The sequence below is a fragment of the Chelmon rostratus genome, chromosome 3, assembly GCF_017976325.1.
Source record: "Chelmon rostratus isolate fCheRos1 chromosome 3, fCheRos1.pri, whole genome shotgun sequence".
Classification (NCBI taxonomy): domain Eukaryota; kingdom Metazoa; phylum Chordata; class Actinopteri; order Chaetodontiformes; family Chaetodontidae; genus Chelmon; species Chelmon rostratus.
In genome coordinates this window covers 24,422,053-24,566,231 of record NC_055660.1, presented here as the reverse complement: position 1 = coordinate 24,566,231, position 144,179 = coordinate 24,422,053, and the positions used below count along the sequence as shown (strand labels likewise).

Genomic DNA, 144,179 nt, shown 5'->3' with positions numbered 1-144,179 from the left:
AGTCTTGTAGTATAAGCCCATCAACATCACACTACCTCTATGGAAATTTAAGCATCCTGCCATATCTTCAGCCAAGCCAGTGCAACCTGTTACTAAAGCAGGGTTCTTAGTTGGCCACCTGTTGCTATGGTTACAAAGACTGAGTATCAGATAGGTATGCTGAGAAATAAATTTCCTCTTTACCAGCGTGCATTCTCTTTTTTTTATGCCAGGGACACATCTCTGCTTGAGAAGATGATGAAAAGCAGGTTCAGGGTGTAGGAGGTTGTGAGGAATTGTGATGCAGGGTGCCACTGAAGGCCAGGTTAGCCCACCTGAGCGAGTACAATATGATTCTTACTACATTAAAGAGACACTCGTGTTGGAGGGCTCATGTTCTCTCTCTGTGGCTTTGTTTTTCTATCATGCCCATTTACCTGGAAAAGTTCTCTTAACTTCATCCACAGTCTCCCACTCTTTCTGTTCTCCAGCTTGTGACAGAGGAGATGCTTGTGATGTGCCGAGGTTGCTTTTGCCGAGGTTATTCATGTCACTTGCACCTGATCCTCCCCTCATCTCCAATGAGCCTCTCTCGTGTTGCCGCGCTCCCCGTGCCATGCTCTCTCTTACAGTTCAGCCAACATTTTCCTTTTCCAAGCAGTGTGATGTTTATGCTCATCTTTAAGTGTGCGTGTCCCTCTGTTTTGACACCTGCATGCTGTCAAGGACAGGCACAGAACGGCACAGGCATTGGCAGCGAGCGCTAAGGCACAAACCGCGCTTTGATGGCGTGTCACGCAGACTTCAAAACGTTTGGCGGACCTCGCACATCAAAGCCCTCGGAGCTGAAGAAGTGGCGGTAGTATCGTTAGAGACAGTAGAGACGCTTCAAATGGTCCAAGTCACATGCCTGGAAACATGGTAAAAAATATGTTGTTTACTTTGCCACCTTTACACTCTGCCAGGGAACAAAGTTTACTGTGTCACCAGGTGATGTGGGCTAACTGAGTCATGAATACAGGTTATCTCTCATTCATTACTCCATCGTAGCCAATCCTCTCAGTCCCAGTCATACTTTGTCCAGCTTTTCCAGCTTTGTATATTTACAAAAATCAATTAAGCAGATGATATTTTGCAAAAAAAACCCTTTTTGGAATAAAGGCTGTAAAACTGTTTTTAATCTTTTTAAAGGGAACAGTTTCGGGAAATATGTTTGTTTGCTGTCTCGGAGAGATTTAGATGAGAAGATTGACTTCACGCTCATGCATGTAAGTTTTGTAGGAATGTCAGGAAATATGGAGCTAGAGGCAGGCGGAGATTTGCTTAGCTTAGCTTATCTTAGCATAGAAAGCATGGAAACAGAAGCAGTCAGCCAGGCTCTCTTCACAGCTCAAAAATATGAGGATCAGTGCATCTAAAACTCACGGGGAGTTGAGTGTTGCAGTTTGTGGCTGGTACCACTGACTTCCTGCGAGTGTTGTCGTCACTGTGAAGTTGCCAGTGGAACAGTAGAGGCTGCACAGAAGTGGCAGCAAATAGACAAGCTGTTAAGCACAAACTTTGTGGATGAACAACACATTAATCTGTGAGCTTTAGGTGGACTAATACGCTCCTTGTAAAACTCTAAAGTTAGCCAGGCAAGTTGTTTCCTCCTGATTCAAGTCTTTATGCTAAGATGAGCTCCATACTTACTACAACACAGACAGACATGAGAATGGTACCAATTTGTTCACTGCCTTTGGCGAGAAAGCAAATACATGTTTTTAGTACCAACTGAAAATAGGTGCGGAGTGGAGCATTAACATCAGTCACAAAATCACAAGATGTTTTAACAAATAGTCTTTGTTGTTGAAAATGTTTCTCAATATCTGCATACCGTATATTCACTCCTCCAAAAATGTGTGTGCTTGTTCGAGGAACCCAAAAAATCAAAGCCAGAGTTGCCTTTTTTTTCTTCAAACCATGCCAATTATGAAGCCGCCCACCGGGAATACTCCAGATGGCCAGTCCACCACTGGCTAATAATAATTGTCTTTGCTTAATCCATGTGTTTGAATGCTTATCCAATTGTAAAGGGTGACATCTGTTAAAAAAAATTGCAAACACACTGGCACTGAGTCAATGGGGGCTTCAGTAAATCACACGACTGACGTATACGCCAGTGCTGGTGGGCACACATCTACCATGAGCTCTTTCAGAAACCTCTGAATGGTTTAGGTCTATATCAAATCTACGATGGCTCCTGTTTGAGTCTAACTTTATTTAATGCAGTCTCTTGTAACGTGTGTGGTGGCATTAACAGGTGGATCAGGTTGGGTGGAAAAGCCCGGAAGCATTTTTTCACTCCCATTCTGCCCTTGAAGTGATATAATAGCAATTCACACCGGCGAGCTGAAATAAATTGAGTATGCTTTGTTTCTATAAAGCCAACCATGAAAGTCTAATATTACACCTACTTACATAGATAAATTGAAGAAAATTGAGCATAACATGTTGTTTTCATTCTACACAAATACAGACGTGCACTTCAAGAAGGTTGCTATTTGGTGTGGGTGTAAAATTTGATGAAATAGCCACAGAGTAATGCGCTGTGGCAAGTACACACACACCCATACACACACCCACACACACACACACACACACACACACACACACACAGAGCCAAAAGAATTGTTGTCATCAAAATGATACAAACACACAAAAACACTGTGCATCTCAGGAGAAATGTTTATTTTCAGAAGCTGTCTCTTTCGCTTCCTCTTGCTCTCCTTCAAAGATCCTTGCCTCACCCAAGCTGAGTGAGTCGGTGCCATGCCACCATGGAGAGTTTGAAAGTTAAAAGACGGTGTTTATTGTTTCTGAAGGAATATGAGAATACACAGACATTTCGTGCCACTTCTGTCTTTTTGAAGTGCAATCTCTGTTTATCTTTCTGCAGGGTTTTAGTTTACATCGGAGAATACTCAAATAGAACGCTATTACGCCTTTGTATGAAATAAACATCAAATGTGATATGCTGTGCTCTCATCATAATTGCAACGTGAAAGACTCTTTTTCAAAGACGCTATGAGTAGAAATAAATTGGACATGATTCATAATCACAAAAATAAATAGGGTTTACATAGGTACACCAATAACACCGATTGTTTCACTGATCAAAATAAGATTGCAATAGTGTGAAAACATATTCTTAAACAACCTCACAGTGTTCCCACTGGGAGCCAGTGACTGTCACACATGGTGGGCATCATGCTGTAGAGTTTTTATTCCAAAATGAGAAATCCCCCATCTGAACAAAAGTGGCACAGGCTCTTACAGAATGCTGCAAAAAATACATTTATTTACAGTATCTTTTCCAAATGATATTAGCTATCGTGAGCACTTACTTGATAAACCAGTAACATTAAGTGGGTATTGAAGATACTGATCACTGAATATCATTCAGTTCAGAAAAAAATTACATTTCAGAGACCTAATTTTTCACAGCATGCTTAAAAAAAACGTCCAAACACAGGTATACCTAATAATGTCAATTATGGCTGCATTTTATTTAATTAAAGCCCTGGCATTATACACGCTGGCTCACTGTTATTGCTTAAATTAATCATCATCTTATTAATTACACCTGTGCTTTTTCTGGTTTTCTAATTTGCAAACCACTGAGAATGTGCACACAACGTACTCAGACATTTTCACCCTCTAGAAATAAACAAACTCACCTGCAGCCTGTGAAATTACTTTAAAATGAGTGAAAGTATTACTGAGCAAATATCGCATAATCGTAAGTCCTTTATAAGTAACTAACATTACTATTTTAACGTCAGCAATTTGTGCAAGAAACTAGAGGAGGCTCCAACTTACTACCACTAAACATTAGCATGCTGTGTGTTGTGATCTTGTATTTGTCAGTGAAATAATGGTGCTGACATTGAGAGCACATGAAAGGGTAATGTTTTTGGTTTTATTTGGAAGAATATACAGTTTATATAAGATTCGGTTTGCTCTGTACAGGTTAAATCTGAGGGGCTCCAGCTGGGTAGCATCACCTGCACATTATGTTTTGTCAACCTGATTGCATTTTTTCACTCAGTTTTGCATCGTAACTCAATCATTTGTGAACATTTTTAAATCTGGTGGCGACAGAGGGGCGAAAAGGGGGGAAAATGTGACGTAACTCACTTCTGAGGACCGTAAAGGACCTCATTGTGTTCTTCCCATTGGCTCACAGACCTGGAGTCCCCAGACATGAGGTCAGCAGTTGGTCACTTTTGAAAATTTGTGCATTTTACCTACACAAGAGAAGAACACAAAAGTCCCGCCATTCTGGATATTAGTAGCATCAGCATGTATGAAATTCTAGCTTTATGCCATTAAATTGTACCAGACGCAGGACATATGCCACATGTCTTCAATTAGTGCATACCAGCAAAACTGCACTCATAAAAAACTGTTTGTCAGCAACAGAGGATCATAAAAAAGTGTGTGCACAGGCATCTCAGTATGACACTGCTAGGAAAGCATCTATAAATGCCACCTGTTGTGCATCTTTCTGCATAACATAAAACGCCCCCAAATGACTATACACTAAAAACAGTGGGTTAAAACTGACTGATTAAATTGACCCAGTGTGCTGTCAATATAGCGCCTACACAAAACTGGGTTCATTTTTTCCCAGTATCTATGGGGTGTTTTGAGCCTGTGTTTCGTTATTTTTATATTACTGTTGGGTTACTGGATCAAAACAACCCTCCTGCTGGGAGGTTTTCTCCCTATTGTTACTGTGTATATGGTGTACAACGTTCCTAAATATAGGACAAGCAAGTGAAAGAGAAATTACAGATAAACTTTATGAACAATGAGGATGAGGTACTGCTGCAAGAGGTTCAGCTAAACCAAACAAATGTTTACTTGGTACTTTCACAATTGTCTTGTCCCAGAAAAAAAAAAAAAAACATGGCATGAGGACAGGTGACAGATGCTTGTAGCACGCTGTCATCCATATTAAAAATTGTGGAAAAGGTGAAGGAAAAATGGTTTGGCCTGAAAGTGATGACAAAAAAAGAATTGCAGCACACAAAAGAGATATCAGTGCCGCTGGAGGGGGGCAGAGTGACCCTTCAGTATCATCTAAAGATGACAGAATAGCAGCAGTCACTGGTGAGACATCCATTAAAGGCATCTGTCAAGCACAGAGGAGGCTGAACTACCATAAGGTAGAGAGCAATTCAATTTCATTTTTTGCAGCGCAACAAATAAAAAAAAAAAAAGATTTGACTTACACAGTTAATTAAAAACAGTGGTGCTGGAACCTAAACAGTTCATCATTAACACCAAATGATTAAAGCTGAATGTTATTAACAGATCCTCCAGATTAAGTCGCGCTGCCTCAGAGGTCTGTGGTGCGCATCAAGGCGACGGGAATTCGTTTGTATACCTTTCAACAACGAGGCAATTCAAAGTACTTTACATCAGACATAAAGGCATTAAGGCACTATATAAAAGGCACTTTAAAAAGATAAAGAAATGGGATTTAAAAAGATTAAAACAAAATAAATTAGAAGATTAAAATAAAATAGAAAAAGACAGATTAAAAAAGTTGAAGATAAAATATAGTGCAGCTACAGTGCAGTGGAAGACATGAATAAATAGTCTCCAATTTAACCTAATAAAATGCAGCGTTAAACAGAAAAGTCTTAACAGAACAGTAATAGACATGAAGTTTTGCTGCTTCTCCATTTTTAGTTTAAAATGCATATGTTGATCCATTTGGCTCCATTCACCAAATCAAAGGGAACATCAGGCTCTCTAGCTGTTCAGTGCTCCCTTATTTCCACCAGCGAGCTGCTAGCTGTGTGTGCTCAGTAGGCAGAGTACAGGTAAACAATGAGCCTAAAGTCACTACGACAGGACAGGACTCAGGAACTGCAGAGTTGGGTCATAATTCTCTGTGTTTATCACTACAAGAGAGCCCTTTCACTTTACATGTAGCCATTAGATCCATTATTAATATGAAAATATTGATTACAGATATTTTAAGGAGCAGCTGCTGCAGAAATATGCAACTCCACTTTTCATCACAGATTAATCTGGAAATGATTTTCTATCAATCATGTCAAAAAGCAGTTAAAATTACTGATCACAGTTTCTCACAGCCAAAACTGATATTAAAATTTGTCCAACCAAGAGTCCAAAGCACAAAGATATTCTGTCTCTAAATGTGGGGGTGAGGGTGTGCAGGACTCTATAAAAACATGGCTACCAGGTGCCAGATCGTAAACACGGCAGAGAGGAAGCTACGAGCAGAGGGAGGAGGGGCCAACTTTGAATGTTGTGTTTGCAAAAAGCAACCGACAACACTCGATATTTGACCTTTAAATGATCAAAATATCAGAATTGTTACTGAGTAGTTTTCGATTTACCTGTCAGTTAATCAACTACTGAGCTCCACAAAAGATCAGAATGAGATTTGTGTTTGTTTATTTTTTTACTGTATATCCTTATTTGCATGCATAGTGACCAAATCAGATTTCATGACGCGAGTCCAGCACTAGAATCAATTGAATCCACCCATTAGTTTACAGTAGGTTTGATCAAATAACTCCACAGCTCTCATTGGTGCAGGGCTGACGAGATAAAACAGACACCTGACCACTGCAGTGTGTTTAACTGTGAAAGCTTTCCTCATTCAGTATTTGTCTCTTGGTGATCCGTGTTAGCTGAGAGGCTTCATATTGTTTGCTGTTGCTGAGGTCATATTGCTAAGCTTTATTGATTGTCTTTGAATTTCAATGCACTGCTTTTGTATATGTGTGTGCAGCTGAGTCAGGAGGTGTATAAACTCAAAATATCCCCAGACAATAATGCATACAATATATCACAGGTTAATTGAGCCCGAGCTGCATAATATATTTCTGTGTTATTGTTGGGGGCGTTGGTATTGCACTGCCTTACCTTTGCATAATTACTGTGTATGAGTTTGGTACAGGACTAGATAGAGCTAGCTGAGGCTGACTCATCTAAAATCATCTGGTGAGACTGCTTCAAACTGGCCACAAGTTCTGCTGACTGTCCTTAAAGGACTGTTGTTTGCAGATGGAGTAGTGCACTCCATATATCTGTCTGATAAAGAACAACAGAGAAGCACAATGTCATTTATCACTGATACATTTTGGTTTCAGTCCATATAGTAAACACATATACCCCCCTGTGAGGAAGCAATTAAGTAAAACAATGATAAGCAGTGATGATAAGACTCTTCCAGCCACTAGGTTTAGTCTCAAGCCTTTGATCTTGCCAAACTCCAGCCTCATTGTGCAATCAGGCAATGACTGCACAAATGAGCAAATGTCTCAGCTCCAAGTACAAACCCATTTACACGAACACACATAACCGCACACTCACAAACACAGAGAGGAACATGAAGAGAAAACGCACACAAACACACGGCCGTGTTGTATCAGTCTCGTGGAATGGTAGCCATCTAGATTATTGTGAGACAAAGCGGAGAGAGGTTCACGGGGAATGAGAGCTTGTACATCAAAGCCAGCTCGGTTGATACTGATCGTAGCTCGTGGCTGCATGGAAATGCGCGACGCGACACATCACTCTCAGCAGGGCTGCGTGATATTGGTCTTTGTGTGTGCATGTGTGTGAAATTTGTCATCCAACAGCCCGTCCATCCATCCAGTTTATCATCTTCTATCTTATGAAGGACAGAGTCCCTCATAAGATGTATGATGTGTTTGTGCGTGTGCATGTGTGTGATTTCTCTAATGATTCCCCATGGTGAGCAGGCCTGGGGCAGATGCGCTGCACCAGATGTTATCCTTTATTTCTTCTTCCTCCTTTGCATCCTCCTGCTTCCTCCTGACAGACGTACAAATATGCATATTAAACACATACACACACATACAAATATATATGCCCTCACAGACTGCTCCAAAAAATGATGCTTGCCCCCAGCAAAGTTCATTTAAAAATTAGCTAATTACTAATTATGAACGTATTTTTGGTGATTGGGCCTACATGTCATTATCCACAATGACGCTGAATTTTGGTCGCTAAATGATTAGATTGTGGAAAGATGTTGTGTGACCAAAGCTGAATATTTGCTTCTCATTATATCAATGTGTTCCCTCTTCTTGATCTGTGGATTAAATCATTTTATTGCTGCCATGTACAAGTCATTTATGATGTAACTGAATAATGTTTGTTCTTAAAGAAGACTTTGAAATGTGTTACTACTTATTTACTTGCTTGCTGAGTTTCAGATGAGAGGATCGATACCACCGTAGCATCTATGGGACAAATATGAGGCTACAGTCGGCAACCAGTTAGCTTAGTATAAAGGCTGGAAACAGGGGGAAATGGTTAACCTGGCGTGCTAGATGGTTTGTTATTGTTACACAAAATCATCTGGGAAGTCGTCCTTGGAAACCTGAGAAGGGCAGGCATTTTCAAAAAAATACTGATGATCGGATGAACCATCTGTCTATCAGCATCCATCACGGGCTAACTTAAACCAATCAGATCAACGAACCGTATGACTCAAACTCTTGCCTAAAGCCAGTCGGGAGAGGAACGAAAACGTCTTTTCCATTGAAAAAGCCCTTTTCTTTCAGTGAAGAAATACTCTCCAACTCTGATATAACCGATGCTATAACTGCATCTACACTGACAAAAAAAAATGGTGTTTAAACGTACTTTACCAGAGCGCCAAAAATTGCGCCATTTTTTGCATGAAAAAAAAACATTTTAATGTTAATTGGGTGAAAATGGCCACCCTAGCCTTTCGATATTTATGAGCCGCCATTTTTGTTTTCTAACAGTCTCTCGCTGTCGTCGCACCCAGTAGCTCCTCATAGGATGCTGATCATCCTAACACGACAGGGCTTCGTCCACAACTTGAACCGTCGCAAGATGGACATTCTCAGCTTGTGCGATCTCACAAATCCCGCTCCCACACAACAAGGAAGCAGTTAGCTTGGCTTAGTCCTAGTTTTTTCTTTTCTTTTCTATTTTTTTTTTTTTTTGATTAAACAAGCTTTAAAGTGTTAAATGAGTGAGCTTTAAAGGTGCTGGTGGATTCAGCTACCTTTGTAGCTGTTTGGCTAAAGCTTCATATTTACTGAAGAGTGTTCCTTTGAATTACTGTCCCTATGCTATGCGTAGCATTTCAGCAGAACTTGGCTTTGTCAAACCCAGCTTACATGTCACAGTGACATGTCAGAGTCATCTGTCCAGCGCAGTACAATCCAAAAGCAATCAGTGAAAGCACTTGAACTTGAGGACATGCGTTCGTCAATGCAAAAAGAGTAATTTCTCCTCATGGATAATGGCGATCATGGTGATGCAGCAGCTACATGAATGACAACTTGCGTCATGCTACATAAGGTAAGGGCTAGTATGACTTTTATAAAGTAAACAGAAAAGTCAGATAATGAGGAACGGGATTACCCTCCACATCGAATGTCAAGTTTCCAATGTTATGTGAAAGCTTCTGAGTAACATTCCCAACACTGACCGTTGATAGTAATCACAGAAACAAAACCAAGGTTTCAGCACTTTGTATTCAGCCCACTGAATGAGAGATAAAACACACATGCTTTCATTATTTTGTGAAGTACAGAGACTTTTACCTTGAGAAAGGTTTAAGCACAATAAGGAGTGGAGAGTAGAGGGCCAAGGAGAACGAGCAAGAGCTTTTAGAATGAGTCTATGGCTGCAGATGAGGAGGAGGAGGAGGAGAGGTGGAAGGAACAAAATGAAAGGAAACCTGTCTTCTTCAAGGATAAAGAAACCAAGAGGAGGATATACTTTGCCTTCAAAAATATTAAAGGCACACCCTCTTCTGCTCTTGAATAACACTCAAGGTTCCTGTCAAATCTGAAAGAATATGCGCCGAAAAGAACTAAATATGTTTGGCTATCTGTGTGCATGTGTGTATCAATAAATGAAGAACTACCCCGAACTGGGTGACACATTTACACACGATCAAACCAATCCCACATGCAAGAAAATCTGTGAGTTTAATGGGATTTCGTCATCAAACAGGAGGCCACATCATGTTGATTAGTATGGAGACGAAGAGGCCAGCCAGGGTGTTTTATTGAGTTGCAACTGTGATAACGAGATAGAGTTCTTAAACGTGGAGAGTTTACAAATGCGGCAGGACTGAGCCCAAGTGAGAGGACTGGGGGCGGGGGGGAGTGTTAAAAAGAAGTGAGAGTGAAAGCAAGTCAACAGGACAAGAGCAAGGAGACATGTATTCATTTAACGCATGTTGCTGGTTGATGCATTCACTCACTCTTCCCCGACACATACGACTAACAGCACACGCAGTTCAGAGACGGAGAAAAGCATTTGCATCGGAGGAACGGTGCTGGGGGGGTGAAATTAAAATTGACAGGATGTGAAGGATATGCAGAATAACGACTTGCAGTACTTGACTCCAGTTAGCAGAAGCTCGGAGAATCTGAGAATTTAAATAGAAATTCATATATCTGTAAATGCAATGCAACAATTGAACATCCAGATGACTGTGTGTGTGTGTGTGTGTGTGTGTGTGTGTGTGTGTGTGTGGCAACATGTGACTGAGAAGACGGAGAGAGGTGAGAGAAAGAGCTGTGAAATTGTAAAAGATGATTTTCACACATCCACATTATTCAGCGTCTTCTTATAAGTTTTATTGACAGTGGCGCTTTGTGTGCAGTGTTACTGTACTATGTATAGATTCAATTTGTGTTTTACTGACGAGAGAGACAAAAACACCATCTCCATTCATGGGCCGCAGCCTTCGAAGGACACATTGTACCCTTCACAGTACCTGAAGGCCAGGCCGTGCCTCCACTCGCTGTGCTTGTTTTAGATTTTAACTAACTTTTGACACGGGCAATTTTCATTCACATTCAAATATCATGATTTTTAGCAGTGTTAAAATTGACAAATTTAAAAAAAAAATCAAGCTGATAAATTGAATGTGTTAGCTGGTGGCTTATGTACCGATCCAGCAGCATCGACATATATCTGTGTTTTGACCATCAGACAAGTCCGATATTGACTCTAGCTGGAGCTAAATGCTCAACTACAGTCACCAGGTAGTTGCTAACTGTCAGTCTGCTGTGGTGCTGGGCAGGTAGAACACAGTGGGGGTTTTTTAGCACTTTCTCACTGGAAACATCCGAATTAGCAAAAATCTAATTTGCATCCTCAACCTCGTAGTCGAGGTGCAGGTGTATTCCTCGTACTTGCACGTACCCCTCCACACTGGCTCAGCAAAGACTGTCACTTAACTGTAACTTTGAAAGATTTGGAGGCCTCATAACTCATCATCATATCATTTAAATTAACGTAAATAACAACTCTCTCAACATGCATTTGTCTTGTGGGTATTGTATTATAACAGACTTGAAAAAACGTGAATCTGTCTCATGCGGGATCTGTGAAGTTCCTTACTAGCAAACACTGATTAAAATCTCACACCTACAGGGATGCATTACTAACCCAGAGGGGATGCCGGGGTACTAATTGAAGAAAGGAATCTATTTGAATATGCTGATGTGCGTGTATGTACGTGCATCGACGCTATCTTCCTGATCTGGCATTGTGGTTGCTGGTATACGAACCAGGCTCCGTGGTTTCAGGCTGCTTGTGACCTCTGTTGCGGCCCGGACTCCATCTACCACTTCACTCTCCCTCTTTTGTGAATTTTTAATGAGAAATCAAGGTTTTGAAAAATGAGCCCTGTAATGGCATTTTGACCCGCGCTGCTCCCTCTGCTTCTTGAAGGCAGCTTGTGGTAAATACAGATATACTTAATTGGATGGCAAATACTGACTTTGGTTGAATGCCAATTAGAAGCATCTGTCAGCTTTAAAAGGAGGTCTGGCAATCAGCGCTTTCATATATTCACAACACATGAGGCAGAACTTGGCAGGTTTTCATGAAGCTGCAGAAAAGTCCGAAACTGTGAATTTAACTAAATAGGTTTGCTTTGTGTCTCAGTAATCAAAACTAATCTTTAGTTATTGTTTTATGTTTGTCGGACAAGAAGCACGGCGACGTGGCTGTGGCAGTGGGGTGTGGTGCATCTGCCTGGACTGACATGTAGCTGTAGCTGGCAGGCTGCTGCAGTCACAGCTGCAGGTAATTGGGTCGTCAGTAGTCTATTTATCTCTCCTGCAGTGAAGCTGGCGTGGTTCCCTGCTGTGTCTTCACACGCTGGCGGAACATTCTCTGGACCATCAGACAACGTCATGGACCACCATTCGCAGTTAGCATCACTATACAACATATAGAGGACAGCAACACTCCCCGGGTGTTCAAGCCTATATTGTGTCTTATGACAAGCCTGTCTGCGTGCCTTACGCCTGTGATTTGCCTGCCTGGTCTGCCAGCCACCTCACTGACTGTACTGACCGTGTGAGGACCAATTGGTTAAACTAATTAAAGATGGCAGAGAGTTGTTTTTCTACTACTGCACAGAACTGCTTGATCGTTTTTGTTTTGGTGTCATGGTGGCGCCCCCTATCAGCCTCAGACAGAACATAAAGCTAAATTTGCTAAATTAGCCCTAACCCAACCTCCACCAGGGAAAGTTGTAGTGCTAACAATTGTTGCAGGCCAGATAAAGGAGCTAGCTAGTTGGCTAAGCAGTTGTAGAATATGGGGTTTTATTTTCCACACTGAAGGTGGCAACCCTTATTGCATATTCCAGAATAGCTTTCCAGCTTCCGGGTTTACTTTTGTGCATTGCGCAGACCGCCACACATGCACATCTGTGTTTCCCCTGCTGACCCCGTCAGCACCTTCCGGCTCAGCCCACACACTCCACATGTTACACACTTTGAAGTGTGAATCCTTAATGACTGAAAAAGACATATTCAAGAGTGGCAATTTATCTTTCACAGTTGGAGGTGTCTGATCAGCGGTTTTATAAACGTCTCATTTATTATGGTGGTCTATGGGGAGAATTACTTTGGTTTTTGGCCAACATTTTTTTGGGCTGGCAGTGCCATGTCCAGCAGTACATCCATGGTGACACTGCTAACAAAATGCTGTCTCTCACTGACGTGTAAGTTACAGCTATCAGCGCAATTTGAGTCAGATGAAAACTGAAGGAACATTTCTGATGTTGCTCCTTTTATTCTGTCAAAAAAAAAACAATAAATTAAAAGAAAATCCCTTTGACGTGATTGGTGACTGCGAAAAGGGATGACTTTGGTCATTTTAATTGAGAAAAGTATCTATTCTCCCCTATTATTATTGTGTCTCTAGGGCACAGAGACATTTTGTGGGTTTGTTTACACACCTTGTTGCTGAATCTGATGTGTGTGAAGGATTTTATTGGTTGAACCCTTCTTTTCACACAGAGAAATCTGCAAAATCTGAGACAGTGCAAGCTCTTGGTAGAGTAATATACTGTGTTCCATGCTGTTTTGCTCTGTTGCAAACAGAAATAGGCAGATCAGTGTGTCCATGTGTCCCACAAGAGGACAGCTAGAAAGATGTTTTAAAGCTTTTCTCATTAGCTTCAACATTTCCTCCTCACTGACAGGTGTCTGTGTCTGTCTGTGTGTGTGTGTGTGTGTGAGAGAGAGAGTGAGTGAGAGAGCTTCCTTCTCTCTCACTGGCAGCTATTGATTAAGTCTGGAGCTGAGAAACAAGATATCACACAGCAACCAATCTCAGTTTGGATTATGTCATATCTTTCTCTCTCTAGCTTTTCCCTTCACTACACTTCTACTCTGGATTTCTTTCACTCAGGTGGGCAGATCCTCACGGTGGAAAGGAACTCACCACACATCCCTAGATATCAAACTCCACTGTGAATCAGTACAAATCGTTTTCAGAGTGTGCCAATGATACGGAGGGGCTCTAAACTTGGAAGACTTCAAGGACTTTTTAAAAGTCTAAGGTAGATTTAACTTTGGTCAAATGTTAGCGGTTCTAGGGAACATACTTCTGTAACATGCCAAAAATATCCGACATCAGAACGGGCTTCTCTATGCACAGCTTGTTGGAAAACGGAAAGCAGGAACTGTTTTTCTCTGGCTCACATACAGGCCTGCAGTGGTTGTGGCTGTGCAGCTTTTGTTTAGCCAGTCACTGTCACCCTGCAACCGGAGCCACATTGCTTTGTTTATTTATGACATCTTTGAGGTCTTTCGCATTATATGTGGCTTTTGTTTCATTTGCATGTAAACGAATGGCCCGATCATCATGGCTGACTGAATTTAATTTCAGCTTGCACGCAACCATATGATGTCCAAGGCACTGCCACGCCGAGCGGTTTGCATGTAAAGATGCCACCGGACAAACACCAGCTGTAATCTGGTGTAAGCATTCCTTTTGACGAGCATCAACCATGATGGCAATGCTAATATACTGATGTCTGCCAGATTCAATGTCTACCATGCTCAGCGTCTCAGTTTAATGTGTTAGCATGGCAACATTTGCAAATTAGCTCTATCACACACAAAGTGCAACTGACGCTGATGGGAATGTGATTAGTTCTGCTGCTCAGGGAATATTAATGTATTGAGAATATGCACACTACTCAAGTTGCTCACCAGTGGCAGACGTCCAGTCCATTCTGAGAGTGATCATCGATTAGCTTGCCTGCCCCTGGCAATGAGCCAAAAAGTCCAGAATTCATAGTTCACCCAGTCTACATGGTCCGATTATTCTCCAACTCCGTCCTCTCCAGCCACCGTCAAACTGCTGGGCTCCCAGGCTCACCATTCCCTGGAGCTGACAGCAGCACTCCGGCCGGACTACAGGAGGCAACTCCAGAGTTGTCGGACAGCTTGTCTGTTAGATGCAAGAGGTCCTACTAGGCTTTATTTCTGTTGGCCGAGTATTGTATTGAGTCTCAAACTGAGTTTGCTTCTCAGGATCCGAAAGAGATTGTTTTGAGGTAAAGACTGATTCATGGGTAGTTGAACTGCGGGCTTTGCACTGAGCACTGACAGCCTCCATGATGGAGGTCTGAGAGCCTTTTCTAGTTAAGTATTTAGTATTATTTTGGATTTTCTGAAAATCCTGGCCCTTGGACAAATGAAGTTGAGGACCCCTGACATACCTCATGTTATTAAAAGGCTACAACACATTATGAAGGTTTTCTATTTTAAAAAATTGTCTGTGACATTGAGTATACAGTGTAGCTGGAGACCATTCACATCGATCCTGTCCCCAGATGAATGCGCTTTTAATGTAGCTTATTTCCCTATTGCTGACCTCGTTGTCACGGTGACGTTAGCTGCTGGAGAGAGCGCTGTGTGTTGTTGCTGCCGAGTTCACACATTAACGCTACACCAGAGAATTTGCTATCGGCGCCTAAATCACAGGTACAGAACATGACTCCTCTTCTCTAGGACACAATTCCTACAACTGTGTAAAGTGTAAATGTAGCTGTGAGAATCTGTCTGAGTCAGAAATAAATATGGACGGATGTCTGAGCCTCGTCCGCCTCGGTTTCGTGCTGGCCCAATCACAAGAGATGTGACGTTAAATAATTGATTAAATGTTATTTTGTTCTCCCAAAACATTCCGACCTCTGACCTTGATTAAAAATCAGATGCGGACGTCTGAGAACTCCTGCGCTAGATGAAAGGTTAAGGAGTCACCAAAGTCATGACAATTCATCCTGAGTGGAACGTGGACGTCTGCAACAGACCAATGACCCTTTAAAATGATGCAGCAATGTTTACTTATGAGCCCACATCACAGGTCATAACCTGAAAGACTGATCTCTCCTTTAAGAGCCCCAACACAGATAACAAGACACACTTTGGTGTAACAGAAATATATGCTTCTGTCAGTGAGAAGGAAAATCAAACCACATGCACGACACATACATAACTGCAGAGTCCCCATGTCTAAAGTGTCGGGGTAACATAAATCCCATTGACGCATCTGAAAGACAGAACAAGCCAGTGATATTGCACTCGGCTCTTTACACAGATCAGTGTAGGAGTATACTGCAAAGTGAATGAAAGAAATCTGGCAGATGGTTGTTCATCGCTTTTGATGCACATCTGCATTTAGATGCAGATGAAATTTTCTCGTAAAATGAGAAGATTGAATATCCTCGATGGTGGCGTGTGTGGGCTGAGTGTTTCCTAGATTCGAGTGGTCTGATGGGTTTTTTTTTACAGATTAATATAGAGCTGACAGGGTGATCGAAGGGTTAATAATGCAGCATTAGTGCTATATGAGTCATGTCACACATCAACAGGTCTGATGTGTGACATATGCTGGATATACTGACCTCCCGAAACTCCTGTAAAGAAACTCTGTCAGAGAAACCTCTGCAGGTAAGTCACAGCAGACACTATAAACACTACTGTTTTAATGTTCCAGCAACATTAAAAAATCTGCAAGAATTAGTGGAGAGAGTACAGAGGCTCACTGTCATTTAGTATGCTGTATGATGTAAATAACCTGCCTGACATGAAAAGACACGTCATTTCATGAACAATTCACAATATAAATAATGCATAAGATACTGTTTCCTGCAGGGTTTTGTGCTCTAGACGGTGTAGCTGTTTCATGTTGCTTAAAAGTGAGATGTTGAATGAAATAGCGCGAAAAAACATGCAGAATATGAAATCACAAGATCCGGATATGTATCAAGATGGATGTGATTTCATTACATATTCGGTTGTCTTTGGGTACATAAGAACAAACATCTCCCTTTTTCCTGGCCTGTCATCGTGGTTCAGTCATGAGGCAGAGGAAGTTTGGCTGATCTCTTCAGAGCGCTGGCTGGATTTGTTGCGAGAGCATAAAAGACCAGACTTTATATCTACGTCCAGTGGCACAAATGCAGAAGTGGGAATGAAAGAAGGGGAAAGTACATTGAGAGGAGAAGCATCATAAAAGAATAGGAGATCAGGGTGGAGGGTTAAGGTTAGTGGTGTTAATATTGATATCTCTTTTCTTCAAAGGCTAAACCTGCCGGCCTCATTATTACGACACTCTCGCCCTTTCACTGTGACAGCCAAGGAACAAAGATGTTTTTATTCAACAGGGTTCCCACGAATCCTGAAAAAGTCTTAAAAGGCTTTGAACTCATTAATCTAAACAAAAGATCTTAAGGAAGTAGGATTTTACAAATCTTTTCTTTTTTTTTATTTCAATTCAAACTTTCAAAATAATACCTTTTTTAAGACGCTTGACCGAATGTTTGTCAAGACAAGGATGTTTTTGTTTCTGACTTTTTAATGTCTTATTTATTTGATTTTTTTAATGATGACACTTAAAATTTGGTTCAGTCGATATGAATTACTTGACCTGATAGTGCGGTCTATTATGTATAAAAAAAGGCAACGTGTGCTAAAGTCACAGTGTCACCCCACTGTTTAACCTTACAGTTCATACACAAGCAGACTAAGTGGCCTGATTGATTCATTTGTGTTAAACAAAGTCAGTTAAACAGCGACACCATGACAGTTCATCAGCACCACAGACAGCACGACACATCAAACAAGAAAGAAAGACATTTTATTCTGCTCTCACAGACTCGATCTGTCACTCCATACTGGCAAACCTACACTGAAAAAGTCAGAACATTTGAACAGTTGTCCTCCACCACAGCTGGAGGACAACTGAGGAAAACTACTTACACAAAAACGATCCGACTGCTATGATCGTGGGCTTCTTGCTCCACTTCGGTGGCTCATGCTGGGCCTCGCGAAGCCGCTGCCACATGAGTGGAATCTCCTCAGTCGACCGTCTGTCTTTGTCTTGCATTTCTTGGTCAGTTCCTTCTCAAAAGCGAGCTGAATTAAATGAGCTTTCAGGGTGTGTGACGTGCTCCTTCAGCATTCAGTGAACACATTTTCCAATGTGGAAAAAGAGTTCTCACGCTCTTCTGCTGTAACATTAAATCCCGCGATGCATGAGCCCTCAACTGTCTGCAGTTTACGGCCTTTCACAGAGAGCTCAAACCAGGCCCTGTTACCGTACTGTGCACTGGAAAAGGTGCCTCTTCCCTGAGAAGAAAACTGGAAAACAATCCAGAATACCTGTTTGGGTTTATCCAACTCCAGGTTTTCTTGCTAGCAAACTACTTTCTTTTGCCAAGATAGCCAGACGCTGGCTGACGTGAAGCAAGCAAAACTCTCAAGAGGTGAACTTCACTCACGCTGTTACACACATCTCAAATCAAGCTGACCAGCAGAGGCTGTATTTGGACCACATTCTAAATATAAATAAAATAAAAACATTATATTCCATACAGTGATGCTATAAGATCGTTGAATACAAAAGAAACATTCGGATAAAGCACATATAAAAGCAATAATCAGGAGCCGTCTCTGCCAGTATGAGAGAGTAGAGCAGTTTCAGCAGTTAGAAACCAGGTTTTTTCATGTGTCTCTAAATGTGAAAGAATCCAAGAGTGATGTAATTGCATCTAGACAAGTGTTATTTATCCTAAAGTACATATTCTCACTATGAGTTTACCTGGTTCTTACCTCGTGCTAGATCTCCTCACTGTTTTCAGCAACCAAGGTTTTTTCCTTTAATAAGATTTTCTTGAATATTAAAAGGAAAATGAAAGTATGTTAATAATATAAGATAGCTTCCCTCTGCTCATATGTGGCAATAATTAAGTCCCTGGAGTGGTGCTGGCTGAATGTGTGTCGTTGGTTGTGTGCCTTTGTGCCTGTGTGTGCATACTGTAAGCACATGTTTAATAAGGCGATGTCAGCCGTTAACTATTTTTAATAAGTTTTGCACCGAGCTCTTCATCTTCTTAAAATCTTATTTTAACCTTCACTGTCTATCATACAGAGATGCACTTCCTGATGGGGACACTGTGTATGCCGTGCTAATTTTATGCACAACTCAGTTGCAGCTGCACCTGCAATTAATGGGAATCAATTATATGCCTGCGCTGAGGCTGCAATGGGAGGAAAGTTTTTGAGTTAATTGCTGTCTCAGTAAGGAACGTTCCCACTAGTCATAAGTGGAGCTTGGTATTTTTAACCGTAAATATGCAGTTTGCGCTAATACCAGCTCCAACGGCAAAGCAAATACAGGTGCATGTTAGATTTGAGTCCAAATTAACTGTGGGCTGCTTATGGATGTGCGCCACACTTCCAAAATGAGGATGAAACTGGCCATGCATAGGTAATCCTACCTTAATTGGGATTTGGCAGAAATGCAATATGGCACACATGGTAATGATCTGTGGGCTTGATTATGCAGACAGTCACAGAGAGAATAGGATTTTACTGCCTTTGTGATTGAAAGGCTGATTGTTGTGGATGTTGTGGATGGATACACTGTGAATTTGGCCAAAGCGATGACATTTTGAGAAAAGGAGTAGAGCAAATATTACCATTTTGGGTTCTTGCCAGTAACATTGCAGAATTTCAAAAAATAAACTGTGGTAATAGACTGACACATATAAAAATGCCACAAACAAGACAGGACCATTTAAATTATGATCTTTAAGATTTTCATGAAATCAAACATGATCTGCATTTTTCAAAGACAGTCATTTAATGAATTTACATTCTGTAATTACCTCTCTTAGTATTTAATTAGTAGACTTCGTAGAGTCCACCGTTCCCACTCTGGGTTCAGATTGAGAGATTTCTGTGTTTGTCCTGGCTTTTCTCACTGGGCTGAAGTAGACGGGGCTCCGCTGGAAAAAGTGATCTCATGTACTCCCAAGCACCAATCAGAGTTTAGCAACATTTTAATCAACACGATGACAGTTGGTGGGTTGTTTGTTTATGTTGCCAACATGGTCAATCAAATCTGAGCAAACTGCAAACACACACACAAAGCCCCCATAAAGCAAATTAGCTGAAGTTTTTAGTGCTATTAATTAAACAACTAGAAGGTTTTTTTTTCCATTTTAGTCAACTTTTTTTTTTTCCTTATTGGGACGATTGTGAATATTTTATGCTATAGAATTATTTTTTTTTTAAAGATCCATAAAGAATAGAAATGGCGACTGTCAGAAGAATGTTTCACCAAGATTATAGTTATATCTGAGTGAGAAAACACGAAACAGATATAAAGAAAAGACTCTTTGGTCTTCTCTGTGCGTATGTGCTGATGGCAAGTCAATTACCATTACACCTGTGCAAAGGTATAACACCCCCCCCTGCAGATGAAGCCACTTTGCACACACTGCTTCTTACAGCGCCACAGAAGCAACATCAAACGATGACCACAGCAACTAATGGGATGTTCTGTGTAGGCGAGAATAACAATGCTGGGATACTAATCAAAAGAGAAAATGAGTGAGAAGTGTCGAAGACGCAGTCATGAATGAGGTGGTTGTTTACTGTGAAAGTGTTGTTGAAATAAGTGGCTTAGCCTGCCTGTTGAGTGAGGAAGTGTGGTCCTTCCCCGAGGCGCTTAAACACCAGCCACAGCCAGAACATAAGAAGATGTTTAACACATCTCCAGCACAGTCCAATTAAATCATCACATTTGGCTACAATAGCATCATTAGGGTAATACAGTAATGATGAAATCATAATGATGGAAAAAAGTCTACTTTGATGTGAGATGCAGCAGAAAAGGCCCAGGAGAGGCATATTTGGACTTTTTACTAGATCACAGCTGTAATCTTGAAGACATATTATATTGGCAGGATGTGGTGGCACAGCTTCACAAGCAGTATCAACGTGTCTACAGGACATAACAGGATGCAGGTTTGATTCTTTTTGAGCCACACTTTAACTGAACCATCTCTAATACTCCTCAATTTTCTCCACGTCCAAGTCAAGTGAATAAGATTTTTTTTTTTTTAAAAGTGCGTATTTTTCTTTTGGAAACAGGAAACTTTCAAGTTTCAGCTTATCACGTTGTTTGTGCAGTTTACACGCACAGCCTCTCAGTCTGTGTTGTGAAACAAGCTCTGGGGAGTGGTGAGATACGCACACTGTCTCATAAGTTTAATTAGTGAAGAGGTTTTTTAAAAACTCCTTGTCATTTAAGCTGCAATCAGAAATATTTTCTTATTTTGGTAGTTTGGTACTTAGTTTTGGTTGAACTTCCGCAAGTCCTTTGAGCAAATGAGCAGGGCAAAGCCACTGTATGCTACCCCCTGGCCTTTGAGTGTAGGATGCTAACTATCAGATAGCTGAGAAAGCTCAACACACTGCAGCAGTCTGGTACAATGCCAGCAGGACTGCAGAGGCTGCACCTGAACGCAATCTACCACCACTCATTAAGAAGACGGGCGGCCTAACGGCTGGCTTCCGCCCTAACCGGACATATCCCTCAGCCCACTTTATTAAAGGTCACCAACAAAATATCTCGCTATCTGGCTTTAATTCAATCATCACAGGCACTTCAGAATGCAGGGATTGTTAATAGTACAGTTACAGGAGCATTTTTTTGCATGATAAGCATTAATTAACACTATTATCTAAATATGGTACTTTAATTAACATAACAGGCATGTTGCATCAATGAATGAAACGATCTGCGTCTCTAGCTCTCACGGTTTCTCTTCATTTCTCTTACATATCTGATATCTGTGTGAAAAGTGCATATGTAAGTCGATGGAGCAGTCTGATAGAATAGAAAAGCAACAGTCAATACATTTAGGTAGATGAACAACATTTGTCCTATCTTAACATGTATTGCAATATATCAAACCAGTAGTGCCTTGATCGGCTGTGTCTCATAGTGACAAATCCAAAGAGAATCATCACCAACTCTGCAGTTCCCCTCGGCTTTAACGAGCGTTTCTCACCAGCAGTCTCGCCGCTCTCATTACCGTGGTCTCCAGCAGCAGCAGCAGGCAGCTGGTTTCAAAAAAAAAAAAAGCTCTGATAAACCCGATGTAGACCACCTTCTCAGCCACAGGTGACAGACAAAGTTAGCAAAAAGCCGGTGAACATAATTGAGCTTCTAGGTGCCGGATATTTTTCTCAGGAGTTGGTGGAGACCAAAATACAGCTTTAATTCTTTAATTTATTTCCAAGCTGCATTAATGCAACTGCTCACATTTGGATAGTATTGTTTGTATCTTCTTTATTTATCAAACATGCAAAGTGTTTTTTCTGTTACACGTGCTACTCTGCAAATGCCGGTAAAACACGAGTTCCCGGCCCTCCCCAAAAGAACTGTATATACTGCTGGCTAGAGTGGTGAATCAAAGCAGGCTGAATCTGGACCCCAAGTGAGACTGGAATGATTAACAACCCTTTTGAAGGTGGCTCTCCTCTTTCCACAGCCAAGTGCATGACTTTTCGCTTTGCAGTACTGACCGAAATCATAAGTGTTACTGAGCTTTGGGAGGCTCAAAACGTAGAAAATGAGATTTTCCAAAATATGCGAACAGAGGCAAAGCCTGGAAAGTAAGACATCCAAGAGTGTGTTAACATTCAACTCAGTTTTTCGACAAGTTTTAGCATATTTTGCTGGTTCGTGAAAGCTTAAATCTGAAATAGTTGTGTATGAAATTATATGTCACGTGTACTTCCCTCTGTCGTATACTGACATTTGTATTTTTAAGATACATTTCTCTGAAGCTAATATTTGCATGCGTGATGAACTCCTTTCAGTCTCTCAAAGCTTACAGCTCTCTCTTCTCTCCGTGAGCCTTATTATCCCAGAGGGAAAGGGGCTGTTTAATGCTAAGTGCCAATTACTAGCACTCCAAGGTTAGCAGGCCAAGCTAGCCCACACTCTGTCTGCACTTTCTCTGCAGCAGGAGACAAGCCTCCAGCCCTGTGACCAGACACTGTCTGTCACTCTGTGTGTCTCCCTGCCTCCCTGTGTCACCCCCCGTCTTTCTCCCTCTGCAGGACTCACATTCTCAACTTTTTCCATGCTTTCAGCTGTAAGCTATCACATCTTCCTCTTCTTTAGGTTGATGTCTTTCTCTCTGCCTAAATGATGAGGATAGAGAGTGTTCATTTGAACTCACCGGAGCGTTGCTGTAATAGAATATATCCAGGAACCGTGCCAAGTTCCTGCACATGTGCACATACGTGTCTTTGTGTCTGCCTCGGCCTGTGTCGGTCTTTATGCATGCTGCCTGTGTGTGTGCGTGTGTGTGCATTCAAGAGGATCTGACGTGTTGCAGGAATAGCAACTTTCTCTTCCCTCTGTGTGTGTGATACAATGATACAGGCCGTATGCCTCCCCTCAGCGATCAAATCAAATAGGCCCTCATCTCCCAGTGAAGCTCATTCAAAAACGACAGCAGTGATTGACAGGTGCCGTGGGCGCTGCATGCACATACAGACGCACAAAACCACAACTCGGATTTATCTGTCACAGCGAGGCAAAACAGCATGGCTGTGGGTTAGATCTTGACTTGGCTTGCATTATGCATTCAAGCATGTGTACACTCATGAGCACTAAAGAGAGAAAGGGGACCAGCTCTACTTAGAAGGCATGACATCGGTGATTTGCAGCACTGGGATCCAGGTCTCCTCCTGACGAGCGTGGCCTTTGTTTCCTGTTTCTCGCCAGACAGGATATGACCTTGTTCAAGGGAAATTAGGAGCCTCACCCTCCTGGTAATAAAACAATATTTTCACCATGAATACACACAGGCGCACACGCATCAACACACATCATTACCAGCAAAAAAAAAAAAGACAACTGAGCCAGTGTGAAAGTGTGTGGGTGTGAAGTGAAACTGAGATTGATAAATGCTCCGTGCTCTGCTGAAAGAACAGTGAGATAATACCTCAGGACCTGCATTACCACCAGTGGATCTGTGTGTGTTGAAGGCTGAGGTCTTTCAACTTTAATAGCCGCCTTTGAAAACAACTTAATTCACCAAGATACATGATGTGTACACGCTGTAAACACACAAGTGCAAGGGAGGCGGAGTTGCAGGGGTGCACCAGAAAGGGGGCTAACAAAGCAGGGCTCATTGTGAAAAGCCTGGCTTTGGGTAATTCAGAAAGTCAGCTTGAGTTTACCCAGAGACCTGCAATAACTGATTATTTTTGCTATTTGGGAGCAGCAGAAATCAGCTGTGATACTGACATATCATCACAGTTTAATTTGGTGAACAGACAGCTGCTTATTTAGACATCCAGAAGACAGAGAGCCAATATTCACTGTCTTTTAGCTCTTGTTTGGTCGCCATCCAGCTAGTTGCTGACTTTGTCTGCCTGTCATTTGCTGCTGGTCCTGGCTGGAAACTGCATTGGCGAGAGTAGTGGGAGTGAATCAAAACAGCAAAGGTCGGGAAAAACGAAACAACATGCTGAAAGGTGCCAAAACGCTCCGTCGAGCTGAGGGGCTGTAGAGTCAGGTGCTAGTTCTCTGCGGGTTCCTCACTTTCAACAACCCATTTCACATACATGGCATATCAGTGGTTCATCTGATGGCAGTTCTTGCCGTCGTAGCAGACACAGACTTGAGGTAATCTCGAGTTGTGGATCGGGAGCTTTTCTTTGAGCCCTGCTCTAGGAACAGAAAATCCAGGAATTCTCTGAGTTTTGTGGGTTTGGGTTTCGTTCTGGAGTATCGCCCTCACCCCAATCCCCTGATTTGTCTCACTTATCTGGTCCCATTTTTCTCTTTCTATCCGCTAATACAGACACATTTGTGCATTCATGCCCGAAGAAACAAACACGCAATGGCTAATACCGGTGGTGTTTTGTTGTAAGCCAGCTTCTAATGCTGTGTTGCGTATCTCTAATGACAGTCTAGTGAGAAAAGAGGGAAAAGAACGCAACCACACAGTTAACTCAGCGTGTGGACGAGTAAAACATGGAATTTGGTGCACCATGGGACTTATCAAACCAGCTGTGCTCAGTTTGTCAATGCAAAAACACAACCAGGAGTAGAGAATCAACAACCTGTTGAAACAATGAACATTTTTGAAGCATACCAAAATTCAATATTGATTCATTGTAATCTGCATTCAGGTTAGAATAGTTTTACAGTCGCTAGCTTCAAGGCGAAGCGATCTTTTTCATCTTTATATTACAGCCCCTCTTGTCTAAATCTTTGTACAAATTTCATTTCCAAAGCACAGCACTGAATCCTTCCCTCAGATCTGAGCAGGATAAGAGAAATCTTCTAGTCTGACTCCCATTTAGTGATTTTCAAATACAGAAAACATGCAAGGAGCATTGAGATGCACATAAAATTTGACTCAATATGCCACGGGTCTGCCTTTTAACTCTCCCACACTGTGGAGCAGAATAACTCATCCTACCTGGGGGAGGCATTGATCTCACAACCAAAGGTTGAGAGAGAAAGAACAAATCAGAGTGTGTGTGTGTGTGTGTGTGTGTGTGTGTGTGTGTGTGTGTGTGTGTGTGTATGAAAAAGGTAGAAAGAGAGACTGAAAAGGTGAGGAAGAAAGGTAATTCTCTTTGCAGTAGGAACAGAAAAACAGAATATAAGAGACGCGAATGGACAGAGGCTGAATAAACCAGCGGGCTACAGACAAGTGAGGAAGGACTAGCCAACAGATGCACAGGCAGAAATAAAAGCAGAAATAAAAGCAGTATGTACAGTAAACACATTCCTTCATCACAGACCCCCGTCCCACCATGCATTTAAGAACACTGATAAACAGGATGGTTTTAGCTGATTTTCATATTTGGCTGTTTCAAACACACTCAGAATGCTAAGGCTAATAACACAAACTATGCATATATTTATATGACCTGTAAATCCCCTTAACAGGGCTGTAGCAAGACTCATTAGTCTTCAGCAACTTGACTCTACATCTCTGTGTACAGGAGTTTGCATGTAAGCTCTTCTCAATCGTGCACTGCCTCCATGAGAGGGTTCTGGTTCTGTCTGTGAACATCATGATATGTAACTTTTGTACAGTTTGCAGTTTGAAGGAGGAGTTTCCCCCACAATTGCCTTCAACTTGTCTGTGGTTTGCAGTATGTTGTTCTCCTTTTCACCAACAAGTCTGCAGAACCCAGACTGCAGAGTGGGCAGCAAGATAATCACATGGTGGGAGAATGCCCTTGGTAGTGAGCGCCAGTCCTCCCCTCCACTTTAGTGAAATCTGTAAAGCTATAAAGAGGAGCATTGATGCAGAGAGGTTCTTACCATGATGCCTTCCCACACTCAGAGTTTGTCTCAAGGAAATGAAGACTTTGTAAGTGACTGCAGCTGGTCCACAGGCGACCTGTGAAGGACAGACTTAGTGGGAAAGCTCAACACTGATGCACTCAGCAGCAAACTTCAATACACCCAAAAAGTTCATCCCCACCACAAAGGGGAATGAGTTGGAGACTCTTTGCAAAGGCATACGATAATGCTGCAGAGGAGTAAGCCAAGAAATCTTTCTCTTCGGTATTGCCAGCCTGCACGGAGCCTTCTTTAGGTCTGGGACTGGTGGAGAGTTAGATCATCTAACAGTGTCTGAGACCACCGTCTTGTTGGCGGAATCAGTAGAACTATCCAAAAATGTTTGGAACTTTCGAAAACCGATAATGCGACCATCGTGCACTTTGTTTACGAGCAGACAGACAGACAGAGCGCAGCCTTTCCACACTACACAAAAATGTCTGAATCTAACAACTAGTCACATGTTCAGATGTGGAAAAAGTATCAGGAAATTGTGCTACTCTCAGTTATAAACTTTGGATGCAATTATTTTAAGCACAAGAAAATATCCCTCTGTGATCTCTCTTTTGATAGACTCTGTCCACTGACTGCAGTCTTTGTTGTGCACACGCGTACATGTAAAAAGCCGGTTAGAAACCTGGTTCCATATGCATGGCGGAGAAACTGGTGTTGTCCTGGACAGCTCCACCTGGGGAAATGAGGTCTCTCTAATCACCTACCCCCAATTTATGTGAAATTTTAGAATGCACTGATACACATTTCACACAGCACACCTCCAGGTGTGTGGAGGAGTGAAAGTAGGCAAGGTTCAAACTTGTCTCCCAAACACCTTCTTCATTCTGCACATCAGAGTCAAATGATAGCTATGATAGCAGGCTATTTAGAAGAGCGAGACATACCCTTTAGATGCAGCTGGACAACATGTGACCTGGTTCATTTGAAGCATGTTTAGACCTTAAAGGGCAAAACTGATCTCATAGTAAGGCCATCACCATCAGTTTGTCTAAAGTCTCAGCAGCAGTGTGTTCAGTGCGTAGGCAGCAGAAGTATATAAAGCAAGCATCTACAGTGTGACAATGATCAATCCAGAACAAGTCGGTGAAGTCATCCTTGGCTGTTAGGGCCTCTTGCGAATCCTAGTTTCAAATCAAGACGATGCAGAGATAAATGGCTAAAAGTCCTGTGAGCCTCACAGAAGCCAACCTGAACCCAGTTCCAGAAGATGTCTGCTGAGCGTTGTCACACCAAAGCTTGTGTTAAAGAGGGCCTCCACCAAATTTACACATGAATTCAGTTTAGTTAAAAGCAGATTTCTCTGCTTTGAGTTTAAACCATTTTTTTAATTGTCTCATGAGTCATGAGAAGTGCAATATGAAGTTGCTGGAGTGCTCTCTTCAGCAAATAAACAGAAAAGCACTGGTAGCATTGCATAGTCAGTCAGCTTAAAGCAGCTATACTCAATATGTTTATGATGATAATGTGCCAGTATCAAAGGGGTCGCTCATAGTGATGAACCTGCAGAGAGTTGCAGCTCCCCTCAGCTTTACGGAGCTTTCTAGCTTTTAGCTCATTGTTTAGCTGTCCAGCCAGCTGCTTTCTTGTTGTGGTTGCCTCTCGCAGCTCTCATAGCATCGTTTTCAGACAAAAAGCTCTAAAAACCCACTGTGCACTTCAGCACCGGAACAGCAGACAGAGACCGTTAGCAATTAGCTGGTGAACACAATGAAGCATTTAGCAGCTTTTGGTAGAGGCAAAAACAGAAAAGAGAGTGAATATTGGAAAAAATAAAAAATACTAATAATAAGACTCCAAATGAATGATAACTACTGGATGTGTAAATGAGAAACAGCTTGATAATAACTTTGCTGTATCAATTTAAAAATGATATGTCAGTGCTGTTGTTGTTTCCACTGCCCCCGAGTAGTCATTAAAAATCATTAATTTCAGATTTAACACTTCCTGCACCCAGATGGTTTACTGGTATCTGCTGTATAGAGTCTCTCTGATCCTTTTTCCTCTGTGTTCACTTTTATTTGAATGTTACAGCATGTAAAAAAAAATTACATTTACCATAAATGTTAAAATACAGAAATGTACGTACATATGATAAGTTTATTATTCCTTCCACAGATCCTCATAGATCAGCCCAGGATCACCTAAGGGACCGTGTGCTCTGTAAGGGTCAGCCGTGGTGAGTAAACCTTTTTTTTCCACTACTGAATAGTCTGCAGAGACAGAGAGGCCACAGATGATAGCGACTTTTGACTTTGACAATCCCATTACTGGATCATTGTCAAAGTGTGTCAAAGCAAAGCAAATATACACAGACGGGCCGGATGAGAGGGTTGGTGAGCGGGAGATTGGGTGGGAGCAGGCTGAGAAAGAGTAATACAGGGGGTATGGCGGGAAGCAGAGGCTTCCCCTGTCACCATCTGTAGTCTTGTGGAGAGCATAAATCCTGCTATCTGTGTCATGCATACTGTACTGTCGCTGCCACCGCATCAGAGATCATCAGCACACACACGCACATTCACACACACACGCAGATCATCAGCGCACCCACACATACACACAAACACACACACACTCCCACACAGACGGACACGACACACTTAATGTCTTCCACCCCTCTTCGCCCCATCTGTCTACGTCTGTTCCCCTGCTCCTCCCTCTCAAGCGCACATAAACACTGTTGTCACTGTGACAGACACAAACAAACACAGAAATACACAGCAGCGAGTGACACGCACACACACACACGCACACACGCACACACACACACACACACACACACACACCGCACAGGCACATTCAGGCAGATTGCCTTTTTCATTTTTGTTCCCCATTTTCGGTGTTGTTGTCCATTTTCCTGTCCTTGACTTATTTTCTTGTTCATCTCATCCATTGTTTAACATTTTCTCACCTCGTCATCATCGGCTTCAGAATCGCCACTTTTAAGTCTTTTCATCATCATCTTCCATTCAGCAAATCTTTCTGAATGCCTACAGGGTAACTTGTTTCCTGTTTAACCTACCTTCTGTTTATTGAAGTGGCATGCATGCCATAATCCCTCCCTTTTTTTCACCTTACATCTCTTCCTCCTCTTTTCTTCTCTCTTTTGTGTTCCGTCTGATTTATTGCTCTTTCCGATTCAGGCGGCGTCTTACCTCTGCAGTTTCTTTTTATTCCTGCCTTCATTTGTGCATTTTTCTCCTTCACTTTCTTTGCATTGTGATCACCCTTTTATTTTGTAAAACCCTGTCGCTTCTCTTTCTCCGTGCCTCCCACTCCCGTCATGTTTTTCTTTCATCTTTACCATTAACTTCTCCCTCTACTAAATTTACCGGCTTCCCGTCTACCCCTTCCTTCCTGTCCCATCTTTTAAATCCTGCCCTCCTTTTCTTCTTTTCCTCTCATCCTTTTCTTCTTGTATACCTTCCCTCAATCCCATCCATTCTGTCCTCTCTCCTCTCTTCCTCTCTTTGCAACGGCAGATCAGTGCGATTTACATTCAGAACCACGGACAGCTCCTCACAAAGAGAAAACAAAGAGTTGCAGTGCCACCTGTTGGCCAGCCTTAGCACTACACCTACATGATGGTGGGGGAGGAAAATGATTGCTTTACTCATAACACAGGACAGATAACTTCCACATGCTCATACATATGTGAATAAGGCAGGAATATGAGAGCAGCGAGCTGCACCCACAAAAGTCAACTTAGTGAGAACAAGCTTTAACTCTGAATACTGCATAGAGGAGATTCTGCCGGGAGATCTATGAGAGAGGTTAAGCTGGCAGGCCTCGGGGTAATGGCAACCATATATTACCCTGTAGTTTCATTCCACTACATGTCGGGCCTCATAGATGCAGTGCAACTGCAAGGCGGTTGAGCCGGAATGGGGATCTCAAGTCTCATTCTGTTCATGGCAGCCAAAGGGAGGAAACAATAGCATCTGCTCTCCTCGGAGACAAGGAATTTAATCACAAGCAGAGCCAAGGTAAGATTTGAATGTAAAGTAGCAGAGTGATGGTTTGAGTGTGCGTGTGTGTGTGATTGTGTCTATAAGAAGGAATAGAGATGTTTATGTTGGCATTTAAACTAATAGCAAATGTCTGCAAGGGATGTGGATGATGCTCAAAGTGTGTGTGAGTGTTGCAGAAGTGGAGGTGTTTGTGTGCGTGCTCACTGTCATGATTGAAACCAAAAGTTCAGCAAGCCACACACAAGTGGACACACACATTTGTCTACACAAACACACAGGGGCACTGATCCACTGTAGGGATTACCAGTGATCCATGACTGAGCTCACACTGGGCTCTACCGGTTTGTGTCTCGGTGTCACATCCTACTGGGAACCCAGTTTGTGTGCACAAACAGTATGTGTTACTGTGAAGTTGTTTGTGTTTGCGCGTGTGTCCTCGCATCCGCGGAGGGTTCGAGAGAAGAAAAGAAGTGGAAGGAGACAGGAAAGAGGAAAGAGGGGGATAAATCAAAGCAGGAGCGGCAGTAAAGAGGAAGAAGGGGAAGACGCAGACAAGAAAATATGCCATCTTTCCCTTTGTCTGCTTCCCTCCCTCACTCGCCCACACACAGTAGTAAGTACAATGATCACAGAAAGGTGATCTCAAAGCTTAGCCAGTCAGAAGACACTGAGCCGACAGAGACCCACAAAAGAAAAAGCGCAGAGACAGACTGAGCTTTGGGTAACCATTCTCCAGGTTTGGATGTTTATAGAAATGAGCGGCTTTTAATGAGGGCGTGGAAATGAATACATGAATACGACGCATAAACGGGCACACAATTGTAAGAATTAGAAATGTGCAGCTCTGACAACCCTTTTACATTTTTTGAACTCATTTGTCCTCCCATCTAAGCAGCTGCTGGTTTCTGATTGATTTCAGTAGCTGACTAGGATGTCTGAGCTTCCTCCCAGTACTTCAACGCCCCAACCAGGGCTGATCAAATGAGTCTGTGCTTTTAACTGTAGTCCAGTGCTCGTGAAAATATAACGCATGTGGTCTAAACTGTTACAGACTGACCATTTTGAGTTTATTATTGCATTAAAAGAAAGGTCTCAGAGGTGAGAAAATATACAGTACACTGTATAATATATATATATATATATATATATATATATATATATATATATATAATTTAGATTTTTAAATGTGTGAACCTGATCACTAAAAAGCCATCATCGAGGAACACTTCAGTGAAAGCAGCCACAGTAAATACATAAGCATGTGCATACACACACACACACACACACACACGCCCTCCCACACACATCTAAGTATGCATGCATAGACAAACATCGATGAATTCCAGGGACCCACACATTTTATCACCCAGAAATATGCAGTAAACGGTTTGGAGAGCCATACTGATACTTAGATCTGCTATTAGCTACAGGAATCAAAAGGGAGAAAAGCAGAAGTTCACTCACATTGAGACACTCAGTGGTGAGATTAATTCCACATTATTTCAAGGGTAATATGAAATATGCAAGAAAAGAATAAGGCGGAAAATTGCATCAAATGGTTCTGATACAGATCTGTATTTGTAAAAGCTTTGATGAATGAAATTGGACTTTAAAATCAGTCGACATTTTGATCAATAAAGAAACACTCTGGTCAGCCTCCATTGTCTTAATGAATGCATTTATTAAAGCACTGCACAAGAGCAAACTCTAAAGTGGCTGCATTGGTTTTGCACAAACAAAACACTTCCAGTAGGCTGGATACACTCAAGAAGGCAAGATCACAGAGAGGGGTGTGTATGGCTCTTCTTAGCTGTCTTGTCTCTGCAGAATCCAGTCTCCCTCCAGCATATCTTTGGAAAGTGAGACACCCCAAGGTCTTCTAATATTTCTGAGTAAACAGTCTGAACCTTCTCACACGTCAAAGAGGTCACAGTGACCCCTCCAGGTTGTACAACAGAGGCCTTCACCATGATTCAGCAGTTTACACACACATTTCAGCAATTTTCCACCACATGTTTAAACAGTAACTTAATAGTACTGCACTGTACTGCCAATTCATTCTTGTTTCATCCATCTATAGTATTAATTACAACAGCATTTATCTTCCAGAGAAAATCCAGTAATTCTGTCCACTCGAAATAAAAAGAAAGAAAGAAAGAAAGAAAACTAGAAGAGTAATCCACAGATGGTGTCAGTTAGGCTCGAATACCAGAAACTAAGATCCTGGTATTTTCCGGGAATTCTGTCTTACAATCTGTTCCCATTTCTTCCACTTCCCTTTGAGGCAACATAAAATGTCGGTTTTCAGTTCAGCTGCATCACAAAATACTGTTTTTAGATTACATGAATGACATTGAGTGCAAAAACTGTAAATGTCAACCACGCAGAAGTCATTTAAAAATCCTCAGAAAAACATACCTAATCTAGGCACTGCATACCGTCTCACAGAAACATGATCAGATACATGACTCTCATTTGGAATTTTAATTTCAACAGATGATCAAGAACATGCAGCTCATAGTTACATGAGTGAATAGTGAGCAGTTGTTGAGTTATTGAGACATTTTGAGACCTGAGTGTTTTAGCAGATGTGTTTATTGGTTGCTGTGATTTGAAAAAGTCAAATATCCTGTTAAAATGTGAGGCTGGGTTTGATGCAAACTTTCTACCTCTGGTAGGTACAGGAGCTCCATCGGTAGAGGCGCCCAGTAAATCAGCGGGAGAGAAGAAAAAGTGCCTGAAAATCCATTCAGCCACCTTAAAATACAACTTACACACACAGCTGTGCACAGTCAGGCCGACACACTGTAAGGGCAGAGGAACTCAGTGTCGGTCTGTCACAGAGCCCTGACCACAGTAGGGCTCTCTCTCTCTCTCTCACACACACACACACACACACACACACACACACACTCACACATACGCACAGCTTGACCACCCATCACTGCCCTCTGATTACCACCAGCTTCCACAGCCACCCACACTCCTTCTCTCCATCCCTCCTACACACTCCAGTGATTCTCCCTTCTTCCTCTGCTCCCCCACATTCATCCACTCCCCACGCTCTCCACCCCGCCCTCCCTCCATCCCTCCTCCCCCCGCCCGGCCTCCACCTTTTGTCACCACCGCTTGCCCTCTCATTTCTTTTCACGCCACATTCTTTCCTAACTTTGCTCTCGCGCACATTAACATATAAAATGCCTGCTGCTTTCTAGGCTTAAGTGCCTGGTGACTTAATCAGTGAGATGTATAGCCGCTTACCTGCTCATTCAATCACTTGATTAGTCAGCCGCTCGCTCACTCACTCATTTACCTGTTTACTCTCTCAGTCTCATTCATTTACCGGCTCGCTCTCTCACTCTCTCACTCAGCTGCCTCTTGAGTCTGTTTACTGAAGTTTTCTTTGCATCGGCCGTGCATGTGACTGTTCGCTAAACCCCCCCGGTCAGACAATGATTGTCCAATCACCGCTTGGCAACCGTGACTCGGAACAGCTAACTTCCTTGATGTTATTTTTTTAGCCTTTGTAAAAACATGAGCAGAAGTGTGAGGAATGGATTAAACAGTATGTTTGTCCAGGCTAAGTTCCAAAGTTAGCATGATAGCTGGCTATCTACTTAGCCTACAGTATTAACCGAGCGTTCCTCATTTGCCAAACACACACATTGGTAACATTAAAAGTGAAATCTTGAAAGTGAAATTTTATATTTTTCATTATCATAGTTACAATACCAGGACTACATCACAATGCAATGACAGTGTTGCTTCTGTATGTCCACATGGATCATCAGCTGGTGGGGATGCTGACTTTGTGCCTGGGACCTGTTAGCTTTAGCCTCTGTATTTTCTATCACGTATGTAGCCATCAAGTGCATATTAAAGAGTCCTTTACGGGGTTGTTGTTTTAAAAGTGAAAGTGATGGTGACAGCTGGAAACATAGCGTTAACATGCTGTTTCTGTATGAATTAACAAACGGGTCAACTGTTCGTCAGAAGCGCCATATTTCCCCAAGCGTTTTACCGTTTAATCTGAGCTAGATGTGTCTGCTTGTCAAATGTAACATTAGCTAAATAACGTTAACATTTCAACACATAAACGAACAATACCTCCAAGCTAACCTCAGAAAAATTGCCTCTTTGATTCATGATCAAGTATGTGTGTTGATGTATTTTGGTTAACTCACCCATCAGTCCACGGTTTCTACGTTTAGCTAGCATTTAGCTAGCCAGAGTGTGCTCTGCTCCGAGAGCGTGGTGCACTGAATAACTGAACGGCATATCCCAGCAGTCCAGTCTGAGCTCAAGCGCGCTCTGGAGCGACTGCAAATCCACCTGTTAAAAAATTCAATTAAAAAAGTCAGCCAGAGACAGAGTTTTTAAGGAACTCACAGAGCTAACATTAGCTTAACTAGCTTGGCAGATACAGTCGATTAAACCTGCCAGTGTCAGTCGTCGCAAGAAATGAGAAGTGTGCCTGGGTGTACCGCTGTCTGAATTTAAAGACCTTATTGTATTTTTATTAAGAATTTCAAGTTATGAATCTGTAACTTTAGCATTGTAACCTCATACACGTCATGCAAGAATTGGAAAGCTTGACGGACGTAGGCCTAACGACAGTAGACAAACGGGTGGGGCTTAGCAAACAGTCGATTGTCAGAATAAGTTTACTTTCCTGTGACACACACACATTCACAGACACCTATTTCATGCAGCTGAATGATGGTGTGGTTAGAGTCAGAGTCACGCTTTCGTGATTACATGAACGTGTGTGTTTCCACGTGGGTTGTGAGACAAGCACCATGGTGTGTGTGTGTGTGCGTGTGTGTGTCCTGGTGTGTTCATCGATACATAAACAGAGACACATTCACGCTGAGATGTGAAAGCTGTTTGCATTCCCGGTGTTCTCCTCAGGGTGTGTGTATGTGTTTATACACACGTATGTGTGCACTTTTCTCCTGTGAATACAACCTTCAGTACATGCGCACTTAATGCCAAACTAAGATAACTAGGTACACTAAACAAAAATGACACCCGTACACACATCTTCACCTTTAGAGCATCCACCTCCCTCGTTGTGTAATTAATCACCAAGCAGTTATATTAGCACCAGTTATATTATCTCCACTCTGTGCTGCCCCGGCCTGCATTTCCATCAGCAGCATAAACTCAGTGACATCTAAATGGCTGTTCAACAGTTTGGGATCTTATGTTGGTCCTCACTGAATTCCTTGGAGAGAAGGAGGGAGAAGCAAAAACAAGTGAAGCAACAGAGGAACTGATAGATGGAGGCAGAGAGTGAAGGAGAGGCAAGATGGAGGCTGAGTCACTGACTGACATACCGAGTGAATGAATGATCAATAAATGGATCACTTTTGGGCAGAGAGTAAGCATGTGATTGACAGAGAAACTGGCAGAGAAAATAAACAAGTAAGCACACCGTATCACAGTGACTGTGGGGGAGCACAGGCGTACTGTATGCGAGTGAATAAAAATGTGTTTTGTGCTCCACCAAGTCAAGTAAAAATTTATAGAGCTCATATATGCGGGCTTCTATAAACATAACAACAGTTAAAGAGGGAAGACAGGCCCATTCAATCAGCCCATTCATTTCCAATACCCGCTCCCCTTCCTGGGTGGGCCTCTTACTTTTCATGCAGTGTGAGCGCATAAAACGTATAATATTAACTCAGTTGGAAGACACAAGTTTAATGCTGGGTTGAAAAGTGGATTTAATTAAATTTAAATGATGTGATTAAAAAAAAAGTGTCTTAACCCATCTATGTTGCATTCTAATTCTCAGTACCAGTTTATTGCCTCTCAGGTATAGCGGTCAGTGGTGTTGAGCTTAATCAAGCATGAATTTATGCATTTAGTCTGCCAAGATTCAAGATTCCCTTTATCGTCCCATATTGTAGGAAATTCGGATCTGGTTCCAACCATGCTGCATCCATTAAAAATCATTCCACATATATAACAGACAGCTACGGAGAACAAGAAACACATCCAAGGGTGTAATAAGAAGACGTACAGCAAAAAAGATGTAAAGAAAAAGTACAAAATAAAATTAAAGGCACCACAACTGAAAGCAAAAACTAAAGCTCGGTTGGTTTTCTTATCGATTTCATCCTTGTTTCATCTCTGCCACCATTTTAAAGTTTGATTGTAGTAGGGATAAAAGAGTTTATAAATCTACTCAATCGACAATGTGGTCCTCTAAACCTCCTCCCTGATGGCAGTAACCGGTACTCAGTGTGCAGCACATGGGATGGGTCGGTTTACTGCTTTGTTGTTTTTCTCTTTGGTGCCTACATAAACTTCGGCCCATTCTGTCATTGTTGATCTACGGGGCAGCGTCCGGATTGGCCGCATCAAACAGGCTACTTTAACGCTACATCTGGAATAAGTAATGATGAGCATATTCTAGCAGTTAGGACCGGGGATAATGTTATGACAGCACAGCCAGCTACTCTCCCGGCTGATGAGGTCCTTCCGCTCTTTCTCACTAACATTTGTCTTTTTTGACACGGTCGTGGTTCTCCCTCGAGGAAACATCCAACAGGCAGGAGTACTGTTTCCACAGCTCAATGAACTTTTCTTCTCTTTCATTATCCTACCTGACAGCGGCAACCTCAGCATCCCTCCTCCTCCTGCTCTTTGCCATTGTTACCTGACTGCGCTCTGGAGGGAGCACCTGATTTTAAGACAAAATTGTCTCAGAATCGGCCTAGCTTCGTGTAGTCTGATCCAGACCCCAAACCCAAAACCAGCGTTTTATCGCCCTCTCCGATTGCAACTTTCAAACCGGTTTCATCCCCCGACACCTTTCCAGTGGTTGTGGGTGACAATTTTTGCAACTTTCCAAAACCTCCAAAGTAATTTGTGCATCCAGTTCATACTGCATCTAGCAGATGTAAGAAAGTATGCAGGATTTTAACTTTCTTCCAGCGAACAGCGAGCAGTTTCTTCCTGCTGTCAGATTTGCAGGATGCACTTATCATTGTAACCATGTCAACCCAGTAAACACTGGGACATTGTTTGACCGTTTCTGTGAACAGCAGAAAGCAGGTTCATTCATACGCTGTGCATTCTGTAGGTTTATACATTCTATACTGTACCTTTGCACAGAAGAGTGTGTCTTCCTTAACACAGCTTCTTCTGTCACTTTTCGTGTGCACAACGGAGTGCAACTCCGCTGCGTTTGAGGCGAGTGAGTGTGTGCTATTGTCCCCATTTGTATGACTCACTCTCTATTGCAGGTTTTTCAGAACACCCCCGAGTGGGGAAGGCCCATTGTTCCGATGACCCATTATTCTGAAATCCCAACAGTCGGAAAAGTGTCCCATTGGACTGGAAGCCCATTTCTCTGACAGTCCGTTTTCCCAAAAACAAACGGCCGTGGCTCTGAAGGCCCAAAGATGTACAAATACACACCACCTTTCATTTTTTTCCCACCTGCATTCCGCAAAGACCCGCCCTACTCTGCCTCTGATTGGCTAGTGTTCTTTAGGGCTAGATGGTTGGTTAGATGATTAGGGTTACAAACTGAAACACAAGTATGGAGAAAAAGAACACAGGCAGACATACACACACCATCCTTGACTGACACCTGCCTCACTTTCTGGTAAGTTTTGTTTCGGTTCATACTTAATAAGCACATACAGAGTAGAATATTATAAAATGTCGAAGCATAGGTAGCATCTAGAACAATGAACTGACATTATTATACATTTGCTTGAATAGGATCTGTTTTCCTTGGCCTTGTGAAGAGCCGTGCTGCTGAATAAATGTCAGTTACAAACGACAAGTATATTTAATACAGCAAGCAAACAGAGTATTGTTGCTCTCCACAGGTACCGAAACACATTCAGGTGTTTTCGGTACCTGTGCTTTATGTCAGGTGACATAAAGCAGATCTGATGACACTGTTAAAATGAAGTACAGTATTGTAGTTGAGCTTTAGAACAGCGTTGCTGTCTGTTACCTGGTGGTTAGCTACTGAAAGCGAGGGGCCTTGGGATTTTTACCTGTGTCATTTCAGTTCAGGGATCATCAGCTCTGCTTTATATTTACTGAGCAGTAAACCTTTTTTTTTTTTTTCTCCAGCGCAGTTAATGAAGATGTTCACCGGATCCAACTCCGAGGTGAAAAGGCAAAATAAATTACTGCTCATTGCTTTTGTGCAGTGAAGCAGTGGGTGGTGTGGACGATACGGTATCAGCATGTCCAGACTTTAGTGCTGTAGGAAAAATAAGGGTGAGTTGTGTTTGAACAGCACCGAGGACTGTTAAGTGTTTCGAACAGTGCCTACAACGCTGCATCCCAGCTTATTCTGCATTACCACTGAAGACGGTTTCTTGGGCGTACGTTGAGCTCAGCAGTAATGTGAAGTGATTCCAGTGTTTCTCCATTAATACAATAGTGAATTATCACAGTTTATTGAAGCGTCGGCAGTTGAAAACCAGTTAACTTTTTTTAGCTGACGACGGGGCAGACCCTGTTGACGGAGCCGCGTGGGTGTGACATTTACACAACAAGGATGATGGCGATGTCAACAAACAGCGCACTAAAAGAATGTCGGATCCTGCCTCACACTCTCAGAGGTGAGAAAAAGCGGCAGATGCAAGGAATACGGGTGGGTGTGTATGAAAAGAATACAAAGAGTGACAGGGTGTGGGGGGACACAGTAAAAGAGACTGGGACAGCGAGACAAGGAAAGCGATGACAGCTGGTATTCAGACTGCTGTGTTAAACCTGACAGCCTCAAGTCTGTGCTGTGTGTGTTTCTGCGTGAGCGCACGTGTGTGACTGAGCGTCTGAGCGGACGCTGTCAGTGGACACAATATCGGAAACAACTGTAGCTCATAGCGCTCCATACAACAAATATGGCCTCTCTTAAGCTTGTTGAGAAGTTCAACTCTGCGTTCATTTTTGAAGCTATTTATGTGGCGTTCACGGCAGTGGCTCCCGACACGAAGCCATGTCTGCCCATGACCCCTCAGCACAGGTTATGACCTGCGTGTGGACATAAGCTGTCAGCAGTACAAGGAGGAGTTTTCTTGCTCAGATGGATTCATGAAGCATTTTTAGACTGCTGGAGAGGTGAAAGCATCCGGTATTTCACAAGAAATGTGGGTAACACTTCATTTATTGGTCTACAACTTTTCTCATAATTTACTAATGAGTTCCAGGGAATGTTTCCTGGAAAGAGCTATATGATTTGGTTCTAATTGCAGGAACACAGAGATAGTGTTCAGTTGGTAAATTTCCATCTAATTAATTCCAGTTAATTACTGGCACAGTGGGTCAGCTGAATATGGAAAAATGTGATATTTTTCTATAGCCAAACATACAATTAAAATATTGAAACAAAAAAGTTAATTCTTCTGGAAATAAACAACTGTTTCTTTTTGCAACTCACTGAAATAATAAAAAGCTGCCTCTGCTTTCCACGTAATGAGTACAAAATTACATAGTTCCTCCCAAAAGAAACTTTCTTGGGAAAAATCTAAAAAAAATAAACACTTTTGAGGGTTGGGGGTTGTTGTTTTAAATCCCTCCGTTAATCCTCTTAGTCCCCCTTCTAATTTTGTGACCCATTAGATTTATTTTAGGACCCTTTGATGGATCCCACTCCCCAGGTCTGGAAGCACTGCTTCAGGGTATTTCATCATTTTAACAATACTGCATTGGAGGAGCAGGTGTTTCCTGCAGGGCAATGCAGAGACAACTTAGCAAATTCATCAAATACAATGGCAGACAAAACAAACTCAGATTAATATAAATTGCTAAAGAATGCATAAATAAAATGAGCAATAAGATAACCATAAAGATGATGATGTTAATTGTAGCAGAGACCTGCCATAAAGAAGAATACAAAACAAATCATATTAAATAATACTGTGGAAAAACTGCTTGATCATAAAAACAAATTTTCAAAAGAGAGTCTCAGCACACAAAAACTGTGTGCTGGCAACTGTCCTCAGGCAGGACGACTCGGACTTAATTGGCCTTGGCCAATTAATTGGCCTTAGTAGTAATTCAGATTTTACCATTTTCAACCAGTCAGAGTGATACAGCACAATAACCTCAGGCATTATGTATGGCAACAAATACATCCACTAAATACCGATCTAAAGCTGTTCCACGAATGCCTGACCAATGGATTAGAGTGTCAACAAGCACGCTGAGGTCAGTAGCCCGAATGCAGCTTTTAGGTCAAGCAGCAATGATGCAGTGCACTCACCAGCACAGAGGTCATTCATGACCCTGAGAATTAAATGTGCTGCTGACGACTGTGCAAAAGTGGCTGTTTTTCTTGGGTATAAAATCTGTAACCTGCCGATTGTCCACAGTAATCAAAGGTAAAGCTCTTTATCCGTGGATCCTCTCAGAACATAAACAAGAAGGTCCTGACATGCTGTGCTCTTTGAAATGTGTTGTTGAATGCAATTATCTTACATCAGTGGAACAAGAAAATGACAAGAGACCCTGATAGGTTTGCCGCACTGAGGTGGCACACACAGACAGACGTTACATGTTAGCTGCTTCTCATGTGGACAACAGCAGGGAGGGAGAGAGCAGTTTAAAAGTGAAAAATACAAAGGGGAGTTGAGGTAAGGAGAAACTAAATATTCAGCATCCCTGTAGCTTAGTCACATCTGACAGCAGAGCTACCCTTTCTGAACTTTTGATGGTTCAAGGGTGACAGTGAGCCTGCCGCTGTTGGCTTTGGTAACATTTACCAGCTATAATGAGCTACACCATGTGGAATGCGTCTCTGCCGTAATCTTGCATCATCTGCTTTTGGGTGTTCAAAGCCATTTCCCTGGTTTTGTTTTCAGTCATAGAGATTGAACTGTTAGAAACAGCACCTCTGCTCGACCCCTGCTGATACACTAAAATACAAATAAGCAAAATGTGAATATTTGACTATAAATGTAATTTTAAACACAGTTTGCGAAGCCTGCCAGGAATTTATCTAATTGTTTCACTTTGGTGTTTGTGTAGTGATGTCATCTCTTTTTTCAGCCTTCATTTATTTCCCAAATGCAGTTAGAAAATAGATTATATACTAAATAATAAATTGATTATTATAAACTAATTACACAGCTTAATCTTAAAAATTATATTACAGAGCAATTACTGTCACTATCTACAGAAGATAAAGTATTTTGGTATGAAAAGAAAAAACTAAATATCCTGTATAGAAAGACATGTCGGGCATTTCTAACAAGCCAAAATTGGTTGAAAATCCTACATAGCCTACACACATTGTACCAGTATGGTTGCCATGATGATGTATCGCTCCATTGACCAGCAGCAGCATCTATGTGGATGTAACTATGGTGCTACACAATATTCCAGTTTTTCCTCATGTACTTGAACATATCAGTCCAGCCAGGAGTCACATTTTCTTCATAGTTCACACGCAGGCCTGAACTGAAGTTGCTGGCCAAGAACACGCAACAAAAGCAAATATTTCCATCAAACAACACAGTTTGTGGTCAATTTTCTTTGATTCATGCTTGCAAACAGTCTTTCATAGAGAGACTCGCTTCATAGAAAGACTGATCTTTCATAGAAAGGCTGATTGCTGATTGAAGAGTTTCACACAGGTGCATTAGAGATTCATAATTCTGCAAATAATTTCTATCAGCTGTGAATAGATGTTTTCCTTGTGTGTGGCTCAGTTAATCCAATACAATTTTGTCTCTTTCTATGAGATCTGCTTTAACCAATGAAAAATTTTCAAACTTTTGCAAGAGAAGGCTTCGGCTGTGCTGCAGAAGGTGATGATGAAGATCAGGTTTTATTAAGTGTGTCGTGGTAAAAGTTTTTCATTTTGAAATTTCTAGTTTTTGCAGCATTTCATTTGATTCAAGGGCCGGGCTCATTAATAAGCTTGCTACTGTTAGCCTTGGTAAGAGTTTCTTTATGCCTACATGTAGCGCTACAGTACCTGAAAGTTAGTTAGACTTTGAGTTAAATAATGAAGACGGGGGCTATCAAATATTTACATGACCAGAAACGTGCGAGGTCGTCGAGAGCAACACTGCTGTCGGAGTGGAGATACACTGGAAACTGCACTTTCAAAGGTGAAATGCATCAAAGTGAGATGAGAACGTAAAGCAAAGTAATGTTGGGAGAAAATTCGAGTAAATGAAAAAACCCAAAGGGTGCTGCAGTTGGCTCAAACACAAGAGGGAATAAGAGAAAAAGAAACATAAGCTATTCCACTAGCCACTTAGCAGTGTGTGATAGACACAAGATTAGAGAGCGGCAAGGAGTTGAAATGTCAGGTGTGGTAAGAACGTGCTCAGATTGAGATTCACAGCCATTATTCTAATCACTGAGTCATGCAATGCTGCGTGTAACACTGCCAAGGTGTGTATGTACAAGTGTGGGTGTGTGCCTTTGTGTGTGTCATGAAAAGAGAGAGGTAGCTTTAATGGAACCCCACATCCATCTCATCGCCGCTCCAAATTTAAATGAGACATTTTCCCTTCTTGCCTTTTAGCGATCTGGCATATTAATAAGCTGAGAAAAGATGCTGAAAGGTTACTTTTTTCGTAGCGTAGGGAGAAATTGTGTGTGTATTGTCTAAAGTGCTACGAAGCTTTAGATGTGGTGTGTGTGTGGAGGTGAAACAAGAGGGCATCAGAGATTATACTAAGTTGTGTGAATCAAGGAGAGGAAGCTTAATCAAACACTAGGTAAAGGTCCATTTCAGTGGTGGCAGTTTCAGCAGTCAGCCTCTCTTCTAAGTATATTTACCTGCTTGAAAACAGAAAAAAGAAAAAAAAAAAGCCTGGCGTCCAATCCAGTCCCTTCCTCCCTCCCTCTCCTCAGTCTTCCTCACACCCACCTCCTCTCTTTTCATAACGTTGCTTCTCTCCCTTCCTTCTCTCTTTGTCTCTGTCCCTCCGCTCCGCTTAGTCCTTATCAGAAGGTGACAGAATGGTTTCGCAGTACAGCTCAGAGTCACTCCGCAAAAGGCCATGAGCGACTCGTTCCCTTTTTAGAGAGCGCTTGTCATTCCTTAATCTCTTTTAATTCTCTCATTGCCTCATTTGCAGGTGGAAGCCGTGGCGTTGGAAGGCGGCAGTGTTCTCTGATGTTGTTGTCACTTTTACAACGGATCTTGTTATCACCTGGGCTCAGTGTAGGGGCGCCTTACTTGGCAACTCCTCACAGGCATGATTACAGCTCCTTTGTGGCGTGAGCTGCTCTTCAGTGATTTTTACACGCCGATAAGATGGACTCATGTATGAGCTGATGTTTGTTTGCATGTCCTTGTGCACATGGCCATTAATACCTGTATACTTACGTGCCTGCTCATTTATATCCATCAGAGGCTGGATGGTCAGTCGAGGAAATCAGGCTATTTGGAGCCAACAATGATCACAGATGTACTTCTGCATAGGACCAATGTCTGATTGGTTCCCTTTCTTTGATATTTTTAAGTGGTCACTTGAGTCCAGTGGAATAAGCTGTAACATAAGATTGACAAACAGTTGCCTGTTTACACACCAATAGACAAAGCAGGCAAATAAGCATTTAATACTTCCGCCAAGCAATGTTTTTGGTTTGGTTTGTTTGTCTGTTTGTCAGCAGGATTATGGAAAAACTACTGGTGCAACTTGGTGGAAGGTTGCAGCATTTGCAAAGGAAGAACCCAGTTAGCGTTAGTTAGCTGACAAAACACAGCCAGCTGCAGAAATATGACGACTCCGTATCACAAAGCACATTCACAGGTAGCAGTAATCCTCTGGGCCAGCCGACAGATGTAGCTGCTCAAAACTTCGTTGTGGAGCACTCGGGGACAGCGGCTTCATGGAAGAACTGTTGTACCGTCACTACAATTCCAAGAATGTGATTTTCTCAAACAAACAAGGTGCAATAAATACACACATATCATGCAACTAATTATACTCTTACATCCAAATGTGAAATTCTAGTAGTTTTGGAAACAGATGGAGACTTATAGTGGTTGGGCTAGCAGATGTGCAGAGAAGAATAGACCATTGACCTTGGCAGAGGTCTGCACGATCCAAGCACCCTCCTACTTTGGAGTTGTGTTTCTGGATGCTCCAATATTCACCCTCTTTTGAGCTGTTTTCAGCAGTTCCCGGCTAAAAAAAAAATATGTAGCTCTCTGGGAGCTTAATGTTCCTCTAGTATGTTCACCAGCCAGTCATTAACTTTGCAGGCTTGTTGTTTGGTGCTGGGCAGGTGGAGTACAGTGGGTTTATCTGAGCTTTATCAGAGAACTGCAGCCTGATTTGGCTGGAAACAACGCGTATGAGAGCAGCCAGCGTGAACCAAAACAGTAAAGTTGCGGGCTGCAAAACCAAAATAATGAGCTGAAAGAAAACGCTCCACGGAGCTGAGGGGTTTGTCACTACGAGCAAAGCTTTCACATTACACAGTCATTTAATCCATTGTTGGTATTAAAGGATAGATTAGTGCAGCTTTAAGAAACGTTGCAAAAGCCAGAACGTCTAAATGTTACCCATTATTGGAATCACTTCAGCAAAAAATATATTCCTCTATACCGCTCCTTTCATTTGATCTTTTCCTAATGCATTCCTCAGCTGTCTCTTCACCTTCACAATTTTGGACAGGTCTCCTCCCCTGCACGATTATGATCACAGACCGATGGAAAAGAACAAATAATGAAGCAGTCATTTTTAGATCTTGCTCAGGTACTTTGTACTACTGCCAATCAGGAGCTCAAATCACAGGTGTTGTTGTTCGAAATCCATCTGGCATTCATTCCAACGGCGAGAGCCCAGAATTTGTTCCACCACCACTCAGACTGTGGTCTGGTGGTTTGCAGTCAGGAAGCTGAATAAAATGTGTGGGACAAAGACGCCCCTGTGATCTGACTCTGACACTGAGACAAAACTCTGAAGCTGCACATAAAAAAACAAAATAAAAAATATGTAGGAAATAAAGATATTAGCACCTCCCCCAGAGCCTGCAAAGCACGAGCGTTCCCAACATCCTCACGTGGTGAAAAGCGCCATCTAGAGTCCATGGGGGCCAAACAATAACATAAGCCACGATGAATTAGATGGTGAAAACCCTCTTTGAGAGACCTTTATTTATCTGTCTCATGTATTTTTGGAACTTTTTTTTTTTTTTATCATCCATAGAATCGCTCCCACTTATCTACTACACCCCTCAGGTCATCCTCGTTGTCTTGCACCTCCTAAACCACTGTTGTGAATTCTCATGTGTTTCCCTTTTCTTCCATTTTTCTGACTGTAATGTAGACCATAATTAGCCCACGCGCGAGGCTGACTGATGTTACCGTGTTAGTTTAAACAAACAAACGCTCCTCCAATTAGCGCCTTATTTTTAGCAGCCACACGCGAGCGGGTAGAGCATGAACTCCAGCGTGTCAGCATGTTGCCAAGCATGGCGCGTGGCTAACATGCACACACGTGTCTCTTCCACATGTATCTATCCGCCCGGCACTCGCAGAAGTTCGAATGCTTTCTCAGCGGCGGAAGCTGAAAGGGTGCGAAAGTAAAAGCAAAAGGAATCGTTATAATTAAGCGTCTTTCACTCGGAGAGAGAGCGAGGTGGCATTAGGGAACAAATGACAAGCTGTGAAGAAACTGGGAAGTACAGAGGAGAGGAGAAAGGCGAGGGGGGGGGGGCGGTGGTGAAGGAGTCAGAACGCACTGCTAAGTGAAACTCCCATGCAAGAGACTTCTGTGAAGTCTGTGAAGGATGCGCCTCCGCTTCCTCGCTTCTCCATTTATTTCAAAACTGACACATTTGAGAGAGATTTTTAAATCATTTATTCCTCGTGGCATTATGAATAATTTTGTCTTTCTACATGATTTGACAGAATATTGAATCTAAACACAGTTCTGCGCTTGCACTTGAGGAGGCTTTAATGATGATCATCACTAATATTGATTTTTCTCGGCTTGAAAAGTCGTTTTTGAAATCACAGGCAGTCTTTATGTACAGTAAGGCCGTAGCGCGTCCCCACCTGTTTAATCTGTACTACAGGATTCAGCTCCGGTCGCTTTGACGCGTACGCACACGCACAGCAGGTAGCTAGTTGACAGAGATGCAGTGGCGTTGGGATTGGGTAGAATTTGAAAGGGGGCGCTGCAGTGAAGCTTTGATGTGATCTTCAGGAGATAATATGACAGAGATTCAACTGCAGAGCCGCTGAAAACAAAGAGACAGAAAGAGAGGGAGAAGAGGCGAAGGCGGGGAGAGGTTAAATGTATGTTGTGACAGATGATGGGAGCTTCTGTGTGAGATAGAAAGAGATGGGACTGTGTGTGTGTGTGTGTGTGGTGGTGGTGGGGGGGGGGGGGGGGGGGGGGACTGACCCCGAGCGAGAGAGAAACTGTCAAGAGTGCTGAAGTGTATGCACTGAGACAAGAGAGACGCACTGGCTCTCAATGGAGAGCATTTAATCACATTCCCAGCAGTTAACCAATAACATCATCACCCTTTTACTCTCCCTCTGTCTTGTTCTCTCCATCCGGCTCTGCAGTCTTCCCCTGACACACGCCGTTGATTCCAGGCCGCTTCCCCGCCCTCGCAGCTTCCCCCTTTAATGGAAAACTAAAGGTGTTCCGGCTCATTCCGCGTTCATCTGAGTCTAACGCAATAACTCTCCAAACGGAGCTTGTTATTCCATTATCGCCGGCGTGTGTGTGTGTGTCTGTGCGTGTGTGATTCCCTAAGAAGTCCCAGCTGAGCTTCATATTTGACAACAGAGCCATCAGGTGTCACAGTGGGAAGATTTTTGCCGTCTGAGTCACAAAGGATGAGTCAGTCACAGCAGGAGAGCTGGTTGGAGGGACGTGTCAGACATCAGCTCCCCTGACCGAGGCAGTCTCTCATACGCGGACCCTCAGGCAACCCCTTACGTACGCTGAAATAAACTTAAAAGATCACCATCCACTTTGGAGGAAATCTGATTCCTACAGTGCAGGAACGGCTTAAACACACTTCATTTACAGTACATACATACAGGCCGGAAAAAACTGTTAAAGTGGAGACGTGAGTGACACAAAAACACCTTTCTTAACTTTCCCGCCGTAGCATCTCTAGACGTACCTGTCAGCAGCTTGAAACGAGACAGAATGAGGCAGCTGTATCAAGAAAGCAACACCTAATTCTTACACATTTGTGCGCTAAGTTAATTTACATGTGCAATCTCACCTCATTGTGAAATATGTTTTACTTGTTAACATTTTAAGATGGAATGGCAGGCTAAGTGGTTTGCCACAGTGTAGATTAAGTTAAGGAGGGTAAAGGCGCCTCATGGGGGGTTGATTAAAGTTCCCGAACATTTATGAGGCTGATTAAGCGAAATAACCTAAGCTGCCAAAGAAAAGGTGCGTCTGAGACTAGAATGGAGAGACACAGGGAAGACCGGATATGATATGCATAAGGTCATATAAGGTCGCAGGCCAAATTTACACCCAGGAAACTGTGATTATACTGTTTGTTTGTTCAGATGTGTGCAGGGGAAATATTTCTCATGCTAGCTGGACCTGTTTGCATTCCTCCTGAGAGTATGTGAGTGCATCACCACAGCACGAAAGCTGGCCTTGTATGACTCTCTGCGACACGTCAACAAATGGTGTGAAAAGATGCCACAGCTCCCGCTGTTCAAATCGTATACAATATAAGATGTGAATACTGTAAATCTATTTCCATTTCACACACTCTTCATGACAGCCCAGATATTACAATGGAAGTATTTTGTAATGCTCGGGCACGCTCAGAGTAATTGCGAGATGCGAGTTGGAATAATTAAGTTACAGTGAAGCGAAACATGCAGTGTCAAAATAAAGTGGTAACAATTTTGTATTCATGAGGGACTTATAAATGCATTATAATGTGATCATATGGTCGCAATAGGGCTAATGGAATAACAATTTTGTAATTATGTGGAATTTAAGAATTATTTATGTTGTACATTAACATACTCGAGTGAGGCAAGGCAAATGTTACACAGACGAAAATGTGTGCAATTAGCCAGCACTGCAGAGGGTCATTTACATATTAAGTTGGCCACCATTACACATGAGCTCTTAATTGGTCGCAGTGTAGTTGAAGTTGCTAAACCCCCTTATACTTAGTCCTTGTGGGCTTGTGGACGCAATTTACTGTTTGTGGGCTGTGAATGAAATGATCGCCGTTTCCTTCTTATTCCCCGTAGTTCTGCAGTAGAAGAAAGGTTTCTGAGCAGTGCCAAGAAATTACAGTCTTTATCCATCAGACAAATCAAACATAATGTTAAAGCACAATAAGCCAAACATTTCTGTGAGGAAGACAATGTATGTGGTACAGTCCAAACTGTGTATTATTTTTCCATAAACCTGTGTTTATTGCTCTCACACTATACTTAACCTCCACATTGTGCAATTTAGTTTAACATTAAATCATACTCCTGGAAGCACCCACCCGCAACCCAGCTGGAAACTGTTGTCTCAGCATCCTCTGTAGTTAGTTGCTGGTAAGAGACAAGCTTCATTGTGTTAGTTAGGGGGAGAATGGGTTTGGATTTAGCTGGGCATCAGCACTCTGTCGTTTTATGTGTACTGTCTTCAGGTCTGAGCCTCTCCATTTACCGGCTCATTCCCACATTTCAGGAGTTGACAATTTTCACTCGGAACAATCTTTTTCATTTTCTCCTGCTCTAATGATGCTGGAAACAAGGAGTCTATAAATAATAGGCTATATTTAATGAATATACTGGGACGTTCAGGGGGCAGGACTAAGTCCTGCAGCTAGAAGCACACAAGGCTCTTTCACAAACCAACATGATTGTCCCCAGACCCAGAATCCAGCATTCTGAAAGAGAAACAAAACCAACTCATCATCAGTGTACTCTACTGGGACTAAAACCACATGACACGAAGAGCCAGCCAACAGGAGAAGGCCAGCTGATGTCAGGCTTTACCTATATTTGGATTCGCTGCTGTTATTCTTCTCAGTAACATGCACAATATCTATTCACTTTACTAAAGTTATTATTGCCAAATTGTTTCGAATTTAAAATAACAAGTGTTAATTTGAACCCATATCTGCTATCCCTCTTTGACTTGTTTAAAACTTGAATTGGCATTATTCTGTCATCAATTCGCTTATTGATTTTTCAGCATATACCTATCACGCACATCATCTCATATCAAGTTCGCCACATGCATATCTGCGCATGCAGGTGCACACACACAACAGCACACATGTCTAATCAAGTACAAGAGATTACTATTACTGCAAAATGGAAATTACAGCACCTGCAGCTGTACACTGATCCTGGATGTATTTCAGTACACCGTTTTATGCATGGATGTAGGCTCCCCCTCACCTCTGAGGTGTATGTGCACCTGTGCAATTTCCTATTTACAAAGTGGATCGCTTCCAGATTGACATTGAATGGCAATGTCAAAAAACATGAGCTTTTCCCCTCAGTTCAGGTTCAGTTCAGTTCAGTTCAATTATTACCATCGATCAGACATAATAACCACACCGATAGACATATCCCCTTTATTCCCGTGTTAATAGTACTTTAACAGTACATCATAATCGCAGAATAATCACACTGTAATTTGCAGACGGGAATTTTGAAAGATTCATAAGCACAACCTTCAAACAATCCTAATGACCAGTATTTTCAAATCATCAAACTGCATTTTGTTTTTTGTTTGTTTTTTATTCTCAGTTCACAAAGACAACTTGTACACACAAATCAGGTTTTTTGGTTTGTATGGTTGGTGGATCCAAGGTCAATGTATGAGCCTGAGGTGAATTTGACACAGTAAAAGGTTTGTTGTTCACAACAGTCCGTTGTGTAAATGCTGGAATAAAGTTTTCATTTCTCCAATTGAGTATTAATATGCGTTTGGAGTGTTTGGGGTGAAACAATCCCTTTACCAGACAGCCAAAACACAGTGAATTATCTCCTCTTACAAGGGAGAGTTTATATAATATTCCCACTGCTTGGTACAGTTGAATTTATGGTCTAGGAGAAACTGTGTTCCTCTGTGTTCCGCTCCTCTTTTCTTCTGTCCTCTTCTACAAGCAGAGTCTGTTCATCTGGAGGAAGATGAAAGGATGACTTTTGCTCATTGATATAAATAAATGGAGAGAGAGAGAGGGATGAGGCGAGGCCGTGTAGGAGGGAAGATATCCTTGGGGCAAAAGAAGGAGTAGGAGAGAGGGATGAGCCGACCACAGGGAGGAGAGGAGGTGGAGGGTGAGGGCGAGAGGGAGAGGGAGGTGGAGAAAGAAGAGCGGAGATATGCATAGAGAGGAGAAGAGGGAGGAGGAAAAACGGCGAAAGAGAGGAGAGTGGAGACAGAAGTAAGAGGAGAAAAGAGTGATGGTGAGAAAAAAACCCTCCTCACTTTACGAAAATGAGATTTTCCACCATATATGATTACAACTATCATCAAAGGGTGCAAGTAATTGAGTGTGCATGCGCTGTATGTGCAGACACATGCGTGCGTGTGTTCAGAAAATGTGCACATTTTGTTGCTGCCTACGCACTTGCACATACATTTGCATGCACATCTGTGAGTGTGCTCGAATTGTCCGTTAGCGTTTCTTGGTTTTTATGAGCTCATCTGTCTGTTTTACCTACAAGCCTGCATGCCTTTATGTGCGTGTGGTGTACTGTGTGTGTGTGTGTGTGTGCACAGAGTCTTAATCTCCTCCACTTGTGCTTGTTGAAGTACATTTATATGAAGCGCCAGTTAACCTTTCTTTCCTGTCTAAAGCCATGGCGTTGTGACATTTTATTAACTGTGGCAGGTGATATATTACCACACTTCCCACTGTACGATTGCATTACCCCTCTGCTCTCTCCCCTTATTCCCCCTTCCAACCACTCGCCTGCCTCTTCTCCTCCTACCCCCTTGTCCTTCTTTCTTTTTTCCCCTCTTCCTCCTCCTCAGTATATCCCCTCTCCTCCCCGCCTGAATGTATCAACCACAGTAATTACACTAAAGAGGGGGGGGGGCAACAAAGGGGAAAGGGACGAACGTAAGGGCAAGAAGATCTCAATGTCAGCCACTTTCTGAGAGAGAGACACAAGCAGAAAGAGAAGAGACATCCAGAGAGAAACAGGGAATCGAGAGTGACAATTGAGAGGGGGGAGGAGTGTGGTGGGGTTGGGGAGGGTTTTAAAGCTCTTTTGCTTGCCATGGAGTGCTCCTTCCCAAGCAGGCAATCACATCTGGCTGCCAGTGATGGCTGTGTTGCCATGGTCTCCAAGATACATGGAGGACTTCAATAATAGCAGCTGCTAACACAGGATAGGGAGCACTTAGGTGAGGGGTTGTGTGGGGGACATAATAACAGAGAAGGCAAAGAGTGAAATGGAAATATGTACAGTAAGATGCACTTTATGTTGCCGTTGTACAGGTTCAGTATGGGATTCAATGTTCAGCAACACTATTACCTCAACAAGAGTAGCGTGAGTGACAATGTCGTCCGACACCAGCTGATGTATGAAGGTGTACAAAGGGATGGATGACGGCTTGGTGGAGAGGATGGACGGACGAGCAGAGGAAGAAATGATGCTGAGTGAATGAATTTTGCATCATAATTCATCTTATGAGCGCGGGTGCATTTATTTGCTTATGATTTCAGCTTTTCATTTGTCAGAGGAAGCTTGTGTTAGGATAAATGTAAAGTCATGCAGATGAACAGATGACTTGCATCAACGCGAAGAGCAAAAAAGGGCATTTAAGGCCACTGAAAGTACGGCGTAATTAATCGCTGGCAAGTTGCTTGCCCGGCCTAATTGTTGGGAGGGGCCAACCTATCACGCTAATTTGACCGACAGGTTTTGGATGGGATTTGGTCCACTGAGGATCGGCCGCTCACCAGTCCAGTCAGTCACCTTCATAGAGTCTGACACCAGACTGCTTTCCTCTAATTCAAACTTCACATCCAATCACTTTTCATTTTCTCATAAATCCTGTTAGATCCCGCCTCCCTCCCTGTACCCCTATTAGGTGATTGTGTTTTAATTTGCAGCAGCGAATGAGCTATTAGCTGTCGCTGACACGTTACCCATGTAATGCTGGAAACGAGCAGAGCAGCTGTGACAGTTTATCCTCATTCGCTCACTCGCTCGCTCGCGCACTGAGCGGGCCACCACGGGCTCACGCGCTCGCTAACAAAATTAAAGCCACCTACTGCTGGAGCTGAGATCAGCCGCTCTGCCCAAGTCTGACTCTCCACAGAAACAGTGAGCGGCACGGAGGCACAGAGCAGGCTTCCCCTGACACTCTGATCACATATTCACAAGGTGGCTCAGAGTGAGAAGAAAAGGACAGGGGAGAAAATGCAGACTGAAGGTTTTTTTGTGTTTTTTTTTTCCTTTCTGAGAGGGGAGACAGAGCTTTAGTTAATTGCAGTTGCACGAATTGTCAGAGCATTATCAGCGTCTGCTTGGGTTCGGAGTTGACTGGCAGCTAGATAGAAACCTTATCATCCAGATACAGAAGAAAAAGTGAGAAGAGGATGCAGACATGGGAAGAAAAGAGAGAGAGCTCAAGAGATGAAAGAGAGGAAAGAGAAGGGGGAAAGGAAAGAGTGGAAGGAGATGGGGAGACGAGATGGAGGCAGAGAAAAGGAGCATGAAGAGGGTAAAATAAAAGATATTCTAATTCGGTCTTATCTGCGAGAGTGGAGAAGTTTTATCTCCTTCACTCATCACCTTGCTGCGTCTGATCACCACAGTAGTTTGACTGGTTGCCAGCCAGCAAACATCAGCAATGATAAAAAAAAATACATAAAATAAAAATAAAACCTCTCATTTGGCCTCTTTTCTGTCCGTTTAGCTCCCTTTTGCAAACCTCCCCTCTTCCGCGCGCTCCCAGTAGAATCCCAGTTTTGACTTTTAGCATTTACATCCTATCCTCCACTGCTTCTCTTTAAGCTTGCCCTCTATTTCTCTCTCCCGCGCAATTTCTTTGTCTAAGACGAGTTTTGTGTTGCTTTCATCTGTTTCCCATTTTTTCCCTTTCTGTGCTGTTTGTGCTTTTTCCTCTTTCCCCTTTCAACTCTCTTACTTTATATTATTCTGTACCACCTCTTTGTATATCCTCCCTCCCTTTGCTGCACTTTGCGTGTACTACTCCAATCAAATTCTGATCACATCTTTATATCAAAGATGCCAACCCTCCAGGAGACTACTTTCATGTGATGAAACTTACTTATAATCCTTTCGAAGCTGTAAAGCCAAGGCTGAATATTAACACTCCACATTATTGACCTTCTACTTACACAACACTTCTTTGTCAGTTTTCTAACTCAGAAAGTACTTACTGTTCTGAGTGTACCGAGTACAAGCTGCAGAGCAAAAAGTGCTAAAATTAACATCTCCACACGAGGTCAACAGTGGAAGTTGTTAAAGTGAAAAGGGCACAGTGTCAACATGATGAAAGTGCTACATGTTCGGAGTTCAACATATTTAACACAATGCATCGTATACTATCTATATCCTTCTCTTAGTTGTCTCAGTGACCCCTGTTTAAAGTCAGGGGTGAAGTTTAAGTTCTATCATTGTGAAACCCCTTATGAGCAGGTTATACTATATGTCTGATATAGGTGAGGAAGTCTTTTCGAGCTGTTTTCATTCATCAACTCCATTATAAAATTGCTAACTTAAGCTTCGCGAGGCTGCATTTAGTATTTACTCTAGCTGTCAGGCTTCTCCTGGAGCTGTTAGCAAGGTGGGACCTTTCTGTTTCCTCCCTTCAATTACGGTGACTCAGTTTCTCATGTCTTGTTTTACTGTCCCTGTTTTCCCGCTTCCAGTTTTTGGCTAACACTGTCCTTTGTCCACATTGTGGATGTTGGCTTGTTGGCAGAGAAGGGTCTGTTATATTAGCTGTGCTGTCTTAAGTCCAGGAGACTACAAGGCTGCCAACGTGTCCAACATGCCACCACCTTGCAAAGATCTGTGCAAATAATCAGAAATGGCTGACCCCTTTCCCTCCACACCGCCAATGTAAATGCACAATAGACCTCTTTGCTTGGGGCCATCTCTACTGTCACTTTACGGCCCTGATGGCCCTGCAGGCTTCTTTCTATTTTCTGCCCGTACTTTACTCACTTCCAGTATTTACTTCTCATTGAAGAGGGCGAAAAACTTCTTTGTGCAAACAAGCTGTCAGTTAGCTCGTTAGCTTGGTCACTAATGGACAATCAAAGTTCATGCAGTTTGAAAGCCATTCCTGCTGTGTAGAGCAGTTAATACTTTCATAGGAGCTTAGATACAAGGGGATGGTGCAACATAGCTAATAACCTACAATAGATACAATTTCTCCTCTTTGCACTTTGTCCAAACCGTCACTCTTTAATACTTTTGGACAGAGCCTGGCTGGCTGGTCCCCCATTTCCAGACTCTGCACTGTACCAGCTTATGTAGCTTCATATTTACTGCGCAGACAGACACAGTGGTATCGATCTTTTCATCTAACTGTCCACAGGAAAAGTGAATCGGGTATTTCCCCAAACAACATTATTATATTTTTGTGTATATTGCACCTTCTTGTGTGGACAGGGCTCAACAGCAAACTTTCGACTCCTAATATGGTTAATCTGGCCATGTCCACAAGGCCAGGTTGTGTTTTATACTCATGAAGTGGTGACAAAAGAGAAAGAACCATACATTTGTGGGCTAATTGACATTGAGTTCAGACGTTCAGTATAGACTCTCTCTCTCTCTCTCTCTCTCTCTCTCTCTCTCTCTCTCTCTCTCTCTCTTACATTAACAAACAAACACACACACACACACACACACAAAAAAAAAATAAATAAATAAGTGTAGCCTCTGATTGCTGGTTTGCTGTCCTTATATAATGAATACTATTCTAAATCAAGCTTATAGAATTATCTGGACATCAAGATTTGTCATGTTGTGCAAGTGAAAGACTCCATAAATTATACGAGTAATATAATCAAAATTATTATTAAATATTAATTATCAAAATATTTGAGCCAGTACAGTTTAACCCACCCATTGCACACACACGTGCACCACATACAGTCATTTTCTATGGAGATTGATTAAAGGCATTCTGGCAAATGCGAGCCATTAGTGAAGTAGACTAGACAGGTTGATGGAAAGTGGGTACACCACAGAAGGTATCAAGAAAAACACCCAACATCACATCGTATCACATTTTCCTGCAGCCCTTACATTCTTGTGCCTTTCACTTTCACTTTGCAGTGTACCGAGGCCTGACCACTTCAATTTGTTTTAGATTTCTCTGCTCCCTTCTCTCTTAAAATTATCTGTCAAAATTCTGTCTTTTAGCCTCACAGGGTATCAATTCTCTGCCCTGATGCAGCACTGCACGGCTCCCTTGCATGTCAGAGTTCAGCACATACTGTATGAGTACAAAGCAGAATCTTACTACCCTGGTATGTTATTATGGAGGAGAGTTTATGGGCATCAGCACCATGTACAGTAGGCAATTCTTAAAACTAATGATATTTCCCAGTAAGAAGTTATCACTTAGAAATGCACTCTTTTGCCTTGATTGATCTGCTTAATGATAGTGGGAGAATTAATTGAGTCTGTGGAGATAAATCACTGTGCTCTGATCATCCAGTGACTTTCAGACCATTGATTTGCCCCTTATCTTGGTGAATAAGATGCTGTTAATAGAGGACAGGGTGGCAGTGGCTGTTCTGACCAAAGCAATGCAATATTACCTGTTCCTTTGGCTGCAGCTGATTAAACCAGTAACAGTTTGTAACCAGTAACAAAAGTTTCATTATCAAATACAATTAACATGAGGATAGCCTGTTCGTAGTAGCATTACCAGCAGCAATAGTAGCAAAGGTGACAGTCGTGAAAAGCAGAAATTAAAAGTCGTTTTAGGTTTAAGTTTAATTATCTCAGGTGGAGGTTTAATTATCTGTTTTTCCGAAACTGCAACAGTCGACCTAAAAATTTAACAATTCCACAAAAAGCTCATTGGCTAGTTTCTATATGTAGAATGAGATTCATTTGTCATGTCTGTGTTTTCTTACTAATTGTTGCTCTTTTAAACCTGCATTATATTTAATAGTCCAGCTGACATAATAAATGCTGCACCTTTTATACTTGATGGTTGTTTAAGCCTGTTATCTTATCAGCACACAACCCAGCATAAATTGTATTTGGACTAAAATTATCCAGAAAGTTATGACTGAGGCTTGTTATGTGTGTTTCACGTCTCAGATAAGTCATACGGCCAAAATTAAAACGCAAACAATGATGAACACAAATGTTCAGTTCTCGTTACATTTCAGCCAATCACTGTGGTTCACATTTCAGCCAATCACTGTGGTTCACATTTCAGCCAATCCAGGATTTGCTGATCGCTGTTTGATAAACTTAACATATACATAGAGGTTTATGTAATTAAACTAACAGCATAATATCCTTAACTGAGTTTAACATAATGGGTTTTCATAACTACATTTTTACTATGTAGCATTCGATGGAATTCATGCTAAAACCATCATACTGTGTATGAACCGAATGACTTCAACTTACTCGTATTTTGTTGGTCGACTGATCGGGATAACATTTCCAGAATATCTTCCCTGTCAGAAAGTGCGTGTCTTCTGTCTGTATGCGTGAAGCAGATGGACGGGAACGACCATCACGCTGGTTGACACATTTGAAGTGGATGAATGAGGTGAAGTGGAACTCAAAAGTGAAAGAAGTTGAAATGGTAGCCGGGAGAGGTTGAAGTTTCGTGTAAGTGTAAGCACTGAATAAAGCTGAAGTGTCCATTTAAGTGTAAGAGTCAAGTGAAGGTGAAGTATCAGGTCAAGAGAAAGTGCTGAAAGGAGTACAAGATAAGATGAATTATGTCACTCTCTGAATTTGGCACACATGATTTAGTTTTTTAATGTACATAGCACCCCCAGCCTTTTTCCATCTGGGTTGATTTCCATCTAATTTGTGCTTTTCTCCATATAGAGCTTTATCCTAGTGAAATGAAATCCTATAACCACCGTAAGGCCACAGCAGTCTACATTGTGCATTGGAAGACGTTCACTTAAATCATACACTTCATCTTTCTCCTGCACAGTCTGCTCCCTTTAAAAAACCGAGGTGCAGGTGCTGAATTCATGGAATGCACTGAAAGACATTTCAGTCTTTTATCTGTTCATAATGCAGCATAGGCAGCCATGACACCTAACCCAGATAAATACTATAATTATCACTTCTGCCTCTCACAGCTCACCCGTCTGTCGATCATCTGTCGTATCCATCATGCCTACACAAACACAGGAATGCACATACACCGACACACACACACACAATAGCACTAAGACACACACACACACACAGAGAGACACTGTTTTGATCTGTCAAATCTGTATCCATCATAGCAAGTCAAAGTAAGATTTAGTACAGCACCCTGGCGGGGAAACCACACAGTGGGCGAGTTCATATTAAATTGTCTGCTGAAGTGGGCCAGATTGTGTTAGGCCAGTCTCTCCATTCATCTACGCTAATGCCCTTTCTGCCTCCATCCGTTTCAGGAGCTGAAGGAGACTGGAGAGCAGAGACCAGGGCCCAGGAGAGGAAGACAGGGGAAGAGCAGAGATGATGAAGGGGAAAGTGAGAAAGGAAAAGATCTGAAACATAGAGAGAGAAAAGAGGCAAATAATAATAGAAAAAGAGATAAAGGAATCACAAAGATGGACTAAGTGGAAGAAATGCATGGTTAGACCGTGGCACCTAGTGAGGTAATTATTTTTTTGGGTCACTATATGCGATTAACCACATTGTTATTTCAACATTTGTTAGGGTTTTAAATGAGAAAGGTTGCAGCTCCTTCTGTAAGAGCAATACGGAGAGAGCCAGAGCTAATGGACTGAAACGGCATGCCATGTACAGAGCATAGCAGCAGCTATACTAACAAGGCTCTATGGTAATGAGCTGGAGGGGGAGAATACACATGTGTGAGTGGACACACTCACACACGCATGTAATACATACACACACACACATACACCACCTCAATATGCTAAGCCACTATCAAAGTGCTCTCATTTTGCCATTACCAGTTTTAAGTGTTTGTTGCTATGGCAACGGCGTGATTTATTTCCCAATTAAGAGTTAGTGAACTTGCTCCTTACAACCAGTAATATCAAGCTGCAAATAAATTACCTTCGAGCATAATGCGGTGTATTTGCTATTAAAAACACAGGAATATCGCCATCTCCCAAACAAGCAAACTTCTGCATCAAGAGTTCACTTCTTTGTGAGTTTATTGTGCGAGAACAAATATTCTCTAATAATTGTGTGTCGCGTCGACCCGGCAATTAATGGGCTCGCTAAAAAGGATGAAATTCAGCAGGCTTCACATCCAATAACAGCCTTTTTCATCCATCTAGCTTAAAATGAAGATAAACAATACACGGATGGATGAGAGAGTCGGCAGGCAGGTGGGAATGTAATGGAATCAATTAGGCAAACACTCATGATTTATATTCTGTGTTGATAACAAAGAAAGCTTAATTTACTTTCTTTTCCCCTCGCACTGATATCATTTGTTTCTAATGTTTATGCACTGATAACATATGAATCCCATTCCCTCTTGTGACATATAAATCGAGCAGCAGTGCCCCTCTTTATATTCCTCTGTGCGTGTATGCACGTGTGTGTGTGTGTGTGTGTGCAGTGTATGTGAGCATATAAAGCAGAAGTAATTGTTAATTATTAACTCTAGCTAAAATGTTAACGCATGCCACTGATTCATAAACATGAAGGCAATTCCTGCATGTGTCTGGCTGGAGCAGATTATACTTTCTGTTTGTGTGTGTGCTTCTGTGTCATTTGTCTCCACGTTGTCATGAAGACTGTTTGCATATCTGTGGATGTGAGAAAAAACACCCTCGCTTGCCTAAGTTTGCAAATGGTTGTCTAACATTCTTCTGTAATGAAACCCCTCTGTCCCTCTTCCTTTTTCCTATCCCCCTCATTCTCTCCCTCTCTCTTGTCTTGCTCACTGCAGTGTTGTTGAGAAGGAGAGCTCGTCTGGCCCTCATTAATGTCCCTGGCATTTGCTCAGCTCTGCATCTCTCTCTTTCCCTCTCCCCAGCCTCTTACAGCTTCATCCCACATTCTACCCATGCCACCCTCGTACGCTCAACACTAGCAGGCTTCAACTGCAATTAGTACCTGCGTTATCATGCATTCACACACGCGCACGCGACGTACACACAAGTGCACACACACGCGCACACACACACTGCAGAAGCATTTAAGTCCAGATCTTTTTCCTGCCCAGCACCACTCTTCAAATCCTTCACCCCTGCAGCCCTCTCAATAATGATGGACTTGTTGGACAATAATTAGACAGAGTTAATAAGCATTCAGTTGGTTAAGGGAAACACTGGGGATGCCATGTTCCCTTCCATTAGGGTTTTATTATATGCCCGCTCAGTTTAACCTCAGTGAAGGACTGCACAACACAGCTCTCTTGGTGTATTATTATGTTTTATGTCTGCTTTAGACATGGCCATTGCAGAGAATTGATTGGGGATAAGGTTGTGCACAGTTTCTGCCTGAACGGCTCTTTGGTGGTTAGGTAAGATAAAGTCCCACATGACCACTGACCAAAGTTAAGTTTTGTTTGTGCGGTGTGGTGTACTGGAAGCCAGCCATACTGGGACCGTGTACTGCACAGCGTTGATAAGTTCTATCGCTTTGCACAATCTGATACCGTTTTTGGCATTAGCCTACGAATTGTCCCCGTATCTTGTTAGCTCCAGTATGAATCTTTCATTCGGGTGTCTATCACAGAGGCCCTAAAACTAGGCAAAGTCATTACCGTTTTCACTTTTTCAATCTCTCGCTCTTTTCATGTTCCGGGAGCACTCCTTTATCCCTCGCGTTCTATTTTTCATCACAACTTTATCCTCATTCATACCCTCAAACACTCTTTAAACTTGAAGAAATGAGACCCAAGTCTCTTGTAGAAAAAAAAAAAAAACAAGGAGAAAAAAAAAAAAACAAAGGAGCTAGGTCTGGGGTGATCACCAGAAAGTTTCTGACATGTAGAATCACCCTTAAGCTGGTGCTGAATGTTTTAGAGCAGGCTGGTCTCTTTTTCTGAGGGGGATAAGACGGCTCCTGTGTCTGCTCGTCTGCCGGGGCTTTGGTGGTAGGGGAGAGGCTGCTACCTGTTCTGCTCTCCCCTCTCATCTCTTCACACTAATTAGAGAGAACTGGGTTGAAGTCTTAGTGGGGACACACATCCTCTGCCTGCGCGCGGCTGGGTGTGCGCAGTCATGTGTCTTCATCAAAGTGTTTCATGAAGATCATGTTTTTGTCTTAATGTGTCCGGAAACATATTCTAAGGAAAACATTTTATTAGACAAGCTGGTGGACTATAACGTGCCAACTCCGTGCGCACGTGTGTGCATGTGAACAGCGCGCAGTGTGGTGGCAAGGCACCGCGGGCGATGATAAGGAGGGGGCTTAAGCAGTGGGCTCTCCAGGCCTAATCACTGCACACATTTCAAAGGCAAGAACGCCAATTAAAACTGATAGGGCTCAATATGGGCTTTAGGGCTGCCACAGCGAACAGCAACACATCCAACATGAAAATCAACCCCCCCCCCCCCCCCCCCCCCCTCCTGGTCAGGAGAAGCGTTTTGCCAGACAGTGATCCGAGAGGAGCCTCTGATAAATACACAGGCTCTACAAAGGGCTGTAGCAGGGGCAGGGGGGAAAGACTCGTGGGGTCAGGGAGAGAAGACGGAGATCTGTGAGTCCCCAGTCATCGTGCGTGTGTGCCGGTCTACTCTGGGGATCATAGGGCCTGTGATCTCAACTCCTAAAAGGAGGTAGAAAAGAAAGTGAGGGGGCGTTTGATATATGTATGAGGGGGATGAACTGCAGAGTGTCATAATGAGTCACTCAAAGTTCCACAAAGCTTTCAACCTACTTAATTTTGTCGTTACTACTGGTGTCATGGAAGCTTGTCCTGAAATTATCATTTTTATCTGTCAGTCAGGCAAATCAGGACAGGAAGGATTGCAGCCATTTTTTTCTACACAGTTTGTGTATAACGATACCAACCTGGGTGAATTTCGATCATTTGAGCTCACATTATCAGTGCTCACCATTAAATTCTTAAGTCCTCTTAGACCTGAGTGCAGCGTTTGATACGATTGACCATGATATCTTAATCAATGGTCTTGAACAGTTGGTTAGTCTTTCTCTGTGTTAAACTTGTTTAAAACATACATCAAAGGGAGAAAGTTTTACTTCAGTTCATGTGTCTGAGAAACATGACATCTGTTTTGGGGTTGCAGGCAGCTGCCTCGGTCCATTACTGTCCTCACTATACATGCTGCCACTTGGTGACATCAGAGAGCACAATGTGTGTTTCCATTTTTACGCAGATGATACACAACCGTACATCTGTGCTGAACCAAATGATGCTGCAGTTATAGACTCCATTACTAAGTGTTTTTTGGCAATAAATAAATGGATGAGCAATAATTTCTTCAAGTTAAATGAGGACAAAACTATAATCATACTCAAATAGACTAGATTCAGACCTAAGCTTCAAGTCCCAAATCAACAAGGCGGTGAAAACTTAATTTCTCTCTTTAGAAACATAGCTAGCATAGCATGGCATAGCACTTTTTAACTGGCTATGATTTCCTGATACAGGTCTGAAACTCTTCTTTGCACTTGGCCTCACACTTTTGCACACACTTTCCTTGATTTGATAAATTCATCCTCTATGTTTCGCTGTATTTTTATTACTACTGTTAAGTGGGTTTTATTTTCATTCTTTTGTTATACATTCTCGTTAATCTATTTTCATCTTCATTTTTATCTTACTCTGTCTACCATTAATTCTCCATCTTATTTTACATTTGTTTTCTATCCCTGTCTTTCTGTTCATTCTTTTTTTTCATGAAGCACGTTTGCATGTGATTTCTTTGTTGTGAAGCGTTTTGAGCCGCATGTCTTGTATGAAAGTCTCTTACAAATAAAGTTCATTATTACTAAGAATCCTTATCATAAAATAAGACATAATGAGAGGAAATATATTCCACATTATCAGGGAAAAACGCTTATTCGCTTCAAAACAGTCCAATTATACTGAAATAGTTATGGTTTTCTTTGACTAAGACTAAAATGCCCAGACTTGTAGACAAATAAAACATGACTTCGCTTTGTGAAGAGTCAACAGAGCCAGGCTAGCTGTTTCCCTCTGTCTTCATGGTAAACTAAGCTACACTAATTGGCTCTAGTTGCACAATTAGTGTACAGGAGAGTGATATCAACTGTCCAGTGGTGAAAAGTCTCACAGTGCCAAAGTATATATACAAATAGTATATATATATAAATAGAAAGAATATGTTATATAAGTATATGTTGTGTGAATATACAATGTATTGTTTTGAGTCATTTATCATAGTGATAACTGATCTCTTGGGTGTCATTATGTAAGCTTATGTGAATAAACCTCCTTTTTCCATGGATATTTTGATCTGATATTTTATTTCAGATTCAAGCAGCCCTTTGTCCTTTTGCAATGCCAGAGTGAAGTCCTTGCATGACAAGTCACAGTTCACAGATATTTGAAGTTCATTTTTTTGATCAGCTCTGCGCTGCCTCCGCTTCTTCAGTCTGGCCGTTTAATGGTCATCAGAGAGAAAATCCTCTCTACAAAGGCTTTGGAGCCTGACACACTGAGGACAAATGAGACAGCACTGATGCACCAATGTGTACACACAGGTGCATCAGCAGTAACAGTGATATTAGTCATAATGTCATATATACTGTCATAATATATCAGTCATGGGTCTATTTTCTGCTGAATGAGAATCATGTTTGATACTTTAAGTACATGTTGTTGACAATTCTTCCATACTTTTACTTCAGTAGGGATTTGACTGAAGGACTTTTACATATAATGCAGATTTTTACATCGATGTACTGGTATTTTTACTTCAGTAACAGTTTTGAGAGCTTCTTCTAACCTTGTCATCTAGCTGTCAGCAAGAAAGCTAAAAAGCATATTTCTCAAAATGATGAACCAATACTTCAATAAACAGACATAACAGTGAAACATGATCACACATCAGAATACAAATTAAGTGACATTTAACAATCACAGATAAAAAATAATGACAATACACTTCAACAGCAGTAAGTAATCAACATGTAAACAATTTTAATTGGAAAGGACGTCCATATAGGTAGTGGAATGATTGCAGTACAGTACAGCAGTAGTTCAGAAGCTCTTGCATGTATCTCTTTCACTTCAGTGGTGTGTTTGTGTGTGTGTGTGTGTGTGTGTGTGTGTGTGTCTTAACAGTCAGGGCAAAGAATCACAAGAACCTGCTGTGGTTCACCTCACTGAAGTGAAACTCAATCTACACAGGAGCTGAATGTCAAAGTGAGCATTCGTTGCCACCATCCACAGTAGGTCACACTCTGCCAAGGCAATTTAAGGTGACGTCCAACACCCTGTGATGTGTGTGACTGTGTGCTGGTCCAGATGTGTACGAAGGCTAATACGCTCTGACAAGCTCATAACGTATTCCTTGTCATATCGTTTGACATCGTTAATTAATAAAGATTGATTGCCCTTTGTTCCCTGTCAATGAGTGTTTGTACTATTGCCCAGTCGCCGTGGTGTGTGAGTGTGTGTTTGTGTGGGAGAGTGTGTGTACACAAGACAGAGAGAGAGAGAGAGAAATGGAAGTGTTTTTGAGAAGAAGTTCAGGGCTTTCCTTTCCACATATCAGACACTGGCTGGACCCAGCCTTCTCCCATGATGCTTTGCAGGCGGAAACTTTGGAAATACTCCAGGCGATGGCTAAGAGACATAGACACATACAGGATGAACAAAAAGCTTATAAGTCCGGCTGCAAGATCTTTGAAATTAAAGGGGCAGTCCAATGATTTCACATTCGGGAACAGTTGACTCATCATGCAAAGGACAACTTAACCTGTGCAAAACAGCTGGAAAACGTCCTCTGAGACTCTGGAGGAAAGTCGCTAAAGTAATGAAAATAACCTGATGATGTCATCAAAATAATCCTTGCGATGTCATTAGGGTTATCTTATCAGGGGCTTTAAATTTGCAACAGAAAGCCTGTATTAAAACTGGGGTGTGGACATTTACCCGTAAGGGGAATCTGGGATCCAGTGTTTTTGGAGTTTGACCAATGCTAGGGACTAAAAGTCAGGATGTCTCGACCTCTGCTTCTTTGATTTGAACCACTCTTTTTGGTCCCCAAGCTTCATTTAAGTGCAGCTATAAAATTCTGGAGTGCCTCCTCAAAACAGTGTTTTACTATAAATAACGTACGTATGATCTACATGACCTCAAACAACTGCACTCATAGGAGTCAGCGTACTCACAAGTTGGGTGTTTGGCCTTCCACAATGTCCTCCTTGGGGATGGGGTAGAGAGCCTCATATGTGCGCTTCTCTCCTGAGCCATGGATGGCGTAGGAGTTCATCTTGTTGACATTGGGAGGGAAGTACGACCAGGGGAGGAGAGCCTCACCCCTCCACCTGTCCCCTGTGATCGTGGCATTAAACACCAGGCGGAGTTGTTGCTGGAAAAATAATTTGAAGTCAAAAAAAATTAGATATACTTCCACAGCTAAGTCAAAGTGCAGCTGCTCCTTTCAATAACTCCCTTCATGTCTACCTACCAGGAATGTTTGGCGAACTCCTGACAGCAACAGTATCAGATGCTGTCCATGTCTGAAATGAAAACACAGTTCATATAATTATATTAACACTGTTTCTGAACATATGGTCACAGACATGGATGCTATAGCAGCTTAGGTGTGCACTTACGGACAAAGCTCCACTTCTAGGTAATTTTCAGTAGTACTATCAAGGAAGAAGGACTCCACAACTGTGAGGAGGTGGAAAAGAAAGATAATTGAATCAAGATAAAATCTTTAATCCTACAGTAATAAACTTCTTAGAAGGTATTATTAACCTCACCAGCACCTATTCCAGAGGAAAAAAACACATGTTTGAGTCATTTATTTTAAGAAACAGTTTTACAATATTACATAAAAATGACAGATGCATAAACTTTCAAATAGGAGATGAAAAGCGGCATGCCTGCTAAGATAGCAGCTTGCTCATTATCTACTTAGATTATAATGGGGTTGGTTTCCAATCTAATAAGTAACATTAATGAGGCCAAATATGTGGGACTCATTAACCAGAAATCGAACTTAAGGTCAATTAGATAGGATTGTTATTACTCAACCTCATCACTAGGTTTAATTGCTGTGACACTATAATAATGATAATGCAGTTGCTATTATGGCCTCATAAACAGAGCTAGTCCCTCGTCTCTCCAGCCTCATTGGACTATATTCATAATTTTAGCTCAGCTTTAGAGTGGCCTAAAATTGCATCATACAGCATAAATCATGAATTAGTATAAGAAGAACTATTAAAACAAACCATAACAGCAGCACCTGGTCCATATAAAGCAGTCTATTACAACAGGCCATAAATAGCTATAGTTACCTTATCTCATCATAATGCCTGGAAACAGGGGAAACTACAACTTGTCCTTTATAAACATCAGTTGCAGCAGGGATTAAACAAACGACACACAGTATAATGCGTAAATGAGCCAGCGTTGGAGGCGCCGGAAGGCGGACTTTTCCCAAGTCGGTTGGCTGTAGCTTCATACTGAACAGACTTTTGAGAGCCGTAAAGAAATTCTCATCCAACTTGGCAAGAAGGTGAATATGCATAGTTCCCAAAATGTTTATTCCTTTAATTAGCAATGTCATTTAAAAAAAAAAAAATCATGTAAATTGTGATTAATTAAATTTACATTTAAGTCATGTGACTTTTGGTGAAATAAAGCTCAATTTACAATTTACACTGTCTGAAGCAATCAGTCTTTAGATTATTAATAAGTGTATTAAAAGGGTTTTAAAATTTGCCTTTTAGTTATTCCATTTGCCAATGTGACTTCATATCACATTCCATTAAAACACTGATTTGCTCTATTTTAAGATCCCACCTTTGTAACCACTTTATCAATAAATCAATCAGTAAGTTAATAAATTAATATCTCCCTGAAACTCTTGCTACAGATATAAGTGCACGTCTAGGGAAGCTGTTCAGTGCAGCACCACACATACAGCGTCGCCTCAGCCCGTGCCCCCTTACCCACCTTCATAATCCCAGAGTCCAGGGAAGGGCTGGCCGGGCTGCCCTGCAGGAGCTGCTGGGTCACTGAAGAAGGGACCACACACCTCTATCTTCATCCCCTCCTGGTCAGGAGAGAAGAGGATACTGATGGGGTCGTGATTCACAGGATTGCTATCCCAGGTGTGCTGGATCAAAAACTCCATTGGCTGTGAGGACTGAAAGAAGAGCTAAATCAGCATGATAATGTGCCATGTTAACACAGTGCAGCAATAAACTGCAGATTTACAGAAACTCACAGCATAGCAGACTAAGGACTAGTGTCATGAACTGTATCCCTTGAGCTGCACCCATGTTGTCAAAGCTTTAAGAGTCACTGGTTACTAGAGCTGAGCCTTCATGCCTTCATACAGCCCCTGTTCAGCCCTTTAAGCACTTTGCTGTCAAATGACGTTCATGTCAAATGCAGTTCTGTTCCTTAGGAACTTCAAAAGATCATCAAATTGACTTCCTGTCATAGAAAGCTTGGAGCTATCATGGAAATGCTCTTGTGTGGTGAAGGTGAGGCTGGAGGGAGGAGGACTCATCCCATCCGAGTGGAAAGCAGTATACAGACAGGTCGGAAAGCGTACGAAGCAGCTACCCTCCGTGCTATGTCCTCAACACGCCCACGACTCGCTCGCTGTGAATGATCTCTTTTCAGGACTTCCCTTCGTGTCAGAGAGCCGGCGGACTCCGTCTGATGCGGACTTAGCGTCCATACACAGTTCACAGCTCCTCCGTGTCAGGGTTGCAGTGAAAATAAGAAAGGGGAAATTATCAAAGTGAACTTACTTAGTGTCCAGGTAGCGGTTTTTAGGTTAGACTCGATTTAAATCCTGGAAAACAACCCAGAAAACGTTGTTTGTGACACAGATTTTGACACGTTGGCATAACCAAACTCTTGTTTTGGTACAGTAAGTCTGTCTGCGGACTCATTGACATGTGACACGTCTACTATATGATACATCCTCGTGACTGTTAGTGATAAGGTTAGGTTTTGGTAGCAAATCATATCCAGGTATCCAGCTATCCAGCAAATTTTAAAGCAATACTTTGTTACTTTTTGGTGGACCTTGAAACTTAAGATTGGATTTCTTGAATTGGCATCCTTCAAATTAAATCCAATTCAAGCTTCCCGACACAGAGCGGAACCTTTTTACTTCCCTGTTGTAGACACGGAACACTTTCTGTGGTGCATGTCTTCATTGCCATTGGTTATTTGTTTGCTTCAAAAGCGACGGCGGAACTGAAGATTAAAGTAAACATCTCACTTTTGTAGTTTTGTATTTTTAAACACCACGTGTCAAATAATGCATTTGTCGTAACTCGTAAGCGTCACCTTGCTCTGGTGAAAATGGTTTGTGTTGCAAGTTAGCCGTTTGTTTAACAGATCAAAAGGTTTAGTTAGCAGTGGTAGCTAAGCTCAGCTGAGATTGATTAGCTGGTCGGGCTAATGCTAGCTTCACTAGGCAACCACAGGTAACGCAAGCTACTTGACTATAAACAGCTTTGTAACGTCGTCAACGCTCGCTCGTCGTTTGTGCTTTAACAGTGATGTTGCTAGGTAATTAATGCTAACGTTAGTGGTGATCGTTTTTAACTTGCCAATTGCAAATGTTTTTTTTCCCTTTTCCAGGCTTCACCTTCATCATGGAAGCAGAAGTTGAGTTTTTACGTGATCAAGGTAAATTAAGGACAAACCAGGGAGGACACACTAGCAGGTTGTCAGGTCCCTCTATATTGACCAGCTCAAAATTCGCCCAATCATTACTGAAAAAAAGGCTCCTAATGATTATGTGTCTAATTCATAAGATAAGACAAGACTTTATTAATTTCATATGTCATCTTTTTTCCCCCCTTCTTTTATTTGTCTCCCTGACTTCCCCTTGACTAACTGAACTGTAACATGTAGCCTGAATTTTGACTACTCTCAGCAAAACTGTTATAAACTTGACTTATGGCTGCCCTGGTAGCACACCTGCCAGAAAACACAGCCAACCGTTGCTGGATCTGTCCTTGAATTGCCAGATAGTCCACTGCAGAGCCAACATGCACTTCAAAGATGTTTGCACTGCTCTTCTTCTGCTTTAACTATAACTAATTGGTTCTGTTTAAAACTACAACCCCATGTGTGAAAATTAGCATTTTCAAAATAGTCCATGTTGGTGGAGAAACCTGGAGACTCTGAATGGTGGATCAACATGTGTGTGCTTGACTGTGTGTCTGTTTTCAGTCAATAGGTTAAATTCAGCTCTCAGCCAGTATCAGTATGGACACCAAGCTCCATCCACATCATCTCAGGTACATAAACGTATAAACACCTCAATAAGCTGTAGAACATTTAGCTAATCTGTTCAGTAATTAACATCAGTGTATGCATATAAGTTTCTGATTTCTGTAATCATGTCAGTATTGGGTAAAATTAACTACAGCTGCACACCCCATAATACCAACCCTCACCCACTGCATCTCTTCTATTCATCAGGTTGAAGAGGCAAGACCGGCCGAGTCCCCTGCACCCTGGATCTCTGATTGAAGGTCAGGAGCAATAGCAGTCTTTCCTACATGACAGCCAGCTTGTTTTTGTTGCAAGTCTGAGTCATGGGGAAAAACAATCTTCTCTTGATACGAGTACTCTGGAGAGCAAATATTTCTTTATTTAAAGTAACATTATTCATCCCTGTCACAGTATAATGGCTCCTCTGATTGCGGAGTATGATCGGCACATGGATGAAATGACTGAACAGCTGCAGAGATACCAGGTGAAAAACACACATTCAGTTCGAACAGGGAAATTAAATACTCAGTAACATATATACTATCTCAATGTAAATATGGATATATTATAAATATACTGCGGATATAAAATAAGGGATGTATAAATTTAAGATGCTGAAATGTGCTGAATTGAGTAGTCTAGAGCCCAAAATTTTAAAAGATGGAAGTGAGTGATGAACATATCTTGATTGTATCTTGGTTTGAGTTTTTTTTGCAAAGTAACATATTGTTTTTGGCTTCTCCTTAAAAGCACTGATCTTTTATCATGTTTTAGTTCTTTTAGGATGTCTTACCTAATTAATAACCCACAGTGTTGATCTACTTGTTGAAATCAACAGGCGCTGATGACAGATATCAAAGTGAAGTTGGAGAGGGTTGTCAAGGAGAACGAAAGGTAGGATCCCACTGGTGTCAACATAGAGAGAGTAGACACACAAGAGGAGACAAAAGCAATTAACATCAGTCCAGCATTTCTGTCATTGGGGATGTTCTTTAACAGTATCACATGTTCATTGGTTTTCTAACTTGAATTATTATACATTGAGTGAGTTTGATTGTATTTGTATGCTCCACCAGAAATAAGGCAGCAGTGAGTAGTAGAGCAGTAATGTTAGTTTGGTTGTTCTTTGTTGATTATCAAGGTGTGTTCATTATTTACATTACGGTCAAATAAAGTGTGCTTCATAGACTGCAATTAAGGTTGAGACATTTTATTTCAAATCAAAAGCAGTCTGCAGTTTTATTATTTTTATTAAAAAAAAAAACCCTTCAATCTCAATCCCCACCTTTGCCAGGCTGCATGCAGAGCTGAGGGAGTCCGTTGAGAAGCAGCTTCATGCCCTGCCTGTGGCTTCAGGAGTGGAGGGCAGCGCACTGGAGCAGGAAGCAGTCGCCAGAAACCTCCAAGAACAGGTCCAGCTGTCTGAGCAGGTCTGCATATGTATATATATTAAGTCCACCTTTAAAATTATCTTCATATTGTCCATTATACTTTAATGTGTCGTACTGTGTCATGGTATTATCTGAAGGAATGCTACTAACACTGTCTTCCTGGGAGTTAGATGGGAAAAACAATGTTAAAAAGTTTTGATCTGTGTGCATTCAGTGGATAGATTTGTGACGATGTATCTGTGTAAGGAAGGTACTGTTTAGTATTTAGCTTCAATATTAAACTAATGTTGCTGTGGCACAAGTAGAGAAGAGGCAGCAAAGTGATGCAGTCGTATTGATTTCTTTATTTTTATTGAATCTTTATTTCATCAGGCGGAATGATTTGAGATTCAGATCTCTTTTCCAAATGGAACCGTAGACCAGGCTTACCTAAAGTTTGCCAAAGTTAGCCATCATTAGCTGCCATAACCGACTGGTCATACCCGACCAAGTACGACTGTAACTGCAAACCCCCAGAGTGCATTGAAATGAGCAAGGGTGCGTGTTATTGATTATAAATTCAACTTCTGATTTGAAAGAGGAATGAATGTGTTATTTCTTCTTTCAAATGTCACACTGTCCGACTTTAAATTGATTTGGTATAAACATCAGAAGCAGAGGGAAACGCTCAGCCTAGTTCTGTCAAAGGTACTTTCCAACTGCTTTTAAACTGTCATATTTCCATTTTGTATCTTGTGTATTTTACATATGTAGCAAAACAGAAAACAAGACATAATGGTTTATTGAGAAGCCAACTCACGCGTTAGAGCTTGTAACTGACAGCAGCAACAACAGCTGGTCCCAGTGGCTCTACACAGCACTGCTGTTATAAATTGCCAGCTTTGCACACTTTGATAACTGAACAAAACCCCGATGACTTTTGAATCCAGTGGTGACTCACTTGCTAACAAGATACGAAAAAAAACAATTTGGAACCCAGCTGTTTTCTACGCCGCTAGTGCCTGTTCTACACTAGGCTACGTCCTGGATCAATCTCCACTGAATGCACAGAGATGGTTCATATTGTTCTTCTCACGTAACTCTAAGTAAGTCAACAAAATTTGGATCGATGCCGCTGAGTGTTTATCAGTATGTGAGTAGATTGTAATGAGTATTCGTTTAGGAGCGGTTGCAGGCCATGGAGCTGTGGCAGACGACAGCTCAGGAGTTGGACCGTCTACAGCAGGTCTACCAGAAGTCCATCTCTGATGGACAGATGCACGACGCTCAGAGACAGCAGCTCAAGGTTCAGTATTCCTGCATTAACATAAAGAGCCAGAATGTTATTGCCCCATTGTTAGCACGTCAGCCTCTCACCACTAGATAGCGGCAGTATGATAGAAATGAGTTTAATTAGAGCAGTTTGGCCCCAGTTAATGCTTGATATAAGTGTGAGGTAATTACAAGCAGTTAACTTTTATTGAATGCCTCTTTTTTCCATCACAGGATCAGCTTGTTCAGTTCCAGCAGCACACACACAAACTTCAAGTGGCCAATCAGAAACTGGAATCGGTAAGTGATGGTTAATTAAAAGCCTGTTAGATTATTGCCTCCTAATTAGCCATGGAATCGAAATGCTGAACACTTCTCTGAAATTAACCCTGCTCTAATAATTAATCTTGTAACTAAGTGAATTGGTCTCTAAATCACTGTGGTAGTCAGCCAGAACTGTCTTGGTTGTATAATGGAGTGTCAGCTCACTTGGTAATCCTGGAACTACCTCAGCCTTTTCTTTTTTCAGCACCTGCTTTTACACACTAGTCCCTCTCTCTCTCTCTCTCTCTCTCTCTCTCTCTCTCTCTCTCTCTCTCTCTCTCTCTCTCTCTCTCTCTCTCTCTCTCTCTCTCTCTCACACACACACCTACAGTCACACATAAATACACTTGGCATCAAACTGTTTAGGCTCTCTTTAGACAGTAATCTGACTCAGGCCCTACCTCACTTGGAGTTTAAGGTGTGCAGAGTATTGTGTGCATATATTTATTCACACACACACACACACACCCACATACACATGCGTGCCTGGTGGTTAGTTGGGACACAATGCAGTGTGTGAGGAGAGAGTAATACTATATCCCTTTAATGCATTTTTAATGAGAGGGTAAGCCTTGGGCTTTCCCCTCTCTGACGTCTCATACAAACAGCCTTTTTCAGTGACTGGATGTCACAACGATTGACTTTGTAGCCATGAGTGAGTGACCAAGACTCCCAAGTTTGTTCTGAGAGGACGCAGAAAGTTTTGAGGGATAGGTTTTCTGGTGCTTTGGGGATAAAGTTTGAGGTGTGTGTCTGGAGTCATGCCGCACAAATGGCAGTCTTGTCTCTCTTGCCACACACAGACTAACCAGCAGTTCCTGAAGACGGTGACAGAGCAGAGCACGGAGATGGAGGAGCTACACAGTCAGCTCAGGTAACTAAATACTACCAATACACTGTGAGGTCACTTTTGACCCATGTACAATGCCGCAGGTTGCCCCAGCAGAAGTAATAGGAATTACTGTACTAAAACGGATAGACGCCAGATGCGTAATTAGTTTGGTGTGAAAGAGTCTCACAGTGTTCTAAAAAGGCCAGTAAAGGCCTTTGTGTTGTATATGAATTGTGGTTTAGCTTCAGAATCTACTCTTCATTTCTAACTTAAAGGGATAGTTCAGCATTTTGAGAAATAACCTCAATTAGGTTTCTTGCATACATGAGATCATCACTCCCATGCTTGTATTGTAAATATGAAGCTATAGCCAGCAACCTGTTAGCTTAACTTAGCACAAAGACTGAAAAAATAGGGGCAAACAGCGAGCCTGACTCAGTGCACCGGTAAGAAAACCCCCCTGTGAACACCTAAAGCTCTCATGTTAACTGTAGTGTTTAAGTGAGCTTTAGAGGTGCTGGACGCTGGATTTTGTTACCTTTGGACAGAGCCAGGCTAGCTAGCTCCCTGTCTAAAGTCTTTATGCTACTATAAACTAACCAGCAGCTGTTGATATTCATATTTATTGTACAGACTTAAAGCTAATGAACTTATTTCCAAAATGTGGATCCATTTTCTGTAATTGCAATAAAGAAAAGATGGCAGCCTGGTTTCTATGTTGTTATATGGTTGAACTATTGTTTACTTTCTGTCCTCCTGGTGTAGGCAGGCCAAAGCTGAGCTGAGGACAGCCACAGCCAAAGTGGATGAGATGACCAAATTGCTGCAGAACGTCCAGGACCAGATGCAGAGACGAGTAAGAGAAGATAAAAATGAATAGAAAAAACGAAATATTGCAGAAGAAACGTGGCTATCCAGCTAAGAGGAGTTGGATAGACTATGGCAAAGTCCCCAAAAGTAATGGAAACGCAACTGTGTGTGTGTTTAGGAGGAAGATGTGGCAGAGGCTCAGGGCCGAGAGGATGCAGCAGACAGACGGCTCCAACAGCTTCAGGCGGCTTTGAGCCAGCTGGAGGCCAGGTGAACACACCTTCACCCTTTTCTTACCCCTTCAAGCATTTCAGTCTTGTGAAATTTAGGCAGCTTTGTGCACCTTTCAGCATGTTTTTAAAATGGATCACTACACATGATCATACTATATTCCGCTTGTCAAAATGACTTCACATATATAGCGCCAGCCCAACAACATTAACCAGCTTCAGAATGAACAGGAGCTGGAACAGCTTGTGGAAGCAGTGAGGTGTATCAGTCACAGAATTTTTCAGCAGATTTACACAGAGCCAAGCAGCAGTTCCCCATCTTTCCCCCTGCTAGTCCTCACTCTGTTTTCTCCATCGCTAGACTAAAAGCTGCTTCTCTGGAGGCAGAGGCATTTCGCAGAGAGCAAAGTGTGTGGGAGAGAAAGGTGGGGGAACTCCAGGCACGTTGCACCACCATAGAAGAGGAAAAGTATGAGGCCCTGGCCAAAGTCCGAGAGAGTGTTCAGGTGGCCGAGGAGGCTGCACTGCAGAAGGACCAGGTGACTCTGTCCCTTCCCCCATCTATTTCTTTTTCACTGGCCGAGGCCTCAATCTGATGAGCTGCACTATCCTCCTGGCAAGTGTCCACATCCCTTCATCCCTTTGTCCACTAAAATGTTTGTCTTTACCCTCTCCCTTCAGGCCCTGTTAAGAGAGAAACAGAAGGCAGAGGAGCTGGAGAAGACAAAGGAGGCCATCAAACAGTTAATCCAGGATGCTGCCGTCCGCACCAGAAAAGAGGTGAATGACTCACTGAGCAAGAACAACTGGGCTGTTCCTGAGGAAGTTGAAACAGCTCTGAAAAATCTACAAAATATCTCAGAATCACTGCTTATTCTACTAAATGCCCTCCATGTAATTTGCTCCGTGTGTGACTAAAATCTGCTTTTAAGATACCAGATGTGTCACATTAAAAGCAGTGGATGATCGTCACCAGCTCTGTATGCCTAAATTCTCCAATAAATTAAGATCTGTAAACAGATTTTCTGATTTATAATTAGCCTTATATAGCAGCACAAACTCTAACTTTACTGATGTACTGCGCTGAAAGCAAAGCACTGCCCTTTCCCCCTCCCTAACCTCAGTCGAGCACATGGTGATTAATACTCAATTAATGGGTCGTCTTCATCAACCCTTCAGCTGTTTAATCCTGTTAATGAAGCCTACTATGACTGCAGTGCTGGCTGTCATCTTAGTCTTCGGCTGGCCCTCAACAAACGGTGTTTTAGAAAGTAACTGTTGATGTGTTTGACTTTCTGTAAATTATGGGCCGTCGCTCGCCTCTGCCTTTTTACCTTGTAGGTAATTTTCTCACAGCTGTCGGAGGTTGAGGTTAAACACGAAGCAAAAGTGCGGCAGTTTTCTCACTTTAATCTTCTCTCTCTCTCTCTCATCTTTATTTAAAGCCATTTAGAGTTGAGATAAGCATGTGTAATGAAGAATTAATCCCAAAACTGCTTCCATTGGCGGTCAGACCTCAGACTTACCTGAGGACTTAAGCACCACTCATACAGTTGTGCGTGAAGGGTGGAGTTTCTCAAAATAAAGGTGTGTCTCGAGTTATGGGCTGTTCAGACTTCGATCTTAAAGGCAGCCTGTTGTGTTTTGACCACCAGAAGCACTGTGGAGCATTGTTTTTACTCTTCCAATACAAAAAACAAAACAAGGCCCATTCTTTAAAACAGGTATCTGAAAGGGAGGGAGAAGAATAATGACTTAATTCAGACTGGACAAACAAGCCACACTTGATGTATTTCAGTGTCCAAAGACGTTCATTTCCTGACAGGGAACTAGGATTACATGTAACAGCCTACAAATAATGACTTTCATTATCACTCACCGTTTTGGGGGGCATTTTGCCTTTATTTTAATAGTGGACGGGACAGAGGTAACAGGAAATGAGGGGAGAGAGAGGGAGAGGGGAGTATGTGCAACAAAGATCCCTGGGCTGGACTGGTGACACTAAGATTACATGGTCAGCATCTTAAAATCCAAGGCCACCAGCTCGCCTCAAGAGAAATGAAATGTTGAAAATGAGTGAATCGGTACTTAGTGGCTCAAGTTAAGTAATTTGTCTGAAGGCTGCAGAATTAATTTTACTTTTCTAAATTTTGTTATCTCACACACAATTACACTTACTGTCTATGTAAAGGAAGCAAAATGCAAAGCAACTGCACTACCCAGATCTCAGTAATCATTGTCCAATTTGGAGCTATGTGACTTTATCTCTAACAGGTGGATAATGTGCGCAAGCAGTACAACGTTCAAATCCACCGTATGGCTGAGGAGCTGTCTGCACTGCAGCTGGTAAGAACCTGGCCCATCAAGGACAAATTCCTTTCAACATTACACTAAATCCTTTTATTCAGTCTCTACCTGTCTACTCATTTATTTTTATAATGACTCTCCCTGTTCTCTCTTTTCACCTCTCTTCAGGAGTGTGCAGATAAAGAGTCTCAGATTGAAAGGTCCCTGCGGGAGAGAAAGGCTGTAGAGGAGGAGCTGGAGAAGGTATCAGTGAAAGCACAAGAAAGATGCAGCTAAAGCTAGCCACAGAGTTCCGATAGCATTTGGTCCATGGTTTTGTAGTTGAGCTCTGGAAATGATTGTTTTAAGGCTGCCTGTGGGGGTTTTTGTTTAGGTGTATAAGGAGGGCAGGGCAGAGCCAGAGTTCAGGAAGATTGATGCCCTTCACCAGAGGTGTCTCGATGCAGAGAGGATGAAGGACGACATGAGCCTCACTCTGCAAAGCACCCAGAACAAGCTGAAAAAGATGGAGATGGAGTAAGTGTAACTTAGCATTATAGGTTTACTCTTTGATATGCTGGCCAGGAAGTTGAGCTTTCCAGCTTTACTCAATTTCTTCTCCCAGCCTGGAGCGCTCACAGGGGGCAGGGGGAGTGTCTCATGTAGCTCCATCTGCTGACGATAATGATGGTTCTATAAAAATAACCATTTGTCCTCTTCTTCGTCTCCCTTGCCCCTTCCTTTCCATTTGCAGCTACAGCGAGGAGCTGTCGCGGTGCCAGGAGGAAGTGGGGCGGTTGCAGGGCTCTCTGGCTGCAGCTCGTGACGACTGCGTCAGTGTGAGTGACGAGCGGCTGCAGCTTCAACGGGAGAACCTGGAGCTCCGCAGGGAGATGGATGAGCTGCGCAAGGCCACCCTGCTGGTTCAAAAGAAGGCCAAACAACAGGTAGCGTAATGATTGTCAGAAAAGGAAGGAAATGAAGGCCTAGGCGCTCTCTTCAACTGAACTGCCAGAAAAGACAAGTTTAAACAAGAAGAAAGGGGTGGAAGTGATTCAGCAGGGCAATAGGTTAACGAGTGCAGGACGGACAGCCTGCTAAAGGGATATTCCAGGGATTAAGAAAAGCTCTTTCATAAAGTTGGAGAACTTGTGAGAAACAGATTAAAACAAGACTGAGAGTCTTCAGACATGTGCAATAGACCAGAATAAAGCCAGCACAAACCAAAACAGTTAGTTCAGTGTGTTTGCATGCTAACATTTGCGAATTAGCGCTATACACAAAGTACAGCTGAGGCTGATGGAAACATTGTTAGGTATGCAGGTATTTGTTCATAAACCAAAGGATAAATTGTAATTTTGACCTGATGAATTGTGACTATATGAGTGGGATTCAGCCTCAAGATCCCACAATATCCTAAATGCAACTCAATAAATGTTATAAGTTTTGTTTGACCATCCCTGCCTTCTTTCAAAACTCCCCACCTTCAGTTTGTAACTCAGTGTTTCTGCTATAAATTTGCTGTCTCCAAGCTCAAGCTGAGATAACCCTGATGACAACTCATCGTTGTTTTCTCAGACTCCAGAAAGCTCCCTCTAAAGCCAAAGACGACAACATTTTTTTTTCTGGCTCAGTAATAGTACTCACAACGAGTAAACTAATCTTCATGTGCAAAATCAGTGGCGTGCCTCTATAAGTAGAGTGGGGGAAAAAGATGAAAGAACAAATGGATTTGCTTACCCTGCTGATCTGAAGTGTTTGCCAAAGAACCATTTGGATTAACAGTTGGAAAGCTTTTACTGAAACAAATATGTAGGAACTTGCATGGAGGGTGATGTAATGGTTGGCAGAAGTTAAAATCAATGACTGACAATATAATACATACTTTGCAACACAAGTCATGCTTACGGTCAACAAAGTGCTAATATTATCGAATGACAACATAAACAATATCATCAATAATTCATTTGAATTAGTCCCAACAAGGCAGGGCATGTAAATCTTTGTCTCTTGAAATGAATGTTAGACCAGCAGGGTGACCTCATGCAACCCCTCCCTCTCCTTCCCTCTCCGTCAGGTGTCACAGATGGAGCAGGAGTACAGCCTGAAGGAGCAGGGGCTGGACGCACGGCTGCGGGAGCTGGAGGAATGCAGCCGAAGCTCCAGTGCCGATCTGACGCGGCTCCTCACAGCACAGCAGAAAAGTACCCAGGTCTGGAAGGAAGAGGCCAAGACCCTGATTCAGTCCTTCGAGACTAAAATCACAGGCCTCAAGTAAGAACTTGTGGAGGTAGATTTCAAATGACTAAATAAAGGAAAGAAGAATGCAAAATATGCACTGAGAAATGTGCTCTAGGATCGAAAGGTTAGCGGTTTAAATCCTGGTGATTTTTTATTTTTTATTTTTTTAAAGTGCCTACTCTTACAACATCTGTCAGTGTGACTTTACTGGGTATTTTCCTGTCATGTGACTAAATGTGGGAAAAAAAAGCAAGCAGGCTGAGCAAACTTTTCTGTAACAGACAGACTGCTAAAACAAGACTGATCTGATCCCCGATATGATCATTTTAAAATAAGATGACATACATACATTCATATTTAATACAGTTTAATACTGTTCTCAATACAAACAGTATTCAGGAGAGTTCAGTACAAACTGTTTTTATGAAATGACGATCCTTCTTGTGATATATCACATACTGCCTAAGAATTTTTTTTTTTTTCTTATATCAGTTTTATCACAAATCCTGGATTAAAGACTAGGCAACAGCTATGGTGCAGCACCAAAGGTTTCAATAACATTTGAAACAAAAATGGCTTACCACCTTAATTCGCTTTGCCCTCAGCGATGGCTGTGCTACACTTAGATGTGTTGGAAATACTCAACATGTTGAAACACTTGAAAATAAAGCTTTACAAGTGCTTTTGTCTCCGTTAGAAATGGCTTTGCTCTTTTTTCTCTCTCTTCTTTTTAAAACATCTATTTCAGGACAGAGCTGAATCGGCAGAAGCAGCGTTCACACGAGCTAGAGATGCAGCTGGAAACTGACCACAATACCATCGCAGAGGTTTGTGCAGTACACACATACACACACGCACAACCCTGCAGCTTGATTTCCACTACAAGGGAGATAAATGTGAAAGGGCGAGGAAACATTGATTAACAGGTCCTCATCACACATTCTCATCACACAGTGAAAAACTTGGCAATCCAGACCTCCACTGACTTTCCTGCATCTTATTAGCACCATGCTGTCCAAATCTTATTTGCTCATGAGTGCTAAAACTGCATCATACATTATCACCTGTCATAACGACAACAAAATAACTGTATTTCAACCCTTTAAAGCAGAATAATGGAAATATTCTAAACATTTGAATAAATTAGAATGTAAATGACATGTCATAACATATTTTACTAAATAAGGATATGTACTTAAGTGGCTCTAACAATGTGAGATGTTTGTCCTGCACTATAGGGCACTGTCTTCTACCTGAGCGGCAGAGCTGCCCTTTGCTGTTCAGGCCTGATCAGCGGCTGTTAGCCTCTGCAAATGTCAGGCCTCCTTTGTTACAGTGTGCTCAGACAAGAAGCAGGAGGCATTTTACTAGAGACCTGCAACATCAGCGCCAGAAGTGCCAAGCAGCATCAAGCAGCATGACAAAGACAGCTGAGAGAAGTTTAGTTGCATAAAGGGTGAAATAATAGTGGCGAGAATAATGGGAGCTGGCACAGTTTTTGCTTCTGAGAAATGCATGATGCGCTGAAACAACTTGGGTTTGTTCAATAGCAAAGGGGTGATACTAATAATGTGAGGACTGACTCAAAGTTCTGCTTATGTATAAATGCAGAGCCCTCTTCTAACAACAGCTAGAAAAAAGATTTGCCTATGGTAATGGGAGTCATAATTGCACATATTGCAGACTTTTTTGATGGTGTTTGACACCATGGAACTAATTGGCATGAGTGTGTTTGTGCAGTATGAGAGGCAGCTAGCAGAGTATCAAGAGAAGTCGAGTCGTCTCCAGAGACGACTGACACAAGCTGAGCAAAGGGCAACTACTGCTACACAACAGGTATGGCTGATTACAGTATGTGCCCTGTGCAAAGATATGGTGACTGGTACCTGACTGAATGCTCATGTTATCTATCTGTCTGTCTATCTGTGCTCTATGTTTTTCTAAACAGCTGAGTATGCTGGCATCACAACGAAGGAAAACAGCCATGGCCAGTCCAGAGACTGTGTAACTGTCACTGTGATAAGGGAAAAATAATGTAGCCCTGTGTGTTTAAAACATATTGCTGTTTTTGTTAACATGTCAACATATTTTGCCAAAGGCATAAGACAACAATGATGTTGTCAGTGCTCTGGTGATTCAATGTAAACATTTTCCAATTTTATACACTAATGTTGTAAAAAACGTTTTCTCGTCTATTGTATTTATAAGGATGGAATGACGTATTTCGTGTTGCGTGTAAAATAAACTTTGTTAACGAACACCTTCAAAATACACTCTGGTCTTTGTTATATGTGTTGGAATCGGAACGCAGTGCTTTGCCTCTTGACTATGTTCTTCTTTGTATTTGTCAAACCGCCAAGGTGCGAAAAAAAGTGTCAGGGTGAAACATGAAACCAGCAACGTGCCTTTGTTTGGCTGCATTGCATGCCGGGAGAGAGGTTTGTTGCTTGGAAACCGTAAACTTCAGCTCTGTCATTAAGTGCATGAGCGTTATGGATAGATAGATAGGTAGTTTTACAAAGAAATAACTACGGTATATCAAAAACTTCTTGAAGCTGAATATTTAATACGGCAGGTATGTTTGAATGCCTCTTGAAAACGATGCTTACTCAGACCAATTTAACAGTTATTAAGCAAGTTGAAAAGTTTTCTAACTAAACGTTACTGTTTGAAATGGCTGGCTAACGCTAACTAACTTTAGCAGCTAGCTAATGTATCATTGTCTTTAATTACTTTTAACGTAATATTGCCAACTGTACGTATTGTAAATTTGCTAATGTTATGAGTGTATTTCAAAGCTAATGCACTGGGGTCACAAAAGGTTGCTATGGGTTCGCGAAGTTTGACTTCAGTTAGCTACTCGCGAAGTTAGCTAGTTGCGTAAATGATGCACGTTGTCTTTACTTTGCTGCTTTGTGAAAGTGGCTGAAGCTACTACTCCACCAACTTTGCTACTGACTCCTCTGTCCTGACGTCCGTCCACTGCCCCAGATCCTGTGAGGATACATGGCCTCTGCATCTCAGAAGGCCACTCTGACGAGCCGCTCTGGCCAAAGCAGGGAAAATGAGTCCAGAGGTAGGTAATAGAGGGCTTTTCAGGTGTCATGAAATTGTGTTTTTTCTTACGTGTCGTACTGTATAACCAGCAAACCTTGGTTTGTCGATTCATTTGATTAAATGTCAGTAGTGAACTTAAATTCTACCTGCTATACTGTCTCAGAGCGACTGCTCCCTGAACTACAGAGGTCCACTATCTTCCCAAGACCTCCAGTCCATGTACAGGACACACAGGTGAGACTTTGCAACCAAAACTGACCATCTACAGTATTTTAGTACCTCTTATAACATTATACAGTATTGCAGTATGTAGGTATGGTCTTTTGTAGATGTCAGTTTCTCCCCTAATCTAGGCTGTGCTGAAGAGACGGGTAATACGGAAACAGCCCAGTCTCCAACACTTAAAAGCCAGAGAGCGGATGTTTTTTCCAGGCTGGTACACTCAGTCATCTCCATCTCAACAAATTGAGCAGCCACACAGGCGTCATGAACAATTGCCTGTCCGCCTACCTCCTCTGCAATCCATGACCAAGGTCAGTGACAGACATGTTTGAGAAGAGGACAGGCTTTGCTTAAAAGATGTCCACAGTGCATGATGGACAGGTTCCTCCAAAGTAGGTTTATGATGAAATTTGTGACAATTTTTTAATTCTAAAGTGAAAGCAATGCCAAAACTCAAAACTACTAATAAAATTCTGGCAAATGTATCAAACTTTCAGGCTACCTATTCACCTGTCAGGCTGAAAAACTGTTAACAAAATGGAGTGTTATGTCAGAATGGTCTTGGGGAAAATCAGGCTCTTCTCTTGAAGGGGTTGACAAATCCTTTGTGAAAGCCCAAATTCATTCTATATTGCCTTTCAATGAGCAACTTGCAGAAGGAAATTAATCTTTACTTGTGTCTCTACTCCACTTTTCAGTTGTCCCAGACTGTGGCGCCAACCCCTAGTCTTCCCAGATGGCCCTTTTCCATTAAGAGTGTTGGACCCTTGGACACTCCCTCCAAATGTCAGAGTTATGAGTATAGTAAGGATAACTATTTGATGATCAGCCACGAAGGTGTGTTGTCAGTGTGTGAGGATGAGCTTGACTTTGTGACCCTTGAGCGCTGGGAAGAGGAGTATAACTACCACTGCAAGCTGATTCTCATCCCCTTCTTTGCCCTCTTCAAAAAGTGGAAACCCTTCTACATCTGGCGCACCAAAGTTCGCGCCAAGAAGATTCGTATGACCAAAGAGTCCCTCCAAGACCATTTGTTTATTGTCAGTCAGGTATGTGACTGTGTATGAATTGAGGTCCGGAATTCCTCTCAGTCTGTCTTAATAATGTGCTAATGAATATGGAACACTATACACTGTCATTATGCTCACTGGGAGGAACAATCTTTGTGGTCGTTATTAACATTTTTATATGTCATAAAGTCTCTTAGTCCTGCGCTGAGAGACATCAGGGAAATGTGTTACCAAATAAGTGACACAGGCTTGTGTCACATGGAGAAAAAACACACTTACACACTGCAGGAGTTCCAGGACATTCAGTTCAAACAACTGCAAGAGGTGCAATTATACATTTATACAAAAATTGGTCCAAATGTTTGAAAAGTATATACATGTATTGTGTATGTCTTTGTGTACCTCCTCAGATGCTCATTGCCCTCATTTGTTCATTACTGTCAGGTGCTGACTGACTTGAAGAAGTTTCAAGACCTGGTAAAGGAGGTGACAGTTTGTGCCTGTCACAACTACTTGTCAGAACTTCAACCCACATCTGGTAATTCAACTGCATACACACTGACTATATGGAGACAACGGAATTTACATATGTTGACCACAATGTTATTGGGTTGATAGACTTCTCTGTTTGTCACAGATAGGAGCAGCAACATGAAAATGATTATGGAGATCAACAAAACTTTTCGCTGTAGCCGCCTCATCTGGTGGGTTATTTTCTTGCATTTGTTTCCCTTTCAATTTGTGTACCAGCCATACCTACTTTTTAAGTCACAGAAGATGTTTTTGCATGTCAAAGTCAGAAAACACAGATGTGAATAATTAAATTCATCATTGCTGATTTGTACTTATCTGTTATGGCTCACTGGGACATAGTTAGAACAGAGCCATTGTTAATGTTATTGCTAACATGCTCTTCTATTATGACAAGTCCAAATGTCTGCTTTGAAAAAGGCCAAGTCCAACCCTTCTTTGTCTCTTACCTACCCAGCTTCATCCGTCTTGTTGACTATTTAGTCGTTAGCACCTTGCACATCTTGGTGGTGAATGCAGTGGCCAAACTACTGGCCGTGCTCCAGGAGCAGGTACGTCAAACGCCCGGCCACGCCATGATTCAGAACTGGAACCAGCACTCTGAGGCCACCACTGACCCTGTTGAGGAAGAGATGGATAAGAAAGTAGGGCACTGTTTCAGTATTATTAACAGTGAAACCACAGTAATTACTGTATCTGCCAATTTGTTTTTTTTTGTCAAGCAGACACAGACCAGTGTTCAGTTTTGGTTGGTGTGTGTGTCTTTATTAGTCTGTCAAGTCAGAAACTCCCTGTGTCCAACCTATGTTCATCACTGAGCTGATTCTGGAAACAAATGCTTTGACCTACAAACCCTCTGAGGAGAACTTTCAGGTTAGTTTTCCAAATCTTGATTGTTTCACTCAAATTTTTTTATTTTTAATTTAATCCATCTACAGTATACTCCTTGTCACTTCCTACAGGAGACTGTTGCAGAGATTATTGAGCAGCTTGAGAAAACAGTGATGTCAGTTAATACACTGACAGGACATCCTGATTTTAATTCAGTGACAGAGCCTGAAGCATACAAGGTAGTAAAAATAATCACCACCTCAATGTGACAGCCACTTAGTTGTTCTAAATGTTAATATTGTTTATATATTAAAAAAATAATAAAGTACTGTTAGGTTTTACTCTGCAATTGATCTGTGCATTATTTTTTTATGTGTACTTGTTAACTTTTAGAAATTGAGAAATAAATACAAGGATGCCACCTGTTTGCAGTCCATCATAGACAATGATGGTAACCTGCAAAGTGCCATCCAAAATATCAAGGTCAGTTTTTACATTGCACAGGTTTCTGTCTCTGGCGGGGAGGTTATACTTTGTCTGTCTGTACAGTATGTATGGGCCTGACTTGTTTTTTTTCCCCTTAGGAATCACTCCAGTTTGCCTTTGATGCAGCAAAAGTGTACTCACACACGTTTGAGCGTTTTCGTCTGTTCTATAAAGAGAACGGCAGTCTGGATGTGGATGCAATGCAGCAACAGGATCATGGTGATGTACTATTCATCAATTTAAAAATCATTTTGTAACACACTCGCAATGCAAAGAGAAGTCTGATTGAGAACAGTACTCATGTATGTCTCTGTCCCTTTTTGATAAGAGAGAAGCCATTGTTACCAGCTGTATTGGTATATTTTGGAAACTTAAAAACACTGAATAATTTGTCAACAAAACATGTTCACTTACACCAGGTCTGTGCCTTTGGTGGATCGCCAGTCGAAACAGGATATTTCTGTTTTCAAGTAATGACACCTCTCAGCTCCCCTCTACCCTCAAGGAACCCTATGTTTTCTTGAAAACAACCAAAAGGTGTGCCATATCATATCTTTCAAGACAACATGAGTATAATTTTTAATATAGTAAAAAAAAAAAAATCAGATCACGATAATGGAAATATTCTGGCACGACATAAAAGTATTATGCACAGCACCAACAAGAATTGCTGAAAGTGACTGTAACATTGCTACCTCCATAGTGGAGGAGTTTGTTCCAAAATGGGGAGCAACTTCAGCAGTGTGGAAGTGGTTTAGTTGCAAAGGATCAGGTGTACAGCAAACCACTGTATTATGTAACAACTGCAAGAAGACTGTAACAACAGTACAGCAAACATATTTCACTTCCTCACGCAAGAAGCAACTCGTTGTGTGTGAGGAGAACCAACACTTCCACAAGGAGAGCTATTGTGAGTTCTATTCTAAACCAAGCAGACAAACTACACTGGCTCAGCATAGAATCGCCAAATCTTTGGCTCTTGAACTCTGTGTTTTGACATATTGTCAGGAATGTCAGTATCGCAGAAATACCCTGAAGTATCGAGATTTTTGGGCCACATCGCTCACCCCTAGTTGAATGCATTTCCTTCCTCATAATCCATTTACTAAGCTGATTTTTTTAATATTTTAAATCTTGCATTTTCTACGTCTGTTGTTTGCTAACCTGCAGTATTCTTCTTCACTGCCTTTGTTGGCACATTGCTGCATTTATTGGTGTGTTACTGCCACCAATTGGCGATCATTAGAATAGCACAAAACTGGCATCACATGTGCATGATTGTGGTTATGCGCATGCATGATACAAACAAACATGGACAAGCATGACAAGTGGTAAAAATATCCACAGGATATCTTTAAAGACTGTCCATTTTCCAAACCATGTCATAGGTTTGTATACAGACTTGCAGAGATATTGTCTTTTTGTCGGATAGTTAAAGTTGCACTATTTCTTTGTTGTTGCATTAAGTCTTGTGGAAAGAGTAGATTGCCAACCTGTTTTGCATAAGTAGTGCTGTCAATCAGCAGGGATTTACTTCATCTGGGACTACTAATTGCATGTTGTAGTTGTGCATGTTTCAAATCTTTAAATTTTTGCCAGAAGTTTAGCTATGTGTAACTACTGATCAATATGAAATTATATCCCTGAATGATAAAACTGTTTTGTTTACAGCAGAGTTAATTTTTCTTCTGTATTTGTTTCTTTTTTCATTCACAATTCATCCTAATCAGGGCTACCGTGACTTGTATTGACTAAAATAATTACGCTGACCGTTTTTGTCAGTGCACTTTTGAACAGCTGGGAAACATTTAGGGACACTGTTCAAAGAAGAGAGACAGTTAATAGCAGATGGGTTTTGGATGGAGACCTAAAAAAAGTAGTTTTCAAAGATATATTTACTGTTTTTATTTCAAAGTGACTCATTTGTTCAAGATATAAATAAAAAAATGTATGCATTCACTATTGGATAAAAATGTGTATACATGTTTATATCTCTATGTTTACACCTGTTGACACCTCTTTTTTCTGTATCTTGTGCAGTTGTGTCACATGAAATATTGACGTGCCTGTCTATTCTCTTAAAACAGAAAAAAAGTTGGCCACATAAAGAAAATAAAACCTGAAAGACATTCAATAAGCAAATATACACACATTTTAGTTGAGGAGTAAAGCATGCAAAATAACATGGTTCTTTTAGACTGATGGCTGTTGTCTGCATTGCCTCACAGGTTTGTCCTTTTTTGGAAAAGCATTGGAGTTATACCACAGTGAGCATAAGGAAGCCTTAGCCATCCAACAGAAGAGGCATCTAGGCTTACTGCTTGTGGACAAAACACAGCTCAAAGAGAAGCTTGTGTCTTCCCCACACCGCTGTCTGGAGGTGAGGACTACTTGTATGCAAATACATACTGTATGACTGCTATTACACAACTGTTTTTGGTGTAAGAATAATCGAGAGTTTTTGACCACGGTAACCAAGTGAATTAAACAAGAGGGCATTGAGGCCATTCTGTGTTAATTAAAGCTCACTGAAATGAAAATATATGCACGGTCCAAGGCTTCAGCGAGTGATATATTTGGAAGTGATATGCTCTAATACAGCTGAACTTTTAGTTAACATTGCAGCAAAAATGTTAAAGGCATGTAGGAATTATTGCTCTGAATCTCTGCTCCAGGTCGTCAACAAGATGCTTACTCAGCTGGCTAAGAGGAAGCTAGATGCTGTCATTGCTGAGGTTTGTGAAGCCCAGTTTAAACTGGAGTTTAGCCCCTCCACTACAGCTGAGTTAGCCGACTACCTCACATTCCTGGATGAGATACAGGTGAGGGTGAGACATACAGTTCATCTTGATAGCAGTTTCTTTTGCAATCATAAGTGTTTGTAACAAGGCACAGCTATTTACAGAATGTAGCCTTCAGTCTTGTCTCCTCTCTTCTTTTCCCTTTCTTCCTGTCATCTCTACATTTTCCTATCTGACTCTATTCTACTGCATTCTTTCTTTTTCTCCCTCTCACCAGATAACAGTGCTTGAAGAGGAGCAGGAGACAGTATGTCAGATGTACAATCTGATTAACATATACTCAGTTCCCACGCCACCTGAGGATCTGGTTGTTTTCGCCACATTGCAACCCTCCATTAACTCGTTGCACAGCATCATAGATGAGGCAGCGGCGGAGAGAGACTCCAACATGGAGAGGTTTTGCAGCTCCCTGCACAAGGACATAAAGGATCTGAACCGTGAGGTCATGAAAGTCAAACTCAAGTCACAGGTGCATGGAGAAATTGGATTCATTGTTCTATTAAGTCATGCAGGTTAAACAAAATAAAAAGGGTCATACAATGGTTAGAATACATCATTTGGGTGTTTTTCATGCCAAGCCGTGTTACTTAAGATGTGTCTATATATAGGTGTTTGCTCCATTTTTACGTGTGTTAAACTCGTGGTTTTTCATGGGCAGGATCCACAAATCCTAGACATCAATGCCAATTCCTCCCAAGTGCGTCTACTGCTGGGGGAGATCCAGATTTCCATAGACGAGCTGCAGGCCCAGGCCTCTGCCTACACCGCCTACCAGAAAAAATTCAAGGTAATTTTGTAGATTCTTTCAGTAATTCCTAAATGGTTGTTGCAAAAAGAAGCATGTGACTAGCCAATTCATATCAACTTCATTTTGTGTTGTGGGTCCAAAGCAGAATAGGCCATGATATTTAAAGTTAACCAGCAAGCAAGCCACCCAACTCAACCCAAATTATTTTTTTTCTTTTGACAAATATAGGTGGAGGTGACAAAGTTTGACACTCTGGAGGAGTTAACTGTAGAGTTTAGGCTGAAGCAGCTGCTGTGGGACTCTCAAGAGGAGTGGGACTCTTTACAAGAAGGATGGAAGCAGGTGAGGTGCACTTAATGTATTGGATGAGAGGGCCTGAACACACATACAGTATCACGTACAGACACATGTAAACAGCTCTTCCTCTCTGCTAAGCTTGACTATGTCTTTCCTTGTCCACCCAACCCCAGAGCACACTTGAGCAACTGGACCTAGAGCAGTTCAGCTCACAGGTCATCAAATATGGCAAATACGTCAACCAGCTGGAGAAGGGCCTGCCACGTAACGATGTAGTGGCAAGTCTTAAGGACAAGGTGGAGGTCATGAAGCAGAGGGTGGGTAGGACAACGTGTTATCACTCATTTTGAAAAGATGCCATATTAAAATACGGATGGCAAGGAAGTGATTTAGGCTGCTGGTTCCTGACGACAGCTTTGTGACTCTGTCTAAATCATATTCATGTGTTGTCCTTCAGCTGCCTGTGATCACTAATCTACGTAACCCATGTATGAAAGAAGAGCACTGGAAGACTCTGGAGTCTGTTGTTGGGACCTCCCTGAATATGGAGAAGCTCACTGTGGCTGTTTTGGAGGAGAACAACATCTTCTCCTGTGGAATGGAGATACAAGAGGTAACACATAAATAGGGCTACTAAGTCAGTAAAAGAGTGAGCACTACCACTTCCCCTTATGTAATCTTACATACAACCTTGCATGAAACTAATCTTTGCTTGTATTGCACAAAATATAGGTATACAATACTAGTACAAAAGCTGGTTATACTTGATATCTTTAAGTCTGACCTGGATAAACAGCACTAACACCCTTGACCCCTTTAGGTGTCAGGACAGGCTTCAGGAGAGGCATCAGTGGAGACCATTATTGCAAAGGTGCGTTGAAAGTGATCTTCCTAGCTATATCTACTAGGCAAAATGCAGTACAAGTTTAATCATTAATCATGCCATTTTGTGCCCACATAACCCAATTTGATGACTCATACTGTATGACTCAACAATTGCATTGTCACATACAGAGATTCACTTGCTAAGATGCTTAGTGAATTCCTATTTTTGTGATTTAACTCATACAGCACACAGTGCTGGGGGTGTGGTATGGTAACTTTTCGTGTTTTTATGGCCAGTGGTTGGTAGCATGTGATGCACTGATGGTTGCAATGTGGTTGGACTTGGAGTAATACATTATTAGTGGATATGATAGAGGCTGGCATTCATTATAGCCAATTAAAATCAGTTCCTCTGATCCACTGCAAAAGCAATGCCCTCTCTGACATAGCAGACTGACAGTTTTGTAATGAAGAGGATATACCAGACAGGCTTCTCACAAGAGGCAGCTAAGGTTCTTTCCCAGGAGGAAAGTGGCAAAGAGTGAATGGATATACAGCATGGCAATACAAATAAGCATTCAGCATTTAGCATTTGTCGATAAAGGCCTAGAGTGAAGGATATAGTGGCATCTAATGGTGAGGTTGCAGATAGCATCCAACTGTGTACCCCTTGCCTCACCCCTCCCTTTTCCAAGCATGTAGGAGAACCAGCAGTGTCCTCGAAACTCATGAAAATCATACAATGCCTTCTTTAGAAGCAGTGTTTGGTTTGTCCATTCATAAGCTAAACATGCCAGTGGAACAGGCATGTTTTCTGGAACAGAAAACCAGCTCCCTATTTCGATGTAAAGGCCTCATTCTATGCAAATGAAAACAGTTGTTATTTTCAGGTGATTATACTCTAATGAAAACCTATACCTCTGAATATTGTATTCCATTTCTGCCAATAGATCCCCCTGAATCTTACACACTTGTTCCTTAAAAGAATATTTCGACATTTTGGGAAGATTTGGGAAAACTCTTGTTTGCATTATTGCCAAGAGTCAGATGAGAAGATTGATAACACTCTCATACTTGTCTGTTAAATATGAAGCTACAACCAGGGGACAGTTATCTTAGCTTTGCATAAAGACTAGAAGCAGGGGAAAACAGATTGCCTGGCTCTGTCCAGTGATAAAAGAAAATCTGCCTATCTTTTCTGCAGATTAAGCAAACAAGATATAACATGTTAATTAGTGAGCTTAAAGGTGCTGGTAGGTGGATTTGTCTGCCTTCAGACAAAATCGCTCTTCATATTTGCTGCATAGACATGACAGTGATATTGATCTCCTCATCTAATTAACAAGAAAGCAAGTAAACATGTCTCCAAAAATGTCAATATATCCCTTTAAGTTGAATTCATGTTTCTGGAGACAATGACAGCCTGATCACCATACTTTCTTGGCATATACGGTTTTAGTGTTGAATTTTGTTAATGAATGCACTAGCCACATGTGCTTTAAAATAAATGCAATATATACAAATGTACATAAACTGGAATGATTAGTTACATTGTACTTTTATGAGTGAAGCACCACTCAGACATTAATCATTAATTAATGCGCAAAATATTTTCTCAGTTTATCATTTGGTCAATAAAATGTTATGATTACCAAAAGAGATGCTGCTTCATTTTCTGTTATTTGATCAATTGTTGCAGCTTTAGTCCGGAGTTGTCCACTGTTTACGTTTGATTTTACTTAGATGCTTTTCCCCTTGTACCACATCCACTCTAGCCAGGAGATAAGTCCAATGTTGCTGTATTAACATTTGTTGTGACCCACCATTCTCCTCCCTGAAAATCATGTCTGTGGAACAATACACACACACGATGTACATGTGCAAAGACTTATTTATGGAATGCCTTTCGGTGAGCCCACATCATTTAAGCTCTGCCCTCTCAATGAGCCATGCAGGTGGAGGATATGTGGAAGACCACAGACTTCACTGTGCTGTCTCATGGTGATTCCAAAGACGTCTTCATCATGGGAGGCACAGATGATATCCAGGTGGTAACACACAGCACGCACACACTCTCAGACACTGTTGTAACACACTAACAGCTAGAATGTTTCAGTACATCTGATTATGTGTGTGTTTCCATGTTTGTTTACTGTGAAGGTGCTCCTGGATGACAGCATTATTAACGTGGGCACGGTGGCATCTTCTCGCTATGTAGCTCCCATCAAGCTCAGGGTGGAAAAATTGCAGAGACAGCTGACCCTCTTCAACCAAACACTGGTAACGGCTGCAAAAAATAGCTTACAGTGATCTTTCATCATGATCATTTCAAGGCTTGTCTACATGCTAAATGCAGATTTTGACTTTGGGTTTGGCCTCAAATGCTACACAGTAGCTCTCTCTAGTGGCTGCAAATGAGAACCCAAATTACTTGCATAAAGAAAATGTGCTTTATAATGTTTATAGAGTCCTGTATTTGACTTCAAATAAGGAAACACTAACAGTGATGAATTTTAAGACTACAGTTTATTTATATTTTTCATTTTATTTACTACTTTAATTCTTCCTCCACTTACATTGTCCCTACTGTCTTCCCTCCCTCCTCTATATTTCTTTTCCCTCTCCTTTTTCTACCCTCTTTTCCAGGATGAGTGGCTGACATGCCAAAGAAATTGGCTATATCTAGAGAGTATCTTCTTGGCCCCAGACATCAAGAGACAACTGCCTGCTGAGTCCAAGATGTTTCTTAAGGTGGACAAGTCCTGGAAGGAGATCATGTCAAAGGTCCATAAGATGCCCAATGCCCTTAAGGCTGCCACACAGCCTGGTAGGTAACCACAGCCCAGCAAAAAAAAGACTAGGCGGCATATATGTGGGGAGAGAGACAGACAGATATACAGAGTCATAAATGCACTCCCTCAGGTAAATACATGTTATCCTACACAGATCTGTTGGAGACTTTTCAACACAACAACTCTCTTTTGGAAGAGATACAGAAGTGTCTGGAAGCATATTTGGAGTCTAAGAGAGTCATATTCCCCAGGTACACACATGCTTGCTTTGTTACATATTACAACAGACTTTTACATCATTTTTATTATCCATGACTTTTTGCTTTATTTTTACTTCCTTTCTCTGTTAGTATTTTTCCTTGTGCACAAATTAGATTCAAAATTTAAGACTATAAATATGTAGTATACTGCTCTTCATTTTCCCCTAGACAGGTTAGCAGTTGTCACTCTAAATATCTCTTCCCTGTGATCACTTATTGACAAACACTATGATGTACAGTAGATGCTGATGTGTAGTATTAAGAACTCTGATATTCGGCCTTTATATTTTCCTCTCAGGTTCTACTTCTTATCCAATGATGAGTTGCTAAAGATCCTGGCCCAGACGAGAAACCCCCAGGCAGTGCAGCCCCACCTCAGGAAGTGTTTTGATGCCATTATACGGTTAGAGTTTGCTTTGCTGCGCGAACGGTCTTCTGGTGCGACAGGAACTGCGCTGGATGCTGGAGAACAGGAGGAGCTCTATAGCAAAAACATCCTGAACATGGTTTCTCCTGAGGGAGAGAAGGTCAGGTTGGAGTAACCTTAATACCTTCGGTCATCATGCTCTCTGTTTTGTTCTACCTGTTTTTCTCTTCCTTGCTGAGAGGGACAGAGAGAGTGAGTGAGAAGAGAAAAATACACTCTTATACCAACATCCTTGCTGTGTGAAGTATAAAAATATTAATCTCTTCAGCCATGTTAAACCACACCACTCTTACCTACCAATCATGAGTGCAAGAATTAAGCAGGATCTCAAAAAAACATGTACAAGCAGTAATGAAAAAAATTGGACATGCCAAATTCTGATTTGTATTGATAACAAAATAATGAATGAATTATGTAGTGCTGTTGTAGAAACTACACTCGTTAAGAGTTTGTTGGTTTGTCACAAACACTAGAAAATTGGGTAACAGCTTTTTCAGGGTTGACTGGTTTCGTCCTCTGTCTGTGGTTGCTAGCTGTTTTCTGCTCTTGTTTTCGGTTTCAGTGTATCCAGCTGAGGACCAGGCTCTCCTCAATAGTAAATTATACGACAGCAATCATTGTGGTATAATTGTGTTTGACACATCAAATTCTGCAACAAGGATGATGAATGCTTTCTGAGTGCAGTGGCAATTGTGCTTGCACAAATTGCTCAGTCACCCACTGTATCAGATGTAGGGCTTGTGAGTTATGACAGCAAGGGGTGATTAGTTATCACCCCTGCAGCCCTTTGATCACGAAAGGCAAATAGAGGCTGTGAACTGACACAGAGGATTCACTCTGAACACATAAAGACACGTATAATCGTGTCCATAACTGAAACAGATCTTGTCCTTCTGTGTGTAAATGTAGGTGGGTTTGACTAAGGGTCTGAAGGCACAAGGCAATGTGGAAGATTGGCTCTGCAAAGTGGAGGAGGCTATGTTCTCTTCCCTGCGACGTCTCAGCAAGGCTGCCATTGCAGACTACCAGGTGAAGTCTAGGGAGGAATGGGTGGTGGCTGGACATCCATCGCAGGTACACATACACATATGCACACACACAAACAGACTTGTGTGCTGTTGTTCGTGTTGTTTGGCTTAGTTCAGTTCCATTTTTCTACAGACTTCAGTTTGTGTGTGTGTCCACCAGGTGGTGCTGACCATCTCTCAGATGATGTGGTGCAGGGACATGGATGCCTGCCTGGAGGGAGACCACAATCACTTTGCTGCCCTGCAGGAATTTGAACTAACTAACTTTGATGTAAATCACATTAATTCCTCTACCTCTTGCTTCACCTCTAATTTCCTTGTTGAAAATTCTATTTAGCAAATCAAATCTACCTTTGTGTTTTCCTAAGTATTTTTACCTTTTAATTTTTAACTGTGTGTGTTGTGTGTGATTGTGTTTATTGCAGAGGCTGAATGCACTGGCGGCACTGGTACGAGGACAGCTGCCCACTTTACACCGTAATATCATCACTGCCCTCATCACCATCGATGTCCATGCCAGAGACATTGTCACTGATCTTGTCCGCCAGAAGGTACATACATAGTAGTGCAATAGTGTGAACACACACAAAACCATCAAGGAGCTTATATCTATATCTGTTCTTGGCTTGCTATGTTAGGTGCAGGTATTGACCGAGGATTTTCAGCTGATCTGAAAAGATTTGTAAGAACTCACCTTAAAGTAACTTCAGCCCTCTTTTTCAGGTGGACACCAGGTCAAACTTTGAATGGCAAAGACAGTTACGCTACTACTGGGACCTGGACACTGACAGCTGTGTGGCCACAATGGCTCTATCTACTTACAATTATGGCTATGAATACCTGGGAGCCTGTCCTAGACTGGTTATCACACCACTCACGGTAACACACACACACACACACACACACTGATACTCAGACACACATGTATGACTGATACATGCCAACCCTGGTGTAAAGCAGAGACTTTTTTGTGCTTTATTTTGCATATAACCACAGTGAGATCAAATTGGGAACACATATTTTATTAGAGGGGCTTCCTGCAATGACAGAGCTTCATAAATATTATGTGACTTCATTCAGATTGCTTGTAAACCCACAGACCTGTATAGAAAAGACTACCAAGACACAAGCTCAACCCACTGTAGAGACCTAATAGAGAGCTAATAGTGTTCTGTAATAGTTAGAAGTAGTAGTTAGTTATCTTGTTAATCTATTGTTTTGTTCCAATGATCTCAGTTTTTCGGGGGTTTTTTGTATCTCTCACCCCTCCCTGATATGCAGGACCGTTGCTATTTGTGTCTGATGGGGGCTCTCCAGTTAGACCTGGGAGGAGCTCCAGCTGGCCCAGCAGGGACGGGCAAAACAGAGACCACCAAAGACTTGGCTAAGGCCCTGGCCATACAGTGTGTGGTCTTCAACTGCTCTGATGGACTTGACTACAAGGTCAGCCATGACAAAGTGTATTCATCCATAACCCACATCTGAACGTTTGTGTGCTCCTTTATTGCACTTTGTGTTACTTTTGTTTTCTTCATTATTCACCTAATGTCATCCAGCACATATTCTGCTATTGTTACCAATAACTTTCACTGACACTGCATGTGTCCGCTCCAATTGAATTAACTCTGGAAGGCTCTGTGTCACTCTGGCTGTTCATACTAAGTGATGACATTAGATGGCACTGTTGCAAAAGCAGTCGAGCTTCAGCAACTGTGCCAGTTAAAGACCAGATACAGAACAGATACAAGACAAGACACTATACAGAGCCTTTAGAATAGTTCTATGCTACTAAAACATTGCATTAAGCCAGATTTGATCCTTTCTTGTTCTTCAAGCAGCCTTTGTGTAAGTTTTGCCAGCCCCATCAGTAGCTGTTTGTATGTTAGTGTGATAATAGATATTGTACTGCGTCTGGCGGATAATGACCTAAAATTTAATTTAGTGTGTATTTGTTGCATTAACAATCTAGCACAAGGCGCCTTCTGTGATCCCAATGTAAACAAAAGGGATGACTCATTAAAATCCAATACACAGGATTGGAACCTGCTGTCACATACAAGTTATTCATTGTTTCTGTTTGTTTACAGTTTGTTTACATCAGTCAGTTTTCATTAATTTTGCTCAGGTTGAAAACAAACACGCTGTTGATATTTCATCCATAGGTAGTAACTAATATTATATATAAGGGAATATCAGTATTTTATAAGCCCCCAGACTTAATCTTGAGAGAAACTATACTTTTAAATGTAATGTTAAACAGTATTTTGTCTTGCAGTGCAGTGAGGTTGGAGTCAGTACAGCTGAAAGCACACACTGACAAGACAGCTGGAAAGCCATTCTCTCTACGCCTTATGCAGTTAGTTATTGGTAGCAGACACCTGTGTATTAGAGTTGATCAGTGCTTTGATTTAGCCAAGCTAGAATCACAGCACTCTGTGGTTTTACGAATAACTCTTTGCTCAGCTCTGCTACACTGTGGCTAAGCAATATTTAACCAGAGTATTTAATTCTACTGTCTCTCCCACTGAGATATAAATAACTTTGAACAGTGTTTTTTGCGTCATCCATGGAAGAGTGCAAATAACATGACGTCACACAAGTACAATTAAATTTACTGATGCCACCTAAACATATACATTGTGTTGTCTAAGGCAGGGTGAGGACAAATGGAACCAAGATTATAAACATAACCATGAATTACACTGTCTAACATGGTCTCCATGTTGCCACTTTATGAAATAATATATTCTTACATATATGAATGATATAACTAGAAATGATAACCCATACCTTTATATATCACACAAAGTCAGCCTAATGCTTCTTTCTCTTATTTTTAATCAGTTACATTTCTCTCTTCCAGATGATGGGGCGCTTCTTTAGTGGGCTTGCTCAGTCCGGTGCTTGGTGTTGTTTTGATGAATTTAACCGAATCGACATTGAAGTGTTGTCTGTCATCGCTCAGCAGCTCATAACCATACGAAACGCAAAAGCTGCAAAGGTACACCCACACTATGCACACCCCTTTTGCATTGTTCACAAGGCGCTATCTTAAGATCTAAGTAATACGTGTAACAAGTAACACCAAGTGATGAACCTTGCAGACTCAAAAGTCAGTCACTTGATGATAAGACTCTTGATTCCACTGTGTCAATGATGGTCTGCTATCAGACTTCGTCACTGTAGAATTATTTTCTAGCTTCACATCTTTTCTGTATGTATGTTCAGTAGTCTATTGACAACACCTGTAATTAGCTTTATCTAGATGAATGGCAATGCATTCCATGGGACATCACACAATACATTAACTTTTATGTTGCATTTTGTGACACAACGCACACAGCTTTGACCAAATGTAATATGCTAAAAGTTCAAAGCAATTACAGCCAGTAATCTACTGTAGCATTACTGTATTTTCCATAGAGAAGATACAGAAGGACCATTAGCTTAGGAGCCAGAACAGATTACATGAATTAGAAATTAATTAGCTCCATAAGTCACTGCCACACACAGACATAAAGAGCATATCACTCATCTCTGTGTTATGCAGTTGCCAAGGTTTCGATTTGAGGGCCGGGAGATCAAGCTGGTAATGACTTGTGCTGCATTCATCACCATGAACCCTGGTTACGCTGGAAGAACGGAGCTACCTGACAACCTTAAAGCTCTCTTTAGACCAATAGCCATGATGGTGCCAAACTATGCACTGATTGCTGAGGTAACACAATGTGCTTGTGCACTGTTGTATATGTTTGCTTATTTTCTCAACATGACAGTTCATCATTCCCCTGTTTCTCTTCCTCCCTCCAGGTGATTTTGTACTCAGAGGGATTTGAGTCCAGTAAGACCCTAGCGAGGAAAATGACCCAGATGTACAAGCTGTGCTCTGAACAGCTGTCTCAGCAGGACCACTATGATTTTGGCATGAGAGCTGTCAAGTCTGTCCTGGTCATGGCTGGGTTAGAGCATCACACTCATGCATACACTGACGCATGTGCATTCAGTTATAGAAGGACCAGAAGGACCATTGTGACTTGTGACACACATGCATAAATACACTCAGTATATTTAGCATCCATGCACAGAATGTGCTGTGAGAGATGGTTAAATGGCTGTGTTTCTAATCAGCACACAGTTATGTTTTAGTCCATTGCAGAGACAGTCATCATCAGTGAATTAGATGGTTATGCTTTGTGCTGAACTCTCACATACCCAGAAAATATTTTAATCCAATGTAAAAGACATTGGTTCAAATACTTTCTCAGATTAGAGAGTAAGAGCCTCTAACTGTTAAAATGGCCCCATTCTTTCTTGCTGTGACTACGGCTGATAAAAGAAAGTTAGCACTTCTTCACTGAAGCACTAGTTTCACTGTGTCATCTATGTGAAATTTCTTCAATCGGACAAATGGATATGAAAGAGTGTTGGGACACACGAAGAGATGTGTGCACAGCATTAGGGAGAGAAAACACTGTTGTTCCTGGTCTACGTGGGTGCATAAATAGATTTGAATGGATGTTCTTGACCATATGTAGTGAAGTTCATCCTTTTCGCCTGTTGGTTATTTGCTGAAGCTCAGGTAACTGTTGTAATTGGCTTGTGATTCATTGTCTGTCTTTGCCTCGGTATTACTCCACTGAGTCTGCTCGTTCCACACTAAACACACATTCATTATCTCCCACTCTAATGTTTTTTGCTTTGTTTTTTAATCGGAGCAAGCCTGTTGTGGAGATCAGGTTGTGTAATATTAAATTAGCAACTCATGGCTGCTGTTTTTCTTTATTTCATCTGTATTTGTCATGAGTCTGTTTTACCACTAATTAATTTGCCCATTATAACATTTCATTTCATTTATTTGAATGAATGTACCAACTGTTTTGGAAGAGATGCCTACATCGTCACTTTTGAAGTAATTGATGTCAAGGTGTCGAATTAAGTGGTAATGCTCATAGAGTGTTATTGATTTTCTTTCTTTTTTAATATTTTAATGTATTTTTTAACTGACTAGTTAATTGACACGGTTGATAATAGTGAACAACATGTAAAAAAAAATGCTTGCTGTTTAAAATTTCTAATGTCATAGGGTTTTTTTTTTCATGTGTGTTTGTGTATGTTCTTAGGTCTCTAAAGCGAGATAACCCCAACCTCAGTGAGGATGTGGTTCTTATCAGAGCTCTCAGGGATTCCAACCTGCCAAAGTTCCTCGTTGATGATGCTGTGCTGTTTGGGTAAGCCTATCAGACATTTTGGTAAGGAAGCACATCTTACTTCTGATGCACAAATACTGAAAAATAACAGGACATTAGAATATTACACCATGCCGCCAACACAAGTTTCAGTGAGAAAAAGGTTTGCTGTTTTTTATGTTGTTACATGTGCAAGCATTTTTTTATATTGTCTGTGTGTGTGTGTGTGTGTGGCAATGTATCTCATGTTGTGGGGACATCAATCTGTTTACACAGTCAAATTGTGGGGAGTCGCCTTGTGTGTGGGGACAAAATACAAGTCATAATGGAAATCATTAAATTTCAGGGTGATAATTTGGGTAAAGGTTAGTGTAAGTCTTCAGGAAATTAATGTTGCCCTCTGTAATGTCCCCAAAAGTGCTGGAAACCTAACATGTGTGTATGTATGTGTTCATGTATTATGGCAATGCCCTCCAGTGGTATCCTGTCAGACCTCTTTCCTGGTGTGTGCATTCCCGAGCATGACTACGGTGTGCTACACTCCACCATCCTGGACTCACTGGTTAAGCGAAATCTGCAGCCTCTGGCTAGTATGACCAAGAAGGTATGTGGGGGGAAATTATGCCTGTATGCATGTATGCTTTTTTTATTTTTTGTTTTTTTATTTATTGACTTATTTCCATATGAATATGTTACCTCTGTCCTCTGTGAAACCAGTTGCCTGTAACACATTCACGAAATTTTAAAAGATAAGGCTGGTATTATTTGTCATTTTTCTTAGCATCAACATATCCCGTAAAAAGATGTGTGAGTCCATCCTTCATGACTTTTTTTTTTACCCTGCCCATGGCACTCATCCATGGTGCAGTTTGGTCCCCTTTTCATTCTACCTAGATGGCTAAGTATCTTTGAGTGAGCCGCTGAGCACAATTCCTCGAGATGGCTAGACCAGTGTGTGGCAGCTAGCCACCATTGATGTTTGTGTGGGTAAATGAGAGGCAAAGTGGATAAATGGATGCTACATAAATGTTGTCTGTTTACTGTGTTATTTATGTTTTATAAAAGCTTTTTAATAATATTGAAGTCTGGGGCACAGAGGGTAAGCTACATCGAGCTTTGGCTATGCAGGCAATAGTTATTTATAGAATCCGTTAATTGCTGTTTTTGTATTTCCAGTAAATGTGTTAACAGTAATAAAAGTATTGAAAATTGCCAGCCTTATCTTTTAAAGCATTGAATCACCCAAATTATACTAAAAAACTCTTTTTCACTTACTGTATCTCCTAGTGTTATCTAGTCCTGCAGACATTTTAGTTTTACTTGCTCAAGTTTTGAGATCTGCCTCAGACGTCTCTGCCGCCTCCACAATATAATGGAGATGAATAGAATGTAACTGCTTTGTGTTTGTTTCACTCTGATGTAGTAGTAAACTTTGTTTGTTTTGCAAAATGAGTCTATTATCAGAACATGCCCCCATTCCCCTCCTTTCCACTTCTTTTTATACAACCAGGTGATCCAGCTGTATGAGACCATGTTAGTGCGTCATGGTGTCATGTTGGTAGGGCCTACAGGCGGAGGTAAGACCACTGTCTACACCATCCTGGCAGACACATTGGAGGCCCTTCATTGCACAGGGCACAAAGATAACAACCCCTTCTACCAACCTGTCAAGACCTATGTTCTCAACCCAAAATCTGTCACAATGGGAGAGCTCTATGGAGAGGTGCTGTAGACAAGGGAATAAATGATGCAGCTTCTTGGGTACCCTCTCTATGTCTATTTATTTATTGTATTAACCTCAACCCCTCAGGTTAACACATTAACACTGGAGTGGCGTGACGGACTGATGGCGCTGAGCGTCCGGGATGCAGTCAGTGACACCAGTGACGACCACAAGTGGGTGGTCTGCGACGGGCCAGTTGACGCCCTGTGGATTGAGAACATGAACACGGTGCTGGATGACAACAAGATGCTCTGTTTGGCTAACAGCGAGCGAATCAAACTTACTCCGTCCATACATATGATGTTTGAGGTTAGAGCCGAACATGGTGAAAGGATAGTTTCATATTTTGTCTTGAATAAGACTTTGTTGCTGTCTGCTTTAGTGCATGCTGACATGTTTCTACAGTATTTTGTGGTTCTACAGCTTATTTAACTGTGTTTTTCAGGTGCAGGACTTGGCTGTAGCATCTCCAGCCACGGTCAGTCGCTGTGGGATGGTATATATTGACCCAGATGAGCTGAAGTGGATGCCCTATGTCCAGACATGGATAAGTGGATTAGGAACCAAGGTTGTACATACTGTATCTCTGTCATCCCCAGATCTCTGAGATCAGTATTTGGAATTGCAAAAAAAAACTTTTGAAAGTGACTGAAGGCATGTTGAGGGTTCGTACATAGTCCTGAAAGTTTTGAAAATGTTTATTTGTAACTGTTATGTTTTCAAAGTTAGGAATATACTTTTACTTATTTTAGCCTAAACTCTTTTGATATCGCAGATAAAAGTATTACATCGTTGTACTTGTTGAAATTAGCAGGCATTGAGGAATCCTGAACAAAAGATACAATCAAAGTCAAAAGAACAGCTGGTAAAATGAACAAAATGACAGTATAAATTGATTGCTGTGTTGCTACCAAAGGAATTTGGTAACTTTATTCTTCATTTGCATTTTCAAGTGCATTTATAGTAATGGTTTAAATGATAAAGACTTCAAGAGACTGGGAATTTTTGTATGTTTCATCAGTAGCGTGGTCCAAAAGGTCAGTGTTAGTACATACAATATAAGTTACATTAATTGTAATCAGGTCTTCTCTCAGGTCATAGTTCTGCACCCTTGATCACAGGCCAGGCTGTGAGCATCATTCAGACATCAAATCAAATTTATACTCTTACTGTATATCACTTATCGTCTCATTATCTTTCAACTCTCATCTGCCCATCATTGCGTTTGTATTCTGTCTGTGTGATACTGTGGCTGTGCGTTCCTGACAGTTTGTGCACTGGTACGTGACTGGTAATGTGCTTTTTCAGGCATTACAAGCAGGAGAACTTAAGTGTCAGCATGAACAGTGATGACAGCACATCACATCAAAGTTTATAGCTTGCAACATTAGCCCTGAGCTGCTCAGGGTGACTTCACACCACAGCGACAATGACTCATCTCTCCCCTCAACTTTTAGCTCACTCTCTCTTGTTGTATATTTCACTGTCTTGATGTCTAATTGACTGTTTGTTGACCGTGCACTTGTGTGTTGCTTTTGTGGTCTTCCTTGTTTCTGCCGTCTTCTGTTTTCTCTGCACATTTATCTCTCACTTTTGAGTATTTCAACCTCTCCAGTTACCTCAATTACGCTACATTACACTCTCAACACATTTGTGGAGTTGGTAGAGATAGTTTTTTTTTTTTTTTTTTATTGATTTCCATTTAACTATTTTAATTCAGGGAGAGCGCTGCCCGCACTTATTCTAGTTCTCTGTATTCTCTTTCTAACACTGTCCTTGTTCAAGGAATACTTCAGTGTTTTAGGAAATAAGTGTATTCCCTCTCTGAATGAGAGCTAGATGAAAACATCAATACCATACTCATGTTTGTCCATTAAATATGAGTTACAGTCAGACAATTAACTTAGCTTTGAAGGTGTTGGAAGGTGGATTGTTTTTTACTTTTGCACAGCACCAGACTACATGTGTCCCCCTCTTTTATGCCATACTAAGATAAATTCTAAAAGTGGTATCAGTCTTCTCATGTAACTCTTGGCAAGAAAGTGAATCAATGTTTTTCTGAAAATGTTGAACTATGTAACTCTAACTATGTTGTATTTTTACTTCAGTATAACTCCACCCCCCTCTGCATATGTCTTTCTCTCTGTGACCCTATGTCTTCCTTTGCTTCATGCTGTGTGTCTAGCTTCCAGACACGGTGCGGGCATACCTGCTGGAGCTCTTTGAGCAGTATGTGGAGAAGGGTCTTCAGTTCGTGTTGAAGCATTGCAGCCAGGCGATTCGCCAGGTGGACATCAGTAAAGTCACTACACTTTGTTCCCTGCTGGAGGCACTGCTGCTGAGCAAAGGAGGGCCAGACCTCACAATGGTACATCAGTCACAAAATTTAACTGTCCATTTCAGTGTCAGTGGTCACCGGTCTATTAGTGCAAATGAGGACATTTTGAGATTCAGTGCATAATGTAGGTTGTGTGTATACTTAAGTTTGAACCATTACCTGCAATTACTACTTAATTAACTGAGCTGCTACCTCTCTTATGTTTGTGTGCATGTTGGTGTCAGGATTCCAAGCATCTCACCAGTGTATTATGTCAGACCTTCATATTTTGCTACCTGTGGGCAGTAGGTGGCAACCTGACCAGTTCTCACTGGGATGCTTTTGACACCTTTGTCAAAGAGCAGTTTGAAGACAACAGCAATGCTAAGGTATATGCATATGCACACACCCACAGATACGTACAGGAATAGATGAACAGGATGAAGGTTTTTTTTTTTTTTGCGCTATACTGTATTGTAACAGACACCACATATGTTCAGAACAGACTGACATACATATAAACAAACTCTCACATGTCCAGTGTTGCTATTAAAACTCTTCTCTGTCACTTAAGGCATTTTTTTTATCCCTCATCTGTATTACTGAGAGTCAGATTCATTTACCAACGCATTTGCTGAAATTGGCATGAAATATGTGAAAAAGCCTGAGGGCTAGTTCATATTATACATTACATGAAAGTACTCTTGGCTCTGGATATATCTAGCTGGAGCAAAGCTAATCTGAAAGAGGATTCATTTTTATGATATCAGTCACTTGTGTGAAATGAAGGCATTAAGAATATTGTACATTTTAGTAATACCTTCGATGGGTTACAAAGAACATAAGATACTGTAAATCAGATAGGAAGCATGAGCTTTGTGCCAGTCCATTGTCCATTGCATACCATTATTTTACCTCACCAACCTTGCAGAATTATGCATTTGTGTTATATAATGTAGGAAATAATTTTTATTTCCAAAGAATGAGGTTTGGAGAAATAGGTGAAGAGATATAGAAGCTGAAATTATGAATCTTTCAGTCTTTGAGGCAAACAGGAAATGGAAAGTTAATTTTATAGAGGTTTGTCCTGGCAGTTGTGGCAGATGACTGAGTGAATGTGTTATTGATAGAGGCAGAACATAGTGGAGTACCAACATGACTCACTCACCTGAAGGTGGAGGGAGCATTTTAGTAAAAGATTCACGAATACTGCAGAGTATCATCTGGAACAACCCACATCCCTGTCTGTGCATAAGGAGCTGAAGTTTGTGAATTTTAATGTTATTTATTTCAGACAACTGTTTGTGTGTACTTTTTTGTGTGCTTACCATGAGATGAAGTCAGTGTAGCCAGCCCCCAGCTGTGAAGCTTGAGGGACTGAACTGCACACACAGACAGCAGTACCAGCAGGATTTAGGGAAACAAATATGGCAGACAAATATGAACTCATTTGACATGGGGAAACGTCCAACGTACCACATAACAGAACTTGTATACACTTTTGTAAAATTTATGCATTTTCATGTTTGTCCATTAATGTGCTTTGATCTGTGCCATGTAGCTCCCGAAGTATGGTACCCTGTGGAGTGTGTACATGAACTTTAACCACAAGCGTCTGGAGCCATGGGAGAAGGTAATCCCTTCATTTAAATACAACAGGGAGCAGCCCTTTTTTGAGATGCTGGTCCCTACCACAGACACTGTCCGCTACGGCTACCTAATGGAGAAACTGCTATCTGTGCGGCGTTCTGTGCTCTTCACTGGCAGCACTGGAGTGGGGAAGGTAAGGATTCATGAATACAGTAGAGACATACTGTACTATAAGGAGAAGCACACTGATCAAATAACATGAAGTAATTTAACAAGAGAATCCAGATACAATTCTATGTTGAAATGTATTTTCCCACTTGTATCCTTTAGAAGACACTAAAGAAGCGTCTGGGTACATGGAGGAAAATCACTGGCCACAGCTGGTGTGTCAGTGAATACTGGCAGTGCCACTGCAAGAGCTAGTTCTTCTGGCTGCTTTTTGCATCTGATTAGCCAGGACCCTTTGCATGTATTACGTTTGAGATATGCTCTGTTGTCCGAGTGTTTGCATACATTGGGCCCTGTCTTACACTCGGCACACAGCACAGCACAAGTGTCATTGCTAGTTTACCACTTGTCGTAGCACTTGTCATTTTCTTGCTCAGTGCCCACACTGTCTAAGTGGCAAATGTACTTGCGCCCATCTGTGTGTTCATGGGCGTGTGTATCTTAAATGATGTATGGTCAGGCAGATTGTTGCCGCATTGCTATCTTGAGGAGGCAGAAAGCAATTGCACCCGCTGACCAGCAAAAAACCTTGTCTAAAGTCAATGGCACAATATCTTCCTGCGATTTAAAGGGCCATTTTTCACATAGTGAGATCTCCTGCATCACCTTAGGGAGCTTTTGTTGATTCCTGCTGCTCCCTTAGATGGTGTGATCACATGCTTTCATTTCACACACAGTCGGATCCGTTTTGTCAGCAGAAAACCATCGTCTCCAAATTTAAAAAGTGCCCCAGGCGTGCCTTGTTCCTTACCTAAGGCCCATAATCTGGGTACCTTACTTTGCACCCACATTATGTGTCATTTAACTAGCAAAAGTGGAGTTGGACGTGCCCTGAATGTACTTGTGCCATGCAGTTTAGACCATGTGCTATATAGATAATTTAAATAGGGCGGACTGTGTGAATACTACATGCACACTGGGGAGCAGTGTAGTGTGATTTAAGATCATTGCAAAATCAATATGAAATACCCGAGTAATTAATGCTGGTTTAGTTCTGAGTTGCTACTATAGGACTGTATTATTGTGCTAAGCCATTAGATCCTCAATTACTTAACCAAAAATTCAATGAATTATTGAAACGCTTTTGAAAGTAATGAAACCTTTAGTGTTACAGTTCAAATCTGTTAGGCAAGAAGTAAATGCATCTGTGTTATTGAAATATGTTTGTGTGTCTGTCCCTTACAGTCAGTGGTGGCCCGGGGCCTTCTTAATAGTATCCAGGAAAAGTCAGGATACCTTCCAGTCTATATCAACTTCTCTGCTCAGACCTCTTCTGCCCGCACGCAGGAGATCATTGAGTCCAAACTGGAGAAAAAGAGGAAAAACATTCTGGGTATTGGATCACAGTTTGGTTACCACACAATCATTAACATGCTGTATTGGAGTGTAGAAATATTGTCCTTGATTTAGCACAAATGCTACTTTGTTTAGTTCAAGGAGCCTTCCATTCATCTCTCTGTTAATGCAGTTATCTTTCATAATTCTGCTTTTTCAGTCCATCTACACAGAGTATTATCCTATCATCCTGCCATCTTCCAATCAATGCACCTGTTAACCTTTTTCTCTTTCTCTCTTTTGCTTTTTCCTTTACCTGTAGGAGCTCCTGGTAACAAGAAGCTAGTAGTGTTTGTGGATGACCTGAATATGCCTAAGCTGGACACTTACGGCTCTCAGCCCCCCATAGAACTACTCCGTCAGTTCCAGGACTTTTCTGGCTTCTATGACAGAACCAAGTTCTTCTGGAAGGAGATTCAGGTATAAAGTATATAAGATGAGCTCTATCATGATGCTGCATTTTAGTCATCATTATGTGTGTACATATACCTGACATCTGGTTGTATGGAGTTCAGCAGATGACAGTTACAGTGACCGCAACATGTGGTCATCCCTTGTATGATTTCTTAAGCCAATATTTTTACACATGTTAAACACACAAGATCAAAATCCTGCAGACAAGACATGTTTGTAGTTCTTGTCAGCCACGTTAGACAGAATTTCTCTAGCTGTGTCCTCCTGTACAGTCTTTACGCTAAGCTAAGTTAAACCATGCAGGAGCCGTACTTAGCGCACAGAGATGGAAACGATATTGATTTTTCATCAACTGCAACAACCACATTTCCCCAACTGGTTGTTTTTCAGTAAAGTTAAAAAGTGTAGATATAGCTATTTAGTTTTTGTTTCAACACAGTCAGCATCAACTTAATTTGTTGTAGTTGGACTTTTAATGAAGTTTGTCCATTTCTATGAGAAACCCATTCATCTTGTGTGCCTGTGTGTTTCCATCTGTATGTGTTTTAATATAGTCGGTCCATTTTTATTTTCTGTATCGATATAAAGTTTCCTGCATTTAACTTTGCTATACAACTGTGTGTGCGTGCACACACACACACACACACACACACACACACACACACACACAAAAGACTGATTGCACTTTAGATCGCTTGTGAAGTCTTAGAATATTATAGTAGCATGCGTTTGTGTGCATGTGTGTATGCGAAAGTTGAAGTTGCACATAAGCAAAACAGCCAGGATATTGTGAAATAATGGACTGCACCACAGAAAGACAACACTTTTTTATTGGAGAACAAAGGGTTATATCACAGGAGCAGGTGTGTGGGGTTTTCATCTGGAAATACAATTAAAGAAACCAACTTGTTATTTTATTCATTATAGTTATTTTTTCATTCAACTTATTCATTCTTCCTGTGAAGAACTTTTTTTTTTTTTTTTTTTAAGTTTAGGTTTTGACATACACTAAGTGCAGGATTTATAAAAAGTCCAGAGTGTAACAGAATCAGTGCAGCACAGGGCGACCAGAGATGCTGTAACAGTGGTTTACACCCACCTGCCTTTGCAGGAATTCTGATCATGTCTGTATCACTGTAGCTCTGTAGCTCTATCCCTCAAGCGCTTGCTCACATAGAGAATCTTATCACTTTCACTGGCAATGTGTGTCTTATTTGTGTCCCTCAGGAGAAAATAAAACACACGTTGCCCTTAAAGAGTTTTGAATCAAAAGAAAAGCAAATTTAGTTACTTAACTAGCTATAGCTTTCTCGATGCTGGAATGTCAGACCTCAGACCAGTTGAAATATTCATAGTGTTAAGAGATCTAATTGGATTAGGAGTGTTTCATGTTTAAATTAAATTTGTGAATTTAGCTGGGTGTGCAGGAGAGACAAACCAAACTGAAACTTTACTTCATTTGATACTGTATTTGAATGCATGCAGTTTACTGGAAGGCATTTTTTTACACTGAAAAGCCAAATGAACATTTCATCTTTTCATGTCAGAAATTTCATCCAGCTAAATCTGAAACACCTGCTACCCTGTGCATTGAAATCAATATTTAGTAGTTCTGAAACACTACCAATTGATTAGTAGACTGAAAGAAAATTGGACAACAAAATTCAAAAAGTCATTTAATGGCTAAAGTGTTTTTTCAGACATTCTCTGGTTCTTCTCAATTGAGGATGTACTCACTTTCTATGTTTTCTGCATTTTTTAACTGGATATCTTGATGTTTTGGACTGTTGGAGGAAACAAGCAACATCAAGATGTCACCTTGTGCTGTGCTGGGCATTTTTACAATTTTCTGACATTTTGAAACGATGAATTGAGGAAAATTACCTCTTCTTCATCCTTTCTTCCTGTCCAGGAAATGACCATTGCTGCAGCGTGTGCTCCTCCAGGAGGGGGCCGCAATCCGGTGACCCCCCGTTTCATCCGCCACTTCAGCATGCTGTGTCTTCCCACACCCTCGGAGCACAGCCTCAAGCAGATCTTCAAAGTGAGGAAGCACATACACACACATACATGTTCTTAACCCGTTCGGGAACATTATTATGTGGGCCGAACATATGATGATATTTGAATGTTTGCTCCATTTCTCCCCATTCCTCAGTATTATTTTTTTTAAAATCACCCTTTATCCCCTCTTTCATGGCTTTTACGATCTCTTTTCCCTCCCAATCTTTCTCCAGGCCATCCTGAACGGTTTCTTGAGTGAATTTTCCCAGGCGGTGAAGGACTGTGCTGACCAGATAGTGAATGCTGCTGTAGAGATTTATGACCGTATGAGTGTAGACCTGTTACCCACTCCTGCTAAGTCCCACTATGTCTTCAATCTCCGGGACCTCTCCAAATGTGTCCAAGGTGAGACATGAGCACACACAGACACACACAAATTCAGATCACTGTCATTGGACACTCGTGGGATTTGACCTGATCATTGGGTTGGTTTTTGGATGACATTTTCCAGTCACACATGACTGCACCACTAAAGACGCATTTTCATGTGAAGTGTGGACAAACATTGGTTGCTCAGGCATACACTGTGTACACCCTCTCTTGTCCTCAACAGCACAAACAAAAATTTAGTTTTGCTTAACGAGACAGACAGATACAGAGAGTCTCTAAATCTTGGCACCTCCACAGCATGGGGCACAGCTATGATGCATCTCTTCAAGTCACATCACCAACTTTTCTAAGCTCTGTCTCAGCCTCATGTGCCACGACCCCCTCTGCCTCCTTCACTTCCCCCCTTCCCTTACCCAGCAGGCATCATTACAGCACGAAGATGCTGAAATGATTCTGCAACTGCTTTCTATACACTACTTGTTCAACATTGCTAGAGTGCATTACTCACACACACAATTCCCTTCAGCAATACATTATGTTGGTGAGGGGTAATAAACTGAGACCCACTCTTCCCATTTTCTTATATCACTGGCATCACATGGCTTCTCTCTACACAGCGTCACAACGTCTGATTTTTTTTCCTTTCATTTTTAATGTTACTAGTTAACTTTATATGGTTCTGATGTAGGTTTTTTGCATTAAACTTAGCTTTTTCTTGTGCTTTATTGTTTTTGTATATCATTCTTTTGCTCCTATGTATTCTGCAAATTTCATTTAAGATGAATAATTAACATTAACATTCTCCTTTCCATACTTCTTGCCCTCTCTTGATGTCCAGGAATACTGCAGTGTGAGCCGAGTCAAGTGAGAGACAAGAACCAGATCTTCCGTCTCTTCTGCCATGAGTGTCAGAGGGTGTTCCATGACAGACTCATCAACAACCAAGATAAGATCTATTTCAACACCATCGTCTGTGAGATGGCCAGTAAGAACTTGGTCACAAAAACCGTCCACATGACTCACCTCACTAAATGCACTGTTTGAATTCTGCACGTTGGACTACTAAGTGTCACCCTACCCTTTGTCCATTGAATTTGCATCTTGACCAAGATGCCCCTAGAAGTATAACCCTCTTTTTGACCCTCTCTTTCTCTTTCTGCCAGGCAAATATTTTAGCATTAACTTGGAGCCCTCATATTTTGTGACTCAGCCCATAATATTTGGGGACTTCATCAAGGTCAGATTCTTCTTTTCTTATCAAAAACGTTTGGTACCTTCAGAAAAAAAAAATGGATTTCTATGTTTACACTGAAAAGCTTCCCAACATTTCTCCTGTAGGTAGGTGCAGAGTTAGAAGACCGTCTGTATGAGGATCTGACAGACATGGATAAGATTCAGGCTGTTCTCCAGGACTACCTCGATGATTACAACATGACCTTCTCCAAGGAGACCAAGCTGGTTTTCTTCCAGGATGCCATTGAGCATGTCTCCAGGTGTGTACATGCAAGCTTGAACTGCTGAATTGCAAGATTTTTTGTAAGGTGACTTAGTTGGTGGTTAATGGATTTTAACTGTAGGTGATACAAACTGTGAGATGAAAGTTACAACAAGGAAGAAGTTAGTCTCGACACTTTATGATATTGCTTTTTCAAAAGGAATATCTAGATAAACACTGTTACATTATCTTTTGAAAAAACACAGTTATGACAGTGTAGTGTTTGAAAGGGATGTATTGCATGAAATGGCACATTTGTCGCTGCTGATGAGGAGGTGACTCCATGTTTGTGTGAGTTTTGATAGAATTAATTTGTGTATAAGTCTCGGCTCATATGTTCGACTTGTATTGTATCATGGCATGTCACTCCACACTCCAATGTGTTCTTTAATAATAAAAGTGAGCAGGTAGCTAGAGCTTCGTTGCTCAAAGACCTGCTGAAAGGATACATGGCTCACATGGTGTGGAATCTCTGACCTGTATATATCTTTATGACCACGACATTTCCTGCTTTTTTTTTTTCTTCTAGGATTGCCCGTATGATTCGCCAGGAGAGAGGCAATGCCCTGCTAGTGGGGGTGGGAGGTACAGGCAAGCAGTCCCTCACTCGGCTGGCAGCCCATATATGTGGGTACCGCTGCTTTGAGATCGAACTGAGCCGAGGCTACAACTATGACAGCTTCCATGAGGACTTGAGGAGGCTGTATAAGATGGCTGGTGTGGAGGGCAAAGATATGGTGTTCCTGTTTACAGATACTCAGGTATGATGGAAGGCCTTGACCGATATAAAGCTGATAAATATTTGGATGCCTGCAGATAGCTTTGTTTTCCTGTCGCACATCCAAGTATATTTAGAGGTGTCTGCTCTCTTTCCTGTTGTAGATTGTGGTGGAAGAGTTTTTAGAAGATATCAACAACATGCTGAACTCTGGCGAGGTGCCCAACCTTTTTGAGAAAGATGAGCTTGAACAAGTCCTCGCTGCCACGCGTCCTAAAGCCAACGAGGCTGGAATCAGTGAGGAGAACAGGGATGAGGTGTGCACAGACACAAACATTTGCTGTAAAACATATATCATTCAGGCAGTTAAAATGTAGCACAGTATATATCTACAACATATGCAAGCAAACAAATACATTTTCTGTGAAGATGATCAGAGCAAATTAGTGCATTGAAAAGTTCCCAGAATCATATCTCCCTTAGCTTAGCACAAAAACTGGAAACACTGGGAACCAGATAGCCTGTCATACCTTATTTGTTTAATCTATACAAAAACAGAAGTGTAAAATGTTGTGGTTTTATGGGGCGTTATGTGCCAGACTATCTCTTACACACAGTAACAGAGAGAGTCCTCCAAGAGAGATTTTAATACAACAATCTAAAACAGATATTGTCACCTAATGATTGAGATTTTCAAATAAAATCATCTGTGCAATTTAACACTACAGTAAGATCTAAGAGAAGGAGCTTAGAGAAGATAATTAAGAGCTTACATAACATTTCAGAAACGACATGGTATCTCTCTCTCTCTCTGTGCGCGTGCGTGCATGTGTGTGTGCGTGCATGCGTGCGTGCGTCTTTCAGGTGTTCCAGTATTTCATCTCTCGTGTACGAGAGAAGCTGCACATTGTGCTGTGTATGAGCCCCGTGGGCGATGCCTTCAGGTCCCGCTGTCGTATGTTTCCTTCACTGGTCAACTGCTGCACTATTGACTGGTTTGTGCAGGTATGCTTTTGCATTTTTTTTGTTGTTGTTGTTGTTGTTGCCATATCTAGTGTATAATTACTCAGTTTGGTTAGGGGTTGTGAAATTATGTAATTAATTATGTAATTAAAACCCTCGTCCCGAAAAGTTGGGTCACAGTATGTAATGTAGATGTAGATAAAACAGAATGCATTATTTGCAAGTTAGCTATATTTATTTAACAAAGTAATAAATGTAGTAATATCTGATATACAATCATGTGTTCACACAGTGGTGAACCTCGTTCCATCCTTGCTTGTGAATGATTGAGCCTTTCCAGGATGCTCCTTTCATACCCAATCATGATACCTGTTACCAATCAACCTGTTTACCTGTGGAATATTCCAAACAGGTGTTTTTGGAGCATTCCACAGCTTTGCCAGTCTTTTGTTGCTCCTGAACTAACTTGCTTGAAACATGTTGTAGGCGTCACAGTCATAGTAAACATATATTTACAAAAATCAATGAAGTTGATTTTTGAGCATATGTCAAAAACGATTAGCAAATTATCACATTCATTAGCACATCATTCCCCCCCCTATTCTTTGTCCTTACTGCATTTGTCTTGTTTTACAACTATCCTCTCTCTCACCCACCATTCTCTTCTCCAGCTCTTGTTCAGGATTGTAGTTTATAGCTTTCTATCCATATAACTCTGTTTATGTCCTTTTTGTTCGCATATTGAATTTTCTTTTTGATTCAGTTGTAGAAGCTTGTAATTTGCATTTTTATTGAAAGTCTTTATTATTAAGAGGTTGTTTTATCTTTCTATTGCTGTTCTGTTGAATCACCCTACAAATAAACTAAAGCTAAAGGAAAAGCTATATATACTTGCCCTCACTGCAAACCTTATCACACTTTTTCCTCTCTTCCTCTTGTCCCAATGGTTGCAAGTGGCCTCGTGAGGCACTGCTCTCTGTCTCTCAAGCCTTCTTCCAAAACGTGGACTTTGGCAGTGAGGAGCTGAAGCAGAGCTTCTCTGCCATGTGCGTGGAGATACATGTTAGTGTGACGGACATGGCTGAGCAATTCTACTCAGAGCTGAGACGACGATACTACACAACGCCTACCTCCTACCTGGAGCTCATAAACCTCTACCTGTCCATGCTAGAGGAGAAGAGACAGAACCTGGTGCTTGTGAGTCCAACCATCAATATACACGAGCAGTTATCAGAACAAGTGATTAGCTGCATGTGATATAGCAGAAATAGCAGCTAGTTGCTCTTGCTACTGGTTAGTAGTAATTATGAACACTTTTCTCTGCGGTCAGCTTCTTTGTTTTTGTGACACTGTAATAGACTTTGTAGATTTCATACAAAATATCCATAATGTGCCTGTGTGTTGGGGGGTGTTTATGTATAGGCCAGGGATCGTGTAAAGAACGGTCTGACCAAACTGCTGGAGACCAATGAGCTTGTGGACAAAATGAAAGTGGACCTGTCTGCGCTGGAGCCAGTCCTGAAACAAAAATCCATTGATGTTGATGCCCTCATGGAGAAACTGGCTATAGACCAGGAGAGCGCTGATGAGGTGTGTGTATGTGTGTGTGTATGTGTGCGTGCGTGCGTGTGTGAGAAAGAGATAAGGTATCAGAGAACATTCAAAAAATGTGTATTGTCTCCTTAAGGTGCTGAAAAAGCCTGATACCCTTTTGTTATTGCTTCAGTGAATGTGGGTGTATATCGTACAAAAATATATCCTTACCACAGGTGCGTAAAGTAGTGAAAGAGGATGAGGCATTGGCCAAGGTCAAAGCTGAAGACACACAGGCCATGGCCGATGATGCCCAGAGGGACCTTGATGAGGCTCTGCCAGCCTTGGAAGGTGCCAATCAAGCCCTTAATTCTCTCGACAAGGCAGACATCTCTGAGATCAAGGTGTTCACCAAACCCCCAGATCTAGTCATGACCGTCATGGAGGCGGTCTGCATCCTGCTCAGCTGCAAGTCAGTGTGCTTCTGTCTCACTCTAACTAAACAAGACCTCAGTCCTCAGAGATTTTTGGTAGAGATGTATCTCCACCTCTCTTATCACATAAAAAGTGCCCTTGTCTTCCTGTCTGATATTCCATTATTATAAACTCACATCTCACAAATTAGGTCACAATCTATTTCAGATGATGGTGCCATTTGATGGGGGCTTTGATGGAGCTTTTCATAACAAAGTCATAAGCGCATGAAGGACAGACCAGGCATTAAGGGCTTGGTGAAATTTCATAGTTAATCTCTACATGATGTGTGTTTCATTTGTTCAGCACAACTGATTTCATTCAACACCAGTTTCAAATGGTCACTCGTAAAGAGTCCAATTCTGTCGGATCAAAATTAGAATACTGGTCCAGTTTCAGTCTAGGATAAGTGACTAAAAAATACAGAAAACCAAATAATAAAAAGAAGTCACCCAATGTCACTGTCCCAAAAAAAGATTTATTATGATGATCCATCATTATAATCACAATCATCACCGTAGCTGCTTTCATCATCATGGCACTTACAATATCATCGTCATAATTATCACCAACTTAATTTCAGTCATTTCAACAATGATAATCATCATTATAACCACTATTGTCACTTTGCCAAATGTGTGAGATTATGCCTATTTTTTAATATCACATATTTTGTAGTCAGCATCCAGAGGGATTACCCTGCCATCTCATGACTCATCCCTCTGTGGACCCTTAAATGTCATCATCAGTCTACTGCATTGCTGCACTAAACCCAATCCTGCCCAATATCCTTTCCACTTTAACCCTTTAACACCCAGTGTTTCACGACTGGTACTCTCGCGCTACGTGGATCTTTCACTGGCTGCAAATTACATAAATATGAATGTGTAGTATATCTATTTATAGATTGGACTATTTAGTTTCTCCTTTTTCTCAGTCTTTCTGTTGCATGAGAGTTGTAAGCACTGTGTGTATGTCAGAGTGGGAGTCCTACATTTTAGTATCATGGCCTGAAGTAGCTGATGTTATGTGACTGTTATTTGTAAGTAGTGTTTCATTGTTATCATTCATCATCATTCATCATTGCTAACAATCAACAGTTCTGGGCTTTTCTAACTCATGCACCGTGTACTCTGAATCTAAACCTGCCATACTCAAATTGGAAATCAGCATCCATCCTTTCTTAATAGATTTATTGTGTACCCAACCAAATTAGGCCACACATGCGCACATATTATTACTGATTATTGTTAACATTTTCTTAGCCCCTCTTTTTCCACAACTCCTCACCAACATCCTGTCTTCCTTACAGACCGGACTGGCCTGGAGCCAAGCAATTACTGGGAGATGCCAATTTCCTCAGACGTCTGACGGACTATGACAAGGACAATATCAAGCCTCAGATCCTGCTGAAACTGCAGAAATACATAAACAACCCTGACTTCATACCTGAGAAGGTCTGTTTGGATTTCATGTCAAACACTCTGATATGTCAGTCAGATCTTTTGGAGTAGGGCTCAGAGTAAACAGACTGTGGTGAAACATTTTGACAGTTCTGAAAGTGCTAGAGCTGGGAGGGAAACTGGAAGACATCTGCTAAAGTAACTACGTAGATTTTGTGGTGGCATAGATTGTCAATAATTTGTCCAACATAACACAGGATCTTGTGTTATTTGGTGTAATTCCTTATTGTGTTGCTGATGTTAGGTGGAGAAGGTATCAAAAGCCTGCAGATCAATGTGCATGTGGGTCAGAGCCATGGATCTTTACTCCAGAGTCCTTAAAGAAGTTGGCCCCAAGAGAGAAAAGCTGGCCAAGGCACAGGTCAGTGACATACAGTAGAGTGCAGAATGCATACAGCTTTTAATCATATACCGTACATGCACAAATAGAAGTTTAATGGAAAGTGACTTTCATACGCTCTAGATTTCAATGCCGCCTATGCCAGATCTATTCAATTAATTCACTATTTCCTAATTCTCTAAATGATGCATGTCCCTCTGTCCTTGTCTCCATCTATTCTGACCCGTGCAGGAGGAGCTGGACATGACTATGGTCACCCTCAGGGAGAAGCAGCAAAAGCTTCAGGAGGTGGAGGACCAGATCAAGGTCCTGCAGGAGCAGTTTGACAGCAGTGTAAATGAGAAGGAGGATTTGGGTAAGGGGTGTGCCCTTTTTTGTGTTCCCACTTCAAAGTCTGCCTGGGTTTCAAACTGCCCAGCCACTGTAAATGTTAAGTGAATTCATGTTAAAGTCTTAAAGTTCTGTGAAAAATGAGATGGAGCAAGTTCTCATTTATATGTCTTTGATCTCTTTCAGTATTGAAGGAGGTTTTATTACCCACTGGAATTGAAGAAAAAGAAAAGGCTGCCAGCGTTAACCTTGATGATATTTGTTTTTTTCTCTATGTCTTTGTGACCTCTCTCTCCTCAAAGTTAACACCATGGCTCTGACACAGGCTCGGCTGACCAGGGCGGGGAAGCTTACTTCTGCTCTAGGTGATGAGCAAGTACGCTGGCAAGAAAGTGTTGCCTTGTTTGAGCAAGAGATCATCAATGTTGTGGGGAATGTCTTCATTGCAGCTGCCTGTGTGGCCTACTATGGAGCGTTCACTTCCCACTACAGGCAGCTGGTAGGTACAGTGAGATGAGGTGACTTCAGAGATTTTAAAACTACTCTGGTATGCAGAATGGACAACTGGTAGATTCAGTATGAGTGTACTGTGCCCCTTTGCATTGCAGTGATTATTTGAAAGAAAATTAAGCCCAGTTGTGGCTTGTATTTCTGTTTTAAGGTGCAGTTCCCCAAACAGGATAGATATATGTAGATTGCAGATCTCCAGCAGGTGTGTGTGTGTGTGTTTCATTAAGGTGATGTCAGGGATTTATTTATTTTATCTTGCATTGTGCCTAACTTTGGTGGCTGAGCATATCGAATATGGAATTAATCTGCAGATGCTCCAGTTCAAGATGAGACCGAACATTTCTAGGGATGTCACTGCTCACACCTGGCAGCTATAACAAAACAAAAAAACATCCAAAGAAAAAAATGAATGCATCTGTGTGTGCCCCCTTTCCCCAGCTAATTAACCAGTGGATCATGCGGTGCCAGGAACTGAGCATCCCCATCGGTCCCAGCTTCAGCCTGATCAATGTTCTCGGTGACCCATTTGTCATCCGCCAGTGGAACACGGAGGGTCTGCCTCGTGACACCGTCTCTACAGAGAATGGGATTCTGGTGACCGAGGGCCACCGCTGGCCTCTAATGATCGACCCACAGGACCAGGTGAACTAGAAATCAGGAACAAGGCAACATTCATTGAGTGTGTTTCAGGCATGGATTGATTTGTTGTTAGCTGTGATTAAGCAGTTAATCAATTTATCACCCGAGTACTTCTATTTTCCTTTCATCCCGTCAACCTGAAGTTTCCCCTATTGTGTCATGTTAGGGACAACTAAATATATATATATACACAAGGTTGAAAAAAGTGATAATATTATTCTACAAACTTGGATTTCATGTCTTTTAAAACTTTGACTAAATGGCTTTGGTACCAGTGTAAACAACAGAAAAAAACTCTCTCAAAATAGAATTTCCTGTCAGAGATGGTTAGAGACAAAGTCACACTGGCCCCTGCCCCAGGAAATACACACAATTCCCAGCTACCCCACACAGAAAGGACACAGAGCAGCTCACTCAGACCTACGTACATATACAGGATGGAAATATTGTCACAGCTTTAGTTTTAAGGCCTCGCTGTAGTTGATTGTGTCTTCTTGACCACTGATCCCTCTTCCTCTCCTGTCATATTTGATTCTTTTATTCTCCTCCTTCCCTGTAACTCTGTCTGTTGTTCTTTTTCTACAGCCGTGCTCTCTTGCTTTGCATAGACGGAGGGATGCAGACATGGGTTAGACAGAAACTGACAAGTTATTTATGAAGGCTCCCTTGTTTCACTATACCTATCAGACACATGATTCATTGTAGATGATGTATTTTATACTCCCACAACAGTAGTTTTCAGTGTTTTCCCACTACCATGGCTACAGTCCACCTTTGTTACATCACGTGCTAACATCATATCTACATTTGATAAAGGTTATTTCTTCCACCATCAGGCCAACCGATGGATCCGCTCTAAGGAGGCCAAGCATGGTCTAAAGGTGATCAAGTTGACAGACCCAAACTTTCTCCGTACCCTGGAGAATGCCATACGCATGGGCATGCCTGTGCTGCTAGAGGAGGTAGGAACTAACTAAAAACATTCAAACATATCTGAGCATAAAGGAGATTTCTAAAACATTATTGTACAAGTAATTTGGGGAAGGGACACTTTTGGTGTGTATGATTCACACTTTTGGCATTGAAGCAAACTTCCCGTTTGCTTCCATTGATTGAACATATTGAACTATGAGACCTTTATTGAGCAGTTGTTTATTACCATTTGTGTGTGAGTGTTCCTGCATTCTTGTTTTGTGTGTGTATAGTTAAAGGAGACCCTCGATCCAGCTCTGGAGCCCATCCTGCTAAAGCAGACATTTGTGGTCGGGGGACGGACATTGATCCGACTTGGAGACTCAGATATTGACTATGACAAAAACTTCAGGTTCTACATGACAACCAAGATGGCCAACCCGCACTACCTCCCAGAGGTAAGGACTGATTAGGTTCATCTGACATCAGCAGTTGTGCATCAGAGTAGCAATGCCAGTTCACTGTGAAGTCTTGAATTCAACAGAAACACACCCCTGCAAGTTTATTTGTAAGGAAATCTCAAACAGTTTCCAACTATGGCAACCAGGTATTTATAGGCTCGTGAAAAAGCACATTAGTTGTGGTGTAAGCAAAACAATAACACAAAGGAGCATTTGTGCCTGGTTCAATTAGTGCTTGGCTTCCTGTAATGGCACCAACTGTGGTCAGTTTGCAGGCATTGTTAAGAGATGAAGTCACCGGCCAGCTCACATACTGTGCCATGGCCTTTTATTCAACACCAGCCAAGGACAACAGCAACACCAAGTCAATACAAGCTTGGATTCCAGTGTTGAATCAAACAAACAGCGCATGAAAGCAACATCTTAGACAGCATGAACCCACTCCACTCTTGTCTATATAGCCATTTGTGTGTGTGTGTGTGCGTGTGTGAGAAAGAGATAAGGTATCACAGAACATTCAAAAAATTTGTATATTGTCTCCTTGAGGTGCTGAAAAAGCCTGATACCCTTTTGTCATTACTTCAGTGAATGTGTATGTATATCGTACAAAAATATATCCTTACCACAGGTTCGTGTGTGTGTGTGTGTGTGTGCGTGTGTGTGTGTGTGTGTGTGTGTGTGTGTGTGTGTGTGTGTGTGTGTGTGTGTGTGTGTGTGTGTGTGTGTGTGTGTGTGTGTTCCTTCCTGTTGCCCTTCAGGTGTGTATCAAAGTTACAATCATCAACTTCACCGTGACCAAGTCCGGCTTGGAGGACCAACTGCTTAGGTACATAGACATGCACAGACACACACATGAAAAACAGATACTGCATCCTTCCCAAACCACATGGTACATATTTACAAACCACTATACAACTCTGTATAGACATGTAATTGCTATTTGCACTTTATGCTTATCTATAATCTCAGCCTCTTTTATCTAGCAATATTTATATTTAATTCATTTTCTTTCCCCAAAATTATTTTACCATCCACATCTTCCTGTAACACCTCTTCCTCTCCTCAGTGATGTGGTGCGACTCGAGAGTCCACATCTTGAGGAGCAGAGGAATGAGCTGATTGTGTGCATCAACGCTGACCGCAACCAGCTAAAAGATATTGAAGACCGCATCCTGAAGCTTCTCTTCAGCTCTGAGGGGAATATACTTGACAACGAGGAGCTAGTTCAGACTCTCCAGGAGTCAAAGGTAAATATGAGATCCAGCAAAGGTCATATGGTTTGTCTTGTTTGGTACTTTTGAATAAATGTCAATGAATGTGACATAACCTGTCATCATCTATAAAGATCATTACCACTTACATTTGGAATGTCCTTTCCGTTATTCTCTTCTTATTGTTTGGTTTCCTTCCTTTCCCTTGCCTCATCTTTTCTTGCCCTGTTTTGTTCCTATTCCTCTCTTTCTTTTTTGTTTTTTCCACTCTTGTTTCCACCAATCCTCAGGTGACATCAGAGGCCATAAAGCATCGTCTGGAGGAGGCAGAGTCCACCGAGCTGATGATCAACTCTGCAAGGGAGCGCTACCGACCTGTGGCCACCCGAGGATCAGTCTTGTACTTTGTCATTGCCAGTCTCTCTGAGATTGATCCAATGTACCAGTTCTCCCTCAAGTACTTTAAACAGGTACGACACAAGGCTTTACTTTATAGGAGACAAATCTCCATCTGACTTTTTTAAACTTTTGTAAGAAACACATTATGAAGACATCATGGAACAGAATTTTTTTCTTCACTTTCTCCACCCTCAGCTCTTTAACTCCACCATTCAGACGTCAGAGAAGAGCAGTGTGCTAGAACAGCGCCTCCAGATCCTGCTGGACCAGATCCTGCTCAACTCCTATGTCAATGTGTCCCGTGGCCTCTTTGAGCAGCACAAGCTTATCTACAGCTTCATGTTGTGTGTGGAGGTCATGAGACAGCGTGGTGAAATTTCTGACGCTGAGTGGCAGCACTTCCTTAGAGGAGCTGCCTCTTTGGAGAAGGTGAGGTGGAAAATCGAGTAAGAAAATTCCTGCTGATAAATGTCAAATGAAAATCGGGTGGGGAGGGTGGCTTGAATCCAAATTTTGCTACTGCATGGTTAAAAAAAAATTATATTATGGCAAAGTGCACATTCACAGCGTTCAGCCAGTTAAGCACAAGCAGTCTGTTGCAGCAGCTCAGCATAAGTTTGTGTCAAGTCAACTCATGCTTGACCCACCGCTTTGTTTGGTTGTACGATCTCTACTTACCCTTTAACTAAGCTGACTGTTGTCTGCCAAAATTGTCACAGAGAGTGACACTTCACCTGGTGCATCGTACAGGTAATACAGGAGAAAAAGACACAATTAACTTGTGAAAGAAAGTAAGAGAACAACAATTTACTTTTTGAAAAAAAGAGAATGCAGCGTATTCTATCACTAGCTAACATAAGATCTGTGTGTTTGCCCCTGTTACCTCATTAATAAATCAATCCTTTCTCAGTCACTGTTGTACTTAATTCATATTTAATAAATATATTCAGAAATAGAATAAACATCATCAAAAGTCTCCATCTCTGCAAAAGTGTTCCATCAAAGTCAACTCAACAGTTAACTAGTTTCTGTTACAAACAACAAAGTGGGGCCAGCAACAGTTCTTATTAAAATCACACTTGTGCCCCCATCTTCTCAAATTAACAGTCACTGTGGAGCACAGTGCTGAGTGTGCAAGTCATTGTCTTCATAAATGTAAATGGATGTAGTCTGTCCTTTTACAGGAAATGTGCTTATTGCTTTTGCTCCAACAGTTTTTCTGTCAGACTTGAACCTCAATTTTTAGTTGATTTTAGCTCTACACTCCAGCTAACTTGTATCCTGACAACTGTTTGGGTTGTACATACCCTACCACTAAAACAAGCTATGTTTAAACATAAATTCTGTATACAGCTGTTGATGCAACAGACTGCAGAGTCACTGAGAAAAGCTGCATCAGTTCAGCTATTCAGAGTCCAAATGTATCAGAATGGCCAACTGTCAGTAATGTGATTGGACCACTGAAGCCACATATGAGGTGTAATTGCAGGAATAGAGAGATAATAGCCTATTTTAACTGTGTCATGAGTTCTGCCTGAAAAAAAACAAGTATTTATTTTTTTCTGATTTTTTGGCTTCCCAGTATTCTTATAATTAGACAAAAATAGAGAAATTTGTCACAGATTGTTGGCTGGATCCTCTTAACTGCAGATAAACAAGGTGCCATTTTATTTTCCCCTTCGAAAATCCCCCTAGGTTGGCCTGTAGGCAATGTCTTCATTCTTTCCCCCTCTTATGTTTGGATTGAGTTGATAGAAAAAAAAGTCCTTTTCAAGTAGCAGTTTCTCTCTCTCTCTCTCTCTTTCTCTCGCTCTCTGTCTTTCTCTCCCGCTCTTGGCCAGCTTATTGCTGAGAAACTACTGCGACTGATGGAAACACAGTGTGCGAAAAACAAAAGAACATATGAGAAAGTCTGTGTGTGGAGGTTGACAAAATAATTATTTCTGTGAAGGAGAGATAAGAAAAGGAGAGAATCTCTTTTCCTCAGCTGTCCATATAACATGTATGTGGCATGCTAATAGGACTTGAGCAGTCAATGTGAAGTACCCCAAGTCAAATATAAAGTAAGACACTTTTCGACACCTTCAGAGAGGCTAAATGAGGTCATCTGAACTGAGTCCATTTGACCTCAAAATAGTCCCACTCTTACATTTCAATAGTTTTCTCTGAATCTCCCTCTGTCTCTTCCCTCCCAAACCTCAGAGGGGCAGAAGGGTGTGCAGCTGAGGCACCGTTACTTTGGGCAATTAAGATTCGGAAAGGTACAGAGCAAGTATTTAAAATGACTTTTGAGATTATTGATGAGTTCAGACAGCTTTGAGGCCACCATACAGATCAGTCAGTGCCACCCAGAGGTGTATTCCTGTGTTCACCCACCATTTGGCTCTCATTTATATGATATTAGTTAGGCTGGAGCTGCTGCATGTCAGCCGCTGTGATTCCTATGCCAATGCTGTCCTTCCTTTCCTTTCCTTCACCTTTGTGCCTTTGTGTCTCCTGTCTTTTGGGTCGCACCTTCAATGCATCCATCATCAATGCTTCCCTTGCTATTTTGAATGCTTTTCGAATTTGTCATTGCATTTTGACAGCATCACCGTCTCTTATCTGTTATGTCTGCCAGATGTTTTGAATCATTCTCTTCACAGTCTTATTGACATCCTTTAATTCTTCTTTACTGCCTCTCTACTCAAGGTCTGTCCTCCATCTTTTCCCCTTCTCATTCCTTTACTGTTGTAATCCCCTCCTTTTCAATTTCCCCTTCTTCCAGGACTATGCAGTACGGCCAGATGTGCCATGGCTAAGTGATTTTTACTGGCAGACATGTTGTGAGCTGGAGGACACACTGCCCTGCTTCAAGGACATCGCCAAGGAAATCACTAGAATACATATCCACATCAATCTAGGTAACTGAAACCTAGTGTTATTATCCTTGCAAATTTAGCTAAATTTATTCAGTGTATCACATTATCTTGTGACAAAACATCATTTTTCATTGTCAGGCTTAGATTTTCTAGTCATTCTTCTATAACATAGTGTATAGATCTTTATATACACAGCTGAACAATAAAATCACTTATGAAGAATTGTGTAGCATTAAGTGACAATCAACTCTCCCTTAGGGCGTTTTAAAGCATCTATTAATCCAGAGAACTGGGAAGGCTATGTGTCAGAGGTGCCTCCTTCCAGGGAGTCCAAAGAAACGAAGCAGGAAATCAGAGGTTGCTGGAATGAAAGGTTGGGGGCCTTCCAGAAGCTGGTCCTCATCAAGAGCTTCATGGAAGAGAAGGTAAGCCTAGATGAAGTCAATGGATAGATATTAATAAAGGTTTTAGTGTTAAAATAATGTCACTGTGTCTTAGAAGGAAATAAAGCCCTCCAGTCTTTCCAGTGATGTTCTGTCCACTACTGATCAAAACATCCAGTTTACCGATTCCTTTTTATTACTGTTTCTATTATCATAACTTCAGTCTTCCTCAGTCCCCATTGTTATGTCATCTTTCTTTTTGTTTACCCATTTCTTACTTTCTTTTCTTACATTGAGGCTGTCTGTTTGCCTTTTCATCTGTCACATCCTTTCATGCACATACTGTGCCCTTTTATCCTTACTACTCTTTTACTTCTTACTTGTCCTCTTTGTCCAGTTATTCTATGATTTTCTTCCACCCCTTATTTTTTGATGTACTTCATCCCCCTGATGTCCAGGTGGTGTTTGCAGCAACAGAGTTTGTGATTGTCAGCCTGGGGAAGCAGTTTGTGGAAAACCCTCCAGTTGACCTGGCAAACCTCTACAGCGATATGTCCCCCTCCACACCACTGATCTTCATTCTCAGCACAGGATCCGACCCAATGGGGGCCTTTCAGCGCTTTGCAAATGAGAGAGGTTGTCTTGACAGGTAAAATAAGATGGATAGGATCGGTGGCATAAGGTTGGGGTGGTGTGACAGAATAGAGGTGAATATATACATATAGGCAATGGCCAGCAAACTGGAAAAGTGGGATGTGGAAAGACAAAGAAGCATGCCTGGATGGAGAGAGAAGTGATCAGTATTTTGCACATGATCACGGGGGTATTTTCATTTCCCCCTTTCTCTCAGAGTTGAGTCCATCTCATTGGGTCAAGGCCAGGGACCAATAGCAGAGAAGATGATCCATGAAGCACTGAAGAGTGGCAAATGGGTCTTCCTGCAGAACTGTCATCTGGCAGTCTCCTGGATGTTAGCCATGGAAGAGCTTATCAAGACCTTCACTGAGCCTGGTATCACCACACTAAATCAGCATTGAAACACTTCCATATAACACCACACATGGTCAGCCAGGGGCAGAATATCGTGACATCTATTCCAGATGTGGCTACTGACCCATTTGTGATTACATTTTGCACTGGGGTTGCTGGAAATAAAAATGAAGAGTATGAGTAGAGTAAGAGTATTTTTTTCTATTAGTATTGTTTCTGTTTCGATTTCAACACCAAACACCATCAAAGATAAACTGCTTTTTCTTCTAAAACTACTTTTCAATAACATTACTTAACACAGTATCAGCAACAGTACTTCATCTTGTTATCTTTACTTGTTTTAAACTTTTCATAAGCTCAGTTTAATATAGATTTAGATTACCTAGTTTTATCAATTTAAATTCAGATTATAATTTCTTCTATTTTAGAACAGATAGCTTGTTTTTGCATTTCACTTTGTTATATCATAAAATAAATAAATACCTAGTTTTAGGGGAAAAAGCAGGAAGGACAGGAGTTGTTTGTCTGTGAAAATGTCAGTTTGGGAATATGCTATGCTCAGGATCTCATAACAATAATTACTTGTGCTGCAGGTCTAATGTATACATTAAGACAACACTAAGAAAATATAGAACACACTAGCACACACACAACACTACAGAGCCAAGCTTTTGGGGACACAAATGACTGTCATTTTTGTGGGTGTTTTTCACAATATTTGTATCAATGGAAAAGTATTTGATTGAATGTTTGTCTGTGTAATCAGAGAGCTGTTCATTAGGTTCTTTATTCTTCTGTTTATCGCTGTGAATAATGTTCCTGTCTTTTCCGGCGCAGACACATCAATCCACGAGAATTTCCGTTTGTTTCTCAGTTCCATGCCTACCAAAGTATTTCCGGTTACAGTGCTCCAGAATTCAGTTAAGGTAAACACAACCACACACACACACACACACTCTGTTTAATCTCACATCAGTTAATTTCATTTGAAGATAGTCTGTTAAAGATTGTCCACAGGACAATGTTCCCAGTATGAAGAAAAATGTTGCATTCACTTCCAATGCAAAAAAGTTCAGCTTTGAACAAATCTGCATTTTCTCCAGTTAACTTTCTGTAGTTGTATATGGCTTGTCATCATTCTCTTACATGAAGATTGTTCACACCAACATGCTTTGCAAAGCAGATATTCTAAATTTACATACTAAGTATAAATTCTTTGACTTCTGTGGGAAACTACTGCATCTGTATAAAGACTCCCTCCAATGAAAATCAAGTTTTAACCTTGTTAACATGTCCATATGGTGATTTTTTATATTCAACAAAACATATCATGAGTAAAATGCTCCAAGTGCTTCACATAAACATGGAATGTACATAAAGACAGGGATAGAAAACCCTACCGGAGACCGTTAATTAGTGTATTACAGTAATTGAATTGTCTTAAAATATATGCATGAACGCATTTTTCAGCATCTTTTTGATTTATAAATGGATGTACAATAAGGTGAAAAATTTAAGTTTTCCTCAACTAGTGTTAATGTGAGACTTGAAGCTTAGATCTGAATCCAGGATGACGCCAAGACTTATTACCTTGGAACTTGTAACTCAAATTTAATTCAGGGAGTTAATTTCCCCAGATTATGAAACAGCTTTTCTCTTTTCGTTTTAGGGCCCACTAGTACATGATTATGGCATTTAAGGGAAAAGGCCAAATGGATGTGATTTGCATTTCTTTTATTGGGAAGTTGTGACATTTTGCATACTTTGTAATTAGTTGAACAAAAGGAAGAACTAATAGCTTCTCCTTAAAAGGAAGTGTCACAACATCAGTACTAACAGTTGTATTTGCGCACTGTTTTTCATAGTAGTATGAAACTGTTAAATCTATTTATTTTACGGTAGGACAAGCTGGTTTCCAGTTTTGGAAAGCGGACGCAAATAATAGCATGGCTAACGGCAAACCACTGTTGTGTGTGTATCATCCCCTTATGCTCTGAAAAAAGAGATTTACTTGAGAAAAGGGTAACACCTATCTGATGATTGAAAGCAACCAGATTCATCGCCATTTTTGTCACTTCACTGCAAATGTAACATGAGTTGGAGCTCATCCACCTGGTATTTCTGTTCATTTGGAAGCATAACATTATTTTTGTTATCCTTGCTTCAGTCAAACTGGATGCCTTTCCACAAAACTCTTGACTTGTGTCTGAATCAGTATGATGCCCTGGTATTTTTGCCTTTGTTTTTATGCTGCATACTATATTCTACATTTTGGTCAAATCAGCACATATCGTTGTATAATAGCTAGAATCCAATACAGCTAGTGTTTTAATAGTCAGTAAAGCTATTCTGTATGCTAGTAAAATGAACCTTTAGAAGAAAAGGATTTTTTTATTTACAGCTTGATTTTGAAAATAATTGATGAAGAGTATGATTTGACTTGTGTTTGTAGATCTGCAGGATCAGGTTGTGTCTGCAGTATACACCACTGTAAAGGATTTTCTAGCTTTCAATTAGGAATAGCCTGGTTTGTGGCTGTGTTAGCAGCAACTAGTCTTAGTTTCCTAGAAGTAGTCTTCTCAATAACAGCCATCGAGCCTTGTGTGTCTCTGTGTTGTTGTTGCCAGGTGACTAATGAGCCTCCTAAAGGCCTGCGAGCCAACATGCGAAGGGCCTTCACAGAGATCTCCAGCAGCTTCTTTGAAGACCATGTCCTGGGACGCCAGTGGAGGAAGATCGTCTTTGGAATCTGCTTTTTTCATGCAATCATCCAGGTTACATGCTGTCTCTTAAACCCGCACATATACTTGATCATACTATACTTGATTGATATACTAGATCATTAATGCTCTGTGTGCCTCTGCATGTTTCAGTGTCTTGCACAATGTGTTTGTGCAGGTATGTGCCTGCCCTTCTATTTATGTCTCTATTTTGTGTCTTGTTTTGCATGTGTCTTAGGAGAGGAAAAAGTTTGGTCCTCTGGGCTGGAACATCCGCTATGAGTTTAATGACAGTGACAGGGAGTGTGCTCTGCTTAACCTCAACCTCTACTGCAAAGACAGCACCATCCCTTGGGACGCTCTCATTTACATCACTGGTAGGGAAGCCTACACACATCGATCTATATATGTACAGTCATACATGTGCAGCACAAGTTGATATATTTGGGACTGTGTATGTGTGGTGACCTGCTCACATTTTCGAAATATCATGCATATTAATTTGGCCCTGAAATTGCAATAAAAAGTCCAATGTGCAAAGCTTCAGATCGCTGGCTTTAAACAAAGCAGGAAGTGTGGATGGAAACAGTCTCTCTCTGTCACTAGGCATAGCGTGTGTTGTGTTGCCAATGTGTTGCCAATGTTTGGCACAGACTGCACACTGTTGTTTTGTCAACAACACACACATTTTCAGCATCATGCGAAATGGGGGAGGCAAAATGTTAGCTGATCTTACAAAGCAGGGCAGTTCTGTGACATGATTTCACTCTGTTGTGCAGCTGTGACCCTGTGTCTGTTCAACTTTCACTCAGTGAACTTTCGCTGCTCTCCTCCTCTTGACTTTGTGTTTATATGAATAAAATTAAAAGAACAGGTGCTCCTGTGCACAGCAAAGCTCTTTTTATGTGTCAAACACAGCAGATAAAGAAATCGAAATGTGGATATGAAGTCCTGGTATATGAACTAGTTTGACAAATCACAGCATTTATCATGGTACATGTCAGTGTCCACCCAATGGAAATTCAAATTTCCATTTAATTTTTATTCAGTAATTTAAATTGGAATCCAGCACTATTAAAAAAATGCCACATTTCTGTTATAACCACACTGTGTAGCAGGGTTATACATATATTATATATTATATATATAGCACATCAATGTATTTGTCAATGGAGGTCACGTTTTTTATTTTCAATTGTTAATATGTAATATATTCGGGGCACACATATGGGAGATTTCAATTGAATTTAATTATGTCAGTTTAATATTGTTTGTCTTGGACTTCCATAACAGACATCTTCAAAGTTATTAAGAAGGAGGCGGAGAGATCCCTTTCACGAACAATACTCATCATATCGCTTAAATTCATTTGTTTCCCTAATCTGGTTTTCAATTACACCTTCAAATGATTATGTTCAGTCTCAGTGGAGCGCACCGCTCCTGCATCAAATTGATGTCTCTCGTTGTTATCTCACTACTGCGTTATTGGTTTAATCCTTAATTCTAACAGTCACTGTGTACCAGAGCTGCGAACTCTTTGAGGCAAAGAATTTGAGCTCAAAGCATTATATTGCCTTTCCTCTGTTAGGAGGAACACTTCCTCTTCTCTGGTGAAAAAAAAAAAGAATAATCTAGCTTCCAGCTTTACCACGCCTGCAGCTTGCTAAAGGCTTCAGCAGAGATTTGTCTGATTATTCACTCCCTTCCTTACTGTCTTACATAACTGTCTTCACATTAAGTACGGTTTTGAAGTGTTGAATTGTAAATGTTAAATATAATTTACATTTCATCTTCGTTTTTTGCTTTTTGGAAACATTTACCCTCCAGCTGTACTTGTCTTTCCCCTAGTCCTTACCTCTTTTCTGTCTTCATGCCATTGCCTACGAGCCACATATGTGTTTGCCTCTCTATGCTGTGCATTAATACATAAGAAGTCAATGAACTGGACAGAAACCTGACACTCCTGAATGAAAACCTGTGACTGGTATCTCACTGTTTAATGTCTTTTCACCTTGTGAATCAAGTCATTAGAGCAGTGTGTTTAAATTCTACAATTCAATTCAGTTTCCTTTGTCACTGTAGCACTTGACAGCCTCTGTATTTCTCTCACCCACTCTCTCTTTCTCACCCATATGTGACACATTAAGATGTCTGTGTGAAGTTCACAGACTGTATGATGTCGCTGCCTATGTAATGTCGTTTAGATGGGTGTGCAAAGAACCTGTTCTCTGAGTCCCAGAGGGTGTCCTACATTTCTGTCTCATATGAGTTTTTCCTCACATGAGCAGATTGAAGCCCCTTCCAATAGCTGTATCGAGCCATTCAAATGTTTGAAAGCACTTAGATTGTTTAAACAGAGTCATAATTACCCTATTCCATCAGATTATGTTTGGTCTCTCAAGGATTCTCTGCTTGGTTAGCCAGTGAGTCGCTCACAATGCTTGTCTGTATTATTGTGAAGTGACTGTCACTTCAAAATTCTACAAACAAGCATTTCTTAAAGCTGTAATGTGCACATGTTCAAAGTGTTGTAACATTTGTTTAATGCAATCCTAATCTGTATCTGTGTGTGGCACCCTTTTGTCCTTGCATTCCCTAATTGCATGAGTTTGTATTTTTACTGCTGCTTGTTTATGTCCTTGAAACTGCTTTTTCAATGAGTATGGTGGCTGTACTGATGATGGTTACCTTGGCCTTGAGCTGGATGTTGGTTAAGGGTAGACAGGTGATTAAGATGAGTGACAAGGTGAAGTGTGAAACTGCCCATCTAAGGAGGAGAGCAGGACAAAAAACAAAACAATACGCTTGGCAGTGTCTAGGAAAATGCTGCTTCATGTACTATGACTACAATTGCCAAAGATCAAGTACTTCACTGTCAGTTATACATATTTATTTAAAACTGTACTAAATACTTCTTCAGGTATGCTTTCTTCTGACATTGTTTACTTGTTAGTCATTCACTCATATTCAAATTTCATAAATATTCAATGTCTTATTCAAAATGTTTGGCAGTTGTTCTGATTCTGAAGGGAATTTTGAATATTTTGAGTTCACTCCAGGCTCATTAAAACCACCACCCCCTCAACCAGATACACAGAAACGCTGATGCAGACTGATAACATCATGCGGTGTTTGTGTCTGTCTCCCCAGGTGAGATCACATATGGAGGCAGAGTTACTGATGCCTGGGACCAGCGCTGCCTCAGGACAGTCCTCAAAGGATTCTTCTCACCTCAAACCCTGGAGTCTGGCTACACCTTCTCCTCCTCTGGTATTTTCATCTCAAGCTCTCCCCTGCTCTCTTTCTCTCTGTATAAATACAGTGCACGGACAAAATAACAGGAACACTTTGCAATATAATTCAATTTGATATATATCAAGTGTATGTGTATATGTGTGTGTTTGCAAAAGTCCATTTGTCTCAGTGCACATGTACACTCATATACTACATTGCATTTTCTTTGGATGAATGGATTTGTCGCTTGTGTGTTTAAGGTATCTACTATGCCCCAGAGACTGATGAACTACAGCAATATAAGAAATATATTGAGAGTCTTCCAATCATAGATGATCCTGAGGTCTTTGGAATGCATGAAAATGCCAACCTGGCCTTCCAGGTGAGGAACAATAGTAGTATCATACAGAAAAAAACATACAAATCTGGAAAAGATCTACATCCCCATCTTTCTGCCTATCTTTCTGTCAGTCTTTCAATTGCCTCTTTAAATATATATGATTTGATTTGATGAGATATACTTTTCGTGATAGAATCATATGAGCAGATGTTGTGAACCAACTGACTTCTTTGTTTTCATTTTGTTTGTTCTGCGGTAGGGTAATGTGTTGAATAGTTCATTTGAACCAGTAACGAGCCTACGAGCCTATTCATGATTTAATCTGGAGCTGCCCATACAGTTTATAGGTGGTTATAAAAGCATTTCTATTCAGAAGCCGTGAGATGCAACGGCAAAGTCTCAGTAAACAAGGACGCTACAGTATCTGAATGTGTGTCCTTGTGTTTGCCTCCACAGCGCCAAGAAACCGTGACTCTAATCAACACCATACTGGATGTTAATCCTCGCTCATCAGCCCGTCATGGAGCTAAAAGTAACGATGACATAGTGTGTGAGCTCGCTGAATCCGTCTTAGCCAAGCTACCTGGTAAACACACACACACGCACACACACACATTGTTGAGAATGTGTTTCATTACCTAATGCTGTGTTGTCCATGTCTATCTTGTCTGTCTGGCTACCTGTCTTCCTGGTTTGGTTCCCTGCTTGTCTGCCTGTCTGTGTGCAGAGCGTCTGGACATGGACGAGGCAGTGGAAACTCTGTTTGTCCGCGACCAAAATGGCCGCCTTAACTCCCTGACAGTCGTTTTGGGCCAAGAGGCAGACCGATTCAACAACCTGCTGAGAGTGCTCAGGGTAACACACATAGCCAGCACCCCTGAACACACACTGCTGGTCAAACTTGATATTTCTGTTTCCTCTCAGCTACTGATAGTAGTAAACACTGCTAAGAGGAATTTTAAGAGAGATAAACAGCATTTTTCAATACTTTCATTTTCCTTCCCAAGACCTCATTGTGATGTATGATATTTCTGTGTTTCCCAGGTGTCTCTTATCACTCTACAGAAGGCCATAGCAGGTCTGGTGGTGATGTCAGAGGACATGGACCGCATATACACAAGCTTCCTGAACAACCAGGTTCCCACCCATTGGGCAAACTCTGCCTACCCCTCTCTCAAACCCCTGGCCTCCTGGGTCAGAGACCTGGCCCTCAGGACCTCCTTTGTCCAGGTTTGAATGAGAAAGGGAAAGAAATACCAATTCACAAACACACATGTACATCTTAAGGCTGACTCAAATTTCTGTGTTAAATCTAAACCCTAAGTACAGCGTAGCCGTGTACCCTGCACTGTGGCCTGTTTTGCACCTCCCGAAAAAAGTAACAGTGCGGATCGCAACACCTATTATTGGTCCACTTGATAGCATCTAATTTCCTTTACTGAGTAATGTTTATAGGCATACTGTTCATAGTCTGATATGATATATATCGTTGTGGACGACTGCTGACATCCAAAAATATCTGAAATGGATTTTCTCGTCCATGACCTTCAGTGGGCAGACAAGCACAGAAAACTCACCGGCTCATTATCTGCTCACTTTCACTCGCAATTGTTTGATCTTCACATAGAACACACACCACGAAACTCAACACAGTGACATAGATCCCACAGCCAACTCGTGTTTAGCAGTGTAATTGTAGAGCGATACAGACACATCAGCACAGAAGTATAAATTCTCACAACAGTGCAGGCCACTTACATAGGCTCTGTCTAGATTCAGTGCACAAGTATAAATCAGCCATTATGCACTTGCTGACACTGAGTTGTATAGAAAGGTTGTTTAAAGCCTGTTTTGGCTCAATTAGGATAATGGACAAGCACGTAAATGAATCAAAATTATGATAATAGGATTCTCTTCCTTCTGGCTCAGGTCTTTGTATCAATGGCTGTCACACAAAGACATGACAGAGAGATCCAACTATGCATCCTGGTGTGTGTGTGTGTGTGTGTGTGTGTGTGTGTGTGTGTGTGTGTGTGTGTGCGTGCGTGCGTGCGTGCGTGCGTGTGTGTGTGTGTTTTCTCATCAAGACAAAAAGCCCTAATAGCACATGAACAGTCTGTGTTCTTCCCAGAGGCACAGACCATCTCTCTCTCTCTTTCTCCGTCCCTGTACACCCTCTTTCAGCATTTGGTTCATCTCCCCTGACTTAAGCTGCTCTTCCGTAAGACTGGTCTGAACATGTGTGTTGCACAATCACTTAAATTCACTCACACACACACACACACACACACAAGGGACAAACGGGAGGGCTGCCTTAGTTCATAAAGTGATGGGTAGCCGCTGAGTCAGACTGCACATGTTCACTACCTCAGAAGAGAGAATACACCTCACTGTCAGAATGGAGTCACTGAGTCACTTTCAGGTCCCGTAAGTAAAGGGATGTAATGCAGCACACTGAGCACAACACATAAAAAAGTTATTTTAAAATTCACACATTTTAATTATATCTTTCTCTCTCTCTCTCTCTCTCTCTCTCTTACTCTAACTCTCGCCAGACTTGGATCACACGTGGTCAGCCCAAATCTTTCTGGATCTCAGGATTCTTCTTCCCTCAAGGCTTTCTCACTGGTAAAACACCATAGCACCAACATATCAGCCACGTTTTTAACGTTTTTAATGAACTGTAGCAGCAAGGCAAGTGTCAAAGCTGTTAGAATATAGTGATCACTCTATTCTTTCAAGTACACATCAAAATAAAGTAATTAGCTTTTAAACAGCTCAACAATATCCACAGTGCCTCTTTTGACATGTTAGATCTTGCAAAGACCATGATGAAATATATTGTTAATGTTCTCCTCTGCCTGCTGGCCTGTAGGGGTGCTTCAGAATCATGCCAGGGACTACAATTTGCCCATCGATGAGCTCAACTTCCGCTTCAACATGGTGCCGGTGTACAGAGACCAGGTAGCAGTCTGTGAGGCTCTACGCTCTCTGCCTAACAACACTAAACTGGACATGGATGAAGAGGTACTTAAAAGGGGCGTTGTTAGGGCGTTGTTGCCCTAACATTATTTCACACACAGGCTCCCCCAATTCACATCCAACTGGATGCTGTTTGTACATATTAATTAGAAATGGGACTTTCAAACTAAAGATGCATATTTTTATCTTTGGACAGAGCCAGCCTAGCTGTTTCCCACCAATGTTTCCCACCAATAGCTGTAAAAAGATTCTACAAAGCAAAGACAATGTTATGTCTCTGTTGGTAACCTAGCTTCTAAAAGGAGCAGTGATGATCTGAACATTGTTGAATCTGAAAGCATACTGTGCACAATTGCTACACACATTTACTGGGAAAACACAGGAGACAGCAATGCATTAAAAAGAGAGGATTGATCACTGTGAATATGCATCTTCACCACTGCTCCTCTTCATTTGTTGACACAACAGTTACCAGAACCAGAGGACGGCGTGCTCGTGCACGGTATGTTCATGGATTCCAGTCGCTGGGACGACGACAGCATGGTGATTGAGGATGCGCTACCTCGAGTGATGAACGCCATGCTGCCAGTGGTGCACTTTGAGCCACAGCGGAACTACGTGCCTGAGCCTGACCTATACCACGCTCCTCTGTACAAGACCTCAGCCAGAGCTGGAACCCTGTCCACCACTGGTACAGTACATCCTGGATCCCTCACCCACATACTGGTTTACACTTTAGATTTAGACTTAGATTAGATAGATTAGATTAGATTTTTGAAAGCATTTATAATTGCTGATGCATTTTATACTGCATGAGAAGGCAGGAGCTAGAAGAGTTCTTTCACTATTAAGCACTGTAATGGACAGTTACTTTGATTTGGTGTTTTACCTCACCTTTCATTTCTGTCCCCCTCCAGGTCACTCAACTAATTTTGTTGTGACAGTAATGCTCCCCTCCAAGCGACCCAGCGACTATTGGATATCAAAAGCCTCTGCTCTCCTGTGCCAGCTGGATGATTAAGTCTTCATTAAAGGACAAAAATTTAAATATGACTGAAACACATTCTCTATGTAATACCTTAAATTAGTGTTAAAGCTTTTGTGGAATTATTTATAAAGATTTTCACAGACATGACTTATGCTGAATGTGCATTTATTTCACATACAGCATAACAAACGCTTCTGAGCTTCCCCTGACTGATCTGCTTCCTTAGTACACTTGTGTATCCACAGAGGTTAATATCAGTTGTATGCAGCAACAAAGTCTCATCCGACTGGCACCTGAGTACATCCATATCTTTGAAGATGAGACACACCGTCTTAAAGCTGCAAACACCATGTACTCGACTCCCATACTGGAGAGCTGCATTCCTGCTATGCGGTAAGTCACTGGATGAATGTGTTTACTGAAATTTACAGTACACATGTAGCCTCGGGGAGAGAAAAGACGGGGGGATGGACGGCAGAAAAGGTACAGTAGATGGATGAAGAGAGATGGGTGGCCAGATTCACAAAGGGAGTAAAAACCAGGATAGCTTAGAGGGATGAGCTGAGACAGGAGAAGGAGTGATGATCATCAAATGATGAAATGTTTCCGCCACAACCCCCATGAACATCAGCAGCCTATTTGTGTCACTTAGGGCATGCAGTGCAACCACATAAAATATGGCTCTTCAAACTCATTAAGTACACCGACTGCAGCACTGGGGCAGTGTGCACACTCACACTCAATCTATGTCTCTCTTTCTCACACACACACACACACACACACACTGCCTCCTCCACACCTTACCGCTCCAGTAGTGGCAAGCAGGACCGGGAATGTAAACATTATATTTAACATCAACCTGGAGAAGAGCAGCACAAATAAAAAACTGCAGTATCTGTTTTCCACAACAGTTTCAATTTGCAAAATTTTGCCCTCACAGAACACAGAATTAAAACTGTATGGATTGTATTAGTTAATGCATCATGCAGCCTTTCAACGTATGTACATACATTCAATCATTGTATTCTAAAATGAAACAGGGTTTGTCAATTTATGATATCAAATAATAACTAATGATGTCTTTTAGCTCCGAATGATGACTGTGATTGTATGTCACTGCATCATTTAATGTTTTCTGTTCTGTATCTACCATAAAATAGACACCAAACCTCATTGATATTTCAGTCACTTGTAAGTTTTATCATACAAAATAAAATAAGCTGCAGTTATATTGTGATCCATCGCAACTGTGCTGTAATTCTGCTTTCAATGCTAATAATGAAATCATGAAATAAGTAATGATAATAGAGAAATGCTTGAAAACTCAGTGATCTGCAGGCTACTAAGAGGTGTCTGCATTCTGGGGACTTGGCTTCATTGTTAAACACTTTGCTTTTTGCATTATTAGTTTTGTACTCCGAAACTTGTGAAAACCGAGAAGAAGCAATCAGAAAATTCTAAATAAAATACAGTGCTAATATGGTTAAATGTGGTGGAGCTATCATGAGGTTCATTGCATCCATCAGCTGAAAGAGAAAAAATGAGTCATGACAAGTTTGTTATGAGGTTCTACCTAATTTCCAATTTCTCCTCGCGTCTCTTCATCCGTCACTCTCACTTTGCCAGTATCTGTCCATCCATATCCATTCCTCTGTCCTTCACTGTCCCACATGTACGGACCCCCATGCACTTTGGTTATTAGACTAACTTTGCCTGTCTATTTTTGTGCAGGGTTGGGATCTGTAGCAGAGGCAGCTGACGTACATGTCATGCAAAAGCTTCCCTAAAGCTGTAAATGGTGATGAGTTGTGTGGCTTTGCAGGGGCTTTAAAGTACACATCATCAGAACATTTTGGATTTATTAATCTCACCTTAAAATTTAATCGGGGATAGTGAAAACTGAGTACTTGCTGCACCTGAACGTAAAGTTTCTGCATTAATAAAATCCCTCTTGTTTGTCTTGGGAAAGCACAGTGATGGAGTCTAATTCATTTTTAATTTTGTCCAGTTCTTCCAACTGGATCATGCACAATGACTCCACAAACCACTTCACACATGCATGGTTTTCTGCAGCTCTTGTATCAACAGCAGCATCCACTGACCTCCTAACCTCCTTTATTAACCTCCTTTCTCCTGATCAATCCTTTTATAAGCCAAGATTATGCACTATGAATAACTGTAAATGTGCTGTGCTGTTGGTAGGATAAAAGTCGTAATGAAGAGGGAGGAAAAGGATTGAAGGAGTAAATAAGATTACATGCCCCAGTCACTCTGAAACCAGATTAACAATATTTTATTATCTCACACACACTTTCATCCCCGTGGAGTAAGTCAGAGGGAAGAGGACATGGCTGATGTTTGAAACAGATGGGTCCAGAGGAAAATGTTTTTGTTTTGTTTTTAAAGGGAGGGGGAGCAGTAGAGATTAGACATGATAAAAAAAAGTGTGTACATGGTTGATGAAACAGCTGTTAACATGACATGTTTGACAACTAATCGACATGTTTGTAATGATGAAAAGCACAGATTGGCAGTGGGCCGTCCTTGTGCTCTCTCCACTCGTTTATAATTTGGTTTAATGATGCTGACTATGGTCATTTGAGCTGAAGAGAAAATGTGTGAGTACTCAGTGTTTGCATCAAATTAGACCATCTAGGCCAAATAGGTTATTCAACTGTGATAGATTTCATTAAAACTTCCAGCAGTGGCACTTCACTACCGAGAAATTTGAAGTAACACCTGAAGAACGCAGAGTTCAAGGAGCTTGCTGATGCTAGCAGGAAACAGCAACAACCAGCTTTGCTGCAAACGCTGGAGAATCGACAGAAAATATCCAGAGACAAAACACAGGCAGGAAAAATAACACAAGCTCTTACACAGAGCATTGTATATGACTTCAGTTGCTCAACAGTCAACGGTCCCCATTGTCACCATTTGTGCTTTATAATGCGCGGCACATTTTCAGGCAGGCAAGTCTGGACTGCAGGTCGGTCTAGTAGCTTCACTCTTTTGCTCTGTAGCCATGCTGTCGTAACAAGTGCAGAATGTGTTTTGGCATTGTCTTGCTGGTATAAACGGGACATCTCTAAAATAGATGTTGTCTCAATGGCGGCGTATGTTGCTCAAAAACCTGCATGTACCTTTCAGCATTGGTGGTGCCTTCACAGATGTGCAGGCTACTCATGCTATGTTTTTCGAAACGCACCCATTTTTCTATGCCCTTTATCTGGGCTAACAGGCCTCCCCACGCCTACAAGGCACATTCACAGAAACCCACAGCTCAAGGTGATCTGGGCTTTCCTGTCGTCTGACATTATTATTGGGCTGGTAATCCAGAGCATGTGTTTTCTGGAATCATGCTCAGGCTCGGCTGCACAGAGCAGCAGCCTGAGCTCTCTCAGATAGCCTCAGACTGAGTCCTGTAATGCAGTATCACTTATTGGAGCCTCCTTCATGGCCATTTTATTTTCTAAACCAAATCCAAACATCAAACACATGAGTTTTTGCACAACTCATTTAAGATTCTGAAGGCAAGTCACAGGTGTGCTGAGTCTCTCATAAATGTCCATTGCCTGTCTGCTACTAAGGCTCTCTACATCGACAACTGTTTTACATCCTTTACTCTGCTTCAGGTGGAATTTTATCTCCTTCCTTGTCAGCCTGTCTCTGTCTCACATCGATATGATACCCAAACAACACAACTTTTATGACCTTATGACTAGAATATCTCCCTCCAAACATTTCACAGTTACGTGATCTATTCCCACTGGCAACCCCTTCTCTTCACATTAGAGAGGCCTAGATTAATGACTTCAGCTCATTCCGTTTAAAACCATCCTTTGGCTGCACCTCCTCAGACCACACTGAACAGAATCTTTCCTTCTATCTCCGCTCCCTGTGAGAAGTGTGAGTCAGTCATCTCTCTCTTGCTCCAAGCTCAAGAGTTTCAGGGATGACATTTTTAATTTGTACAGCAACATATACTTTACAGCAGACAGCTAAGCCCTAACAGTCACTGTGTGATATCTGGCTGCTCCAGCTCCTCTTTGCCTCTTCTCCCAGCTTTGCAACAAGCCCTCCTGTTTGGTATGGTCATAACAGAAGGTTGTCTGAGTGTCAGTTTCCTTTAAGAACTTTGATACCCAGAAGTTTCTCGGTCTGGGGACCCTTTGTAGATCATATTAGGCGGGAGAGGCCTCAACTGAGGATCTCATTGTATTTTTTACTGTGCTGTATTGTGCTTTGATCCATCAGGATTACAGTTTTCTGGCCTTCGTCTTGGGCCTTCCTCGACCTCACTTGGTCTTGTTCCATGGACTCTGTTTCTAACCCTCAGTCCACTTGTAGTCATTTCAGTCATCATACGGATTGACATGCAGTGTGCACCTCCTCTGTGAGCTGCCAGTTTGTTTTATTTTGTTCTGTCATGTTTCTTTCTTCATTTTTGTTTTGTACTCAATAAAAAAGCATTTATATTATGCTTCTTCACTTTCTTGCTGGGAGTCTGATAAGAAAATGGATAAAAACCCTTGCGTCTGTAAATTAAATATGAAGCTACAGCCAGAAGCTGGTTATCTTATCTTAGCTTAAAGCCAATGAGCAGTGACTCCAGTGTAATAGTCCAGCATATAACCTCCAATAAAACCAGAACTGTCATTTTTATACAGCCATAGCCAGCCTGGAAACAGGGAGAAGTAGTTGCAGCTAGACATACACAGCCAGCTGTAAAACCAAAAATCTTTTTACTCTTTGTTTTTTCTACCGATTAAATGAAAATGAAGTTAATTAGCGAGTTTTAGAGGCACTATACTAGGCAGACCTTCAGACAGCTAGCTAGCTGTAGAGTCCCCACCTGAACACCAGAAGGGCGTGTGCGTGCAGGCAATTATTCCACAAAGCGAACACCATATAGATCACAGGAGGGGCAGGTGTGTGGTCTTTACATTAACTGAACAAAGCCCACGCAGATCTATTCCAGTTGACCTGGTACCAACAGTGTTGCATTATGTTACATTATTCACCACAAGTGAATAACTCACCCCCCACCTACGACAACCCAGGTGGTCTGCTCCATCTCAGGACCAGAAAGGGGGAAGCAACACTGCGAGGGTCTGCAGGGAGGGTTAGTCTGGGGACACTGTCTGTGCCAGCTCAGCCTGATGGCAAATGAAAGGTTTGTGCATGCGTGTGTGTGTGTGTTTGCATGGTGTGATCCTGTGTGGTGCAATTCCAGCCACCAACAGCTGTCTGTCTGCGTGTAGTGAAGCCTGAGATTAGATTTGACCAATGTGAACATGTCATTTCTCTGCTGTGCAGCATTTGGTGTGTGTGTGTGTGTGTGTGTGCGTGCATGCGCATGTGTGAGCTGCCAAATGTCTTCACTGCTATGGCAGGCAGTAAGGAGATTAGATCCCTCCTGACTTGGTCTATCTCAGTCATTCATTCCTGCTGGGAAATGAGAAAGGTTGCTGAGCTTTGCTGGCTGAAGTCTCACTCATGCATGTTCACATATCTGAGCTCATGTTGACCTGCAGTATCTGCATTAGCTCTGCGTGCAGGAAAGCTTTAAAACTTTGTGCAGTAGTCTGAAAACTTGTCCTGAAACTTTAACACCACTATGTCTGACCACATGCACATATAACTACACTTGGAAAGCAAATTAATTCACACATATACGCCATCTAGAAATACTGTTCCCAGGACACATAAAACCATGAATGTTTGTGGATTTAATTTATATGAGATGTAAATATAAAGACTCAAATGAATCGTCTAGGTTCCCTCTCAAGTATGAAGCAGTGTTCAAAGATGGAAAAAAAAAAAAAAAACGATCAGTAGAGAGAGCCACCTGGTTCCATAAATCAACAGTTTGTTTGCTCGGTTGGGTCATTCTAGCATGCTAGCTTAGCTTAGCATAGGACAAAGAATGGAAAGAGTGGAAATAGGGAAAACACTAATTAATACTTCTTTTTTACACCTCCGTTTTTGTATGCGTTAAACACAAGCTGTAACGAGTCAATTAGCTAGCTCCAGTATGCTAAATATGAAGCTACAGCCAGCAGCTTGTTAGCTTAGCTTGTCACAAAGACTTGAAACTGATGGACACAGCTAGCCTGTGGCTTCCTGGAGTCTCGCTTTAGAGGAGCTGCTAGGTGGCTTGTGTTACCTTTGGGCAGATGCAGGCTAGCTGTTTATTTTTTCCCAGTCTTTGTGCTAAGCTAAGCTAAGCTAACCAGCTGCCAGCTACAGCTATATTTTTAATGCACAGTCATCAAACTATTTAAAAACTATCAGGCACATTAGTAGACAAGCTGTCATTACACTGACTAACACACTGACCGCAGCTTCCCCCGACATAACCCAGTCCCTGCAAGAAAAGAACGAGGCTCGTCGGACAGCTTTGGCGAGTGAAAGCATTTCTATGTGCATTATTTAGTGAAGGGTAGCATGCAGCCACTCAAATGCCAGTCATGGTCACATTTTTCTTTTATTTTTTTTCCAAATACTCATGTACAGTGAGCGTTTACGTACATCCTTCAAAGGAGAAAGAGTACCGAGCAGAGAGGCACAGACAGAAATACAACACTGGTGATTTGAAAAGCAAAAAAAAAGCCGGTGATAGCATGGCAAAAGCAACGGTCACACCACCATTTTACATGTACTTTTCAGTATCGGCCGACAAATTTCACATTTAAATTGCAACGCTGCTCTCTGAGCCACATGTGGGTTTAGCCTCAGCGTAGCTTTGACTCGTGAGCTGCAGGATGTCTTTTACCCTGAATACCTCATTCTCTATTCACATTTCCAACACAGTCACACTTGAGAGGTCCCATCATTCATTCATCTGACACACTTTGAACACTTTCAGTGCCATGAATGCTTCTCACAAGAAAAACATACGCTGACTAGACATCAACATGAGTGAGTAATAACAGATATGGGTCAGGTTATCTCGCAGAGTATCTACAGAACTGGCTATCGTCCGGTGTCAGTCCAAGTCACATGTATGTTGAGAACCACTCTCAGTCCACATCTCACGTGAGTCATTACATATCCACTGTTATATTCTCCAAGAGGTGACGGGATCGAGGGTTTGAATTATTCCCCGATCTGTCTGCAACATACTTGAAGCAGCTCAGACCTCTTTCCCACTTCTGTCCACATGGACTTTGACAGGCGAAATAACAAACCCAGCACGGGTTTGAACAGTTCATCAGTGTTCACCTTCAGTCTTCACCTGCTGTAACCCTCACAACTTAGACTCTGCAACCTACACAATGTGGAATGGCAAATGGACAACTATTAGAGGAACAGTACAACATTTTGGGAAATACCCTCATTAGCTTTCTTGCCGAGAGTTAGACGAGAAGATTGATACCAGTCTCATGCCTGTTTATTAAATATGAAGCTATGCTCAGTAGCCAGTTATCTTAGCATAAAAACTGGAAAAAGGGGTGAACAGCTGGCTGGGCTCTGTCCAAAATTAACAGATCCGCCCTCCAGCACCTCTAAAGCTCACCAATTTTTCCTTGGCTTCCTGACTGGACTTCCAGGAGTCTCTGCTAATTTGCTTTATGCTAAGCTAAGGGAACTGTGGATGCGGGCTGTTGCTTCACATTTACCGTCTAGACACGAGAGTGGTATCGATCTTCTCATCTAGACCTTGTTTCCCTCTGTTTCCAGTCTTTGTGCTGAGCTCTGCTAACCAGTGACTGGCTGTCCTTTACCGCACTAAAGCTCACTAATTAACTCTTTATATCTTCTTTGTTTAACCGGACAACACCACCAAGTGTAAAAACAATAAACTGTGTTAATGAGGGTTTTCCCCTGTTTCTAGTCTCAAAGGCACTGAGCTAACTGCCTGCTGGCACTCTGGCTGAGTGGCAGAGGTGGAGGAGGTACTTAGATCTATTGCTAAGTAAAAGTAACAATACCACAGGGCAGGAATTATATTATTCTTATTATTTCTTATCATATTATATCAGTAATCTGAATATGCAAAGTAATTATCAAATATGCGTAGTGGAGTTAAAAGTACATTTGCCTCTGAATTGTAGTGGATTAGAAGTATAAAGCAGCAGGAATACTGGAATACTAAGCACTCCTAATTGTACGTGAGTACAGTACTTGAGTAAATCTGATGAGTGGTATCAATCTTCTCAACTAACTCTCAACAAGAAACCCAAAATGTTGAACTATTCCTTTAACATTACAGCAGTGGTGTCTCTGATATAATTACATTAGATGAATGCTTAAATCAAATAATAATCACATTCCTGGTGATACATGAGTGTAAAGATTATTGAGTCCTGATTGAAACTGCAAATCTACATCAAAAATGAAGCTGCTGTCCACACAAACTGTGGAGCACCGCATGTGCATTTCAGCCGGGACTGGCTTCACTTTATCGTGTCTGTCCATTACGAGTGGATGTGACATTTCAATGTTTCACAGTCTGGAGTTGTGGAGTGAATGGAAAGCCAGTCAGTGGGAGGCAGCTATTTGTCTGCACTCGGCCCATTGATTAACTGTAACAGCATGAATTCCATTTCAGTGACTGTTGGGGTCTGCATTTTGTTGTTGTTGCTTCCCTGGTTCCACTTAAAAATGGCCAAGTGCTAAGTTGTAGACGTCAGTGAGTCCAGTTGCATGCCTAAAACTGAGAATTCGCATGTGCCTTCTACCGCTGAGGATCAGAGGGGACGCTCGGGTGGCGAGAAGAGACGAGGTTTTAACACAAATCTGTTGCATAAGGTCACCCAGTAATCCTTGTTGCATGTTGTTGCTGGAGATTAGAGAAGAAAGTGTTTGCCTTTCGCTGAGTATTAGAGAGTAAAAACACAAAGCACTCTGCGCTATAAAAGATTAGTGCCAAATGCATCTCCGCTGGGGTGACGTCCCCTCAGAATCATTCGAAAATCCCTCACAAGAACAAATATTGTCTTTCAATCACGACAGCTTTGATCTTCATTGAGAGTTTTTCCTCAGTGTACAGCAACAAATTGTGTAACCGGCACGTAAATCAGATCAATATTGAATTACTCTCAAAGATAAATGCGCTGCGAATGAATACAAAGACCCGGAGCGTATCATATGCAAACCACACTGAATGTGTTGTTTAGCACAAGGGATGGAGGCAAAGAGGAATGTTGGTATATCCTTTCTGAGGAAGTTAATCAGCAACTACTTTGATGATTAACGAACCATTTTGGTCATTTGTCAAGCAAAAAAGCCAAACATTCGCTGTTCCCAGCTCCTTAGATGTAAGCATCTTTGAGTTTTGAACTGCTGATTGGCTAAAATGAACAATGCGAGTATGCGAGTCACCTGGGGCTCTGGGATATTATAATGGACATTTTTCACTATTCTCTGACGTTTTATATACAAAAACAACTAATTGAGCAATCGAGAAAAGTAAGTGGCAGATGACTCCAGAATCAAAATAATAATCAGTGGCAGCCCTGGTGAAGACGCACGGAGCTGTGAGTTAACCCGTCAGTCGCTCTCAGCAAATCCCTCAACATAATAAAAAAGATTTCATCTCACCTTCACCACATTTAGAAAGCAAGATGTCGATTTATTTACAAAATACAAAAAAAAAACAAAAAAAACTAGCATCACTGGAACACAAGCCTGAAAAAGCTGAAGCTGTTCACTGAGCTCTATGACTGCGCTGTATGGGACTGCCGAAGACGTTTCGAGAAGGCGAGAAGCTCTGCAGCGGGGAGAGGAGGTGGAAAAGAGCGGTGAACGGTATATTCTGATGAGACGTGAAGCCCGAGTAGCGGCAGGTAAATGATGTCAGCGGGGATACAGATAGAAGTGCATTAGTGTGAGTTTCT

At 41.5% G+C, this 144,179-nt stretch overlaps 3 protein-coding genes across 4 annotated transcripts; 2 read left to right on the top strand and 1 right to left on the bottom strand.

The window, feature by feature from the left end:
• Positions 1–62,653: 62,653 nt before the first annotated feature.
• On the bottom strand, positions 62,654–67,260 carry c3h4orf33 (chromosome 3 C4orf33 homolog). Its single transcript, XM_041934058.1, has 6 exons — positions 67,039–67,260; positions 66,230–66,422; positions 64,876–64,936; positions 64,728–64,779; positions 64,429–64,628; positions 62,654–63,880 (listed from the first exon to the last, which is right to left on the bottom strand). The coding sequence occupies exons 2-6, from the start codon at positions 66,408–66,410 to the stop codon at positions 63,784–63,786; spliced, it is 591 nt and encodes a 196-aa protein (XP_041789992.1). The 5' UTR covers positions 66,411–66,422; positions 67,039–67,260; the 3' UTR covers positions 62,654–63,783.
• A 200-nt stretch (positions 67,261–67,460) lies between these two features.
• On the top strand, positions 67,461–80,140 carry sclt1 (sodium channel and clathrin linker 1). Of its 2 annotated transcripts, none has more exons than XM_041933100.1 (22): positions 67,461–67,504; positions 67,883–67,930; positions 68,480–68,547; positions 68,732–68,784; positions 68,936–69,008; positions 69,363–69,418; positions 69,819–69,954; positions 71,078–71,200; positions 71,401–71,466; positions 72,294–72,364; positions 73,088–73,178; positions 73,311–73,402; positions 73,724–73,901; positions 74,044–74,142; positions 75,637–75,708; positions 75,838–75,912; positions 76,043–76,185; positions 76,403–76,595; positions 77,726–77,922; positions 78,638–78,716; positions 79,630–79,725; positions 79,838–80,140. In XM_041933100.1, the coding sequence occupies exons 5-22, from the start codon at positions 68,940–68,942 to the stop codon at positions 79,895–79,897; spliced, it is 1,896 nt and encodes a 631-aa protein (XP_041789034.1). In that variant the 5' UTR covers positions 67,461–67,504; positions 67,883–67,930; positions 68,480–68,547; positions 68,732–68,784; positions 68,936–68,939; the 3' UTR covers positions 79,898–80,140. The 2 variants fall into 2 exon arrangements, with proteins under 2 accessions (XP_041789034.1, XP_041789035.1); XM_041933101.1 differs by having other exon boundaries at positions 67,481–67,504; positions 68,487–68,547.
• A 755-nt stretch (positions 80,141–80,895) lies between these two features.
• On the top strand, positions 80,896–134,386 carry dnah6 (dynein, axonemal, heavy chain 6). Its single transcript, XM_041964216.1, is given in 81 exon segments — positions 80,896–80,965; positions 81,110–81,180; positions 81,300–81,560; positions 81,867–82,217; positions 82,368–82,502; positions 82,623–82,716; positions 82,816–82,882; positions 83,167–83,353; positions 83,481–83,582; positions 83,672–83,779; positions 83,934–84,023; positions 84,125–84,245; positions 86,255–86,406; positions 86,702–86,854; positions 87,045–87,296; positions 87,486–87,614; positions 87,804–87,917; positions 88,046–88,189; positions 88,330–88,485; positions 88,693–88,743; positions 90,653–90,745; positions 90,858–90,977; positions 91,344–91,524; positions 91,644–91,740; positions 92,048–92,276; positions 93,086–93,250; positions 93,365–93,475; positions 93,630–93,755; positions 93,928–94,083; positions 94,486–94,647; positions 96,068–96,205; positions 96,755–96,922; positions 97,015–97,163; positions 98,325–98,432; positions 98,868–98,994; positions 99,901–100,113; positions 100,201–100,422; positions 100,559–100,681; positions 102,299–102,481; positions 102,676–102,819; positions 103,992–104,213; positions 105,434–105,581; positions 105,846–106,003; positions 107,910–108,041; positions 108,235–108,406; positions 109,230–109,376; positions 109,555–109,628; positions 109,730–109,884; positions 110,416–110,647; positions 110,769–110,921; positions 111,469–111,609; positions 112,522–112,764; positions 112,990–113,157; positions 113,337–113,572; positions 114,887–115,031; positions 115,282–115,398; positions 115,609–115,732; positions 116,010–116,206; positions 116,656–116,859; positions 117,693–117,818; positions 118,062–118,226; positions 118,988–119,055; positions 119,296–119,476; positions 119,731–119,910; positions 120,035–120,268; positions 122,607–122,742; positions 122,959–123,125; positions 123,542–123,732; positions 123,934–124,094; positions 124,911–124,999; positions 126,701–126,847; positions 127,032–127,170; positions 129,944–130,063; positions 130,288–130,409; positions 130,824–130,953; positions 131,095–131,222; positions 131,412–131,597; positions 132,923–132,995; positions 133,243–133,394; positions 133,818–134,040; positions 134,267–134,386. Coding segments are annotated over 81 exon segments (12,213 nt in total). The 3' UTR covers positions 134,371–134,386.
• The last annotated feature ends 9,793 nt before the right edge of the window (positions 134,387–144,179 follow it).

Excerpts from the sequence above, each read along its gene's own strand:
- c3h4orf33 (XM_041934058.1), bottom strand. The coding sequence starts at position 66,410 with ATGGAGTTTTTGATCCAGCACACCTGGGATAGCAATCCTGTGAATCAC. Across the intron at positions 64,937-66,229 it reads TGGACTCTGGGATTATGAAG|TTGTGGAGTCCTTCTTCCTT; the intron begins GTGGGTAAGGGG and ends ACCTCCTCACAG. Across the intron at positions 64,629-64,727 it reads GAGTTCGCCAAACATTCCTG|CAACAACTCCGCCTGGTGTT; the intron begins GTAGGTAGACAT and ends TTATTTTTCCAG.
- sclt1 (XM_041933100.1), top strand. The coding sequence starts at position 68,940 with ATGGCTCCTCTGATTGCGGAGTATGATCGGCACATGGATGAAATGACT. Across the intron at positions 69,419-69,818 it reads GTTGTCAAGGAGAACGAAAG|GCTGCATGCAGAGCTGAGGG; the intron begins GTAGGATCCCAC and ends CACCTTTGCCAG. Across the intron at positions 76,186-76,402 it reads CTGAAAAAGATGGAGATGGA|CTACAGCGAGGAGCTGTCGC; the intron begins GTAAGTGTAACT and ends TTCCATTTGCAG.